The sequence below is a fragment of the Callospermophilus lateralis genome, chromosome 12 (genome assembly GCF_048772815.1).
Source record: "Callospermophilus lateralis isolate mCalLat2 chromosome 12, mCalLat2.hap1, whole genome shotgun sequence".
Taxonomy (NCBI): domain Eukaryota; kingdom Metazoa; phylum Chordata; class Mammalia; order Rodentia; family Sciuridae; genus Callospermophilus; species Callospermophilus lateralis.
Genome location: NC_135316.1, coordinates 100497473 through 100641651, shown reverse-complemented (window position 1 = coordinate 100641651; position 144179 = coordinate 100497473). Strand labels below are relative to the sequence as shown.

The 144179-nt window shown below is 39.6% G+C and overlaps 2 protein-coding genes across 4 annotated transcripts in view; both read right to left on the bottom strand.

Moving 5' to 3' along the window:
* Window positions 1-41553, bottom strand: part of Clybl (citramalyl-CoA lyase) — a 233283-nt gene extending 191730 nt beyond the window's left edge. For all 3 annotated transcript variants that reach the window (XM_076872168.1, XM_076872167.1, XM_076872169.1), the window contains exon 1: window positions 41449-41553. In XM_076872168.1, the coding sequence (XP_076728283.1) occupies window positions 41449-41531 (83 nt within the window). In that variant the 5' untranslated portion in view covers window positions 41532-41553. The remainder of the gene's footprint in view (window positions 1-41448) is intronic.
* Window positions 41554-69762: 28209 nt separating this feature from the next.
* On the bottom strand, window positions 69763-129629 carry Tm9sf2 (transmembrane 9 superfamily member 2). The gene is made up of 17 exons (XM_076872162.1): window positions 129288-129629; window positions 115598-115665; window positions 113585-113678; window positions 105915-106042; window positions 100716-100845; window positions 99092-99216; window positions 97792-97903; window positions 96515-96594; window positions 95378-95486; window positions 89097-89229; window positions 86321-86440; window positions 83885-83942; window positions 82432-82591; window positions 79989-80140; window positions 78439-78550; window positions 74361-74532; window positions 69763-70450 (listed from the first exon to the last, which is right to left on the bottom strand). The coding sequence occupies exons 1-17, from the start codon at window positions 129456-129458 to the stop codon at window positions 70383-70385; spliced, it is 1992 nt and encodes a 663-aa protein (XP_076728277.1). The 5' UTR covers window positions 129459-129629; the 3' UTR covers window positions 69763-70382.
* Between the last annotated feature and the right edge of the window lie 14550 nt (window positions 129630-144179).

Here is a 144179-nt window from a genome sequence, read left to right as displayed (position 1 = left end):
TCTTCACTCTTCAGCACTGGGAGCTGGAGAAGTTTTAGAGAGGAGTGGGATGAGATTTGTATTCTGAAAACTCCTTCCAGAACATGGATGGAAGGAGGGGTTGGCCGGAACCATGCTGGAGATACACAGAATCAAAGGGTTGAATGGAATAATAATAACTCAAGGGCTGGGGATGTAGCTCAGAGGTAGAGCACTTGCCTAGTGTGCGTGAGGCCCTGTGTTCAATCCCCAGCACCACAAAAAGAGAAAAGAAGAAAACACCACCAAGGATTTCACCCACAAGACATAGAAAGGGGCTACAGGGTGCAAGGCCTTGATCAGTGCATGGCCAGCTCAGATGGCCAACACCGTGGACTCCTGCTGACCTTAGTTCTCATAAGGGCGCCTCTACCTCTGGCCAAGCCAAGACTCATCTCACCCATAAACAGGGGTTTAGCAATAGTTTCTGTCTCCAGGCAGAGTGGGTAAAAGCAGGGGAACACCCGAGACTTCTGAAGCCCACTTTGCTGTTTCCCCTCCTGAAAACCTCCTCTTGGAGAAGCACAGAACTCTTAGCACAGAAGTCCTTCATCACTGTTTGCATTTTCCCCACCTTTCATCCCCTCTTAGCCGCAAAGAAACACATTTGCCAAAGAAACAATGGCACCAAGAAGGTGCCTGTCACTTAAGTCTACTGACCGTGACATGGGTTAACCTTGTGACCCTCATCACATGGTTGGTTGGTTCATTGTGCAGTACGGGGTTTGAACCCAGGAGCACTCTACCACTTAGCCACATTGCCAAGCTCTTTTTACTTTTTATTTTGGGACGGTCTCCCAAGTTGCTGAGGCTGGCCTCGAACTTTTGATCTTCCTGCCTCAGTGTCCTAAGTAGCTGAGTTACAGGTATGAGCCACTGTGCCCAGCTTCATGGCTGGTATTTTAGGAAACTTCTATTCTTCTCCGTTTGCACCTAGACTATCATGAAAAATGGGCACCAATCAGTGTTTTAGTTAAAACTGGTTTCCGCACTTATTGTCTCATGCTGGAAGTGAGCTGGCACAAACAACAAAGGTTGCTATTAATAGTACAACCCAGAATGCAAGCAGGAAACTTGAGTGAAATTATGTTTTTAAAACCCACTGTTTAATACCCAGAAATGGGACAGACTGTGCAGCATCTGTGTGGGGACATGGAGCTAATAAATCACTGCATTTCAGTGCACACAGGCAGGACCGCATGTCCATCCAAACCAAAAGCCTCTGCTGTCTGAGGAAAGTGATTCAAGTCCTGGGCTTTTTTTCATTCAATTTGAAACTTTATGCACTTAAGCATTCTAGATAATTTTATTAATTTAACTTTCTTCTAATCATTAGCAGGGTTTTTCTAAAAATTTGGAGGGGCTGAGCAATTTATGAATAAAATATCGATATAAACATATATACCTCCTTATGTGCAAACATAAAACATTTCAAAGTAATTTGGAGATGTAAAGTCATATGATGTAAGACTGGGTTAGAAAAAATGATACTTTGATGTATATTTAAAAAACTGTCAATTTTTAAAAGCTACTAGTGAAGACAGATGATTAATTTTCTATTATTAATCCAAGAAAGCAGTAAGAAAAGCATATCTTTTCACTGAATTAATTTGACCAGAACATCAAACTAAGCTTTTAAAGACCCTAAACATCTATGATGGTACAATATGCTTCTTTAATAAATAACAATTTAATAATTTTTTCAGCTTTAGGCACTTGTGGATAGCCTATCTGCTCTGGAATATATAAATGAATTAAAAGGGCTCCAAATGATAACATAGACAGTCCCACTAATCAGATTATCATCATAATGTATTGACAGCAAGAGAAGTCATGAAAACCAGGCTCACAGGAATACTGCTGCCGAATCCAAAGCACAATGGACTGTTAATTTGGGCATTCCATAATCATTTTACCTATATGCTATTTTTTAGAAAATGGGTAAAATTTGGGAAAGCAGCGCCCAGGAGGGCTAACATATATTCAGAGCCTTTTGAACAGTCAGTGGAGTTGAGATTTTTGTCCTAGGACTTGAAAAGTTAAAGGCATAGTCCTGCCAATTGTGAGATGCCCTCTCCAACACAGACCACCCACAACTACGGATTTTCCATCTGGTGAACAAAACAGACAGCTCCCTAATTATTTTTAAAAAGGATTTTTTTCCCCTTAACATACTTTCTTCATTTGTCTGTGACCTGGAATTTAATGGAAAACCTGGTGCATGCCAACTTCATTTCTTGTAATGAAACATCCTATTTTATTGTTTTAACTGGGCTTCCTTTTTTAAAGGCACTAAGATAGAAATTATTACTCAGGGAGCCAACATACCAAACCACCAAGACAATTCCAACCAACAACTGTTTGCTCTGAACAGAGACTATCTTGTTTAAATATTAACCACCGAAGTTTTCTCACAACCAACAGGATGAAAATAGGAGGGAAATGATTTTCAATCATTCTCAACTGGGCACCCATACTGCTAGTGTCAAAATCTATGGCTTTTCCAACAAGATGGCCACCTCTGCCAAAAGCAAGCTCAGAAATGCCAACTGTAATTAAAATCTGGCACCTGCCTTGGGCACCAAATTTGCTTCTAATATCTCCATGTTGAAATGTGTCTCAGCTTTGAGAGGATGTACGATGCTTCTTGCCCTCTGCCCTTCGGAAAAACACTCAAGTAGAAAAATTGACGGCTGTTATTCCGAAAATTACTTTTTTCCCCCCCATCTTAACTATCCTAAATCTTCTCTGCTTCCTTTCTCTGAATCTGTTTGTTTAATTAGTCCCAAGAGAATCAGCATACATTCCCTTCACACATTTTGTTTTTATAAACCTCAGGAAGAAAAATGGGCACTGAAATAAGTTCTTCCTACCATGGAGTTGTTTGGGGGGTGGCAGTGCAACATGGGTGGATTTCACAAGGGTGTAGGTGCTATAGAATTGGGAAGCCGAAGGTGTGGTGGGAGCTTCCTTAGGAAGGCCCTTCTGAGCAGGAAGTCTTGTGTGTAGTGCTGGAAACTGACCCAGGGCCTCTGGCCTTCCTGGCGAGCACTCCACCACTGAGCTACCCACAGCCTAGGAGCACACACTGAGCCTCTCAGTGCTGTCTATGCACAGCTCATGTCCCACTTCCTATTTTGTTGAGTCAAGGCTCTCAAAAACTTACTAAGGATTTTGTGTTTGCTTTCTGTTGTTAAAGAATCTGTAGCATTTCTCAAGAAGGAATTCCCTCTAGTCTCTCCTGTGAGCCTTTCAAATACTGGACACTTGGCTCTACTTAATGAGAGCAGAGTGGAACTGAGACCCCATATGCACTTTGGAAGGTTAAATCTATTCCACAGCTTGGCACCAGCCACGTGCCCAATGGACCAAAAGGCCAGTATGTGCAGATGGCCCCACAGCAGCCCCACTAGAACAGAAGGCACTCTGCCTGCCTTGCTCACCACAGTGTCCCTGACCCCAGAAGATACCCAACACAGAAAGGGTGCTCGACACAAGTCTACTGGAGGCCCACAGCCAGACCTGGCATGAGCTAGCCTGAGCTCCTGTGCTAAAATCTACGAAGCCACACTGGCATCTGCAACTAGGAGACTTCTCATCCTAGGAGGCCACGAGGGTGCTTACAACGAGGACACTCGCACAGAAGCAGGAAGAAGCCCTTCTATCCAGGCCTGGGAGGGGCCCAGATGCTCAGCCAACTGCACAGATATTCTGATTGCAGTGCCACCCAGGCCTCCCTCTGTCCTTAGCAACACTTCTCATCCCATGCACCCTAAGCCCTCTCCTAAGAAATTTAAAGTGGACAAACAAGCAAGACAAACTACTTAAGGCAGAAATAGATCTTCTGGGCTGGGGATGTGGCTCAAGCGGTAGCGCGCTCGCCTGGCATGCGTGTGGCCCGGGTTCGATCCTCAGCACCACATACAAAGATGTTGTGTCCACCAAATACTAAAAAATAAACATTAAAATTCTCTCTCCCTCTCTCTCCTCTCTCTCACTCTTTCTTTAAAAAAAAAAAAGAAAAAGAAAAAGAAATAGATCTTCTATTACATACAGAAAATGTATAAAAGCAGTGCCAAATTGAGGACCAGGTACTGATCCAAATATTTCACCAAGAAACTGCTTCTTTGGAAATGAAAACGAATCCCAATGGGAAAATGCTACAAATGGCAGGCCCTTGGGATAGCTAATGAAAGCCAAATAAACCCCACAGTGTCCCAGAGTGCCACTATTTGTACCAGTGCGTTCATGAGAAAAAGAAGCCTAAGTTTAAATCGCAGAGTTTCTCAGCCACAGGAAAGAAGATACCTGGAAATCGATAGTTGCTTATTCATATCCCACAGTTCCTGAAGAAAGTCACCTCCTTGGGTCAGAAATCCCCCCTAAAGGAGCATTTTTCAAAAATGTTTTGCTGTAGTAGGGTACAGTACAGCATATCTGTAATCCTAGCTACCTGGGAAGCTGAGGCAGAAGGATCACAACTTTGAGGCCAACCTAAGCAAAATTGCTGAGACCCTTTCTTGAAATAAAATATCCAAAGGGCTGGGGGTGTAGCTTAGTATTAGAGTACCTCTGAGTTCAAGTCTCAGTTTGAGAATTTTCAGACAACAATTATGTATTTTTCATATGTCATTTAGTAAATACAATTCATAAAACCATCTAATGAAAATTCTGTTAGAAATACAATGTGTGAAATAAAGTAAGACAATTCACCAATTTTGTTAAGTTCTTCCATAAAAGGAGTGTTTTGAGAACTGTGAGTGATTGGGATTGGCACCTCCTACCACATACTTGCAGACAAGTGCTTGGGCGTCTATGCATGCAGGCCTGCATCTGGGAATGCACACGTGTCCACAGCAGTAAAATCCAACTGGCCTTAGGACCAATACTAGGGGCACTGCCCACTGAGGGCCAGGTTCCAGGCCTTTTGTTGTTTCCTACTGGGGACTGAACAAAGGGGTGCCTAACTACTAAGCCACATCCCCAGCCCTTTTTTGTATTTTATTCAGAGACAGGGTCTCACTGAATTACTTAAGGCCTCAATAAGTTGCTGAGGCTGGCTTTGAACTCGCAATCCTTCTGCCTCAGCCTCCTGAGCCCAGGCACTGGGATTATAGGCATGCGCCACAGAACCCTTCCACACCTTTGTTTTCTAATTAACAACTTCAGGGCTACTTTCATCACTTGTCGACTTCAAACCCACACTCAATTTTTCATTTTAGATGATGTTGTATCTATAATATAGCAATGTTTCTACCCCTTCAAAAGTAAAACATAATAGAGGGTGAAAGGAGGGAACAAATTTCTTTTGTTTACATTTTAATAATTTTGATTTTTTAATATTTAAAATACTTTCTACTAACCTTAGCAATAATGCAAACTACTTGAAATAAGTAAATAGGGATTTAAGTAAAACACAAAAAGGTGGGTGATATCACAAAAAATACCTTCAGCCTAATACAGTGAAGCTAATAAAAAACCAAAGATTGCATTTTATATAGATTAACAAAAACCTTAGTGAAATATACTCAGCTTCAAGATAAATGATTTTAAAAACCTATAATGAGCTGGGTGTGGTGCACACACCTGTATCCCAAAGGCTTAGAGGCTGAGGCAGGAGGATCACCAGTTCAAAGCCAGTCTTAGCAACTTAGCAAGGCCCTAAGCGACTTAGTGAGACCCTGTCTCACAATAAAACATAAAAAAGGGCTGGGGAGGGGCTGGAGATACATCCCCAATTCACCTAGCTGATCATTATTATTTTGTTCTGTGCTGGGGATTGAACTCCAGGGTGTCGTGCATGCTGGGCAAGTGTTCTGTCACTGACCACATCCCAGCCCTGGTTGATTCCTGATGTCCTGGCACACAATATTAATTGCACCCCTTTTACTCTCAAGTGTCCAGATTCCAAATGTCAGCCTCTAAGGCCACCCTGCTCATTGATGTGAAGATTTAGAGATGGCTGGTTTTCCAATGGCCTTGATTACCATCAGCAGGGTCTTCAAGTGAGTGACTTTTCAAAATGCCATAGACTCTGACCTAAACTTTAGCTTTGAGTGAAAAAGCAGGTAAGAGACTAAGCTGGCATTGACTTATGGAAGAGTGTGATGTTGTGCTCTCAAAAGAGATAATGGGAACTCTCTGGCCTCCTGTTAAGAGATGTCATCTCCTTCTTGCATACATTCTTACCATGATGCCACAAGGTCCTCACCAGAGCAGAGCTGATACCACGATCATGTCATGCCCCCGAATCTCCAAAACTGTGCGCTAAGTAAACTGCTTCGCTTTATAAAGTTAGCTTGCCTCAGGTATTTCTGTGTTTCAGTTTCCTCCTTAGAAAAATGGTGACAATAAATACAATTCACCTAACGCAGTTGTTGAGACCACTAAATGGAATAATATTAAAAGTGTTAGCACAGTTCACAGAACATATTAAGTGCTCAATAAGCATACAAATATTTATGGCTATAAACTGTGTTTTTAGTATTTCTTTGATGCTTTCTTCTTTTTTTTTTTGAGGCACTGGAGATCAAATCAAGGTCCTCATGCATGCTAGGCAAGTGATCTGCTACTGAGCTATATCCCAAGTAGCCACTTTTGCCCTTTGTTAAACTCCAAGGGTGCAGACACTGTTTGGTCACTGCTAAACCTCTCACATCTAGCATAGAGACTTAAACCCAATAGGTGGTTAAAAAACATTTGTTCAGATGATTTTGTGAGATGATTAGGGCACACATATATTGTATGAGTATGGGTGTATATGTCTATATAGTTGTGTATTAATAAAATTCTCAAGTACTTGGAATAGAGCAGGGTGTGGTGGCACATGCCTATATTCCCAGTGATTCAGGAGGCCAAAGCAGGAAAACTGCAAGTTCAAGACTAGCCTCAGCAACTTAGTGAGACCCTTTCTCAAAATAAAAAGGGCTGGGGATATGGCTCAGTGGTACAGCACCCTGGGTTAAATCCCCAGTACCACTGTCGTCCCCCACCCGCCCCTGTCCCTGCCCCTGCCCCCGCCCCATCACACACACACACACACACACACACACACACACACAAAATTGGAGTAAGAAAAAACAAGTTGGGCTGGGGATGTAGCTCAACAGTAGAGTACTTGCTCTATCAGAAAAGAGAAGGCCCTCTAAATTAGTAAAAACCTTGAAAGAAATGCAATGTCAATTATTTCTTAGTCACAAAATAAGTAGAAGGATGTTAATAGGTGTAGTTTAATAGCACTGTTGAGCTGATTTCAATAACTGGATAAATATGAGCTATAATTAGCTTCCTTGTATGCAAATTAATGAATCTGCTAAGCTTGAAAACTGGCCTCTACAGTTTTTCAGAACTATGAATGAAGGTGCACATATACTGACGTAGCCTCTTCTTCCCATTGTGTGGGAATTTTACAGTTTATATACATTACATCTTAGTAGCTTTATTTCTTCTTTACCACATCTCAGTGGCAAGACCACATACTACAGAGACCAGGTTTGGCAGAAAAGTTTAGGGAAGGAGACTGATCCAAAGACAGGTTTTCATGGAGTATTTTCAACTCAGAAAAAGAAGTAGCCTAATAATTGGGAATTCTTTCACTCCACTTTCATATTTTCATGTTCAGGTGAGCATACTAGCAAGTTGGGCAGCCTCTACTGCCCTGGCTCTCTCAAAAATACAAAGTGCAAACAGTCAAGGCCTTGCTAAGACTTGATGCTGCATTGGTGAGCATACCCGGGCACAGAATCTAGAAGCACCAATCCTTCCTATTTACTATGGCCACGCCCAGTAGAACCATCATTTATTTGAACACTAGCCAAGAAAACAGGTCCAGGGCAAGCCATATACACCTTAGTTAATCATGCCTGCTGTTACATAGGAAACCTCTTGCTTTAAATTCTGTCCCCAATCAGAGATCTCTCTGTCTCTCTCCAGAAGTAGGGGAGCAGGGAAGAAATGATACTCTGGCAAAAGAAAGGGCTGGACAGTTCACAATAGCTAGACTGTGGAACCAACCCAGATGCCCTTCAATGGATGAATGGATTAAAAAAATGTGGCATCTATACACCATGGAGTATTACGCAGCACTAAAAAATGACAAAATCATGGAATTTGCAGGGAAATGAATGGCACTAGAGCAGATTATGCTTAGTGAAGCTAGCCAATCCCTAAAAAACAAATACCAAATGTCTTCTTTGATATAATGAGAGCAACTAAGAATAGAGCAGGGAGGAAGAGCAGGAAGAAAAGATTAACATCAAACAGAGACATGAGGTGGGAGGGAAAGGGAGAGAAAAGGGGAATTGCATGGAAACGGAGGGAGACCCTCATTGTTATACTAAATTACATATAAGAGGTTGTGAGTGGAATGGGAAAATGTTTAGGTGAGAAATGAATTACAGTAGATGGGGTAGAGAGAGAAGATGGGAGGGGAGGGGAGGGGGGATAGTAGAGGATAGGAAAGGTAGCAGAATACAACAGTTACTAGTATGGCATTATGTAAAAATGTGGATGTGTAACCCATGTGATTCTGCAATCTGTACTTGGGGTAAAAAAGGGAGTTCATAACTCACTTGAAGCTAATGTATGCTAATGTATGAAATATGATATGTCAAGAGCTTTGTAGGGTTTTGAACAACCAATAAAAAAAAAAAAAGAAAAAAGAAAAAAAAAAAGAAGAAAGGGCTAGGTGGTGGGAAATAGGAAGCAGGTGTTCAAGGTGCCAGGGAGCAGCTCCCACTGTCAAGCAGAGGTGGCCACAGAACCTGCTTCTTAAAGTGTCCACCCAGCACTGGCTGGCATGTATCAGCTGACGTTCAGCCACCACCTGCTCCTGCCTGTTTTCAAGCACCAGGAGCTAACAAGTGACCTTTTTATAGAACGTTCAATCAATACTTCAACAAGACTTTAAGACCTGGGTAAATATTAACAGCTCCATTTATCCTTACTGTTAATGATCTGCAGCAGGGTGAGCAAAGGAGAACAGGCTAAAATATCTACAGAAAGCATTTTTAAAGGGAGTGCTATAATTTAGATCTATTTGTTCCCCAAAACAAATCAGATTTGAGTGCTGTAAACTTGGTCCCCAGTGTGGCAGTCCTGAGGTGGTGGAAACCTTAAGAGGCGGGGCCTGGCAGGTGATCAGACTTGGGGTCCCTCCCTGGGAAGGGATTAAGTCCCCTTTCATGGAGCACAAGTCTCCTACAACTGGAGGAGTTCTCATCAGAATGGGCTGGTATAGAGCAAGGCCACCTGTGTGCTTGGCCCCTTCTGCATTCAGCTGCTTCTCTTTCTGCTTACTTCTCTTCCATGCTATGATGCAGCAAAGGGGCCCTCACCAAATGCCAGCATTATGCTGTCTGGTCTTTCCTGCCTTTCCTGCCACCAGAATTGTGAATCAAAATAAACCTCTTTTCTTTAGACATAATCCACTATTAGGTATTCTGTTATAGCAACACAAAATGAACTAAGAAGCGGGATTCATGTTTTACTTGGAGAGAGTAAATTGTTACCTCAAAAACATAATCTAGATTGGGCGCAATGGCACATACCTATAATCCTACTGACTCGGGAGGCTGAGACAGGAGGACTGTAAGCTCAGCAATTTAGAAGGCCCTAAGCACTTATCAAGAACCTTAGAATAAAAAATGAAAAGAGCTAGGGACGTGGCTCAGTGGTAAAGCACCCCTGGGCTAAATTCTCAGTACAAAACAAAGTTATATACATATGTATGTATGTACGTATATATGTATACATATAATCTGAGGAGTCCGATGAAACATGCATAAAGCTCTGAATTTCATGATACATGAAATCCCACAGTTAGAGTTAATCATAATCACTTTAACTTAGCAAGTCTACTTTCCTAAAATTCAACATGTCAAGAGTTCAATACAATAAATATTCATCCAGCACAGCTGGCCTTGAAGAATGTACAGCATAGTGGAAGAGAAAGACATTTGATCAGGTAAACTCAACACAGTGTCGAAAGTGTTGAATGGACAACAGCTATAACGAGAGCCATGCTAAGCACTTTATATTACAATCCTTCTGTTTCAGTAAAATACAGACCATAGAACTGAGGCTAGAGAGATTAAATAATTTGCCTGAGCTTATAAAGACCAAAACTGAAAACAAAAGTATCCACTTCAAACCTGTCCTCTTCCCATCAATCTCCATGGTCTCTCCAAAGGCAGGACAGAAGAATTCATGAGTCATGGAAGCAGAAAACAGGAACACTTGGTCCAACGTGGTACAGAAAAGAACGAGCTATTTCTGAAGGTAAGAATATCTCACTGTGTAAAGAAGGTAAGGGGGGAACACAGGAGAAACAAAGGATCTGAGCCCAGCCGGCAGCTGGCTGGTGTGGCAAGGAGAGCCCAAAATGCTCACGTAATAGGTGGAACCCAGCATGTGCTCCACAAAGGGGGACCTGGGACAGGGGCTTCAAAAGCCCGGAGCTAAAGAACTGGATCCCACTCTGTAAACAAGCAGGTGTAGTCTGAAGTTTGAGCTCACAGCTCTATAACGACAGAGAGCAAGACAGATTTGAGAAGTATTTGGGTTAACTGGCAGGACCTGAGGAAATGTGCCTGGGGATTGTGAAAAGGGTGAATCAAGGAGGACTCAGTTAGGCTCCTGGTGAGGGCAAGAGGCAAGTGGAGGAACCGTCACCACTTGAGATGAAGAAGCCAGGAGAAGAACAGGTCCTGGTGCCCTAGTGGCTGTCACCCACATTTGAGATGGATGCCACCAGTCTGCGTGTGGGAAGAGAGTGCTGAGATCATTGCAGAGCAAGAGGTAGCCCGAGTGAAGGGGAAGCCCAGGGATGGGGGGAAAAGATGCCAGAAAAGAAGAAAGGTCAGAAGCCAGATCTGTTCCCTCCTCCATAGCCCTTGTGATGTGACACAGTACACCACTGACAGAGCAGGCAAGACACCCAGGGTCCCGACTCCTGGTCTACGTATTCTTTATTTCTGTCATATTCTTATAAGATGGAGAGGCAATATTACTTTCCCCTCTCCTTTCAAGAATCTGTTTTTCCCAACTATCTCACAACATTTAAAGTTTTTTAAAAAATATTTTTAATTGGGACTGGGGTTATGGCTCAGTGGTAGAGCACCCGCCTCGCCGGTGTGAGGCACTGGGTGCGATCCTCAGCACCACATAAAACTAAATAAAGATATTGTATCTAAGTATAGCTAAAAATATTATGTATATAATATATTTATGATGGACACAATACCTTTATTTTATTTATTTATTTTTATGTGGTACTGAGGATCGAATCCAGTGCCTCACAATTGCTAGGGAAGTGCTCTACCACTGAGCCACAACCCCAGCCCCACAACATTTAAAAATTAATTTTAAAAATAAAAGAAAGGACCCGAGGATGTAGATCAGTTGTAGACCTAATGCTTAGCATTCATGAGGCCCTGGCTTCAATCCCCAGCACCAAAGTAAAAGCAATAAATGCACATTAAAATATTCAAATGATCTAGAAAAGAACAAAACAAAAATTTAGTCTTCCTTTCCACATTCCAAGCTTTCAATTTCTTCACCCTTTCTATGGGGGAAGTTGACCACTATTAAAGGGTTCTTGTGTATCTCTGAAAAAAACTGAATATCTTCATCTATACTTGAGGGTCCAACCCAGGGCCTCACACATGGTAGGCAAACACTTTACCATTGAGCTGCAGCCCCAGCCCCTAGCATATACTTTTATTTACACAAATGGGGTCATGCTACAAGCACAATGCTTTGTTCATATAATATGTCATGTTGCTTGTTCATGTAATAATCTGTCTTCAGAGGCAGCTTGGTATGGTGGTTGAGAGAATGGCCTTGGGAGTCAGAATGCTCGTTTTCATCCAACCTCTGATACCTACGTTTGTGAGGCAATAGACAGGTTATTCTGTGTTTCAGTTTTTGCCTTTGTAAATGAGGCTAATAATGGTACCCCACTTTACAGGATTGTTGTGTTAAATAAGTTAATATATCTAAAGCACTCAGAATACTAATTGCTCTATATTCATTATTACTATTACATGCTTACATCAACATATGTAGATCTGATCTGTTAGAGTCTGTAAACAAGTCTGGATGGCGCCTGGCCAAATGCCAGAGGGAGTGGTTTGTGAAGTAACAAAATCGAGCCATTAAGTGTGGAGATTCCTTGTTGGTTGACTGCTGTATCTATTTTATGCTAATTAGATAAGCTGTGTAAAATGTATAAATATCGTTCAGATCCTACAATAAACGGGCTTCCATTCCTGCTGCATCAATCTACAGAAGTCTTTCATCACCCCCCGGATATTTTGCTGCAGCCGGACTGCGGCACTGATCATTTTCTTTTTCACACATTGCAATAAATTATTCTGAAAAAAATAGTAATTTTTGTTTGTTGTTTTTGTACTGGGGACTGAACCCAGTGACACTTTATCACTAAGCTACAACCCCAGTCCTTTTAACTTTTTAAATTTGAGACATGGTCTCACTTTTCTTGCCTCAGCATCCAGAGTAGCTGGGATTACAGGTGTGCACCACCACAGTCAAATGTTTTTGGTTTTGAGTTTCTTTTACAGTAAACTTTTCAACTACAAATACTGAATCTAAGAATGATGTTCTGGGGCTAGGTAGGTGTGTGCAGCTCAGTGGTCCAGCACTTGCCCAGTATGTAAAAGGCCCTGTGTCTGATTCCCAGCATGAGGGAATAAAAGATGTTTCAAAGACAAGCATAAGAGGATTGATAAAACCCAAACTAACTAAATATATACTTATAATATAAACTGGCATACAAATTATCAAATATCATAACAACAGTAATGTGTCACGACACATGACTAAACCAGGCAAGGTCACTCCAGGTGAACTGGGCTGGAACGAAATAATGACAGAGAGAGAGAAATACTTTTCTCTTTGGGTTCTGTGACAGCCCCTCTGACCCAGCTCCCACAAAGGAGGTAAGGCAGGCAAGAAAGAGGGAACATGCCTCAAACCCGGGTTTTATTGCGGGAGGCTGTTCAAAAGAACATTCCATCCATATAAGGCAGAAGGGTAATGTTACAAGGGGCAGCTACTCCCCCCGGATAACGCCCACTCCCAGAGCTGTGCTCCTCAGCTGAGCAGAGATGGGGATCCCCCGGCACTTCCACACTCCCATCACTCACAGGTAGGGGGTGCTCAGCTCCCATGTGGCAGCTCCCACAATAACGTAAGTACACAAACGATTCCAGTTCCAAAAGATAATAGAGTTCATTTTAAGTTATATTTAAAAGTTAATGCTTTCCACAGGGCTGCTGATTTCATACTTAAAATGCAAGGCCTCCACCTTGAAATTGTATTGTATTGGCTTCAATACAATATTTTTCTAATATAAATCATTGCTTTATTTATTTATTTTTAATATTTATTTTTTGTTGTAGTTGGACACAATACCTTTATTTTACTTATTTCTATGTGGTGCTGAGGATGGAACCCAGGGCCTCGCACATGCTAGGCAAATGCTCTACCACTGAGCCAACACCCCAGCCCTCCTTGCTTTATTTTGAATAACTCACTAACCTCATGCACTGAAATTCAGTCTGTATGCGGGGCATGGAAACACACGACTGTAATTCCTGTGAGTCAGAAGCCGAGGCAGGAGGATTGCTGGAAGCTATCCTCAGCAACTTAGGAAGACCCCGTCTCAAAATGAAAAATAAAAAGGACTAGGGGATGGGCTGGGGTTGTGGCTCAGGAGTAGAGCACTTGCCTCCCACGTGTGAGGCCCTGGGTTCAAACCTGAGCACCACATAAAAAAATAAATAAATGAACAAAAATAAAGTTACTGTGTCCATTTACAACTAAAAAAAAAAAAAAAAAAGGACTAGGAGTAAATGGATGGAGCTGGAGAATGTCATGCTAAGTGAAGTAAACCAATCCCAAAAAACCAAAGGCCAAATGCTCTCTCTGATAAGTGGATGCTGATCCATAATGGGGAAGCCGGGGGCGGGGATGGAGGAACTTTGAGCCAAGGAGAGGGAAGAAGGGAGAGGAGGCATGGGGGTAGGAAAGATGGTGGAATAAGACAAACATCATTACCCTAGGTACATGTATGACTGCACATGTGGTGTGACTCTTCATCATGTACAACCAGAGAAATGAAAATTTGTGCTCCATTTATGTACAATGAAGCGAACAGCTTTCTGCTATCGTGTGGGTGTAATAAAAAATAAATAGCCAGACACAGTGGCACGTCTGTGATCTCAGAGGCTCGGGAGGCTGAGACAGGAGGATCAAGAGTTCAAAGTCAGGCTGGGGATGTGGCTCAAGCAGTAGCGCGCTCGCCTGGCATGCGTGCGGCCCGGGTTCGATCCTCAACACCACGTACAAACAAAGATGTTGTGTCCGCCAATAGCTAAATAAATAAATAAATATTTAAAAAAAAAAAAAAAAAAAAAGAGTTCAAAGTCAGCCTCAGCAATGGTGAGGCTCTAAGCAACTCAGTGAGACCTTGTCTTTAAATAAAATACAAAATAGCTGGGGATGTGGCTCAGTGGTCGAGTGCCCCTCGGTTCAATCCCCAGTACCACTAATACATAAACAAATAAATAAAAGAAAATGTAAAAGAAAAAAGGACTAGGGGCTCAGCTCAGTAGCAAAGCACCCCTGGAATCAATCCCCAGAACCTGAGAGAGAGAGAGAGAATATCCCATTGTAAGCACGCTAATTAATATTTAGCTGAGTGGTGATGGTGGAGTGGAACTGATGAAAGAGGCTCCTAGACATGTAGACGTCAGTACAAAAACTTTGATAATTCTTGGTGGGTAAGGGCAACTTCATGCAACCAAATAACATGAAAGTAAATCAATAACCTTCAGAAAAGACTAAAATGTCTCCTCCCACCACAGAGAGCAATGTGAACAATGTACACGCAAACCGGGGTTCCGTCCATGAGAACTAGAACTACCTGTAGTTCCTATCAAACCCAAGAACATCAGAGGCCCAGCCATCTCACCTCCCGAGGCCTCCCTGATCCCAGCATGTTAGGCAGCTGAGCCTCCACTGGTTTCCCGCATGTCTCAAGTGTCTGCTGTGCCACGGGCCTCTCAGCCCTGAGGCTGCTCTGATGTCCTCTCATTTGCAGTCTTGTTGCCTTGGCTTCCTGGAGATTCCCAGGACTCCTAGAGGACTTCCCTGAAGCGCATGGCTTCTCCACTCTTGGGCTGCCCTCTCCAACTTCTCTCTCACCCCCGCTGCCCACATCTGTGGCATGCCCACATCTGTGGCATGCCCACCTTCTCCCTCATTTCTGAAGAGCCCTGCTGCTGAGGTGCTTGGATTCCAGTACATTTCACTCCTGGGTTACTGTCTATTTCCCACAATCCATTAAATCATTTCCATGTGTTTGACTTTCCAAACATGTCTTTGCTTCTTTATATGGAAAAAGGTCTTTAGGGCCTAAAAATGCAGTTTCACAGGTGCCAAAAAATAAGGTAGGACACTTGTGTGCTGCTTCTCAGTGCTCTCCAGGAGGTCATCCATCCAGGAGGGGCCAGTGTGAGTAGCCTTCTTGTTGGTGATGACCAGGTCACCTGCCCTGTATTCCTGGGGCTCAGGATGCAACATCCTGGCCATTCATTCCTCTTCCTGGTCATCCTCTGTGACCACCAAGACGCTGAGAGGCCACACCTCTACCCCCTGCAAGCAGTGCCCCCACAGACCTTAAACTTGGTGGGTGGGCCTGATAATTCTTCATCATTTTGGTGATCTTCAATCCTTCTTATAGATCAAATTATCATCTGGGGTTATTTCCCTTCATGCTGAAGAAATTCCTTTAGCATTTCTCACAGTGCAGATTCCTTGTAACACGATCCCTTTGTTTTTCTTTAAAGCCAAGTTTTTATTTTGACTGTGTGTGTAGGTGTGGTACTAGGGATTGAATCCAGGGGTGCTCTACCATTGGCTTCATCTCCAGCACTTTTTTTTTTTTTTTTTTTTGCGACAGGGTCTCACTAAGTTGCTGACCTTGAACTTGCAGTCCTCCTGCCTTAGCCTCCTGAGCCATTGGGATCACAGGTGTGTGCCATCACGCTCAGTTTGGCTTCATTTTTTTTCCTGACATGATGATGCCCATTGTGTACTCTTCCTTCTTTCCACTTTTTTGTTTGTTTGTTTTTGGTACCAGGGATTGGTACCAGCCACTTCCCCATCCTTTTTAAATATTTTATTTAGAGACAGGGTCTTGCTGAGTTGCTAAGTTGCTGAGGCTGGCTTTGAACTCAGGATCTTCTTGCCTCAGCCTCCCAAAACACTGGGATTAAAGGCATGTATCACCACACCCGGTTCTTTCCACATTTTTTATTGATGCATTATAGCTGTACATAATAATGGGTTTGTTGTTATAACTTGGCTTAAATTTTAAAGGAAAGTTTTGCTGGATACATAATTGGGGGATGACAATGATTTTTCTTTCAGTACATTTACTTCTACTCTCCATTGTTTCTCCTAGGAATCTGCGTCACTGGGTGTGGTGGTGCATGCCAGTAATCCCAAGGAGTTGAGAGGCTGAGGCAGGAGGATCACAAGCTCAAGGTCAGCCTCAACAACTAAGCAAGATTATCTCAAAAGTAAAAAGGACTGGGAATGTGACCCAGTGGTAAAGTGCCCCTGGGATCAATCCCTGGTACCACAAAAACAAACAAGCAAACTTATCTTTAAAAAAAAAAAAAAAAAAAAAAAAAAATATATATATATATATATATATATATATATATATATATATATATATATGTATTAGTTGTAGATGGACACAATACCTTTATTTTGTTTATTTATTTTTATGTGGTGCTGAGGATCGAACCCAGCGCCTCACACGTGCAAGGCAAGTACTCTACCACTGAACCCCAGACCCAAACAAACTTATCTTGCTGGGGGTTTGTTGATTGGTCTGTAAGTTAATATATTTCATTGCATTTGCAGAGTTCCTGGCCATTACTCCTTCAGATATTTTCTGCCCATTCTTTCTCGAGTTTCCTCCGGAGCTCTAATTACACACACATTAGATGGCCTGATATCGTCCCATGGGTCTCTGAGGTCTTTTCTTCAATCTTTTTTTTTTTTTTATGTTTCTAAAACTGAGTAAATACTATTGACCTGGTTTTCATTTTTATTATTTTGAAATGCTGGGGAATCAAACCCAGGGTCTTCAGTATGCTAAGCAAGCACTCCACCAGTGAGCTACGTCTCAGTCCAATCCATTTTTCAGTCTGAGAAGTTTTCTGCTACCTGGAATCTGCTACTGAGCTTGGCCAGTAAAAATTTCAATTTAGTTAATGTACATTTTTCATAAAATTCACAATTTTCACTTTTTCTTTCTTTCTTTCTTTTATTTTTATTTATTTATTTCTTATTTTATTTATTTATTTATTTATTTATTTATTATTTTGTGGTGCTGGGGATTGAACCCAGGGTCTTAAGCATGCAAGGCAAGCACTCTACCAACTAAGCTATATTCCCAGCCCTCTTTTTTTGATTTTTTTTTTTAAGAGAGAGTGAGAGAGGAGAGAGAGAGAGAGAGAGAATTTTTTTTAATATTTATTTTTTAGTTATTGGCAGACACAACATCTTTGTTTGTACGTGGTGCTGAGAATCGAACCCAGGCTGCACGCATGCCAGGCCAGCGCGCTACCACTTGAGCCACATCCCCAGCCCTCTTTTTTTGATTTTTGATACTGGGGATTGAACCAAGGGGTACTTAATCGCTAAGCCACATCCCTAGCCAATTTTTTATTTTGAGACGGGGTCTCACTGAGTTCTTAGGGCCTCGCTAAGTTGCTGAGGCTGACCTTGTACTTGTGATCCTCCTTCCTCTGCCTCCCAAGTCCCTGGGATTACAGGCTTGCACCACTACACAAGGCAGTTTTCACTATTTTAAGGTGACATTGGGACACTTTACAATGTTACACAAGGACTATAACCAGTTCATAATTCCAAAAGACGACCCCATTAAGCAGTCCCTCTCCATTCCTGCCTCCTGAGCCCTTGGCAAACACTAAACCTTTAGCTCTTTTCCATAGTTTCATAGTTTCTATTTCTAGAAACTATGATACTCCCTGATTGTTACTGTGCACATATCTGTATATAGATGCTCAACGTCCTTCCTTGTCTGTTAGTTATAACATCTTGAGTTTGGCTTGTTTTTTTTTTTTTTTAACTAGGGATTGAACCCAGCCCTACAGGGTCTCACTAAATTGCTGAGGTTGGCCTTGAATTTATAATCCTCCTGCCTCAGCCTCCAAAGTGTCTAGGATTTCAAGGTATGTGCCACCAAGTTTGGCTCTGAGTTTGGCTTCTACGAACTGCTTTTTTCCCCTTATTTACCTTTCTAGTGATTTTTGATAGTACATTAGGTATTATGAATGATATGCTGGATTCTGAACATTCCTCTGAAGAATACTTTTTTCCTAGCACACAGTTTTCAAGGCTGAAAACAAACACCAAATTCTGTCTCCTTTGTGGGCAGCAGCAGCTCAGATCTTTACTGTTCTTTCAGAGTCCAGCTATCCACCCCCATCGCCTCCCCCCCCCCCCCCCCCCCCCGATCTTTTTTTAATCAGGCCCCTTGGGATTTCCCCTGCACATACAGTTTAGTGACCAGCCAAGGCTTCGTGCCACTTTAAATGAAGACTTTGGAATTTGCCTGCTCTGTAGCTCCCTTATCACTGGGATTTCCCTCCTGATTCTGGCCATTCTGCTAGTCCCCACTGCTGCCCTCCAGCACCTCAACAGAGTAATACTGTGGCTTTTTGCCATTAAAATTAAGTAGATTTGGGAGTGCTTTCTGGTTAAAAGTCATAAACTTGCAACCTTCATCCACTGCAGTTTCTTTATATGCCCACCCCTGCTTTCTGCCTGATTTTGCTTGCTTTCTGGAACCTTACAATAATTCTTATGAATCTAAGGGCATTAGTACAACAAAGCTACTCATCATTCATGGAAATTACAAGGTCTTAACAGCTACATCATTACTATGGTATGACTATACCATGATTTATGAATTTCAGTTTATGGACATTTTATAAAGGCAGTTTTTGGTAACAGTAAAAGAACACTCCTTTCCAAAGGTGTTAATTTGCTGGGTGTGGTGGTGCACAACCAGGCAGGTGGTGCACAATCCCAGGCAGGAGGATCACAAGTTCAAGGCCAGCCTTGAACCTCAGTTCAATGGAAAAAGCAACTCAAAAGACCTGTCTCCAAATTTTGAAAACCAAGGAGGTGGGGAAAGAAGTCTAATGGTAGAGCATTGGCCCTGCATGAGTGGGGCCCTAGGTTCAAACCCCAGTACTACCAAAAACAAAACAAAACTGTCTAAACTAGCTGGCCAAAATGTCGTGGTTCAGCGAAAAGTCTTCAGAGACAAGGCTCGGCACCTGCTCCATTCTACTGTGTAAGTTTGAACCTCACTTTCCTCAGGCAAAACACTCTTTTCATGATGTTGTTCGGGTATATAAAGTTAGTGCTTGGCATGGATAAAGAGCTCCAGAGAGTATACAGTCTTCCCAAGAGTAAGAATGGGACTTAGGAGAGGGCAGCGACGGGGACAAGATCAACAGTACAGGGCAACGGGAGACAAGGGGGCACAGCTGGAATGGGAGGTCACAGGGGAAAGGTGAAAAAAAAGGAGAAAAGAAAAAAAGAGAGGCCAAAAATAATGTCTTTGAACTTGGTAAGATTCCATCAAACACTTTTCTTGTTCAGAACTACTTACAGGAAACCTGTGAAACAGGCAAAGTTCACCCTTGCATGCTCTCCCTGCCCCCAGCGCTTCCACTTTTAGCACTTCTCTCAACCCTCTGGGCTCCTACCAGCCCAGTGTCTGTCCTTTTTTTTAGAACGCTTGCTAACCAGCAGCCCTACTAAAGCCCCCCTCAACGCCAGGAAGACCACTTCTCACAAATACACTCATGTTCACACCATCAGTGACTCCAGAATAAAGAAAGGGGAGGGAGAATTTTTTAAAATAGGATAGGTTTAAAAGAGTCATTGAACAGTTTATCAGGACAATCTGCCTCTCAAAAAGGCATTTCTGGGGGTGGGGGGCCACGGCTGTGGCTCAGTGGTAGAGTGCTTACCTAGCATGCGTGAGGCACTGGGTTCAATCCTGGCACCACATAAAAAAATACACAAATAAAATAAAGGTATTGTGTCCATCTACAACTAAAAGAAAAATAAAAAATAAAAAGGCATTGCTTCAGTGGCTCATGTGAAGACTAAATAAGTAACGTCCCAAGCTGCTTCTGAAGTAGGAGACTAGGATTTGTTACCCAGCATCCAAATGTGCCTCTGTTCAAAGGAACAACCTCACAGGGGTGCAGAGCTATCTAAGTAGAGAAGCCACTCCAACCACTTCTGACCACATCTCAGAGGAGGGATTTGGGGGGTTGGGTACACACAGCCTTTCTGAGGATACAAATGGAAAAGACTCCATGCCTGTGATTGAACAAATATGTTAGCAGATGTCACCTTCAAACCAGTACACACCATCTCCAAGCAGAAAGGTGCTGGGAAGCTGGGCACAATGGCATATGCCTGTGGTCCCAGCAGCTCAGGAGGCTGAGGTAGGAGGACTGCAAATTCAAAGCCAGTCTCAGCAACTTAGTGAGGCCCTAAGCAACTTCGCGAGACCCTGTTACAAAATAAAAAATTTAAAAATTGGCTGGGAATGTGGTTCATCAGTTAAGCACCCCTGGGTTCAATCTCTGGTATGAAAGGAAGGAAGGAAGGTAGATGGGTGCTGGCACAGCTTGAGACCCTTAAGAGGGGATGAGCAGGAAATCTCCTTGGTAAAGGAAGAAATCTTGAGGAGGAACGAGGCTTAAAACAGGAACGGTGAGCAGCAGGAGTCCAGGGCCTGCGATGCAGTGTTTCTCCCAGAGAGTATGATCTCAGTGTAGAACCACCTCTCCCGGCCCCATCCCACCTGTGTGCCCTGGAAAGAAATGAACCTTGAGACAAAGGACAGAACTATTAGTGTGCTCCTCTAGGGGAGCCCTTCAAAGCCACCCAGGAGAATCAGAAGACGTGCTTCCACTGCCAGAGAAAGAGAAAGCAGGGCAGACCACAGAGCCAAGAAGAGCCCAAGAGCAGGAGCAGCACAGCTGCAGCAAGAAGGGCTCTGAGCTGATGGGGAAGGGACAGGGCCAACAGGAGGTTCAGCTGACACACCTGCCCCGGGGCAGGAGGCGGGAGGCAAGAAGGGCAAGCAGGGGAGGACTGAACAGATTTCATCACTGTACCCATGAGGAGCCCCGGCCTGGACACACATGCCTTCACACCCAGGCAGAGTCTGTATGCTGCTCTCAAGCTACAGAATAGGTTTCTGAATTCTCACCTAATCTCCTGTTCCCCACGCCCCCATGGTTTCAGATAAGGTACCATTTTGGGAGTTTTCAACAAAAATATTGGAACTGGGTTGGCCTAGTGTCAGAGACATTTGTCCTTCCCACAGGTGGCCATGAACCTGTATCCTGTGAAACCTCCATCTTATCAGACAAATGGAAGACTGTCGCACCCCCACCCCAACCTTGGAATTCTGCATCAGTGGCACAATTCAGTAGGAACTGGTGAAGCAGCAATTTCCAAGTAAAAAGTCTGTATTAATTACAATTACGTAGAACTGCCCTTATGGTAAACTTTTTACCAACAAAATATTCTTATACTAACAGCATTACCTGCCCTCCCCACACACAAAATAACATTATCACAACAAGAAGTAAATAACTGGCCATTGTATCTGCTTTTATAAACAGATATTTCATGGGATTTGCCCATCAAACATAAAGGCACATTTGTGATTCTGATAACCTAAGACTTTAAACTGTATTACAAAATTATTGCTATCCAGAGACTAAAGCTGAGGTTTACAAGCCTGTTCTGCCTTCCTGCGGGCCCACTATGCTTATAAATGACACCTTCTAGTGTCTTAAAGTATGAGAGGCAGCTAGTCCTGAATTCTCAGGCTGCTAATGGTTTCACATAAAATGAGCTCCTACAATTTTATTAGCACCATGGTGGAACTTCACAGGTGAGGAGCCACCAGGGAAAGGACAAGGACACGGCTCTCATTTCTGGCCTCTGACTGCTCCAAGAGCAAGGAAGTTTTCCACTACATATTTCAAATGATTGCTCCAACTCCCCAGGCTGCTGATTAATCCAAATAGGCTCTACTATGTTGCTTAGGGAAACCAGGTATAAGTCACCAAGTCATCCCTCTGGAGAGAGGGTGAAGTGAATTCACTTCCTAAACTCACAGCTGTGAAGCTGATTAAGCAACTTCACTTTATGAACCCTCATATTGTATTGAGGCCTATCAGCTGATTGTGCACATTGAGAAATAACCCCTGGAAAAAAATAAAATTTCACCTCCCAATCAGATAAACCAGACATGAGTTTCATAAACATGCTCACAACACAAAGATTATTGTAATTTGGAGAAGTGATCATGCTAGACACACAAGAAAAAGGTCCCAAAGGTTCTGTAAACTTCACGTTTTAGTGCCTCACATTTATATGAAGTCTTAACACACAACATGCCAAACAGAGAACTGATGGGCTGCTTTTGAAAGAAAACAACTCCTAGAAGCCTTTAAACAGGGCTGATTACCCAAAATTACATGAAATTACATGTTCAGATATATATAACTTTGTGTGAGTATTTCCTTCACTTTGAAAGTGACTTTATGGTAGGCTAAATAGATGAACAAAGTAGTCTAAGACTTCATTAGCAACATTATTTCATCTGGAAAAAACAAAACACCCTAAAACCATACAAACTAAAAATAATTTTTCAATTTTCAAAAGGAATCCACTAATAGTATTTATTTTTTACTATCTATTAACAATAAAAACAGTAAATTAACTTTTAAGAGCCAAACATGAAAAACAGTTCAATATGGCAGGCTCTTGGTTTAGAACTTTTTAAAAATTTCAAATTCAAATAAAACAAAATTCCACATAAATGACTTACATTAAAAAGCTTTCAAAACATAACAAAACTCAACTTAAAACTTGCACACAAAAGTTTTCCTTTTTAAGGCCAACAATCTGCCAGGATCATTTGTCATAGGCTCAAAAGTGATGAAAACTAAACCAGCTGCCAAAACGCATGTACTTTGTAGCACAAATGACTAAGGATGTAACACCCACTAACTGACCTGCAGAGAAAAGGCAGCCTTAATTTATTCTGCCTGCTCTGGCTTTCTGTTAAAACATAGACCCATCACCATGTTCAACCCTTTCTTCATGCATCTTATCTTAAAGAAACAGGAACAAAGGAAAGAACCCAGAAAAGGAGTGGCAAGAAACAAACTGGGAATTGTGAGTCAGAAATTTAAGATTATCCCATTTGCTAAATCTATAATAACATCACAAATACTTCTTTCTTCTCTAAGGTGTAGAGTTGAAGCTGGAATTATTACCTTTGTTATATACTGGATATACTCCTCTGCACAGAGTAGCTTTGGGGTCTTTTCCGATTCAAAAGCACCAGTGCAGACACAGCGCCAAAGTGAGCAACAGTGAAGAGAAGTCCCGGACTAGATGTCATAACTGGGCAATCCTGCCAGGGGAGTAGCAACAGAAGCCAGCTTATTATTAGTCTCCAATATAGAAGTCTTTGTAACGGAAGCTCTGGAATGTCATCTGTCTTAAATTACATCCACCTGGGATTACATTCTCTTGACCAATACAGCCAGAATACTGGAACTTGAAAACCTCACTTTCTGGTAATTGACATTTAAAGTGTTTGAAGTTTCTCATTAAGGTCTCTTAACAAATTAACTGCAGATGTAGGAAGCTAAGTGTGTAGTGCTCAGAGCAATGAAGTCACCTGAAAGCTGCAAACAACTAGAACTATTTAAGTGCAGTAAGTACATTATAGGTGAGGAGGAACCGTGCCCCTTAGGCTGCAGAGTCCCACCACTTTTTCTGTTCCAATTAGCTTTCTCAGCATGCTTTGTTTTCCAGTGTGGAGGTTGAACCTAGGGCCTCCAGCATGCTGGGCAAGTGCTTTATCACTAAGCTAGAACCCCCCACACACACCTCCAGTGTGGTTTGAATGTAATTAAAGAGGTAATAGGCTGAAATAGCATGGGACTACACTAGGACCAGATTGCAGACTGGAAGGCTGACTTGATGGAAGGTGAGAAAAATTAAACATCTCTACTGTACCCATGCTACCAACAGGATGTAAGTAAAGTCCTGTCCTGGGCTGGCCTGTGAAGCCCTCAGTCTGGCCCCAAACCCACCCACTCAGCTTCATGTCCAGCCCCTTGCCACTGGGCACCCCACACCACACAATTCCTTTCTTCCCTTCTTTCCTCTAAGGAGCTGCCTCAGTAATAATGATCAGGACCTGGGACACAGTCCTCACTCTTTCAGAAGAATGTATAAATGAGTGTCTGAATAATAAAAAAAAACATGGGGCTGTGGTTGTGGCTCAGTGATAGAGCACTTGCCTAACGTGTGAGGCACTGGGTTTGATCCTCAGCACCACATAAAAATAAATAAATAAAGTTACTGTGTCCATCTATAACTAAAAGAAAAAATATTAAAAATAAAAATAAGAAGAAACATTATCATAAATACCTCTTAGTTAAAAATAATATAATTGGGGCTGGGGATATAGCTCAGTGGTAGAGCACTTGCCTAGCATGCATAAAGCCCTGGGGTCAATCCCCAGGTTTAGTGGTGCACACCTATAATCCCAGCAATTTGGGAGACTGAGGCAGGAGGATGGCAAGTTTTAGGCCAGCCTAGGCAACTTAGCAAGTCACTGTCTCAAAATAAAAAGTTATAAAGAACTGGGGTCAGGTGTGGTGGCATATGCTTGTAGTTCCATCTACTCAGAAGTCTAAGGCAGGAGGATGCAAAAGTTCAAATCCAATCTCAGCAATTTAGCAAGATCCTCAGCAATTTAGCATGAGCCTGTCTCAAAATAATAAAGAAAAAGGGCTGGGAATGTGGCTCAGTAGTAAAGTGCGCCCGAGGTTCAATCTCTGGTACAAAAAAAAAAAAAAAAAAATCCACATCAAGTAGTAAACCATATGATTGTAAAAATAAAAAAATAAAAAGTTAAGTTTCGTATCCCTCCTTAACAATAATCCAGGAGATAGTAACATTTTTTTTTAATAATTCCCCAAATAGTAGACTAATTAAAAAATGCACCTGTTTCCATCTTCATAAATCCTTTCTTTGTTAATGTCGGGGATCCTCATTTAACACATTAAATGTTTGTGAAACCTAAAAATCTGCTGATCCCTGCTGGTCACTGGCTAGTTGCTAATACTCAGTAGCTCCCACACAAACAGCCAGACATGCTGCTGGTTTCAGAGCCCGCTAGCTAGCAGCTCCACCTGGGCCCTGGTCCTCAAGGAGCTTCCAGCATCAAGCAAACATCGGGGTTCCCCACTGGCGATCCTGCAGGTACCCCACCCCCTCTTCCCTGCAGCAGTCTGGTGACTGACTGGTGCACACTTTCCACCTCATCCCAGTAGTCACCAGGGGTGTTTAGGGAAGGGCTGGGGAATGATTCAGGGTTGGGGACAAACAAAAACAGAAGAAACTTTCAGGATGGAAGTGAAGGTCCCTTTGGATCTAAAATGCATCCACCCACCTGAAAGACCATGACTTTTTCCCTCTATGGTGCCGGGTCCCGAGCCCATGGTTCACACATTCAAAGAAAACCCTCTACCACAGAGCTGCTTCCCAACCACAGATTTTTAAAAACTGCAGCTTCTGGATGCCAAGTTGGTCCTGAGTTGAGGGAGATAAGTATATTCCATGGGTGAGAAATTCTGAAACAGGGGCTGGGGATGTGGCTCAAGCGGTAGCCCGCTCGCCTGCCATGCGTGCAGCCTGGGTTCCATCCTCAGCACCACATACAAACAGAGATGTTGTGTCCGCCGAATACTAAAAAATAAATATTAAAATTCTCTCTCTCTCTCTCTCTATCTCGCTCTCTCTCTCTCTCCCTCCCTCCCTCCCTCTCTCTTTAAAAAAAAAAAAAAAAAGAAATTCTGAAACAGACATAATGGCCAGGATAATGGACATCCCAGGGCTAGGGTAATGCCACATGCTGACATTAAGGGTTCCCCTCTACCCACTACTCAACTGCATAAGTCAACAAAGTAGACCACTATGTACAAAAGATGTCCTGTTTATGACCTGCTTTGGAAAACTCTTTCACAAAAGAGGGACTATTAAGAAATCTGAAAACAGCCCTGGCCTGTATTCAAAAACTCAAGCCTAGAAAGAACCTTCAGATTTGACATCTTAAATTAGCAGGAATGTTTAGACAAATCTATAATCTAGGAAAACATACATACACCCACACTCACACATACAAGCCTGCCTTTCCACACTCTCATGTCCAATCGATAATTAGTAAGGAATTCTGCTTACTGGGGCCATATGATGATACATTCATTCACGAATTCTCTAGTCAGTGTTTATTGTGTGCCAGGCACCGTGCGGGCACTGGCAGGAAGGGGTGGAGTTTTCAATCTAATGGAGAAGATCAAATACAACAGGGAAATGCACACATTCACATCCCAGGATCAACTGGGTGAATGCCAAGAATGGGATGCTCAGAGGGAGGGAAACGGGTGGGAAGGAGGACAGGTCTTAGGTCATCGTCCCCCTCTGAGAAGGGGCCATTTATGTATTCATCTGACCTTTTTCCATCCACTGCTTGTTGGTGTTCTAATGAGGCAGGCACCACACCCAGCAGTCAGTGCCTCATCTCATCTTTTTTTTTTTTTTAGTATTTATTTTTTAGTTTTAGGTGGACACAGTATTTTTATACAGTTTTATGTGGTACTGAGGATCAAACCCAGTGTCTCACACGTGCTCAGCGAGCACTCTACCACTTGAGCCACAACCCCAGCCCCTCATCTTTTAATTCTAAGAGACCTGGGGTCTGAACCCCCTGAGCCTCCACGGTCATGGTCTTGCTTAAGGAGACAGGAAGCCTATGTGCTTGGTGAGTGGAGCACAGGAGAAACACAAGAGGTAGAGAGGCAAGGTCAACCGTACTCCAAGGTCAAGGAAAGGGGCCGCTTTTCATGAGTGCAATGGGAGGATGTTAAACAGTCATGAAATGAACTAATTCATGTACTCAGAAAATGATATGGGGGCTGGTGATAAAGCTCAGTTGGTAGAGTGCTTGCCTTACTTGCACAAGTCCCTGAGTTCGACCCCCAGCACCCCCAACAAAAAAAAAAAAAGAAAGAAAATTATTTGGAGCTGGGCATGGTGGCAAACACCTATAATCCCAGCAGCTCAGGAGGCTAAGACAGGAGGATCTTGAGTTCAAAGCCAGCCTCAGCAACTTAGTGAGGCCTTAAGCAAAACCCTGTCTCAAAATACAATACAAAAAGGGCTGAGGATGTTAAGTGCCCCTGGGTTCAATCTCTGGTACAAAAAAAAAAAAAATTTGTAGGCAACCACTAGACTCCACTTCCCAAAATGGCTAAAATAAAGGAAATAGAAAATAGCAAAGGTTGGGGAGACGTGGAGAAATCAGAGCCCTCCAGATGGGGCCACTAGCCTGGACAATCCCTGTGGGCTCCACACAATCACAATCACCAAGTTCCTTCGGGGAGAGGGAAGCAGAAGAGGACACAGAGACTGCAACGTAGAGCTCACCCTGCTGTTGCAGGCTTCCTCAGGGAGGCTCAGGGCAGGAGTGAACGGAGGCAAGGAAGGGAACACGCCCTGTGGACGCCTGGGTTACAGCCACCAAGACCCAGGCCAGACTCCCCACTTCCAGAAGTGAGACTTTGTGTGTTTGAAGCCCCGGAGTCTGTGGTAATCTGTTCTAGGAACAGAAAACCAGGACAGTGGAAAAGAGTTGGCAACTGACGGGGGAATCAACAGAGCTGGCAGCAGATGGAGTGCAGGCAGGAAGGGAGATGAGGCGTCAAAGACGACTGGGAGTTTTGAGCCTCCCTGACCTTAATGAAGGGAAGGTGGCAAGAGCCTTCAGAGGAGGGCAGGGCTTCTAAGGACCCGACAGATGGCTGCCATCTGAGAGGTCCAAGGAAGACAGGCTTCCAGGAGGAAGTGGTATTGGCCACAGGCCCTAAAGGATGAGCAGAATTTGGCTGGGGAACTGTGAGCACAGCAGAGAGGGGAAGGGCGAGAGAGTGTGGAGTGGTCAGCATCTGGGTGGATGGACACAGTGCGAGATGGGCAGTGTGGGAAGAGGGATGGCAGGAGAGGAGGCACAGGAATGCCACCATCAAGGGCTCCAGGCTCCATGAGGCAGATAAATGAAGGTCATCAGGGAAGTTGTGCTGGGTAAGGGGGTGGGCAACATGATCAGAGCCCAGCTTTGGGCAGCTCAGGGTGAGGAAGCAATGTGATGGGAGTGAAGAGAGGAGTTTTGAGGGTAAAGCTTCTCTGCAGTGCCCAGTAGCAGCCATGTCACCAGACCACCTGGGAAGTCCCTGTTGTCTTACAGCAGCACAGGCAGACACTAATGATCTGAATTCACAGTCTGGACTTTTGTCCAGAGGCTATTGAGGGCTGGGAGCCTCTCGTAAGCTATTTCTTCCCTGGTGGAGACTCTCTAGCCTGGTTGACTCCTTTGAGTTGAAGCACGTGCAGGAGGCCTTTCTTAAAAATGTGCAGTGCTTGGGGAGGGCTACACATCCAATGTCAGCACTTATTGGTCATTCAAGGTGGACTCCTGGCCATGTGACCTAGAACAGGTAGGCCCCACAAGGGCACTGTGGTCCAGGCTCTGAAGCACTTGGGGGCCAGCTTGAGGGTGCCAGGACTGTTAAGACAAAGACAAGACAGGAGATAAAGGGGTAGGGAGCAGCCAGAAATCAGGTATCTACTTCTCTGAGCTGAAATCTTGATGATCAGAATGAAATTTAGGACATCCCATCTTCCTCCTTGTACTCTTAATTTTTTTTTTTTTTTTTTTTAGGTTCTAGTTCCCAGTGCATCTACATTATTTCAAAATCCTAGCCTCTCCACAGTGTCAGTCATTAGCCTCTGCAATTGCAAGCTCAATCTGAGCACCTAGCAGCAGTCACTGCTATAAGAAAGATATAAGAGAAACACACCACCTTCCTGAGGATGTCCAGGGAGAGGGGCAACGGCACAGACAATCACATCTCCCACAGTGGCACGAGGACTAGATAAACCAATGGAGCAAGGGAGGACATGGGGGTGTAGCTCAGTGGTAGAGCCCAAGCTTTACGTGCCTGAGGCCCTGGGTTCAATCCCCAGCACTTGGGGTTGGGGGACCAGCTCAATGCAGACTGTCATCATAAGTTTGGGGAAGATGAAGCTTTTATTATCTTCACTTTCTGGTCAAATTGAGTTCAAATGGACCAAAATAACTCAAAGCTCAAAAGAAATCTACTCCATATTTCTGAATTCTCCAAGGTCCTCTTATTTGAGGGCAATAGTTCCTTTCTAGACAATGGAATGTTGACTGTTGTGGGCTTGGGGTATACAACAGGCACAGAATAAACTGACAGAGAGGACACACAGACAACAAGCAAAAGAGTGTATAATATATCTGGTGGAAACCGCGATGGAAATACCATCTGACAGGCGGGGGGCAGGGTGCAGAGGCACCTGGTGGTGCTGGGGAGGGGTGCTATGTTGTACAGGATGGTAAGGAAAGACCTCTGAGGTTGGTGACATCTGAGCTGAGACAGGACAGAGTGCCCCAGGCTAAGGACAGAGCATAGCAGAGGCAGCCCAGTGAGGTTCCAAGAGGGCAGAGAGAGAGGAGGAGCTGGAGCACAGGGTTATTTCTTAAGTTTCTTTAAAGGGACCTTGAATAGGGAAGTACAGAATATTTCCTCTACTATCCACATGTATCTTAAAATGAACAAGAAAACCAACCCACCCATCTTTCCCCAAGCAGCCTGTTAAGGGTCATCCTGAGGACTGCACTGACAGGTTATATCTCCTGTTGCTAGAGCGCCCTCCAGTGCCTCAGGACCAAACTGCACCTGGCATGGAGGTTTGGGATTTGTTTATTCTAAACCTTTGCTTCTGTCCAAAAAAGATGTGAGCATATCTTCCTTCTCACAAGGATACCTGTAGGATTAAATAAGAAGCCATATCAAGTGTATGTGCTTTCAAACAGGCTTGAGCTGCTTCCAAGCCCAAGTCCTACAGAGCAAATGTGAGATACATACATAAAATTTTTTAATGACCATATATAGGTTCAGAGGGAGGCCCTTATTAAGGAGGAAAAAAAAGAACTTTTTTTTAAACAATGTAGAACTGTGAATTTAACACTGAATACAAATACAGTCTTCCACTAAATTGTGACCCTCATTTTGCTGGGGGTGGCAAGTAAGACAATACAATAGAGTAGAAAGTGTTGTCTTTAAAAATATTCAGCATTTGGGGTGCTTCCTTTACTAAGATGAGCCTGCTAATGTCAAGGGAAATGGACAGAAGAACCTCCAAAAGGCACCCACAGCCCAGGGATATAACAACTTACCCTTTCAGGAAAGCCAACTAATAACAAGCATCCAAAGGCATCAAATGTCATGCTCTGACCCATCAAATCCACACATAGAAAGTTACCTCCGCGTCTCACATATGGGTGCCCACAGAGATTTGGGAATAGGGATATTCATCTCTGCATTTCCCAAAAAAGAAAACTTGGAAATGGAATAAATGAACTGTGGTTATACACAGAAACAGAGTTCTAGAGTCATGTGGCAATAGGACCCGTCGCCCAGGCTCCCAGGCTAGGTTAATGCCCCACAGTGGAAACAAAATGAAATCAAAGCAGCTAAATTAAAGGTTATCCTAAACCTGGTTTATAGTGGAGGGGAAAAAGAAAGAGGAAGAAAGGAAAGAATGAATCTCATGACCTCATTACCTCTTAAAGGTCCACCCTCCACACTGCTGCTTGGGATTAAATTTCCAACACATGAGCTTTGGTGGGAGACACATTCAAACCACAGCAATAAACTATAAAACAGTCAAGTAACAACATGAAATAAATTAAACCTGTTTGAATTACAATGGATTTAAATTCATACCCAAGTGACCTATATGAAAACACAAATACCATTTCCTCAATATTTTCTTTATTGCCTAATAAAATTCTAAACCTGTTGAAATCGTGAGCAATGTGTAGAATAAATGAGCAATGTGCAACAACAGAACACAGCCACAGTTGTATTCAGGGGCAGGAAAGTATTATTGTTTTTACAATTAACAACTTCACATCTTAAAAAAAAAAAAAAAATGCCAAATACCTACCCTCAGCGCCTCCCCAAGGCTGCCAGCTTTTTTCTTTAGAAAGTTGCATTCCTAAAACTTTAGCCAGGGCACCTGCGGGCTTCCCACAGGGAGTGATGCATAAAATGGCAGCTCCTACAGAGCAGCCACCATTTAGTTAAGGAAACTGTGACCAAAGGTTGTTTTCAGAAGTGACATCAATCAGACCTGGGCCGGTCCAGAACCATCACTGGAGAAAACAACCACTGGGGAAACAGCGGTGATGCTGCAGGTCAGCTTCCCAGGGACACTAGCTCCTTAACATCCATCTCGTCTTCAGCCAGACTAAGCTCAAGCAAGCCTGCGTGTGCACCTTCCAAACTTCAAACATAACTCTGAGAGCACTCCATTCACAGACACAGCTATTAGCAACTCATCACAGAGGATTTCTAGAAAGATGAAGTGCTAGGCCATTCTTAAACAAATGCAAAACGGGTGGGGGGGGGAGCACTTGTGAGGACAGTCTTCTCAGTGGCCACACTTTCAGGGAGAATACAGTAGAAAGGAGCATGTGTAAGAAAATTTTCCCCAACTTTCCTCTGGATCCACAAGGCAAGGAATAGAGGGAGGAGGCACTGGCAGCGAGCCTGTAATCCCAGCAGCACAGGAGGCTGAGATGGGAGGATCAAAGCCAGCTTCAGCAATGGCGAGGCACTAAGCAACTCAGCGAGTTGGCTATATCTAAAATACAAACTAGGGCTGTGGGGATGTGGATCAGTGCTGGAGTGCCCCTGACTTCAATTCTCAGTACCCCCCCACCCCCAAAAAAATTTCATCACTAAGTCCCAGCTTCCTCCTGCCATCTGAACTGCCTGGTGTGCTCCCTGCCTTCACACACACATGCTCCAGGCCCTACAACAACTCCACAAGGGCATGGTACCATAGGAAAACAAACCCTACACAGCTGCAAGAGCCTTAGGAAGAGATAACGCCACCAGGCAGGTATGGCACAACCCTGCACTAGCAAACAGCTCCTGCAGGAACCCCACCTTCTCCACGAGGCACCCTCCACACAACTGCATCTCTCAGTTCAGGCCCACATGCAGTTCTTGCTCTTCAGTCTCTATGGGTTTTTGTTTTTTACGGTGCTGGGACAGAACCCAGGGCCTCACATGTTCTAGACCACTATCATACCACTGAGTTACATCCCCAGTCCTTTTGAATTTTATTTTGAGACAAGGTCTCGTCAAATCACCCAAGCTAGCCTCAAACTGTAATCTTCTTACCGTGGCCTCTATAGTAGGTGGAATTATAAGCATGTGCCACCACGCCTGGCTAGCCTGACTGTGGCCCACTAGTTGTTCTGGGAAGTCTCATTTGCCACCAACTCCTCTGTTCACCCCAGGGCACGTCCTGGCTCCAGGCTCCCTGGTATTGCCTGTTCCTCCAGTCTCCTTCTTCTTTCTCTCAGCCCTATCTTCAACACTGGCCCTTCTTTCTCCATTAAGACATTCTGAATGTTCCCTCTCCATTCTAGAACTGAGGCCGCTCCAGGAGACTTGCACTCCTTCTTGAACCACTGGTCTGCACCTAAGGTCATCCTTTCTCCAATCGTCTGTCAACTACTCTCCTTCTGGACCCTCAATTCTGCCTTGTACTCCAACCCCACCCTCCTCCTGTTCATAATAACCCTCCTTCCTTCTTCAGCCTTTCCTTCCCTATCTCTAAGGTAAACAATGATCTTGGTTTTCTGAAACTAAAGGCTTGCCTAGAATGTGGGATTTCCATGTTAAAACTGGGAAAGTCCCAAGCAATTTGAAAGGATTGGTTTCCTATTTCTTGGACTACTTCAACTTACTTTTTGCCTCAAAACATTTTTGCTTACTGCTTTTCAGCTTTTTAATCATGTATTTGGCAAATATGGTCAGAATCAACCTTTGCAGAACTCTTGAAATTATTCAAAGGCTTGCACAACCTCAAGAGCATTTATTCAAGAAAAACGGATGAATCTCAGAACAGCAATTTTTGTGGGGTTTGAACTTATCCTATCCCTCTCTCTAGTTTTGTAGTAGCTTTGAAATCCAACAGCCCACAATCACAGTGAAAACCAGTAGCCTGGCAGCCAGTGAAGGGGAAAAAACAGGATTAGAGTTCTTTCAAAGCCCCATGCCCAGAGAATGTCACTATGTGACCTGTCTGGTGGTTCACTGGAAGACCCCACTTGCAAGGCTTTGTCTGACCTGAGACAGGGCTCACACAGTGGAAACAGCACTGTCTCTGAGGTCATCTGTCAAAATGATCAGAAGCGACTGTTTAACATCACAGCTACCTGAGCTAGAGGATAACAACTAGGACAAACAATGGCCTAACCAAAAAGCTTAAAAAGAAAAATTGGAGAATGAGATGTCCAAAGGGAGATTTGAAAAGCTCTGACATATTCCCAGGAATCTAGAAGGCCTGCACATGTGTATCTGGGTGCATGCCCAGGCTGTATACATGCTCAGGAAAACTTCGAAAGACCTTAAGCTTCCGTGTCTAACCGACCTTCAGTCTCTGTACAAGCAGAAAGTGAAGGCAAAGGCACAGTCATGAACTGTGGGTTCACAACTGGCTTTCAACGCAAATTTATAAGACCCACAAAGAAACACCAAAGTATGGCCCGTCCTCAGAAGAAAAAAGCAGTTGATACAAATGGTCCCTGGGAAAGTGCAGGTACTAAATTTACTATTTAAATCAGAAATTTACAAATGTATTCCAAAAAGCAAAGAAAAACTTTAAAGATGTGGTGGTGCACACCCATGATCTGAGACTGGAGAGTTGAGGCAGGACGCTCAAAAGTTTGAGGTCAGCTTGAGCAACTTAGTAAGACCCTGCCTTGATACTAAAAATAGAAAAATAAAATCTGAAAAATAAAGAACTAAATAAAAGTATGCCAATGATGTCTCAGTAAATAGAAACTATCAATAAAGATAAAATTATAGAAAAGTCCTCAGTAGAAATTCTGATTTGGAAAGCACAATAACTAAAATGAAAATGATCCAAGCTAGCAGGGAAGAACCAACAAACTTGAAGGTTGCGGTTGAGATCATACGGCCGAGGAAGAGAAAGAAAAATGAACAAAGACGCTCAAAGACCTGAGAGACACCATCACCCTTCAATCCATTTGTACCAACTTATTCATAATGTGAGTCTCAGAAGGAAAGAAGAGAGATAAGGGAGCAAAAAGACCTTTTGAATAAATTATAGTCAGTAAATTCCCAGAATTGATAAATAAACATCCAAGAAACTCAATAAACTCTAAGTAGGATAAACTAAAAAAGATCCACACTTGCCATAATAAAACTGTTCAAAGACAAACTCTTGAAAACAGAAAGAGAAATGATTCATTACTTACATGAACCCTAATAAGATCAACAGCTGATACCTCATCAGAAATAATGGTGGCAAGAAGACAGTGAGAGAATATATTCAAAGCCTTTCAAAGAAAAATACTGTGGACCATGAATCCTATATCCAGCAAAACTACTTTCAAAAATGAAGGCAAGCAGGTGAGGACACAGCTCAGTGGTAGAGGGCCTGCTGAGTGAGTATGCATGAAGTGCTGGGTTTGATCCCCAGCACTGCAAAAAGAAATTATTTTAATTTTTTAAAAAAGAAGACAAAGTAAAGACATTTCTAGGTAAACAAAAGAAACTTGCTAGCAGACCCACCTTACAAGAAATACTAAAGCCAGGTGTGGTGGCATATTCCTGTGATCCCCAGCAAATTGGGAGGCTGAGGCATGAGGCCCAAGGCTAGCCCCAGGAACTTCATGAGACCCTGACTCAAAATAAAAAATGAAAAGGACTGGGATAAAGTTTAGCAGTGGAGTGCCCCTGGGTTCAATTCCTCAATAAAAAAAAAATAAAAAGAAATTATCAGACTGAAAATAAGTGACCCCACACAGTATTCAACCCCCCATGCAGTGGCAAAGGTAATCATGTGATTATAAATGCATGTCTCTTAATTAATTTAAAAAGTAATTGTATAGCCTATAATCCAAGTGATGTGGGAGGCAGAGGCAGGAGGACCACAGTGAGCCTCAGTAACTTAGTGAGGCCCTAAGCAACTTAGTGAGACCCTGTCTCAAAATTTAAAACAAAAAGGACTGGGGATGAGATCAGTGGTTAAGTGCATAGGTTCAATCCCAGTGAGACACACACACACACACACACACACACACACACACACACACAGAGCAACTATAAAAAGAAATATTAAACAATTGTGTTGAAAGGCCTACATACAGAAATGTATGTTTCCTAACAGAACAAAGAAGATAGGTAGGCAGGAGCAAAGATGTACTGGGCTAAAGAAATGGCACCAGACAGGCACTCAAATCTGCATGGACAAACCAGAAGAACCAAGAATGGTAAATAAAAAGGTAAATATAACCAATACAATAAGACATAGATAGATAGATAGATAGATAGATGGAGAGAGAGAGAGAGGTATGTATTTGCATTTCTCTAAGCTTTAAAAAATGTAAAAGTGTATAAAGTAATAATTTCAGTAATGTGTTTCTGGGTTTGTAACATAGATATAAAATTTATAAAAATAATGCCACAAAAAGAAGCAACAGGAAAAGAGCTATGTGGAAGTAACATCTGTGTATCTCCAGGATTAAGTTAGTATAAATCAAAAGGAGATTTGATAAGATATATACGATAATATACATTCAATGGATTATCATGTAAACATAAAAGGGAATGAAGTTCTGATCCACGCGTGAGCCTCAAAAATGTTTTGCTGTATTAATGAAATAAGCCAATACTAAAAGGATGAATACACCTGCATAAAATATCTTGAGTCGGCAAATTCACAGAGAAAGCACAAAGTTAGAGGTTTGGGGCAGGGGGATTGAGAGTTATTGTGTAATGCAGAGTTTCTATTTGGGGTGATGAAAATTGTACATAGTGAGGATGGTTGCACAATACTCTGAAACATAATAATGCCACCAAACTACATTTAAAATGGCTAAAAGGAAAACTTTACATACGCATATCCACAATATAAAGAAGTATATATTATGGATGAACCCTCGAGAGCAACTACTGAAAACTAACCTTGAAATGCATAGTGAAACAAATTATTAAAGAACTTTAAAGTATCACGTTAGAAAATATTCACTTAATGCTAATGAAAGCAGCAAAGGAGGATTAGAGGAACACAACAACAATCAAGCCTACAGAAACCAACACTAAATAAAGACATGTGGTGCATTTGTTATCCCAGCTACTTGGGAGTCTGAGGAAGGAGGCTCGAAACCTCAAGACCAGCCTCAGCAACTTAGAGAGATCCTGTCTCAAAAATAATTAAGAGGGATTGGGGGTGCAGTTCAGTGGTAGAGCGCTTGTCTAGCCTGTGTGAGTCCCTGAGTTTAATTCCCAATACCACAAGAAAAAGAAAAGGACAGAAAGAGAAAAAGAAGAAATGAAGCATAGGAGAAAGTCTATGTGGCCTTGGGTTTGGCCATAAAAGAAAAAAAAAACTGATAAACTGTACTTCACCAAAATTGAAAACTCTGTTCTAGGACACTAGAAAGAAAATGCAAAGCTAAGCTATACACTGGAGAAGATATTTGCAAAACACAAGTCTGAACTTAGAGCCAATATACATCACCAACACTTTAAAATGAACAACAAGAAAACAACCAACCTGCTGGGCACAAGGAGGATCATAAGTTCAAAGCCAGCCTCAGTAGCTTCGAGAGGTCCTAAACAACTGGGCAAGATCCTGTCTCTAAATAAAATACTAAAAAGGCTGGACATGTGGCTCAGTGGTTGAACACTCCTAGTTTCAATCCCCAGCACCAAAAAAAAAAAAAAAAAAAAGAAAAAGAAAACAGCCAACCCGTCAGATGGAGGAAGAACCAGTGTTTTTCCTCTTCGCAGACCCTCAACAAAGCACAGAACACTTTTGACCAGATGTGCAGGGGGGGTCTCCCCCTTCTCCAGGCAATTCTTTTCTCCTGCAGACACCACCTGGGTCTCCTGTAACTCAATTCAGTTTTGACACTTTCCACCTGGAGTTTTAGGTTAAGGGCTCAGTCCCACAAGGCTGCCCCCACTACAGCCGCAAATAAAAAGCCCCAGGTTGTTCTACCTGCACTTCTGACCTACTGGCCCTATGTCAGGGCTTCTTAAGAACCCCTCCTTGATTTCAATTAATTTGCTAGGACAGGTCACAGAATTCAGGCAAACACATTTACTAGTTTATTATAAAGGATATCACAAAGGATACAGAGGAAAAGCACGTATAGGGCAAGATGTGGGGACATGCATAGAGCTGCCTGCCCTCTCATGTACACCCGCCTCCAGGAACCTCCAAGTGTTCAGTAATCGGAAAGCTCTCCATACCCTGTCCTTTTGATTTTCTATGGAGCCATGACCAATTACATCATTGGCCACTGGTGACCAACTCAAACTTCAGTCCCCACTCCCTCCCCAGAGGATGGGAGAGTGGGGTCTAAAATTCCAACCCTCAAATCATGCTTTGGTCTTTCTGGTGACAGCTGATAGCATCCCACCCCCCAAACACCAGTCATCTCATTAGCATACAAAAGACACTCTTATCACTCTGGAGATTCCAAGGGTTTTAGGAGCTGTGTGCCAGAAAACAGGGACAGAAACCAGATATATATTTCTTATTATATCAAAGTATCACACAATCCAATTAAGAAATGGGCAGAAGATCTGAACAGATTTCATCAAAGAATACATACAGATGGCCGATAAGGATAGCAAAAGAAGCTCAATATCATTTGAGGGAATTTCAAGTTAAAACAAAAAATTAAAACAAGATACCACTAAATGCCTATTGGAATAGCTAACTTTTTCTTTTTTTTTTAACTGACAATACCAAATTCTAGTGAAAATGCAGAGCAACAGGAACTCTCACTCACTGATGGTAGAAATGTAAAATGACTCCTACTTTGGAAGACAGCTTGGTATTTTATTGTTTTTTCCCCCAGTACTGGTGATCCTCCCCACTCCCACCATCCTGGGGATTGAACCCAATTGAACCCAGGACTTAAGGTATGCTAGGCAAGCTGGGATGTACCCCCAGCTCCAGTTTGGTAGTTTTTATACAACTAAACATAATCTTACCAAACAATTCAACAATCATACTCCTAGATATTTACTCAATTGATTTGAAAACTTAGGTGTGAACTGGATACATCAGTGCATGCCTATAATCCCAATTACTTGGGAGGCTGTGGCAAGATCTCAAGTTCAATCCTAGACAATATAGCAAGAGCCCATCTCAAAAAGAAAGAAAACTTACGTTTATACAAAAACCTACACACAAATATATATAGCAGGTTTGTTTATAATCAAGAAAAACTAGAAGCAGCCAATACATCCTTCAATAAGTGAATGAATAAACTAAGGTACATCTATACAGTGAAATATTTTTCAACAATAAAAGGAATTGAGTTATCAATCCGTGAAAAGACCTGAAGGAACTTTACATGTGTGTTGTTTTTTTGCTTTTGTTTTTTTTTTGGTACTAGGGATTGAACCCATTTTTTGTTTGTTTAAATTTTGAGACAGGTCCTGAGTAACGCTAAATTACTCAGGGCCTCACTAAATTGCTGAAGTTGGCTTTGAATTTGTCCATGCCCAGCTTTACATGCTTATTGTTAAGTTAAAGAATCCCGTCTAAAAGTTCCATACTGTATGATTCCAATTATATGACATTCTGGAAAAGGCAAATATAGAGATGGTAATGTGATGAACGCTTGCCAGGAACTTGGAAGGAGGGGATGGATAAATAGGTAAAGCACATGGGATCTTTAGGGAAATAAAGCTATTCTGTATGATATTGTAATAAAGTCATGGTAGATATACGACATCATGTATTTATCAAACCCCACAGAACTTTATAGCACGAAAGTGAATGTTAATATTTACAATTAAAAAATCATCTGGGAGGGCTGGGGATATAGCTCAGTTGGTAGAGTGCCTGACTCTCATGCACAGGGTCCTGGGTTCAATCCCCACCACAAAAATAAATAAATAAATAAATAAATAAATAAAAATCATCTGGGAGGTAGAAGAATACTGGGAAAGCATGCAGCCTATGACAAGAGCATCTACTTGTATTATAGATTCATGAAACAATTTTATGAAGGGAACAGACAGAAAAGGGCACTGTCCTAAGTACCTCTGGAAATGAGTGGCACCTATAATAATAAAGGGAAAGAAACTGTATGTAAATACTGTACTCCGGTGGATTATCTTCTTTCCCATGGCATTTGGGTTAACCATTCTGGTAATGCTACATATGTATACTGGAACTGAACAATTAAGTAAATGAATGGTGGATGGTGGGAGCCAGGTTTCTTCCTGTTTGAGGGGGGAATTTACCAAGGAACATAGGAAAGTGGCTAGAGTGGTCCATGTAATGATGGATTAGAGTCAGAGACATCAGTAAGAACTCATGTGTAGCTTAATATGACGTAGATGGTTCTACATAGAAATATTTATAGATATGCATGTCAACGGGAGCTAGTACTCACACAACTATATCTTGGCTCTGTTGGGTAAGGGTTATGCTTCCTCCTTGAGGGTGGGGTAATTTATATAGATTCAGTATGGCCAGAGACAACAGCATGATTGACAAGATAGTTTGGGACTTGCCAGATGTGGTGGCACACACCTGTAATCACAGTAACTGGGGAGTATGAGGCATGAGGATCCTAAGTTCAAGGCCAGCCTGAGCAACCTAGTGAGACTCTGTCTCAAAATAAAAAATAATAATGGCTGGGGATGAAGCTCAGTAGTAAAGCACCCCTGGGTTCAATCCCCGGTGCCAAGAAAGAAAAAAGAAATCAAGCCATCGGTAAACAGTCAACAGCTCTTTACATATCCCATTCTAGTGTGTTCTAAAGCTGACAGGACCCAGGATTATTTAACCCCTGATTTAGGCTCTTTGGTGGCCTTGGTGGGGAATATGTAGGTGTGCTGTGAAGCTACAGTGCTAAGGAAGACCAAGAGTGTTGGGCATTAAGCCCCCAGTATGTTAGAAGTCATGAACTTTGTGTGATCACTGGAACCTTCACAGGTTGGAAAATTAACCCTCCATGAAGGCCTGGGTACACCCGGCCAGCTGCTCCCTGGAAAGGTGGGATGCATAAGACCATGTGGGTCCTGCAGTGGGCCATGGGGGAGCAAGCAGATTAAAACATTCTGAACCAGGAGACATAAATTTGGCTTCTTGAACTAAACTCTGCCTATGAACCTAACAACTTATTTCTTTATACGGTGGTCGGGGAAAAGAAAGAGATGTACGTTCATCCTATTAACAAATAGGCAAGTGCTAGATAAGGGGTTTCAAAGTATGGCCAGAGGACAACTTGAGGTCCTTGAGACTCTTTGACAGGGTCTGCTGGTCCTCTTTTCAACTTGTTACTTCATCTGCCAGAGTCCAGAATTTCTTTCAAATATTTCCTCCAAAACAGCCTAATATAAGATTCCTGTTGTCCTTTATTAAGCCAAAGAAAATTTCGAAAATATAAAATGATTACACTCTTCTCACTTTTTAATTTAAAAGGGGGGGGGGGGGACACGTTTGGGGATGTAGCTCAGTGGAGAGCACTTGTCTAGTAAGCACAAGGCCCTGGGTTCAATCCCTAGCACTGAAAGAAAAAAAAATCATTTGTGTTAAAACTTAAAGGGTTTTGTTATTTTAAAAACAAATCATTGTAAACATTTGTTGCAATTCTAATATCGTTAGCAATAAGATTCAGGCAAAAGCTCTTTGGGACGCTCCAAATTTGGGGGCGTGCAAAGGGTCCTGAGACCCAAGGTCAGGGAACCAGGGAACCAAGCAAACGAGGCGTCTCACTCTGAGCTGCCTCGGACTCCTCCTGGCCCCTTCCTAAGACGCGCGCGTTCCGAGTGCCACTGCAGGGGGAGGCGGGTTTGGTTTTCCCGGGCTGAAGTCCAGTCACTCGACCCAACGTGGTACCCGCTTTCCGGGTCCACGCAAGGCCCGCCCGGGGAGGCACCCGCAGCGGGCCACCTCTGCGGGGTTCCCGCGAGGGCTCCGAGGCGCTGCCCGGGCCAGTGGAGCTGTGGCGGTAACCGCCCGTCCGCGACCCCCGGCTGGCTGCGGGGACTGGGGACCTGCACTCACAGCCTCGGCAGCGCCGCCGCCGCCGCCGCCGCCGCCGCCACCTCCGTCACGCGCACCGCCCTCCGCAGTAGACGTAGCGCCATCTTCCCGACGTGCGCGCCCCCTCGCCCACCTGGCTCCGCCCCCTCCTCTTAGCCCCGCCCCCAACCGCTTCCCACTGCGCTTTCACTTGGCTCCGCCCTCTAGCCACGCCCCTCTGCGCACTTGCCCCACCCTGCGAGTCCCTACTGGCCCTAGCCAAGGCCAAGGTTACCCTCTGGAACTAGTCTGGGCTGTGCTGGCCCTCAGGACTTTCTTCCCCGCGTGCCTGAGAAACTGAGCATAGGTCCCACATGGGTGTCTCCACCAGAGCGGTTTCTCCCAGGACCGAATCCAAATCACCCTCGCTTCTGGGTTTTTTTAATTGACTGTTGAGAGAATTTGCATTTTTCCAGCCACAACAGGTTAAGTTTTCTAGAGATTTCTTTATTTTGCCAAAATACCATCTAACACAGTTTGTGAACTCGACATGTGCATGCCTTGGTTAGCAATTTAAGAGTGGTCAAAGAAAATGCGGGAAGACTCCACTCTGGAACATATAGTACATGCCAATAATAGGGTCAGAGCAGCCGCTGCTCTCTGGGCAGAGACATGCAGGCTGAGACTGGGGGCAAACACAACCCATCACTCTCTGGCCTGCCGGCCACCCAGCGGTGGCGAGAATGCTTTAAGGTGTTCAAACAGGCCTTTTCCTCCTCACTGAGATCAGCAGTGCCCCCACCTATTGTCTGGCCCATTGTCCTCCCTACCTACTATCTTTTCTTTACCTTCTAAATCTGCATTTTTCTTTTTCAGCTGTTGCTACTTTCATCATTTTATCATGCTAAATTCATCATCTGAATTTACACTGAAAACATTTCTCAGAATTGTGCAAACCTGAATCTTGCCCTTGGTACAGGTGTAACAGTTTAAACAAATAGAACCTGTGCCACCAGAGTGGGTTCCAAGTTCTTTGGGAAAGTCCATGTGACTGGGAACTTGGATGCTGCCCATCTGCTGGACAGAAGTGTTATTGTACTGGATACCAACAGGAGAGATTGCTTCCACCACCCTTCACCCCAGGCCTCTCCTGCCAACTCCACTAAGGATCAGTTTTTGCCAGTGCTTTCCCAGCCACACGGAAGCAAATATCAGAAACACTCATATTATCTTTAATTAAAACTTCAATATTTTGTTCATAATGCAATTTTCCATTATCTTGATTTTCAGAATATTGAAATATAACTTAATTACTGAGGTTTTAGAGGCTGCCCCTTAATTTTTGCATCTGAGGCCAGTGCCTCACTGGTCTCTCCCTGGTCCTGACCCCATTCTAATTACTTTCATCTCCCTGGATTGTTCCAAGGCCTGCTTGCTTTCATTCCTCACTCCTACAATCAGTCTTTTGCCCTACAGTCTGGCTGATCTTTTATTGTATTATTTTTCAGGATTGGGCTTTGGATCCATGGACTTGCACACTGAGCACACACTTTATCTCTTTATTTATTTTGAGAAAGGGTCTCATTAAGTTGCCCAGGCTGGCCTCAAACTTGTGGTCTTGCTGCCTCAGCCTCACAAGTAGTGGGATCACAGATGTGGGCCGCCACACCTGCAGGCTGACCTTTTAAAAGCATGACTGGTGCAGTTCACTAGCTGTGTGACTTTGGAAAGTCACTTACCATCTCCATGCTTCAGTTTCCTGTTCTATAAAATGAGGGTATAGGTTGTATTAGCCTCATGGGGTTGTTATGAGCATAATTGGATAATCACATCCAATTATGTTGGGTTATCATGGATATCTATCTATATATAGGAAGGAGAGAGTGAGGGGGGTATTTATAAGCTGATCAAGTGTTGGATAGTGTTAACTGTTCCTCATTACTATTATCACTACATTGATATCCTTCTTAAATTGCTTTGGTGGCTTCCAATAGGACGCATTTAGAATAAAATCCAAATTCTTTACCACAATCCTCCAGGCCCCAGGAGGTCTGGCCCCTGCAGGTTTCTCCAACCTTCCCTCTAGATGCCCCCTGACTTCCTTTCATGTATTTTGCTTGCAGTGCTGGGGATTGAACCCAGGGCCTCACACATGCTAAGCATGTTCTACCTCTGGACTACACCTGCAGCCCATCTTTTGAGACATCTTTCCATGTCTTTTTTTTTTTTTTTAGTACTGGGAATTGAACTCAGGGGCACTTGGCCACTGAGTCACATCCCCAGTCCCATTTTGTATTTTTGGGGGGGTGCGGGGGTACAGGGGATTGAACTCAGGGGCACTCAACCACTGAGCCCCACCCCCAGCCCTATTTTGCATTTTCTTTAGAGACAGGGTCTCACTGAGTTGCTTAGCACCTTGCTTTTGCTGAGGCTGGCTTTGAACTCCCAATTCTCCTTCCTCAGCCTCCTGGAGCCATTGGGATTATAGGCATGTACTACCACTCAGTTCTTTCCATGTCTTTTAAGTTCACTAAGCTCTCACCTACTGTGGGGCCTTCACACGTGCTTCTCCCCATCTCCAGATGCTCATACTGCACCTTCTCATCCTCTAGGTTGGTCAGCCTGTATACTACCCACTCAAAGGGGGTGGGCTAACAATCTCTCCCCCATCTAGTTCATGGTCACAACAACTAAATCATAGGTCTCACAATGTCTGTTTGTGTGTTTGTGAATTTATTTTCCCTAGTGGTTCTCAGAAGGTGGGGTGGGGGGGTGGGATTGCTCCCCTCCTATGAGGTGGGTTTTGGGGGTGTAGTATTGTTCTCTAATGAGCAGGACTAGAAATGTGCTAGGCAGTCACGCATGGAAAAATAAGTGCTAGTTGCTGGTCTAGACCATAAGCTCTTTGAAAGCAGGGACCTTATATGTCTTGTCACTGCTGGGAAGTGACTACCCAGTGAGCAGGTGTCCAAAATATACAAGGTGAAAATGCCCCACCAGCTTCATTATAATTCTGAAAACTGAAAGATGTCCTTATTAAAATGCCTGGACCAGTGCAGAGGTGCAAGCCTGTAATCCCAGCAGGAGGATCTCAAGTTCAAAGCCAGCCTCAGCAAAAGGCAAGGCGCTAAGCAACTCAGTGAGACCCTGTCTCTAAATAAAATACAAAATAAGGTTGGGGATGTGGCTCAGTGGTTGAGAGCCCACGAGTTCAATCCCCAGTACCCAAAAAGAAAAAAAAGAAAAAAATGCCTGGAACCTAAAGTAGATCCTACAGTGACTTTTTTGCTAACTATTCAATCTCTCAGATATTGTTGGAAGCAGTTGCAGGTGATTGTGGTTTTGTTGAGCTTCTCCACAAAATTACTAATGTGTGGGTTTTAAGAACTGTTTTCTAATGCTAGTGTATGTTAAAATAAAGCGTTAGTCACTTTCTCTTTGCAGTGTGTGGATTTCTGGAGGCTCTATTTCCAGAAAGAACAAATAAAGGGATCCAGAGCTCCTCATTTGAGGCTAATCAAATCTGTTCTTACAGTCTCCAAAACCAAAAAGAAAATCGAAGCACCCATTTTTCCAAGGGCATGTGAAACTGAGCAAGGTGAATGCTTCCATGAGAGGTGTTATTCTGTTGAGTCTCAACAGACTACGGTAGGAGCCTGGCAGAGTTGGGGAGGTTAGACAAGGGTTGGGGAGGTTAGACACATCATACCTCTAAAGCATAATGGGTTTGGGTGGCAACAGTGGGGACCAGAATAATCAACCAACTCTGATCATTATTGAAGTTGGGTGGTGGTTATGTCAGGGGCCAGGACACAGTATTCCAACATTCAGTGCCTTGGCATATTGAGTACTCTGAATTGAGGGAAAATGGTAGGGCCCCAGAGCAATGGCTCTCTGAGATTTTCTTGTCCTATCTTCTGCCCCTGCCAGCCCCACAAAGTGATTTACAAAATCCAGAATTCCTCTTCTCCAAGGTAGCTTTTGAAAAATAAAACCCCTCTCCCCATAAAACCTTGTGAGGATGGCCTTAGGCCTGAGCCTAAGCAACTCCATTTTAAAAACTCCAGTTTGAAACCTGCAGTCTCCCCAGGCACATCCAACAGATCCCTCCTGTATGGCCACAGACAAGTTCCTTCCCCTCACCCTGATAACAGAGTGAAGCCTCTGGCAGGCTGTCCTAGCCTGAGGAGAAGATCAGGGTAGAGACCACCAGACCAGATGTTTCTGACCCCAGGGTAAATGATGTCATGGAGAAATCTGGTGGTAGCTGATAAGGATTGAAAAGGGGGGTCAAAAGCCCCCAAATTTAGTATAAATAATAGAGCTAATGAACAGGGATTCAGCCAGCCGAAACAACGATGCACTGGAGCTGGAGAGCCTGATAAGGACCTGACATCCCATCACTTGTCATGGTTTCCTGATCCTCTGCGTGATCCTTACGGCTTTCAAACTCTACCGTCTTGTCTGGACCTTCGTGAGAGCCTCAACTTCTCCCTAGGACCTTCTCCTTGACCAGTTGTCTACTCCATGACAGGAAAAGCCTGCTTTGGTTCCTGACCTGATCACAGCAGTCTGAGAGTGCTGGACATAAAGCCTAAGGCTTGAGACTTTTGAACTTAGCACGCAGCAGGAATAGACATTAGCCTGTCATGATTAAGTGTGTTTTCAGTGCTTAGAATTAATCTAGAATTTTTTGCTGTGAATTAATTAATCTAGAATTGTTTACTATGAATTGATTGTGTCTATTGCAGTGCCCAGCATTAAGGATTGTCATTTTCTTGATTAAGAACCTATAAGTGAAATTGTATTGAGTAATTGCATGAATAAAGCATTGAAAGGGGCAGAAGCGTGTGGACATTCTTTATTTCTCCCCTCAACTGCATATGTCGCAATTTTGCCCCCTCACAACAAACCTACACACTCTCTCTTCTCCTTTGAAGACCCTCATTCCAGAGGGGTCCTGCCCTAAACCCACAAGGAGAGACTGCCACACAGAAAGATCAAGAAGAATCTGGACAGATAGGTTTGCTGGGTTCCCCCATCTATTGCCTTTAGATCATATCCTCTATCCAATCATATCCCTCCATGGCTGTCCAATCCTCTTGGAACCTAAACATAAAAACAAAGTTTTGGGGTCTTTGGGGTCTTCATATCTGAAGTCTCCTACCTCATGTGAAACTTTATTAAATGTTTTGGCAGTGTTGCAGAAAGAACATTGCAACACCTGTGTCAGAGGATGAAGATGAAGACTGGCAGGTGAAAAGTCCTAAGGGGAAAGTGGAGCCCACAGAGAGAACACAGTGGGCTTCCGACTGTAAATTACCTGAATGTTCAGTTTATTTTCAATTTTAATTTTTATTTATTTGCTTGATGCTGGGGATGGAACCCAGGACCGCATGCATGCCAAGCAAACGCTCTAGCACTGAGCTACATCCCCAGCCCCAGAATGCTGGAATCTTACTTAGCCAATGTTACTTTGAACAAACAAACACAGGTGTCCTGAGTGGAAATGAGCACATGTGGTCTTATAACTGTAATGAAAGTCACCCTTACTCTTTGAATATTTGACATTATACAAATTGGCTCCATTTTTGGCAAATAGGCACACCCAAGGAGATATCGGATGAAAAATATCTAATTAGCCCATGCTGTGAGTAACGTTTAAATAACTTTCCAATGGTAAAGAGCAGGGACGATTAGGAAAATAAAGCTGCTTTACTCTTTCTGTGCCTCTTTATGAGAATCCATTTTCCCCTTCCTGTTGGTGTCTGGCGATGTAGGTTATTTTCACCAAAGTTGAGTCTCAAAGGATGAGTTGGCCGGTGTCACTGATTTAAGACTTCAGAATCCCACACTTAGAAAGAGACCTATTAGAAGTTCTGTGGGCGGTTTTTAAACAGTGGCACAGAGAGAACCACACTCCGAGCTCGTCCCTCCCTCCCGCTGCTCTGACACAAACCCTCCAGCTGCCCTCCTGGGCCGCGGGGCGTTGGATGAGGGTGACGCTGCGTCTGGCTCCTCGGGGAGAGAGGAAGAGCCTGGTGCTCAGATTTAGGCCAAATGCAGAATAACTAGCGACCACACTGTGGGCCTTCCGGGCCTTGGCTTCCTCTCTGTAGGCTGAGGAAGTTAGATGACCTCTAAAATTCCTTCTGGCTCCCAAAGGCCGGGGTCTGATTTTATGACATCATCGTTTTTCCTAATCTCAGCCGCCAAAACTGCGCTGCAGCTCCCCCTAGTGTCGGCAGGCAGGTGGCGCCCAGCCCTCCCGATCGCCGCTTGCTGTGTTCACCGCTTACATCTGAGATGATGTGTGTGGAATGGACTCCCCAGGAGGCGAGGGGTTTGAGCCTGTTTAGTTCACGGACGTGTCCCAAGCGCCTGGAACAGTGCCTGGCCCATGGAGGATGCTCAAAATGTATTTGTTGAAATCAGTGTTCAATCTGGAGGCATCTTCTGCTAAATGTAGTCTTTCCAGATTTCCCCTGTTATTTTTGCTTATGTGATCATTATGCTGTTCCACAGTTGCTGATTCTTAATTTCCTGGGATGGTCAGGATACTGAATACTGGTCCCTACAGATGCCAGAAGGCGAACCCCCAGAACCTGTGAGATTGTGACTTAGCAGATGTAATGAAATTAAGAATTTTAGGATGCAGAGATGACCTGGGATCATCTGGGTGGACCCAATGTTATCACAAAGATCTTATAAGAGTCAAGTCAGGGTGACAGAGATGAGACATGTAAGCACAAGGTGACATAATGCTGGCCACAGGCCAAGGCATAGGGGCAGAACATGGATGCTGGAAATGGTGAGGAAATTGCTTCTGCCCTTGAGCTTCAGAAGGAATGCCTCTTTGCTCACACCTTGACTTTAGCCCCATGAAAGCTATTTTGAACTTCTGGCCTCAGGAACTGTAAGACAATAGTTATGTTGTCTTAAGCCACTGGATTTGGGGTAATATATTAGAGTGGCCATAGGAGCCTGATACATCTAGCAGAAGAAAACGTTCCCAAAAGTTCCTTTACTAGGAAACAGTTCTTAAAGATTGCTCTAAAAACCAAACATGGGGGTGCATACCTGTAATCTCAGCAACTTGGGGGGCTGTTTGATGCCACCCTCAGCAATTTACCGAGTCCTTATCTCATAAAAAACTTAAAATGCCCCTAACTAAATCCCTTGTACAAAAAAAAAAGCAAGGAGAAGGAGAAGGGCTGCTCTAAGACATCTGAAAGTCCAAAATGACTAAAGACTAAAGTGAGTCTATATGATTAAAATGACTGTAAACACCTCTCTCAGTACCAGATAGAATCAACAAGATGTTGCTCTGGCCAGAGCTTCCTTGAGCAGGAAAGATTCTAAAAAGAGCAGCTTCAGTAATCTTGCAAGATGAAATTGGAACCCTTTATCTGTGAGCGGTTTTAAAAGAGCTCTCTACTCTAGACTGTTAGAGACCTGGAGCTTGGATCACACCTGAAATTATAGTATGCATCTCTCTGTTCATTACCTGCCACTGCTGTCCTTTAATCTGTTTGTGATCTGTTGCTTTCCATTAGAGCCCAGTGAGGTGGGCACCGAGTTGACTGTTTGCTACCATATTTTCCATGCCTAAAAGGAGGCCTGGAACACAGTAGGAGCTAAATCAACACTGGAGTGAAGACTGAGAAGCAGCTGCCAGCAATTGTTCAGCAACGCTCTGTTCTCCCTACCTGTCAGAAGAAATAAATGATAGCCACCCAAAGGCAATTAAAAGTGATGAGATTAAAAAAAGAAAGAAAAAAAGCAGGTAGTCCCAGGTTGTAACTTGTGAGGCAATTAAAAGGGAACCCAGCTTTAGAAATGGTCCCTTGCTATCCCTTCACAGTTCAAGTTTGGGGGAAATTAAAAACAAGAACTCATTAAGATTTTGGTTTTTAAAAATTACAGAGTTAGAGAGAAGGCCCTGTCTTGGCCATTACCAGACAGCCCTTTGAGAAAAAGGAAAAAATAAATAAATAATTAAAACAAGCCAGGCATGGTGGCGCATGCCTGTAATCCCAGGTACTTGGGGGGCTGGGGAAAGAGGATTACAAGTTTGAGGCCAGCCTGGGAGATTTGGTGAGGCCCTGTCTCAACTTTAAAAAGGGCTGGGGATGTAGCTCAGTGTTACAGCACTTACCTAGCTGCAGGAGACCCTGGATTTGATACCCAGTTCTAGGTGAAAAAAAAAATCAGGGCTGGGGATGTGGCTCAAGCGGTAGCGCGCTCGGGTTCGATCCTCAGCACCACATACAAACAAAGATGTTGTGTTCACCGAAAACTAAAAAATAAAATATTAAAATTCTCTCTTGCTCTCTCCGTCTCTCACTCTCTCTTTAAAAAAAAAAAAAAATCAAAACATGTGAAAGAACTTATGTGCAATTGCATCATAGCTTTTTATAGCAAAATACTGAAAAAGAAAAATATAAATGCCATCAATGGAAATCAGTCTTTAAAAGTATGCTAGATGGAATAACAGAAAAGCATTCCACTGTAAAAAGAATAAGGACTATTTCCATGTACTAATAGAGCTATATTTTATATATAATATAGCATAAGAAAACAATAGTGTCAAGTAAAAAAGACAAAGTGCAGAACAATTGTATTCCATCTTCTGTGTAACAAAAAAGAGTAAAAATGAGTTTCTTTCTTTTTTTTTTTTTTTTTTTTTTTGTGTGTGTGTGGTATTGGGGATTGAACCCAGGGACCTTGCACATACTAGGCAAACACTCTACCGCTGAGCCACAACTCCAGCCCCTATATTTTCTTTTTTATTGTGGCAAATCCATGTAGCAAAATTTACTATTTTAACCATTTTTAAGTGCATGGGTCTGCACCATCCCACCACCCATCTCCAGAACTTTTCCATCTTTGGAAACAGAGACTGTCCGGTGAAGCACTCCCTCTCCGCGCCCTCTCCCCAGCCCCTGGCAACCACCACTCTACTTCTGTCTCTGTGCATTTTACTATTGCAAAGATCTCCCATGAATGGAATCTATTTGTCCTTTTGTGACTGGCTTATTTTGCTTAGTGGGATGTCTTCAGGACTCACATTTTTTTCTTTTTTTAACTGAAAGGATAAAATAAAACTAATGAAAGTTACCTGTCAGGGAAGGTAGGAACAAAGCCAGTGGAGATCAGGGATAGGAAGGTTTTCAACTATGTCCCTTTTTGCAATTTTTAAATTTGTGAGTCATGTATATGTATTACTTGTTCAAAACAGTACATTTCACTAAGGTGAACAATAAGCTGAAATGAAGAATAGAGAAACTGCAATGTCCCCTTCATAAAGCTGCAGTCACTAAATGGCCCTGGCCCAGGGCCCCAGGCATGTCTTTGCATGCAGGCAGTGTGATGCCATGTGAATGTTTGCATGGTGTGGCCACTGGGTTTTGTGTTGGCTCCATCTCCCATACTGGATCCCAAACTGCAGAAGTCTGGCAGCCTTGATGGAGGTGACGCCTGGTAAGATGTGTACTGCTGAACCATATCATAAAGGCTGTTTGGTTAAGACCCTCTGGATTGTGTGGAATTATCTTTAATGCACCAGACAAGGAGATTGTTAACCAGTCTTATTACCTACAGTTTTCTATTACCATGGTAGGGCAGGCCAATGATGGGAGGATTATCCAGATGCTGACAAATTCCCTGGGACCTGCCAATCTCATTTAGAAAAGAATCAAATCTGTTTATTGCTGATAATAGACGTCATGCCCTCAGGTTTGCTCGGAAGTAATATGTGCATTGCTTTTTATTTTTTTCTTTTAGCAACAGGAGCCAAACTTGGATTCATCCTGATAAACTAAACATTTGGGACTCTATGTGATCTAATTGCTCAGAGCTGTTTCTTAATCCCCATTTTCTAACTCTGTGCAACCCTGTCTACAACAGCATAAACAACCTTGATCCAGGATTGAAAATAGTCCATCCAACAAAGAAGCCTCCTGATTGTTCATGTGGCTGAGATTCTCCAGTGCACTCGCCCTTGGTTTTGTTTGTTGTCCTAAAAATTATATGAGTAAAAGAACAAGCAAATTTCAAACCTGTTTCTGGGACAAGGTGAAGGCAAAAGTCATTTATTCATTTATTTCTGTATTCCTACCAACAGGTACTATGGATGATAGATGAAGGGCTCTCCAAAATGCTTGAGGGGTTGCCTTGCTCGTAAACTGTCATAAATGCTCCAATGAAATGTTCTCAGAAATCTGAATTTTAGTAGAAGACACCTGGAACAGTGCTAAATTTAAATTAGATTTATAGAGACTGGGAGTATTGCTCAATGGTAGAGCGTTTGCTAAGCATGCACAGGCCCTGGGTTCTATCCATAGCAACACCACACACACACACCACACAGGGAGAGAGAGGGAGGGAGAGGGGGAGAGTGAGAGAGAGAGAGAGAGAGAGAGAGAGAGAGAGAGAGAGAGAGAGAGAGAGAACACAAGCGCTGGGATCTATAATTCCTTCTGATTTGTAAGAAATAAAATACTATTTGCACCAGGTATGATGGCACACATCTATAATCTCAATGATTCAGGAGGCTGAGGCAGGAGGATAACAAGTTCAAGTTCAAGGCCTCAGCAACTTGCAAGGCCCTAAGCAACTTAGCGAGACCCTGTCTCAAAAATATTTTTTTTTGCAAAATTCTAAACCTTAATGTATCGCTAAGTTTGGCCATAATTTTGTAATGAATGTCATTATTCATTAAAATAGCTATGCAAGAAAAGATTTCTAAGCAGAAATTAATATCTCACTTAGCAGAATTTGCCTAATCCTTACATCAGTATGTAAATTACAGATGAATTTCGATAAACTTGGCGCATTTGGACCACTCCTGCTGCTCTGGGGCCCATGAGCACCTGCCAGAGGAGGAAGGCAGGAGTAGAATCCAAACTCATTCTTTCCCAGCTTTTCCTTCTTCCTTCTGATTTTCTGATTAATGACAGAACCACTAGCCAGATGATTTCCAGTCTTCATACAAAGGCTCCGACTGGAGGGTGTGTTATTAGTTTCCTTAGAATTAAAAGAGTTTTACCTTCCTATTTTTAGAATGCTGGTATGCAACACAGCTCTCTCCTGTTAAAAAAAAAAAATCCCATTTAGTATTATATGGGTAATAACGTTTATTATAGACAATTTGAACCAAAGATAAAAAGTGGGGGTGTGGGGAGAAAGCTAAAGCCTCAGGTCAGGTAACTGTTCATATTCTAATGTCTTCCTTACAGATGGGCCTTAAGCATTTTTCTCTCTGCATGTATATCTGTGAGACAGTGACAGATGATCTGTCCATCCATTGATGAATAGATAGAAGCAAACACATATTCATAGTTCTTACAAATTACCAATTACATCACATATTGGGGATTTTGTCTTGGGTACTGGGGATTAAAGGGTGCTTAACCACTGAGTCACATCCCCCAGCCCTTTTTATGTATTTATTTATTTTACTTTGAGATAGGGTCTTGCTAATTGCCTTGCTAAGTTCTGAGGCTGGCTTTAAAGTTGTAATCCTCCTGCCTCAGCCTCCTGTGCCACTGCGCCAGGCTCACACATACTTTTTTTTTTTTTTTTTTTTAAATTTATTTCAGTTGTAGGTGGACACAATACCTTTATTTTATTTATATGGTGCTGAGGATCGAACCCGGGGCCTCACACATGGGAGATGAGTGCTCTACTGCTGAGCCCCAGCCCCAGCCCTCACACACACTGTTTTGAAACTTGTTTTTTTTCCCTTCAATAAATCACTGAAACACACATCTTAGGTAATATTTGTAAAACCCAAAAACACATGGGGATATTCAGATTTTTGTGCAAAAGAGAAGAAATTACATAAATATGTAAAAGTACTAAAGACAAATCCAGAGAAAGTGTCTGTGGAGCAGACCTCAGAGAAGTTAGCTTACCCTAATTCAAACTTTTTATTCTGATAAACTTCAAAAAATATTTTCACACCATACATTTTTTTTATAACCATACAGCTGGGAAATTCTGTTTCATGCAGCTCTAAGCTTAAAGTTTGCAAAATCTAGTTTTTGCTTCTTCTTTTTCTTCTTCTCCATCTTCTTTTTAAAAAAAGCTTTTAACTTATTGACCCCAGTATTTTTGCTACATCCATTGCTAGGATCAAATCATTATTCTTTTCAAAAGCATTCATTCCTCTAACCTGAGGTCAAACAAATGTGAAATATGAGGGAGTTATAAAAAGACCAAAATCTAGAACACCCATAACCCTCATGTACTTTATCCAAATTTTTACAACTTTGAAGTGCACCGAATACAGAAAGAATGCAGAGCTTCTATTTTCCAGCTAGAGAAACCACTCACACAAAAAGAATAAAACTGTATCTCTTTCTCAATTCTGCAGTCAACCTCTCAATCCAAAAAGGGGAAGTGGGGGAGGATCCGGTCCAGCCAACAAAAATAAACTGTTGCTGTTGTTTATTGAGAAAATAATTCCTTGAGATATTTTTTTCCCAAGAGGAAAAAAAAAAAAAAAAAAAAAGAAAGAAAGAAAGAAAAATCACAAAGATCCCTAGTTCAGTTTATTTCCTAGAGGAGAAAGTATTTAATGTTTGTTTATTTTGTACAAGCTACCAATTGCAAATGGACCCAAACAGTTCTCCTTCTGGGCAGTGGGAAAGCCAGGCAGGCTAAATTTGCCTGCAGTTGGAGTAGACTCTACTATCTGTTTGCCTGATTTTGTGTGACTTCTGTCAGATTCCCAAGGTCCACCTGAGCAGTCTGAAGTGAAGGGTTAGGAGTAGCATGGATGGGGTGAGACCAGCCCACGGAAGACTGAAATCCAGGCAGCGGAGGTTAGACTTGACTCTCGATGACTTGCTGACTGCGACTCTTCCTCCTTCTCTGCCTCTGTGCCCTTGTCATAGACTCACTGTGGGTAGTTGACCTCTTTATCTCCTGACTTTGAACTTGGCCAGTAACCATGCATCAGTGCAAACTGTGGACCTGTTGAGGGGCCTTCACATGCTTCTCTTTGCCCTCTTATCCAGCTGCCACATCATAGCCAAGTCCACTCCAATGAGGAGAGTGAGAGACGGCAGGGCAGGACTCCTCAGAGGAACAAAACTGCCCGAGCTCCACCACCCCAAGGGATATGGACCTATGAAAACTAAATTGCTCTGGTCTCCAAGGACACTGTACACAAAGTAGGAGAAGATAACTATAATGTCAAAATTCAACAAGGAATTACATCTAGAACAGAGATCAGCAAATATGTCCACAGAAACATCAGCTCTGCCATCTTTATTTTTATAAATAAAGTTTTATTGGAGCCCCATCCAATCATTACATATTGTCCTTGGCAAAGCTGAGTTGCTATGGCAAAGAATATCTGGCCTGCTATTTGTGATTTTTTTCTTTTTTTTTTTTTTTTTTTGCGGGGGTGTGGAGATTCAGGGATTGAACTCAGGGACACTTAACCACTGAGCCACATCCCCAGCCCTATTTTGTATTTTATTTAGAGACAGGGTCTCAATTAATTGCTTAGTGCCTCACCATTGCTGAGGCTGGCTTTGAACTCATGATCTTCCTGTCTCAACCTCTCAGCTGCTGGGATTATAGGCATGTGCCACTACGCCTGGCTGCTATCTAGGTTCTTTAGGAAAAAAAAAAGTTGCTAAACACCTTATATAGACTATGCAAGTAAATAATCTAGCAAGAAAAATGTCTGTACCCAGTAGAAAAAAATGAACCAAGGATATAAGACAGAAATGTGAAGAACTGCTCACACTCAATCTCACTATTCATCAGAGAAATGGAAATTATACAAAACAATAAGATAACTCTTCACACCTGTGACATAGGAAAAAAATCAGAAGGATGATGGTAATCATTGACAGGATGTGGGGAAATGGAAAAGACTATACACACAGATGACTACACACACACTTCTTCCATAAGTGACCGTGACTGGGGGAAAGGGAGGGGAACCAGCCAGCTGGAGAGGGTCCTCTCCACAGCATTCTACTTACACATGGAAAACTAAGCAGAGAAGCAGAGCCATGACCACAGTTAAAAGTTGTGAAGCAGCACAGCCCAGAGCTCTGCAAATACTAAGTCCTCCATAAAGGGACCTTCTGACCTTCATCTATCCCTTGGTAGACTGGAGATGTGAGGCTCCTTGGCTCTTTCTCTCTACTCACTTTCCCTGGGTAATGCCACCACACTTGAGATTTTACCATCAACTCAAAATGTCATCACTTTCGAATGGACATCTCCCTCCTAGACTTCTCTCCTAATCCAGACTGGGGTCCAATATTGCCCAAGCACCAGTTGTACCCAGAGCCCTCTGGTGAGCCACATGATCTTCAGCAGGTACCTTGCTTGTATCTCCATGTGTCCTGGCCAACACTGATTGGACAGTGACTGGTTCTGAGTCAAGAGATGCCACTGGGAGACTGGCCATGGTGCAAATAGGGGAGTTCTATGCTGACACAGGACACTGGAAGACCCAACGAGACGTTTTCTATGGGTTCTGTGCCCATGAGAGGGAGAAGAACTTGGCATGGCAACCATAACTGAAAGAAGATAAGAAAATTTAGCACACAGATTCCCTGGGCAACCAAACTTATGATTAAGCAGCAGCACTTTGACTAGAAATAGTCACAGTAGAAGTCGACACATCAAAGGGCTGTCACACTTGTGTTGGAGTTCCTAGAACCAGCAGCAAAGGACACTGGGGCTGGACTATGGGCATTGCTGGCAGTTACTACCGCTCACAAAGAACATTCTAGCCTGGCGCAATGCTGTACACCTGTAATCCCAGCAACTTGGGAAGCTGAGGTAGGAGGATCAAAAGTTCAAGGCCAGCCTCAGCAACTCAGTGAGGCCCTGGGCAACTCAGTAAGACCCTGTCTCAAAATAAAAAATAAAAAGGGATGGAAAGAACGCAACTTAGTGGTAAAGTGCCCTGGGTTCAATCTCTAGCACCAAAAAAAAAAAAAAAAAACCAAAAAATTCCAAAGACCACATGAAACTTAGATGTTGGGCTGCTTTTCTTATTCCTCTTTGTCTCTATTCTCTTCCGCAGAAAGATATTGCTTTTAAATATATTTTTCCTGGTTGTAGTGAGAGATGCTCATACTCATCATTTCCTATAATAAATGTCATCTGAAAAAGCAGAGTCCTTGCCTCTTACAACTTGAAGAGGCTTAACCAACAGAGCTTCTGACCCACCTAGATCTAGCCACCAAACTAAGTACAAGATAAGTTTTTCCAGACATTTTCTAAAAGAATGAATGAGGGCTGGGGATGTGGCTCAAACGGTAGCACACTCGCCTGGCATGCATGGGGCTCTGGGTTCGATCCTCAACACCACATAAAAATAAAATAAAGATATTGTGTCCACCTCAAACAAAAAAAAAATAGTTAAAAAAAAGAATGAATGAATGAATGCATGTGCACACACACACACACAAACAGGGATATAGGACGAAGGAGCCAGGAAGGGCGTGGTGAAGCAGCAGTTGGGCGGACAGGAGAAGAATTAAGACAGTGCATTGTCACAATGGTAACAGAGTCAAATTTGGTGCCCACACACTAGTGGGCATCAGAGTCACCTTGATGGCTTCTCAGAACCAAGAGTGCTGGCCCCACCTGCACAGCTTGTTACCCAGCTGGTCTGAGGCAGGCCTGAGAATCTGCAGCTCTAAGAAGTTCTCAGGTAACACTGATACTTGGGGTCTGGGAACCCCATTGAGAGTCACTGGAAGCAGCAAGTGTCTAAGGAGATCGAGTCTCTCAGAGGCAGCTGGGTCTGGATAACAATTTTGGGAGGATAGCGGAATTTGCTGCTTCCTGCTCCCTGGGGAAGAAAAAAAAAAAAGAAAAGAAAGCATTCCTGTCCCACTGTCAAACTGCAGGCAGGAAAGGTGAGTCCTCTCCATTCAAGCTGTTGTCACACTGTCCCTGACTAGGAGAGCGGTCAGAGCTGGTCAGTGGGTCATTCAGCGTCTGTGTCCCTCAGAATCCCGCACTTTCACTAAGACCCATGTAGGTCAGAGGTTTTCTGTGCAATAAAGGCATTTGTGGTTGGAATCCAAATTTCAATAGAACAGAGACTAAAAATAAGACCATCACTTTGAAAGGAGGTTAAGAGAAGCAAATCCTGGAAACAGCTATTGTTTGCCGGTCATCTAGGTTAGAGTCAAAGCAGGACTGAGGAGTGAAGGCTCTAGAGCTCCCTCAGATGGGTACTTTTATTTCACATCAGTCTCTGCTTGAGAGCATATTTCTTTTCTTACCAGCTATGGGACATTACTGATCACTCACGACGTGCATTTCCCAGGACTGCTGTAATAAAGTACCATCAACGACAGACATTCATTCTCTCACCATTCTGGGGGCCAGAAGCCTGAAACCACGGTATCAGCATAACCATGCTCCCTCTGGAATCCATAGGGAGGATCCTTCCTTACCTTTTCCCAGCTCCTCATGGTTGGCTGGCAATCCTTGGGCTTCCTGGACTTGTAGCTGTATGACCCCAACCTCCCTGCTAGGAGTCACCACCCATGCCCTACCCTGTGTCTGTGTCTTCACATGTTCGTGTGTGTGTGTGTGTGTGTGTGTGTGTGTGTGTGTGTGTGGCTGGGGATTGAACCCAGGGCCTTGTGCATGTGCGGCAAGCACTCCACCAACTGAACTACAGCCTCAGCCCACCTGTTATATTCTTATAGGGACACCAATGGTACTGGGTCAGGGGCCTACCCCACTCCAGTATGACCTCACTGTAACTAGTTACATCTGAGTGACCCTACTTCCAAACAAAGACGTGTTCTGAAGCATTATGGGAGTTAGAACTTCAAGGCCCCTTTGGAAAAGGGACTCAACTCTGTAATTAACACCTACTGCAGGCCCTTTACTATTTTCTCTTTCCTAATCAAATCTAGATTTTCTCAAAAGTATATTAAGTGATATACCTATGAATAAAAATAGCCAAGTAGAGACAAGGAAGCCTCTTGACAATGGTTTGTCCTCACATTATTCCTCATGCTGATTAGCAGGTAGGGCTCAGGTGACTCACATTTGCTCCCTAAGAGCCTGTAACAGTGGGGAGTCTAGACAAAGCCACACACCTTTATAGGATGGGAATATCAGAAGGCCATGCACAGTCAGGGCACTTTCTGGATCATTACTTCAATAATAATCTAGTCTCCTTGCTGTTCTCACCATTAGACTGTGAAAGTTGGCCTTTTTTTTTGGCATTGGGGATAGAGCCCAGGGCCTCATGCATGCCAGACAAGTGCTCTACCACCGAGCTATATCCCCAGCTAAAGGCTGGCTTTATTTCACTTAGTTCTTACCATAAAACCTAACACAAAATAGGCATTTGAATCAATATATTTCAGAAACATTTAAAAGATATTTTGCTAAATCCTTTTTTTGCAGCATGGTGAGCTGCTATCTGCCTCTGCAATAGAATGAGCACTAAAACAATGAGAGATGATCTAAAGCAACAGACACCGGTTTCCTCAAGTGGGAACTTGGAGAAGTGGACAAATAGTTGAAGGATGGCTGGGACCATGTTTGGCAGATTAAATAAGACAAATTACTAAATTCTGAGGCAGAATTCCTGGAGTTTTGGCAGAAAGTCCCAGTGGGTCCCTGGGCATGCTCTTGTGGCTCAATGGGGCTCCAGTGGCCTTGGAAAGGGGTCAGCTAATCGCTGACTTAGCGGAGCCCAGGAAAGATAGGTTGAACCAGGCCTACCTGGATTTGAGTTCAAAGATTGTTGGAGACTCAATATGTTGGCCTGGGGGAAGCAGCTCAGTTGCAGAGCAGTTGCCTAGCATGCACAGGATCCTGGATTCAACCCTCAGCACCACCAAGAGAAAACAAAATCATTATGTTCTCCCAGTAGGCTGGGCATTCCATTCAAAGCAACCCAGGGAGGATTGTTCCAAAGCCATCAAATCAGCCACAGCCCAGCTACTGGGAGAGTGGCCGAGGCAGCCTCATTGGAGCAGTCAAGGGTGCTGAGAGGGAGCTGTACTCCCCACCTGTCCACATTGATCCTTGGGCTGTTTGGGGTTTTTATAGGGAAACAAAGCTTCTCATTCCACAACAGTTTTTAAAAATGCAACCACTCTGTCAGATAAAACAAAACAAAAAACCAGTAGGCTGGGTATGGTGGCACATGCCTATAATCCCAGCAACTCAGGAGGCTGAGGCAGGAAGACTACAAGTTCAAGGCCAGCCTCAGCAACTTAGTGAGATCCTGCCTTAAAATAAAAAGGGCTGGGGATGTAGTTCAAAAGGTAGGTTTCACACCTGAGGTTTCTCCCGGAATGAAGCTTTGATGAGGTTGTGGGCCACAGGAAGCCCAGGCAAGGCTCCCCAGCCACACCAAGACAAACTGTTAACTGCAGGTCACAGCCAGACAGTGGGTTGCTTTCACACCGTTTTTCAGAGGTTGCTAGTCATGGGCCTCACTCCTGGGTAGCAACGGGTGGTGAGGGTGATGCCTGGGTTAGTTCTTTGTCAGTGCTCTCGTCGTGAGCTAACTGGGTATTTAGGATACAGAGCAAGAGTTCCATCCTCCAATTTCTGAATTTCCCCTAACAGGTCCCAAGAGGTGGCCTATGCTGCTTTACATATTTATTAAATATCAGAGGTGTCATTTAATAACACTGTCAGCCATGCTTTGCCTAATGTACTCTGTACAATAAAAACACCATCTCCTCAGTTGCTTTTAAAAAACCTGCACATCAATTTGAAAACCAACCATATTATTAATATGGTCAGTTACATAGTTATCCAAGTAAGAGGTTTTAAGGACCTAATTTAAAAAAGAAGGTTTGATTTCTGAAAAGATACCTAGGAGATTGCCTACAGTGGCAGTCTCCAGGGCAGGACCTTGGGTGTTGGGGGCATGACAGGAATCTTGCCTTTCTCTATATTCTTTTTGTTTTATTTATTTATTTTTAGTTATTGAAAGATACAATATCTTTATTTTATTTATTTATATTTTTGTGTGGTGCTGAGGATTGAACCCAGGGCCTCACATGTGTGAGGCAACTGTTTTGCCACTGAGCCACAACCCCAGCCCACCCTTTTCTATATTCTATTGTACATTTTGAATTGTGTGCCGTATTCATGGATTACCTATTCCAAAAGGGGGGAAAAAAACTGAACTAGAACAAATGAAAACCAAATATTCAGAATCTAAGTTGAAGCTTCAATCCTGAATATCCTTGTCAAAATGCTTTTTCATGAAACTTTGAAATAAAGGGAAAGAAGCTCTGCTATTTAAGAGCCCTCCCTCCCCCACCCCAGCATTTCAGCAGCTATGCATAATTCTTTTAAGGAGCAAGTCAGCATGTGTGGGAGTTAAAAATGCTTTTAATCCCCCCCCCCCAAGTTTGACAGAAGTGTGGCAAGAAGGGCCATCTGTTTTGTTTGAATGAGAAGTGACCCAGCATTCTGATTTCAATTAGCCTCTTTGTAGCTTTCTATTTGGGCTGGTTCCATGGGTAACAGTTCAAACTCAGTGTGGAGAGGAGCTGGCCAAGTCCTGCCAGTGCTGATTTGTTTTAACAACTGTCAATGAACATAGAACAAGTGTTCAAGATAATGCTGCTGAAAAACCAAAAAAAAAAAAAAAAAAAAAAAAAAAAATTAAATAAATAAAAATTATTTTAAAAACCAAAAAAAAAAAAAAAAAGATAATGCTGCTGGATGCACATTAAAATGCATAATTTTACAGAATCAGAACAGCACATTCTGGAATCCAAGAGCTAAACAAAATATTGAAATAGTATCTTTTAACCATTATTATTAAATAATAATTTAAATATTTAAAAATCAGTGTCACTTAGCATTTAAATTCCTAATTTCAATCAACAAATATAAGCCTATTAGATGCAAAGTATTGTTGTAGGGATCCCACTCCATCTGTGTGTAGTCATCTTGAGCCACAACCACCATGACTGCCCCTGAGGAACCTTGCTCTGTCCCCAAACCCTATAGCTTCCTGGCATACTACAGATAAGCAAAGCCATTAGAGTGTGTGTGAGCTTTATAACCAAGCCCCGGTGCCAGAAGCACCAGAAAGTGCTTGACAGTGCACCTGCAGTCTCTGGTGTTAGCTCCATACCAACCAGGCACTCTCACTGACCATTACAAAAGCCTCCTCCCTCTGACCCAAGTTGCAGGGAACCACACAGTCTTGCTGACACCCTTGACCATGTTTCTGTCTGTGCCAAATAACTGCACTTTGTACAACCCTCTATGACCTCTTATAGGGATATTTATCATGATCAATACCATCCATGTGGTGTTGATCAACACCATTTTTAGCTTTTGCTAAAAATACTCATAAGACTTTTTAAAGCCATATTTTCTTCTTCTCAAAACAAAATAGATCATTAATTAGAATGCAAAATAATCACTGGATCCAAGAACAAAAGGGAAAAAAGATAATCAAATGTGAATGCAGAAATGAAATTCAAATAAGCAGGTTGAAGAAATTCAGAATTTCAGAAAGAGAGGCATATACGGAAACAAATTTTTTACTACTTAGACTTTTTTTTTTTTTAATATTTATTTTTTAGTTTTCAGTGGACACAACATCTTTGTTTTTTGTATGTGGTGCTGAGGATCGAACCCAGGCCGCACGCATGCCAGGTGAGCATGCTACCGCTTGAGCCACAACCCCAGCCCTACTTAGACTTTTACTTACATAATTAAGGAAACAAATCAGTAGAAGAAAACTTTTGATTCTATCAAAATAAAAATATTTAAGAGAAAAAATAATTATTTTCTATATATCAATCTTATTGTAGGCAGAGAAATTATGGTCACTATCTATTTGGGTTTTAGGAGAAAATATATACATTTAGAAAACATTTTTTTTTTAAGTTGTTGATAGACCTTTATTTTATTTATTTGTATGTGTGCTGAGAATCAAACCCAGTGCCTCATGCATACTAGGCAAGTGCTCTACCCCTGAACCACAACCCCAGCCCAGAAAACGTTTTCTTAATAACATATATTTACATATTGATGTGCTGCGCCCCTCCCCTGACTCAGGCAATGGCAAGGCCCTACTGAGGTGGATGGCACAAGGCGTCCATCCTCTGGAGGAGCACAGTATGTTTCTGGGAAAGGGCTGATTTGTTTTTGTATTCCTTTAATAAGTATAGTTGTGACTTCTCATATGACCATTAAGTATGAAGGAAAAAAAACATGACTTTCCCAATTAATGCAACTACTTCTAAAGAATAGATCTATTTGCTCTAAATGCAATGATTCAGCTGTGGAGCGTAAATTGTTAATGTCTAATGAAAAACTCCCTGTATTCCTGTCAGGGAAGTTTTTGAGAAATTAAATTAAAATCTAGAGAAGAAAAATTAATGTTAAGAAGACAGATTAGTGCTTAGTACTGGGCAACTTGTTCCTGTGCACAATGGTTTGTGTTCTTACTCTTGTTTGATTAAAATTAATAACAAGTCAACCACTTGCCATAACCATGGCACCGGTTCCAGTCACTAAGTCAAGAAAGAATAGTCAAGGTATAGGCCAATAGTTTGGGACATTTGTAACTATTATTAAAAGTTAACTGAGCAGAAACAGCTCAAAGCAAAACGTGAACTGAAAGTACAAATGCTTGCTTATGCATAAGCCAAGATACATTCTTCTATTCTAATTGTAGCTACGTAATATTTTGTTTCTTTGAATAATGATTCCTGTTTTGTAACCACAAAGTACTGTGAGCCTGCCAAAATGAAAAGTCTATATGATCAACTTCACAAATAAAGATTGGGATCAACACCTGCACTTTGGTGTCTGTGTTGTTTCTCCACCCCTTTCGCCTACTCCTCACCATTCGTTTGTCTCCTGAGACCCCCTGTTGGAGCTGGTCTCCGACATTGATGAAGTACAGAAATGTCCGGCTATCCACAGGTAGAATGTGAGAAATTCATTCTGTTAACTGAGGTTATGTATTTTATTCATTAAAAACTGAAAGCATGGGCTGGGCCGGGCCGGTGGAACTCAGTGATTGATGGAGCACTTACCTTACATGTGTAAGCCTCTGGGTTCCACCCCCAGCACCTCAAAAAACAAAAGCAATAACAACCCTAAGCCATGTTATGATTTGGATCTGGACTGTCCCCCCAAAGTTTCATCTGCTGAAGGTTTGCTTGGCCCCCAATGCAGCAAAATTCAAAGGTGGGGCTTTGGGGTTGTGATTGAATGAGGAGGGCTCTGATCTCATCAGTGGATTAATCCATTGATAGCTGAATGCACTACTGGGTGGGGCATTGGTAGAGGTAGTAGGTCACACGGAGGGATCCCCTGGGGGTTTTATTTTGTCCTCCGCTGCCCCCCTTATTTCTCTGCTTTCCAACTCCCATGAGCTGGGCAGCTTTCCTCTGCCACCATGTTTCTGCCTTGGAGTCAGCAGACTATGAACTGAAACCTCTGAAACTGTGAACCAAAATAAATCTCTTTATGCTGTTTGTGCCAGGTATTTTGGTCACAGCAAAGAAAAGCTGACTAAAAAAAGACCTTTTTAAAGCCTTCCAAAGTTGGTCATTCAAAAAAATCTGTTAAGCGGGCTGGGGATATAGCTCAGTTGGTGGGGTGCTTGCCTTGCATGCACAGGCCCTGGGTTCGATCCCCAGCACCACAACCCTCCCCCAAAAATCTGTAATGTTTTATGGTTTTTAAATTTTCTTGTGTGATTCATATCATTACTTTTTTTGTTTCCCCTTTTTTTTCAGCTCTGGGGATTGAATTCAGGGATGCTCTACCACTAAACTATACTCCCACCCCTTTTTATTTTTTATATTGATAAGTTCAAGGCTGGTCTTAAACTTGTGATCCTCCTGTCTTAGCCTCCCAAGTCGCTGGGATTACAGGCATGTGACATTGGTCCTGCAAAGGCATTATGCAATTTTAGACAGTATTTGTAAAAGTATCTGAAAAGTATAAAATATTGAATGCACAGATTTAAGGTACTGGTAATTTTTAAGTAAAATGGCTGAAAAGTCACCAGGTAACCATTTATGACCCCACAACAATCCCTGGGCTATACTTAGGCTCAAACTGTGTGTGATGGGCAAAGAAAGGTCTTTGTTCACCTACTTCCTCCAAATTGACCCATTACTGTAAAGCACTGATTCTATACCAGAAACTTAAAATGCAAATTAAGACCACTCTATTTATTGGCATTGTCTAGATGATCAAATTAGCCAAAAGGTAGGACTGAGAAAATAACACTAAGTAAATTGTGAAGCAACAAAAAAGACGATTTGGAAGCATTCATTTCTTAGTTCAGAGAACATGTGGCTGCCTCCCACGTGCCTGGCACCATGGCAACTGAGTAGAACAGGGCCCGGTCCCCAAAGAACTTATAATTTCACCAGAGGAGACACACCTAATTCATTAACTGCATTGTAAAGTATGAAGGAAGACAGCTCTATAATGAGGGTTTATTAAAAAAACCTATTGCCAAGGTTCATTTTTCTTTTTTTCCTGAACAATTCTGATTATATCAGAAGTAGAACATCTCCAACAAAACAATTATCTAGCTGTGGAATACAAATCCATCCCAGAAGCCTGTTATTCCCTGTGGGGTCTAATTTTTTTCACAGAGAAGCCCAGCATGGTACAGAAACCCAGGCTCCTTGTTAACCACCAGGCTGTTTGTCAGGCTGGGTGCCCTGGACAGAGGAGGGGGCTCCAGACACCCAACATTCAGTTTCTTCTGGCAGGGGTCATTGACTTTAACTGTGACTCAAGAATGAATACCCTGTGACATTTGGTTCAATAGATGGTTTTGACTTAGGTGCTGAAACAATTCTGGTAAAAGAAGAAAAAAAGAGAACTTACCATTTTTGTGATTCAGTAGATAGAGCATTATTATTATTTTTGAGATGGAGTCTTGCTTTGTTGCCCAGGCTGGCCTTACATTCCGGGGCTCAAGTGGTCCTCCACTTTAGCCTCCCCATAGCTGGGACTACAGGTTCACACTACCATACCCCGCAGACACAGCATCATTAGAAGAGAGTATATTCATATGTTAGAGCCCTAACTCCGAGTACTTCTGAAGGTGACTATATTTGAGGACAGAGCTTTTTAAAAAAGAGATAATTAAGGCCAAATTTGGTCATTTGGGAAGGCCCTAATCCAACTGGCATTCTTATAAGAGATTTGGACACATAGACATCAGGGATGTATGTGCACAGAGGAAAGGTTATGTGAGGAAACAGAGAATGTGACCACCAAACAGCAAAAGAGGCCACCAGAGGAAACAAACCTAGCAACACCTTGATCTTGAACTTCCAGCTTCCAGCACTATTGAGAATATAAATTTCTATTGCTTAAGACACAGACTGTATATTACCATGGCAGCCTGAGCCAACTTTGTTTTACTTGTGTTAAAACAAAAGAGGCCTATATTAAAGCAAAATATGACTTTGTAATAGTTTTTAAATCTAAAACAAAGCTTCTGGCAATCTTAGGTTCCTATGTCACATAGAACTTTGAAGCAATTGTATTTGAAATGCTTTCAGGTTTTGTCACTAAAATGTTACAAATTCTTATGTACTATGGGTTTTGTGTAGCCACAGTCTGGCTGGGCACAAATCACGAGCCACTCACAGCTTTGTAGATTCAAACAGCAATTCTTTATTCCCGAACTGTCAACGGCACTCTACAAACACGTTCTGGGGAAATCCACGTTCTCTGCCCAAATCCACACCTCCACTGGGCTTCTGTCTCCCAAAAATACTGTCTGAATCCCGTGAGAACTCAAGAGGAACTTAGGCAGCAGGATACGCCCTGTTCCCAGCAGGAATAACCTTCCTAAACCGGATCCGCCCTGGTCCTTGAGCAAGGTCACCTTACATGCAATGTCACTGCAAAATGTCCTATTTCCGAGTCCTTCCACTAAGCAACATGGGGTACGCTGGCAAGGAAACTGTCATACCTATTTGGCTAATGGCTCCCAGCATGTGTAGTAAAATTTACATGACCAGTACCAGAAGAATTGATTAAACCCTTGAAGATATGTACATGTTTTAAGATGATTTAACATTAAAGTTTTTGTGTTGTTTTATTACACCTTTAGGAAAGCTTTTTCCAGTTTCCTAAATCAGAAAGCACAAAAGCACACAGTTTGGTGTAGATGGGAAGTGTTAAGGAGATGGATCGTGGGTGGTGCGGGTGTTGAGGATCATCCTGTTGAGCAGCTATGGCAGGTGTCACTGTGGAGGGGTATGTGGGGAACAGGGGACTAGCTAGCATGGGCTGCAGTGGTCTCAGAGAGACAGTGCCACAGGCCCCAGTGATGGAGGTGGTGGGCAGGAAGCAATGGATCTGGAGTTGAATGCATAAAACTTGGTGACTAACTGAAGAGAGGTACCAGGTGACCTGAGTACCCAGCTACCACAATGAAGTAGCTGACAGGAGATGGAGTATCAGGATGAGGCACAGTTCTAGGGGACGGGGTTCGCTTCTGTACATGATAAGTTTGAGATTCCCAAGGCCCACTCAGGTTGTCCAGCAAGCAGGTGGCTATCATTGGAGCTGAAGGCAATCATTATAAAATGAGAGTGAAACCGAATAGAGAATACCAAGTGAGAAGAAGTAAATCAAAGATGGAAAGGGTGGAATATCAACTCTTACTGGGTGGCAGAAGAGAGCACTCCCAGAGGACGAGAACCGATGGTAAATTCAGACAAAAGGGTGTCTCCTATTTTAATGTACTTCAGAACACATGCAGGGCCAGATGTCTGTAACAAATGTCTTTGTGATTCTATGCCGAAGACTCAAGTCTAGACTTTTGGGAAATACTGCTTTTAGGACAGGGTTTTCAGGAGAGACTGGGTATCATGTCAACAAAGACCTAATAAAATTCAAGCTGAAAAGTACTCACTGGCTGGGGGATTTGGTGGACCTTGGAGACCTCAGGAACAGAACTTCCAACAGAATCCTGGGGACATGAGAAGACAGGATGGCAAAGACAGATGGGCAGAAGGAAGGGGAAAAGGGAGAAATGGACCACAGGGGTTTTGTGTAAGTTTAGCCGAAAGTTGGGAATATTTAAAAATAAAGGGCATGGAGAGAAAGGATTTGAACACATAAAAGGGAAAACTGAAGGAGAAAGAGAAGCCACTCTAGAACAGACAGGAAGGAGGCCAGGTGAGGCTGGAAACAAGCACGGGGTGAAGAGAGGTGGAGCAAGAAACGAAGATGCTAAACAGCCCTGGTGCTGCCTGAAAGCTTGGGAGACCTTGATGTGCTGAGCAAGGAGACAGGCTGCAGACAAATGGTGTGGTTCAAACAGTGCTCAGGACAGTCCTACAAAATAGAGAGCTCTACAAATGACCCAAGGTGACAAAAGGAACAAAACCAACATATCCCCAGCAAGAAAACACTGGTACCTGGTTTCCAGGTCTTTGCTGCATGCCTCTTTCCTTCACAACTTTTAAAACTTCTCCTTGGGCTTCTTGAGGCTCACGTCTGATATCACGATCAGGTTTGTCCTGGGATATGCACAAAGCAAGAAGGGTCTATGGATCCTAAGGGTCCACCTGCACAAGCTGAGGCAGGATGCACTTTCCTGGAGAACTTTCTAAACAAATCATGGCAGCGAACCCTCAAGACAAAGCTGACCAAAGTGTGCAGAGGAGGCTGTCTGCTCCACTGCCCCTCATCACTTGCCTCATGCCTTCCTTCTGATTTTTCCTTTAATATTTTTACACGTTGGCATTCCTAATCTGAAAAGCTCTGAAATTCAAAACTTTTTTTGTATGTGTGTGGTGCTGGCAATTGAACCCAGGTCCTCAGTACATGGCAGCCACAAGCTCTACCCCTGGGCTATATATACCCCCAGCCCAGAAATCCAATTTTTTTTTTTTTTTTTTTGAGACAGGGTCACACTAAGTTTCTCATGGCCTCACTAAGTTGATGAGGCTGGCTTTGAATTTGTGATCCTCCTACCTCAGCCTCCAGAGTGGCCAGGATTACAGGCATACGCCACCATGCCCAGCCCAAACCTTTTGAATACATCATATAATCATCAAATACTTCAGATTCTGGGGCTGGGGATATAGCCCAGTTGGTAAGGTGCTTGCCTCACATGCACAAGGTCCTGGGTTCAATCCCAGCACCATACACACACAAAAAATTTCAGATTCTGGATTTTCAGATTAAGGATGCTCAACTGGTAAGGCCTATGCAAATCTCTCTGAATCTGAAAAACTTTGAAATAAGAAACATTCCTATCCCAAGCATTTCGGATAAGGGATACTAAACCCATACATCACTTTCCCAGTTGCCTCTCCATTGTCAACATGTGAAATATGGTTACTTTAGAAACAAAATAAAAGTCAGAACAAAATAGTAAAGTTAATTGTTTTTAATCACTAATTGTACAGAGAGGAAGCTTAACTTTGATCTAATAAAACTAGTGTGGCATCTGAATCAAGGGTCTAAATAAAACTTGCCCTTTGTTTAGTCAAAACCAGACTATCTCACTGGTACCTGTTGCACTGCAAAAGACACACATACATACACACACACAAAAAACAAAACAAAACAAAACAAAACAACCTTTTATATTCTACAAGTGAGAGAATTTAAAATTAACTAGAGTTCCTTCTCTCTTCAGAATAGGTCAGTTGTTTTCTCTTTAAAAGACAGTAATGTAAAACAATTTAGTAACAACCCAGAAACATCATATAAACAACAGCTAATAATTGTAGTTATAAGTTTAATGATAATGTCTGATTTGTTCTCATAGCAGCAAGCAGTGAGCCCCTTAATACAAATGAATTTTCTCATAGATATAAGCCGACTAGTATCTCTGAAATCATCTCAAATTTCTATGTTCCACATAATAGACCTTGATTAGTCAGATGAATGTGAAAAAGAGATTTTTAACTCTAAAGAAAACATTATTTGTGAAATACAAAACAAAACAATGTAATCATAATGACGAAGATTTTCTAGTCTGCTAGTGAACAGATCCTAAAACCTGACTTTAAAAAAATCAAAAATACTGTATTTTAAAAAACAAGAATATAAAATCCTTAATGACAACAAAGTAAGATCCACATAAGTTCTAGACTTATATAATTGATTTGACTAGATATGGACGACTGAAATTTGTTATTGCCTCACAGTGAAGTATTTTAGACTTGACACAAAGCCCAAAAGACTGAACTTCCACTTAGCTCAAAACTCAGAAAGTGTTACATTAACAAAATTCAATAAATTCTGCTAAAATAGTATAAATCATTTAAAACACCCTTGGTCAATACATTTGTATTTACAGAATCTCCTTGAATATACAATAGGTAATGACGCAATGAAGACGTTTTTACAATATTTATTAAAGTAACAAATTTATAAATTGAAAGACTCAGAGGCACATAGTTTAAAAGGCCAACACCATGGGAATAATGAAGTCAACACAGAAAAGTAAGAAGATATGAACAGTTACAACTGATACAAGATTCTTAAAAGCCACATTCCCCCCAATGAACACATCATAGAAATCATCCTTCAAAATTACCATGATAAAAAGTTATTTCCTTCAAAGAAAAATAATTCTTTCCACCTACCGAGCCTAGAAAATCATATTTACAATTAACCGTCCTGCATTTCATCAGTATTATGGCCTCCTCTATTCTGCCGTTAGAAGTACTGAAAACTTTATAGCTATTGTATTTACAAATGCACATTATATTTAAACTTGCTCTTCATGGAGAACAACTGATATATACTTAATCAAATCACGATACAAATGCTTTAGTGTTGACAACACATTTTGTGGGGACAGGTGTATGGGAAGAGGTGTACTTAGAAGTATGTTGTTTCTGAAGGATTACTAGGCCAATAAGTCTGATAAAACTCAAGGTAGTCACAAAAACAGGTCTTTGTTGATGAAGAATTTAATTTATTTCTTTTTTAACTGGACACACTGGGCTTCTTCAGTCAACCTTCACCACACTGTATATTTTGGTAACAAACCAAAAGCATGCAAAGAAGCCAATTGTTCCTAGAAAAGAAAAAAAACAATAACAAAATAAACCTATTTCAAAGGAGGTTCATAATTTACACCAAAATGCAGACTTACAATGACTAGTTCCTTTAAAAAGTCACAAAACTATAAACTATTACTGGCCGAGAATATACCAGAAATCCAGGAGTTTTCTTGAAAAATATAAAACCACTTCAAATTAAAATTTCTTATAAAAGGTGACAGAATTTTTTACATTTTAAGACTATTAAGCTTTCCATAATACACTCCATTTTCCTTACAAATACAAGACTGTATGTAAAAATAAAAAGGATGCCAAATGTCTTCTCCTATTCAAGAATATATTATCACAAAATGGAACCGCTACTAAAAACTTTTTTCAGGTATGATAAGAATACTCTAAATAGAATGTCAGATGAATAGAATAATTAAATGGGGCTATTTTCCAAGTACAATTATTAGGAATTATCAGCTTTCAAAGAATTATAGTAAAAGAGAATAACACAAATGCTATTACAAAATGGTAAGAGCGATATAATTGGGATAATAACAAAGATGATTTTGGCTGAAAGTGAGGTTGGCATAGTATCAGAGAACAGAGCAATTCCATCATAACCACATAGACTGTCCTTGGATAAGTTAACTGACATCCTCAAACTTCCTTTCTTTTTTTCCCCCAGTGCTGGGATCTAACCTAGGGCCTTGTGAACATCAGGCAAATAAATGATCTACAACTGCTCTATAACATCCCCACCCCTTTTTAAAATTTTATTTTGAGACAGGCTGGCTTCAACTTTGTGGTTCTCCTGCCTCAGTATCTGGGAGTAGATATATGCCACCACAACTGGCTCTAAGCCTATTTCTTTTTCAATAGAGACAACTGTATCTGTCCTAGCAGCCTCCATATGCTATTACACAGAGTAAATTAGATGATTCATAGAAAAAAACATATTTTCCTTTATTTTCAGGTATCCTCATTGGTCTAGAACCAAAGAATTTGAATTCTAAATGGGGACAGTCTTTCAATGTGACAAAAATGAGACTCAAAAGGGTTAAGTGACTATCTCATGGCTATGTGGCTGGTAAGTATGGGCAGAATTCAAATTCAGAGTTTTTAAAATTGCAAATGTATTCTTTTAGATTTATAAAACAAATTCAGAGACTCTGTTTTACAAAATAATATACACTAAATTGTCAAACTGACTAATATATTTAAAAAATAAAATGAGGCACTAGTGCCATGCACAAGGCCTTGGGCTCACTCTCCAGCACTGGCGGAAAAAGAAAATAATAGAGGCATATCAGTTTTTCCAGTTCTATCTCCTCAGAAATATTCAACAGGTATTGACATATTCAACAGGTACAGACATAGCTCACTTTAGGAAAACAAAAAGCTTTTGGAGTGCTCCCCACTTCCTCGAACAGAACCCCTTCCACAAAAGGAAGCACATGAAAAGTTACTGGTTTCACTACTTGATTCAAGTTGATGTGGCTCCGGAGTTCAGATTACAAAATTGGTTTAATGAATGAGTGAAGGTATGATACTTCAAAAGCCAAGAACAATAAAGTTTAGGTGAATGTTGAGCTACCATTTATATATGTGCATTTATGGACACAAAGATAAAAAGCACAAAAGCAGCAATCCCTTTTTTCATTGGCCACTGCTGTTTTACAGACTATTATCATTTACAGCTGTGGACCCAAATCTCTCACATAGCAGCTCCACATTGTGCAGCCCACTCTGTCTGACAGATGCCTTAGAATACAGAATTGACCCAGTGCTTGAAGTCTGATATATACTGAGCAGCAGGCACTTCGACCCACTAAATGTTTTCAATATTATAGAGGATTACCCACACTCATAAAGAAGAATGAAATGATGGCAATTGCCAGTGAACGGAACAACATTGCCCAGAACAATGATGCTAAATTGAAATAAGCCAGATTCAGAAAATCAAGGTCAAATGTTCTCTCCCACGCAGAAGCTAGAGCAACATAAAGGGGAAAAAAGGAGGTGGGCATAGGATATCATAAAAACACAGGGAAGATCAGCAGAATAAAGACTGAGGACAAAGGAGGAGGGATGAGAATGGGGAGAAAATACAGAACGAATCTGACAAAATTAGGCTATGTGTGTGTGTGTGTGTGTGTGTGTGTATATGTGTGTGTGTGTGTGTGTGTGTGTGTGTGTGTGTGTGTGTATATATATATATATTTCCATTTTATGTATACACAAAAATATACCGTAGGGACTTTCACCTTTATATGCTTCTACAAAAGCACTAATTAAAAATATATAAGACAGTGGATAGTAGATCAGAAGAGTAAAAGAAGGAGAATAAGGGGAGGTGCTGAGGACTGAAATGGAGTAAATAAAGTTCCATACATGTATGATTATATCAAAATGACCCCAACCATTATGTACAACTCTAATGTAGCAATTCAAAAAAAGCTGAGAAAACACTGATTTTCTTTAATTATGCCCTGTAACATTTGAACTTTTTTCGAATTTTAACTTTTATAATAAATCTCTAATCCAGTAAGCTATATTTCCCTTTGTGTGTGTGTGTGTTTGTGTGCATGTGTGTGTGCGAGCATGCTTGTGCATAGATTTCCAAAAGAATTGAGGTGTTTTTCTTTTGTTTTGTTTTTCTTTGGTACAGGGGATTAAACTCAGTGTCACTTATTCATTGAGCCATGTCCCCAGCTATTTTTTGTTTTATTTTGAGACAGTGTCTTGCTGAGTTGCTTAGGACCTCGAGTTAAGTTGCTAAGGTTGGCTTTGAATTAGCAATCCTCCTGCCTCTTGAGCTGCTGGGATTATAGATGTGAGCCACTACACCTTGAGAGAATTATTTACCATTTAGAAACATCATGACCTTTTTTTTTTTAAGTTTTCTTTGTTCTCTTCCTTAGTTGTGTTGTGGATGGACCTATATTTTATTTATATGTGGTCCTGAGAATTGAACACAGTGCCTCACACATGCTAGGAAAGTGCTTTTATCATCGAGTGATAGCCCAGCCCAGCCCAGCATCATGCCCTCTTAAAGATAATTTCTGTGCTTAAAGAAATAAAATATTTAACTATGAAAAAAGAAATTACAGGAGTAAAAAGTAAAATAGTTCTAATTAAAAAAAAGAAGAAGGATTATTTTCTTCTTCCTGGCTCCTACATTTCTTTAGATAAAACACGCAAGACAAATTTAAAGTTTGAGATGTAAATTGTGTACAATATTGCTTTTTTGTGACAAAGAAAGGTCTCACAATTTTCTTTCTTTAGTTCAGCCACTCACTCCCCAACTGTTTACCAACCATATATGTGGCTATGAGATGCAGAAAACTTTTTATCAATTCAACTTGACATTGCTCCAAAACTCAGATTACAAAATTTGAATAAGCATATATAAAATAAATGCCAATATAATACACATTATGTCCCATCAGGGACTTGAATTTTAAAGTGAATTAAAAACTTCTAGTTTAAAACTTCCAGAATCAGGAATGTCCTATTACTATCTTTTCTTAGTATCATCTATTGTCAGCTCACCTGACATCATCTCTCCAACGTTTTACTCACTCATAAAACAGGTAGTGATAACTTTTTGCCTATTTCTGAAAAGGGCAAATGACAGGCTGTGCACCATCAAAGTTAACAGGAGAGTCTGTTAACCTAGTCCAGGTGCCCTGCACTGCCTGCACAGTGAACCCTGCTTTGCCTTCCTCCCTTGGTTTCTGGTTTGTCACCTTCAGTTTGTTGTGCTACCACTCACAGGTGGGCACATCAAATGATGCTCCATCATACAGAGGGCTAAAGACAGGAATGCTGAATAGCAGAAACCTTCTTTGGCTTTGTAGTAAAGGGGAAATATTTACAAATCTACAAATTATCACTCTAAAAATTTACTAAAATATTCATTTTTCATCTTACCTGTAAAAAGAAAGAAGATCAAAACCATTATCATGGTATAACCGAAGTACAGAATTGTACTTGCTGTTCCTGTGATTTGCAGTTTTGAAAAGAAATAGTGTATTGCATATATTAAGAAATAAACTGCAGTAAAGCCGCTAGTAAGGAATGAGCGCCATTGCCAATGATAATCCTGGGTAGAGAAGAAAAAAAGATGAAGAGAAAGAACTGCTTTTCAACTATTAGATAACATATAGCTAAATTAATTACAAAGTGAATAGTTCAGTGAAATCCCCCAAAATCTAACTTTTGCCCTCCGTTTCAGCCTGGCTCCTGCTGAACTTAGCTCACACTTTCCAGATCACTAACAGTGTTCAGAAGCACTCCATATTTGTCTTGGAGCAACCTAAAAACTGCTAAAAATGAGTGGAAAAATATTACACAGTTTGTGGATAATAAAGCATTAGGTTATATTTAAAAATTTGTGACCCCCAAGGAAGAGCAATCTATAAATCTTATTCACTTAAATGGTTCAAAATTAACAGTAATTATATTAAAGTCCACATCAACTTTATATCAACTCCACATCAGGAAGATTAGTCTATTAGGGCCTGGTTTAATTTCATGTCCACTTATCACTAACAATGGGAATTAAAACAGTTCTTTTTTAGTTTTACATAAAGTAGCTTATAGTTTAGCAGATCTTTAAAAGATCTGGAAAATACTTCAAGATCTCTCTTACCATTTGGAATATATGAAAAATAATTCTATCTATTCATCCATGTATTTTACACTACTGGAGTGTCTCTCTAAGTTGCTGAGACTGGCTTTGAAGTTGTGATTTTTCTGCCTCACTCTTCCAAATCATTGGGATTATAGGTGTGCACCACCATGCCCAGGGAAATAATGTATTATAAATAGCAATATATTATTAATATACTAAAATTATAAAGATATTAAGAATATATTTTAAGAAGCAAATCACGATTAGAAAAATCCCAAAGAAGCTACACACACACACACACACACACACACACACACGCACGCACAATCACCAAAGCTAATGAATGAATTTAGCAAAGTTTTAGCCTACAAGAGCTACACACCCAACTCAGCAGTGTGTGTATGTGTGCGTGCAGGTGCATTTGTATGTGATGCTGGGTATTGAAATGAGAGGGGATGCTGGGAGCCATCAGCCAAGTAGGTATGACAAATTCCTTGCCAGCTTACTCCCATGCTGTCTAGTGGAAGGACTTCTGAAAGGTGACCTTGCTCAAGGACCAGGGCAGGATCCGTGTTTAGGGTGTTCCCCCTTTAGAATAGGGCGGTTTAGCATAATAGGAGATTAGGGTGTTCCCCCTTTAGAATAGGGCAGTTTAGCATAATAGGAGATTAGGGTGTTCCCCCTTTAGAATAGGGCATATCCTGCTGCTGAGTTCCTCTTGAGTGCTTAGGGTCAGACAGTATATTTTGGGAGACAGAAGCCCAGGAGTAGTGGATTTGGGCAGAGAACGTGGATTCCCCCAGAACGTGTTTGTAGACGGCCAGTGTGAGTTCGGGAATAAAGAATTGCTGTTTGAATCTACAAGCTGTGTGGAGACTCGTGATTTGTGCCCAGCCAGAGACTGCGGCAAGGGCCTTGCACAAGCTGTGAAGCACTCTACTACTGAGCCACACCTTATCCCAGTTGTTTTTTTATTTTTATTTTTAAATTTTTTTTAATATTTATTTTTTAGTTATAGGTGGGCACAATATCTTTATTTATTTTTTAAATTTTTATGTGGTGCTGAGGATCGAACCCAGTGCCTCACGCATGCTAGGCGAGTGCTCTACCACTGAGCCACAGCCCTAACACCCCCAGTTGTTTAAAAAAATATATATATCAGCAATGAACAATCCAAAGAGGACTTAAAAATACCTAGGAATAAATTTAACCAAGGAGATGAAAGATGTACATGCTGAATATTATAAAATATTACTAGAAGAAATTACAAAAGACCTAAGTAAATGGAAAGATACCCCATGTTCATGAACTGGAAGACTCAATATTGTTAAATGGCAATATTCTTCAAAGTGATCTAGAGAGTCAATATAATCCTTCTCAACATCCAAAAATCTTTTTTGCAGAAATGGAAAAGCTGATTCTCAAATTTCATATGCAATTTCAAGAGGCCCTGAACAGCCAATAATATATCTCTATTTCAAAGCTTACTAAAAAAAGCTATGGCAATCAAAATAGGGTGGGAGTGCTGGAGCTGTGGTTCAGGAGTAGAGCACTTGCCTGGCATGTGTGAGGCCCTGGGTTTGATCCTCAGCACCACATATAAATAAATAAAATAAAAGATCCACTGACAACTAAAAAATATCTTTAAAAAAATCAGTGTGGAACTAGTGTAAGGACAGCATACGGATGAATGGAATAGAATTAAGAATGCAGAAATAAACCCATACATCTATGGCCAATTGATTTTCAACAAGGTAGCTAAGACCATTTAATGAGGAAAGAATAGTTTATTCAACAAATAGTGCTGGAGAATTGGACATCCACATGCAAAAGAATGAAGTTGTACTCTGACTCCAGGCTATATATATCAACTCAAAAAGAATCACTGACCTGAATATATTAACTAATATTATAAAATTTAGAAGAAAATATAGGAGTAAATCTTTATAACGTTAAATTTTACCATGAATTCTTAGATATTTATGACACCAAAAACATGAGCAACAAGAAAAAATTAGATAAATTATATATCAACAAAATTTAATCTTGAAAGTAAAAAATATAACCTACAGAATTAAAGGGAATATCTGCAAATCATATATCTGACAAAGATCTAGCATACAGAGTACAACAAGAAAACTGACCTAATTTAAAAATGGGCAAAGGAATTTCTCCAAAGAAGATATACAGATGGCTAACTTAAGCAAGAAAAGATGCTTAACATCATTAGTCACTGAGAAATGCATATCAAAATGAGATATCATTTCAAACCTATTAGGACAGCTATAATACAAAAAAAGTTTGAATGTCCATCAATGGATGAGTATCTACATGGATGTTATACTCATATAATGGAATATTATTCAATTATAAAAAGAAATGAAATATTAAAATGTTATAATATGGATGAACCATGAAAACATTCTAAGTGAGAGAAACCAGGCATAAAAGGCTGCAATATTGAATAACCCCAGAATACGTATACCTTTTGTCTCTAAAGACAGAAAGCAATGCCGTTGCCAGGGTCTGGGGGAAGAGGAAAATGGTAACAGCTTGATAAATTTTTGGGGAGGGGATGAAAATATTCTGGAACCAGACAAAGATGGTGGTTGCACAACATTATAAATGTACTTACGTGTCAGTGAATCATTCATTTTAAAATGGCTCATTTTATGTTATGGAAAATTGAACCTCAATTTAAAAAACAAAATTCAGTTTAACAGATTTTATCTCTTGTATAGAAAACAATCATAAAAGAATGGATTTAACAATTTGAATCTTTAAAAACCAATGCTACACCCTGCTACTCAAGAGGCTGAGGTAGGAGTATCACAAGTTTAAGGCCAGCCTTGGCAACTTGGTGAAATCCTTTCTCAAATAATAAACGGCTGAGGATGCAGTTCAGTAGTAGTATATTCCCTGGGCTCAATCCTCAGCACTAATGGGGAAAAAAAAAATCCACCTATTAAAATAATGCCATCATTTTGGTGTTGCCATGAATATAACTCATTAACATGCAATCACTGAAACTTTGTAATGAATTTTCCCACCTAAAAATTTTTACTCAATTTTCAGAATTTAAAACATCTATATTAAAAGAATATTTTTAAGACAGATAGCAACAAAACTCAACAGTGAAAATTTAGTATGTCACACTATTCTCAGCAAACTAGCATTCTAAAATATCTAACAATAAGCTTTAAATAAAGTACTAAACTGGGATATAATCTTAACTCAGTCATAAAGAGGGTTACACTTTATTTAGGAAACTAGGTCTATCATAATAAACGCATATCTACAATTAACCTTATTCACACTGCAACAGGCCAAGTTACAAATTCTATGATTTAACAGGTGAATATCTGTAATACATACCTCAGCACATAGGTGGAAATAGCAAAGTAGTATAGTTGCTTCAGAACATGTAATAACCAAAATGATAAACACCAGAAACAGGAAGCCAAACATGTAATACATCTGGTGTGACCTACAATCAAACAAGATTTGATGAATTATAAATATGTTCTCTTTGACACAATAAATTACAAAATCTTTTTTTTTTTTTTTTAAACTGAAGGTTTGCTTTTTGTCCCAATTAACCCAACAAGACAAATTTTCATCAGTTTAGATGGTGAAGGGTTGGAATGGGGTAGGGGGAAGAAGGATATAGCAATGTCCTTGAACATTACCCTCTTATTCAGACAGAAACTAAAACTTCTTTGCATTTAAGTATGGTTAGTCTACTGGCTTTCAGAGGAGTCAAGATATATTTAATGGAAAATTAATGGAAAGGTAGAGTCAAACTGGGAAAACCTTATGATAAAAATGTGGTTTGGACATGAGGTGTCCCCCCAAAAGCTCCTGTGTTAATGCTGGAATGTTTGGAGGTGAAATGATTGGACTGTGAGAGCTGTAACCTGATCAGTCCATCCTAGTTTGAATGTACTGACTGGGTGGTAACTGTAGGAGATGGGTCACTGAGGGCATTCCCGGGAAGGTGCACCTCTTCCCTATGGTCCCTTCCCCTTCTCTTTCTCTACTTCTGAGCCTGGGCAGCTTTCCTCCATTGGGCCCTTCTCCATGATATGCTGCCTGACCCTGGGCCCAGAGTGATGGAGTCAGCCATCTATGAACCTCTGAAACCATGAACCCCAAATAAACTTTTCCTCTTTTAAGCTGTTCTTGTCAGGTATTTTGGTCACAGCAATGACAAACTAATTAAAACAGCTTCTAATCACATGATAAAATCTATAGAATTAGGAAAATTACTATAATAATCAGGAAAGAAAGATGTTCTAATCACCGAAAAGCTCAAATTTAGTTTTATTTTATGGTATCTCAAATCTTGGTACTTTCTGCAACATGATGATGTGATAAAATAATGGTCATAACACTATATCAGAGTGGCTCAAAATCACAATGACAAGTTTCCTATGGGAATAACAGATCAGAGAATGAAGGCATCTGGGGAGTGAAAAGGATCTGGAGGTCATATAGGTTAACCCCTGTTTCTATCCCTTCCAACAAGCACTCAAAGAATTCTTTTTTGGAGTAGTATAGATTAGTCTGGAGATTAGTAATAAGTACATGGGTTTGGAGAGACTTAGGTCAAATTTCTGTCACATGGCAATTGTGTGGTATAATCGCTCAACCTGCAAACTCTCGTTTTCATCTCTGTAAAATGGAGATATCTACCTCTTACAATTCTGAAAATTAAGTCATAAGAATTAATATTAAGCATTAACAACCCTTCAATTAATATTAGCGATTATCATTATTCTTTTTCTACAGTAAAGAAAATAATCTTTGGCTCTTAAGATGTTTGCTTATTTGAGAACTTCTTACATTTAGAAGATACAAATAGTAATCCATTTAAACAAACACATAATGGTAATGAAAACAGTAAGACTTTGTCCTTGGCTTACCAAATACTATTCAGAATGAAGAAGAGCTGTATAAAGATACAGCCAAAGGGCAAAATTCCTCCCATGATAATACCAGGTAAGGGCTTTGTGTAGAAGGACTGTTCAGGAATCTGACGTGGAATCTGATTGGTTCGAACTGGGTGTTCAATGGCCTTCAGTAAAAGAAGATAGAAAAGATTCGTAATTGCATATCTATTTTTAAAATTCTTCTCCATATATAATGATCTGCATTTTTCTCAGCTTCCATGCTGACACTAATGGCAGTATAATGAAAGTCTACTTAAGCCATCAAACTGAAATTTGTACTTAAAAGCAATGAACCATACACTAACAGATACAATACTCAGTCGTGTACTGGAACAGGTCAACACTGTTTCCAGCAGTTATCTAGAGTGATGGTTTTAGAAAAAGTTAAGAAATATACAGGAGAGAATACAGTACTTAGAAAATGATAGTCAATGAAAAAGTAGAACTAGGTTTTACATTTTAATTATAAACTTACTGTAAAAAAAATCAGCAGGTTCTGAAATTTTTATCAATTTTTTTTAAAATTTAGGTGGGCAATGACATTTTTATTAAAATTATTAAATTTTACTAAGCATTAAGAACATGAGCAAGACAATAAAAGGCCATATGAAACTTTATGACCATAAGCTGTTGATATTGTTCTCAATTGTGCCCTCCCCCAACCATTTTTTATTTACTTTTTTCTTTTTTTGGTACTGAAGATTGAACTCAGGGGGACTTTATTATGGAGCTACATTCCTAATTTTTTAAAAATTTTGTTTTGAGGCAGAGTCTCAATAAGTTGTCCAGTTTAGCCTCTAACCTGTGATCTTTCTATCTCAGCCTCCCAAGTAGTTGGGAATATAGGTATGCATGACCCTGCCTAGCAAAACTTGATATTTTCATTGAAATATTATTCTACATGTAGTCACACCTGTAGACAGGCAGATACTTATATCATTCTTCAATATGTATGATTTTAAACTTTTAACCAGCATAATTTTACAATTTTAAGTATTTATTTAATCTACATAATTAAATTCAAATTGTCAGTTTACTATTTATGATATATAGATTTTAAATCACAAAGAATTGAAAAATCTATTAAAACCTGTATGATGGGTGCAGTAGAGACTATGAAGCCATGATGGTCTTGGCTATACCCCCTCATAAAATGTATTATCATATGTTCTTTATTTCTTTGCAGTGCTGGGGATTAAACCCAAGGCCTCATACATGCTAGGCAAATGCTCTACCACTGACCTATATCCTCATTCCCTATCATATGTTATTTCTTTTAATCTTTTAGACTTGATATTTTTGGGGAACAACAGGGATAGTGAAGCAGGAAGTAGAGGAAAGATAATGATGGGGCAGAACAAAATCTTATTTTTTTCTAGCCTGGATGGGGGAGGAGGCAGCAGGAGTAAGACAGGCAAATGGAAGGAAGGGAAAGAGGAAAAGGAAGAAAAGATCAAGCCTTGACTATAATATTGCTTAAAGTCAAATATTTGCAGGTAAGCATATAAAATTTATGTAAAATTTCAAAGCCATATATCAAAATAAAGTTCTAATCTTGCTTTGTAGTCACTTTTCTTTTTTTAATTGATTTAAAAAAAATAAATGATAGTGGAATGCATTACAATTATTATTACACATATACAGCACAATTTTTCACATATCTGGTTGTATATAAAGTTTGTTGACACTAATTTGTGTCTTCATACATGTACTTTGGATAATGATGTTTATCATATTCCACCATCCTTGCTAACCCCCTGCCTCCTCTCTTTCCCTCCCACTCCTCTGCCCTATCTAGAGTTTATCTATTCCTCCATAGTCACTTTTCTTATAGCTTCACTTCCTAATCCATACTCTTTGCTTACTTAGTTAAGTACTGTGCACTAGCAACACTTACTGCTTAGGAAAAAGTGCACATACCTTTAGGTTTTTTAAAAAAAGGGTAAAAAGTATATTTAACAAAAATTCAATGTTTTCATTAGTTTATATCAGCATCTTTTCCAATTAGTCTATAGTAGTTTCCATTTACTCAAACAAACAAAAACTTTGAAATACCATAAAACCTTCCTAGCCCATTCTTTTCTTTTTGGTACTGGGGATTAAACCCAGGGGTGCTTAACTAATAAGCCATATCCCCAGCCCCTTTTTTACATTTTATTTAGAGACAGGGTTTCAATGAGTTGCTTAGTGCCTCACTTTTGCTGAGGCTGGCTTTGAACTCCCGATCCTCCTGCCTCAGCCTCCTAGCTGCTGGCCCATTCTTAATATTAGTATTTTAAGAATTTTCTATAAAATCCAGATACCACAGAACAAATGTATATATCTTTTAGACATTTTTATGATCTCTTTAAAGGTGGCATATGGTAATTCCCACAGCTGAAAATCACTTGAGTAAATCAGCAACTATAAAACTTACATTCTTTTTAAAACCAAAGTATGCACCAATAAATGTCAGAGGTACAGATATGCAGAACCAAAGGGCCAATATTGCAACAAGTGTGCCAAAAGGAATGGCTGCTGAAGATCCTTCTCCCCAGAGGATTAGATTCATTATAAAGAAGTCAGCAAACACGATCCTGAAAGACACAACAGGCTTCTGGGTAGAACCTGAGTTAGAAGCAAAATGAAGTAGTAACAATAGTATATAATTAATATTGCAACTTCTGTGTTTCTAGGATGTATACAAAGAAGGCAGAATTGTTGATTCATAGGATATGTGAATTAAAAGTTTTATTAGAAACTGCAAAATTGTTCTTCTTCTTGGTTTTGCCTAATTTAGACCCTTATTAGCATCTTACAAAAGTTACCTATTTACATGTTTTCATCACACTTTGAAATGCTGTTTAACTTGTATTTCCTATAGACATCTATCTGGGTTTGTTGGCTTTTTAGGTTTTACCTTCTGTGACCTGCTAGTTACATTTACTGCTCATTTTTCACTTGGGTTGCCTGTTGTTTACAAAGTTATGTTATTTCTATACTCCACTTACTAATCCCTCATTAAACACCCCTCTTTCAGTCTGCAGCTTTTTCTGAATCTAAACATCTGAGTGTATAAATCAGTTCTATTTACACTACTCAGTGTTGTTTATTTTGTTTTGTTTTAGTGCTGAGGGCTTCACATATGCTAATAAGCATGTGCACAATCACTGCACTATCCCCAGCACTACATAATTTTTAAACACTTTTTCCTTTATCCTTTATATTCCTTATTTAAGAGAACAGTCTTCCCTAATTGGAGATGATGAAGATATTCTTTTTTTTTTTTTTTTTTTTTGGTACTGGGGATTGAATTCAGGAGCATTCAACCACTGCGCCACATCTCCAGCCCTATTTTGTATTTTATTTCGAGACAGGGTCTCCCTGAGTTGCTTAGCGCCTCACCGTTGCTGAGGTTCGCTTTGAACTCGAGATCCTACTGTCTCAGCCTCCGGAGCTGCTGAGATTACAAGTGTGCACCACCACACCCGGCATGAAGATACTTTAGTATATTTTTGTTCAATAGTTCTGCCTGTTAGGTTTAGATTTTAACTTACCAAAACTTTATTCTGTGTGTGCAATATAAAAACAGGCATTTGGGGGCTGGGGATGTGGCTCAAGCGGTAGCGCACTCGCCTGGCATGCGTGGGGCGCTGGGTTTGATCCTCAGCACCATATAAAAATAAAAAATAAAGATGTTGTGTCCACCGAAAACTAAAAAATAAATATTAAAAAAATTCTCTCTTAAAAACAAACAAACAAGCAAAAAAACAGGCATTTCCTCCCTTCAGATGAGTTGTCCAGCATTATTTAAGTTCTAGTTTGTGATGCCATATCTAGCATGCTTCCATGTGGATATGTTAAAAGTAATTATTGTAAAACTCACTTACCCAGGACAAAGAAATGATGTCAATAAAACATTTGTTTTCCACTTCTCACCTCCAAAGGCTATAGAAAAAAACAAAAGAGGTATATAGACTTTTTTTTTAAAAAAGCCAAATACCCATACTCCCAAGTCTGACAATTGCCAAACTGTCAGGCAGCACTGGCTGCTCATGCTTAGAAAATGATCCCAGCCAAAGCGCCATGATGGCCCTTAACAAATGATCCAGATCCCAGAGGCATGGCACAGGACATCCTGCTCTAGAGATTTTTGCTGCAGCATCAAATAAATCTGGTATGAAAGGAAAGTCATCCAGATCAGTTCTTTAAATTTTTATTAACCTCAAAACAAAACAACCCCCTTAAATCCTAAGTCAGTATTAATTAATGGGGATGGGGACAGAAAGGAAACACTGAAGAAATCCTTGTTTTCAGAAACCAGGAACCTTCCAGTATGACATGCAACCCCTGTAACTCTCCACAGCAGGTCTGACTCTTCAGAGTTCCTCTAGCACTGTGATTTCTAATAGGGGTTGGGGAGGTGAGAGTGTCAGATCAGGTGATTGAGAAGAGAAAAAGGGTCTTCTGACAGATTGTTTATAAACTTTCTTTGTTCCCTTCTTCAATATTTTTCCTCTTAAAAAAAAAAAAAAATCAAACACTGAAATGTGTAGAGGGGAAAAAAGAAAGTACTCCTCTGCTCCCAGTTTAAAAGTCAGAGATAAAATTGATTCAAATTAGAATAGTTTTTTGATTTTTTAAAAAAAAATTTAGCATTGTTTATAAGGAAGTTTAAATACCACCTATCCTAAAAATATGATAAAATTATTTACCTTCAAATACATTCATACATAATAAATCATCTATATATGATATGAATTCACAGTGTTACTGACAAATTTGTGAAATTATTATTTCTGGGCTTACAACAACTCTGACATTCAAGTAGTATGTTTTAAACATTAGAAATAATTCTATAAAATGAAGTATTTCTTCTGATGAGGCCACAAGACAGCATCTTCCAGTAATGTTCTGCCTGATTAACATGCTACTTCATCTCAGTAGGGAGAGCTGAAGGATGGAGTAGCATCAGCAGGAGGGCACCTGGGGAGCACAGAGGTGTGGATGTACAGCGTGCTGAGAAACTGGCAGAAAGTTAGTGCAGCTGAAATTGTGAGAAAGGGAGTTATGGCAAAAAATAAGGCAGTAGGGGTCTTATCGTATCTCATATATGTTCAGATTTATATGACCACCGTAATCCTATGTTCTTTGCTAAAGGGCGAAAGAAAAAAAAAGCTTGATCAAATCTGCAGAAATTAAAACACACACATATAAACAGAACTTTACCTACTCAGAGAGAACTGTTTCTGGCAGTCAGGTTTATATTTCTACTTGAGGCTGTAATTCGCCAACTTTATCTTAAGGTCACCTATGTAACCCTACTATATTTTACCTTGAATCTTTTTCCTATCAAAGATCCTATCAAAGAACCTATTTCCTATCAAAGATCCAGTAAATACTAGACTACTGATAAGGGCTTCAGCATTCCTATGTAGTGCCAACTCATACTCTGATCCTGCCAAGCTGCTTTCTAGGCCACCCAATCCTATCTCAGTCTTGCTCTGTAGCCTTGACCTTTTTTTTTTTTTGTATGTGTGTGTGTATGGTGCTGGGAACTGAACCCAGGGCCTTGTGCATAAAAGGCAAGCACTCAACCAACTAAGCTGTATCCCCAGTCCCTACCTTGACCTTTTTTTATGCTGGCCTTTGCTTTACTTCTGAAAGCAAGAATACAGGAGACCACAACTAATGATACTATAAAAAGAACCTACTTCTGAGATATCTAAAATAGATCTTTGTCTACTTTAAATACTACTTTAAATATAATATAATGAATATAAATAAACTTATTTAAGCATTAAGTTGATAAGACTTCTTATATTCATGAAAAAGTATATCTAGATACATTATTTTAGTTAAGAAATCCATGACACTCAGGGCTGGGAATACAGCTCTTTGACACAGTGCTTACCTTGCATGCTCAAGGCTCTCAGTTCAATCCCCAGCCCCACACAGAAATACAAAATAAGATAAAGAAATCAGTGATGTTCATTTGTATACTTTCTTCCTTTGTTAGTTTCCAAATCTAAGTTGTATATGAGCTCAATCTGCTAAACCAAAGTTTAAGAGAAAAAAGGAGGGGGATGATGAATAAGCAGCATCCAAACTTGAATATTTCACCATCTAAGCCTTCTTAGATAAATCTAGGCAAAGTCATTCACATAACAAAAGAAATCACCAACCAGGCTTCTTTCACCTAAGGAGGGACACCTGTAATACCTACTGTTTACAGAGCACCACCTATCTGAAGGTCAGGCTCAGACCCCTTGCTGTGGCAGATTAGATTCCTGATCTGAAAACCAGACACAATGGCTTTTACTTACACTTATAGAATCTGGCAGCAACATAGCCTGCAGGAGTGCCCAGCAACACCCACAAGACCACAGCACATGTCATCAGTGCTCCTCGGTTGGCAGGGGACAAAAATCCCAGGCAAGCAAAAACTAAAAAATAAATCATAAAAGTTATGTTATTCCTTTGTTTCCTTTGCTGTGAAATGAAAGAAGAACCCTCTCACATTTTAAACAACAAAACAAATACAATTTTAGGAAAAACATATACTAGCTTACTATGCAGCTTTACTAAACCCTAGTAATATTTAAAGTACTCTATTAATATGGTCAGACAGAAGTTAAATTCCACTTCAGAAGTTCCTTAAGATCCTATCTTTCCCATGATCAGGGGAGGCTGCCAGAAGCTCCAGAGTATTTTCGCCTCTTCTCAGATTTAAATATGGTCTTTAAAATTAATATGAATAAAAATATTTCCACTTTTGTTTCACTTAAAAATACTAGGTTGGGCTGAGAATGTGGCTCAAGCGGTAGCGCGCTCGCCTGGCATGCATGCGGCCCGGGTTCAATCCTCAGCACCACATACAAAGATGTTGTGTCCACCGAAAACTAAAAAAAAAATATATATATATAAATATTACAATTCTCTCTCTCTCTCTCTCTCTCTCTAAAAAAAAAAAAAAAAAAAATACTAGGTCCTCTGGGATAAAAAATATTTAAAGAATGTGTATAACACTGAAACATAAGAGATAGTGGAATATAATCAGAGCGAAATAAAGAGGAAAAGATTTTGTAGTACCATTAACTTCTTGAAAACAAATTACTGAAGGAAAACAAATTACTCAGGAAAACTGTGGCCCCTACCCTTACTGGTTGTTAGCTTTGCTTCCTCTTCCCTATATAACCCTTCCTACTAATTAAAATAAAAATCTTATATTCATAGATTCCCAGCTTTAAATATGCAAGTTTGGATGCTGCTTATCCATCATCCCCTCCTTCTTTTTTCCCTTAAACGTTGGTTTAGCAGATTGAACTCATATACAACTTAGATTTGGAAACTAAACTTGGAAGTCATGATGTACTCATAATTTCAAGGCCAATAAAATAATATCGTGAAGTTTTAAATGGCTTTCTAATCCCAGCAGCAAGAAAATCCTGCTTCCCCAAAATGTGCATGCCCAAGCACATATGTGACAAAGTACACATACCATCTGACCCAGAGGAAACAAAGCAGGGCAGCTTTAAAGACCTGCCAGGATTTCAAATAAATCCTTGCACTCCAGGTCTGAAGAATGGACTGTCCTTGAGCAAAGTTGGTGTTAGAGGACTTAAAAAAAAGGATTCCTGTCACTTCTTGTTGTGGGCTCTTTGAAACTTCCCTTCTTCATACTTCCTAGCTGCCCCAGCAAGGACCAGAAGGTATGGTGGTAGAAGGCAACTTCTGATAAAATTTTAAAGCAAAATCTTACCTCCAAGAGTCAGTTCTGGCTGTCTATCTTGGCTCTCTGGCATCTGGTGCCTTTTTTTTTTAATATTTATTTTTCAGTTTTTGGTGGACACAACATCTTTATTTTTTATTTTTATGTGGAGCTGAGGATTGAACCCAGAGCCTCGAGTATGCCAGGCAAGCGCGTTACCGCTTGAGCCACATTCCCAGCCCATCTGGTACCTTCTTGCTATCCTCTGGCCACCCAGACCTACCCTCCTCACTCTTTTGCTTTCTACAAATTCTAGCCCTATCTAAACTGCATCTCTTTAAATTGTGAGTAGATTTTTAAAATATGTTCTAATTTTTAAAATGAACAAGAAGGTCTGAATCTGTGGCTCCCAAACTTGCTCAAGTGCCATTTGGAAGTGACAATCTTTTCTATTAATTCCATTATAAAAAACTAGAAGAATTTTACTAACAGAAAATGACTATAGTAATCCATACTTAATATACTATCAAACATAAGAACAAATGTCACTAAAAAGAAAAGGTCAGCTGTTCGAATTCTTAGAGCAATAATTCCTCATCAGTAGCAAGTATCAATAAAGGAAAATATGGAGAAACACAAAAAATTCAAAACTTCAATTCATTAGATAAACTGGAAGAACTTGGAATTATTTTACTTATTTTTTTGCTTGAACCCAAGGGCACTTTGCCACTGAGCTACATCCTCAGCTCTTTTTATGTTTTGAGACAGGGTCTCACTAAGTTGTTAAGAATCTGGCTAAATTATAATCCTCTTGCTAGAATTTTTGAGATTACAGGCATTAGTCACCAGACCTAGCTAAGAACCTGGAATTAATGTATCCCCAGAATCCCTTTGTGGTTGATTAATACCTCTAAAGGAAGTCTAGTTAAAAAAAGAAAAAGAAAAAAGACTGTTCTAATTGACAAAAATTTAACAATTTCTCCAGATGTTCAGTGGTACACAGAGGAGATGCATTTCATAAGACTTTTCCTGAACACTACTAGGAAAAAAAGTCTTCTACGAGTTAGCCTTTGAACACAGGTAACCTGTCTCTAAGGCATTCAGAGCCAAAGCACATACATTTTTATAAAAATACATTATTTTAGTTATAAATAGACAGAATACCTTTAGTTTATTTACTTTTATGTGGTGCTGAGGATGGAACCCAGTGCCTCACACATACTAGGCAAGCTCTCTACCACTGAGCTACAACCCCAGTATCAAGCACATAGATTTTGAGAGTCAAAAGAACTAGAACAATCTAGCCTAGTAACTTTACTTAGGAAAACTGGTTTCCAAATAACTATTTAGAAAAGATATTTTCTACTTTTTAATTTTCACTTAACACTTACACAAAGTCACAAAAGTCATAATTAAAATCTGTGTCCCAGATCCTAGAAAGACTGACAGAAGCATTCCTTTTCTTGGAGGACGAAATATATCACCATGAACCAGTTTCCAGCCAAATTCTTCCTGGGCATCCTCCTAAAAAGGGAATAAAATCAGTTCAGTATGTCATACGGAATCACCTGGACTACATAGTTTATTCACTATTAAATATGCCCTAATAAAAAAAATTTTTAATTTATAAATGTTAACATTTCATTTCAGTTTTGAAGATTAGAGCTTGACTCGTGGAATTTTATATGGTTTTCTTGTTTCTAAAAGGAACACTGTATATTAAAGTCTATAAATAGTTATTGAGAAACTTTACAAAGAATATGTGATTCCTACCTAACTACCCTAAATCAAGCTTTGTGATTCAACTTCACTTAATTTTTGATTACGTTCTATCCTTTTCAACCCATATTTATCTCCAAAATAAGCAAATGGCATTAGTCCCCTTGTACTACAGTTGTTCTACTAACTAGTACAGTAAATTTGGTTGTAAACATACCAATAAGCCTGTGCTGCCAGCCCCAACTGCATGCTGACCTCCAGACACACATGCACACAATCCTACCAACAGCTCTACTTGGCGTCTTAATAGAAATCTTAAAACAGAATTATCCACACCTGAAATGATTCTCCCTCCATAAGTTTCTCTTCCTGTAGTCTCTCTTTCAGTAGATTAAAATTATCCTTCCAGCTGCTCAAATTCCAAAATCTGGAGTGACTCGAGTGTCTCCTTTTATCATACTTCCCATACAACTCTTAACAAATCCTAAAGTTCTACCACCAAAATATATCCACATGGCCCCCACTTCTCTCTCTTGTGGCTTAAATTATCAAATCTTACCGGTATATGGCCTGGCTATACTAAATTGTTTTGTTTCTGCCCTTGTCTCCATTCAGTTAATCCTCAATACAGGAGCCAGAAGGATTCTTATAGCCAACCAGAAAACTGGGGTCATTCACTGACCTATCTCTGACTTCTATACTCTCCACTTCAACATTCAACCAGTTTATCAGCTCCAACTACTTCCTAAACACTCTACTTCCTGACCTCTTGGATTCTGTAATGGCCTCCTGTCTGTTCTGTCTGATCTCTGCCCTGCTCCAAACCATTCTCCACATAACATTCAAATTTTCCCAAAACATAAATTTGTCCATGTCACTTCTGTTTCAAATTCAACAGCTTCTTTTTTAAATTTATTTTTTATTTTTTAGTTGTAGTTGGACACAATACCTTTATTTTATTTATTTATTTTTATGTGGTGCTGAGGATCGAACCCAGGGTCTTGCACGTGCTAGACAAGTGCTCTACCGCTGAGCCACAACCCCAGTCCTCAACAGCTTCTTAATGATCTTCAGACTATACAACTTACAAATCCTTCAAAATCTGGCTCCTGCTCAATTCTTCATCTTTTTCTCCAACATTCTCTCTAGGGTATCTGTGTCCCTCTCACGAATTCCCATTTGAATATGCTGAATTCAGTAGTGCATGCCTGAAATCCTAGCTACTAGGGAGGCTAAGGTAGGAACATCATCAATTTGAGGAATGTAGTCTCTCTTTCATTTCAATTTTATATGGTTTTCTTGTTCTTGAGGGATTTTAAAAAACTGGGGGGGGGGGGCGGGCTGGGGTTGTGGCTCACTGGTAGAGTGCTTGCCTGGCATGTGTGAGGCACTGGGTTCGATCCTCAGCACCACATAAAAAAAAAAAATAAATAAATAAAGGTATTGTGCCCATCTACAACTAAAAAAATACTTTAAAAAAATTGGGGGCTGAGGATGTGGCTCAAGTGGTAACGCGCTCGCCTGGCATGCGCGGGGCGCTGGGTTCGATCCTCAACACCACATAAAAATAAAATAAGATGTTGTGTCCACCGAAAACTGAAAAATAAATATAAAAAAAAATTGGGAGCAGGGGGAATAAATTTAAAAAAGAAAAAAAATGGGGGAGGGTATTGGTAGGATTCTACAAATGAAACAAGACTGAACGTGAGTTGATAATTATTGGATGATGGGAATACTGATCTCTTTGCTTTTGTGAATGTTTAAAAAGTAGGAGAAAAGTATATGTAACTCTTCTTTTAGATGGGGTAATGTTAGACAAGGGTCCATTTCTTTTTTTGTGTAGGGGGTGCAGGGGCACTCAACCAGTGAGCCACATCCCCAGTCCTATTTTTAAATTTTTTTTTAGAAACAGGGTCTCACCAAATTGCTTAGTGCCCACTATTGCTGAGGCTGGCTTTGAACTCATGATCCCCTTGCTTCAGCTTCCTGAGCCACAGGATTACAGGTGTGTGCCACCACTCCCAGCCATAAGAAATCATTTCTGATTACCTTCAATGGAACAGACACTGAAAAAAACCTAGGGCTTTTCCAGAAAGTTAAAGACTTTTCTGGGCCAATTCTATGTGACTGGCTTCTTGTTATCCTTGCAGAGACAGTCTACATTAATGCATGTAAGCAAACGCATGAATACATAGCACATCACATGCATATTTCATACTAAGCTTTTCTAGTCTAATAACATCTTAAACATTCCTTCTATTATTTGTTTATACAGCTATTCCTCCCCACAGACACTTTCTTTTTTTTATGTACTGGGAATTGAATCTGGGACTTCATACAAGCTTGGCAACATCCACTGATCTTTATTCCCAGTCCTATCCCATTCTTTTTTTTTTTTTAAGGAATTTTTTTTAATACCTTTATTCTATTTATTCATTTGTATGTGGTGCTGAGGATCGAACCCAGGGCCTCACATGTGCTAGGCAAGCACTCAAATGCTGAGCTATCACCCCAGCCCCCTATCCCATTCTTTTTAATGCTTATACAGTATTCTCTTATATATATAGTTCATAATTCATATAACCATTCCCCTGTTGATGGTACTTGGGTTGTTTATAACCTTCTGCTATTTATAAATAATAACAACGTTATTATTTTAAAATAAAAATACAAAATCCTATGCATCCAGATTAATTTGAAAAAGTAAAATCGTTGGGTCAAACCAAATCATTAAGTAGAACTGGTTATCTCCAAAAAGGCTTCCTAGGTTATACCACTTTACATTCTCACACACTATATACCAAAGTGCTCCTTCCCTCAATCACTCAACACAGGATCATAATAAACATTTTAATTTCTGCCACTATACTAAGTGAGGTGAACAAATAATATTGTGTTGCACTTTTAATTAAGTGACTTAAGAATCACTTATTTATTTTTTTTATGGACTCTTTTCACACACCTTGCCCAGGTTTTTTATTGTGGTGTTGATTGTTTTCTCAATGATTTTTAGGGTTTCTTTATTTATTGAGGACTTAACTGCGTTAGGTATTTAAAATATTTTTCCCTACTTGACATTTGTGTTTTTTATTTTATGGCATTTTTTTTTTGGCTATTTGTGGGTTTTTTTTTAAATTAAGTAATCACAGAGGAATCATTTCTTTTATAGGCTTTTGGCTCTGTGTCATGTTTTATAAAAGTCTACCCATCTCCAAGACTTAAACATACCTTTCCATGTGTTCTTCTAATGTTATAAACTCATTTTTATTTAAAGCATTAGTTATTTTAACCTAATGAATAAAGTTGTTATTTTTAATTTTTTTACTTTATTCCAATACCACTTGCCAAAGAATCTGTTTTGGCCCTGTTTATACACCTTGTTTAAATCTGAATTTAGACATTACTATTATTATATACAGAAAAGTGTTTACTTGGAATTTCTTTGTTCACCAATCCTTCTAAATCTCCTTTTTGTATTGGTTTCATTTATTTACTTATTTTCTGCTAGAGTATTTGTACAAAAACCCTTTTGTGTAGGTCTGTCTGTAGTTAACTGCTTTTGTTCATCTGGGAAAGGTATTTCAGCCTCATTCCTCAACAAGCTGCTCTGGTGCATGACTTTGTGAACATTTCCCCATGCTCACACATCTGTTCTTGAGTCTCCACTGTGAGTCTCCCTGTCTTCACTGCAGATGTTATCTTTTTCCCTCTGGCTGATTCAAAGATCTTCTCCCTTCTGTAGTATCCTATGCTTTTGCCACAACTAAGAACAAATTTCTTTTCATTTTTTTCTACCCTCTATACCCTGTATTTCTTCTATCTATGGATTTTTGTCTTATCTGTTCTGGAAAATTCTTAGCTATTACTTTTTTGTATATTTTAACTCTGTAACTAATAGTCCCAGTACCCAAAATCTTACGGAATCTAGCTCTACTATTATAAATTTTTGTGAATTTCTAAGTAAGAGCTCATATTTTACTGATGTTAAATGAGAAATTCTACAAACCTAGCTTGGAGAGTCTTTCTTTCAGAGGATTTCTACTTGATTTTTCCAACAATCAGAGGCACTCACAAACACAGAACCATTTTAATTCTGATGCCCCTTGAGAATCCAGATTTACTCCAGAAGACTCAGCTCCTCACTACACACTCATGAGTTAGACTTCCAACTGGCTGAGGGGGGGAGGCAAGCATCATCCAAGGAACCTTGCCCCCACACACTTGCATTCTATATCCTGCTCTGGTTCAGGTCCACTCTTTTGGGGTATAGGGGAGAATAAGGGAAGTCTTTTGGTTGCTACTCATCATAACCTGAGCAATGCAACAATAAGTCTGGTATGTCAAGGCCTAACTTACTCATTAAGCAAATTTTTATTGCATAACAATGTTCTATTCAGCACTGTTTAAACACCAGAATGTAAGTAATAGAAAAATCCCTATTCTCATTAGTATGTATTCTCACTGGGAATAAGAATAAGCACAGTAATAGTACTTCAGAGGGTAATAAGCACTACAGAGGAAAATCAGGGAATATGGCTGTGTGTGGGAGATGAGGTTGTCTCAAATGGGATGGTCAGAAAGGTCTCACTGGGGAGACCACTTTTCTGCAGACAGCTGAAGAAGGCAAGAGGATACACAAATCAGAGACTGCAGCAAGTGAAGGCCCTGATGTGGGCATATGCCTATGCTGCTGAAGATGCAAGATGGCTAGCATGGCTGATGGCAGCACTGAAAGGAAACACAGAGCCTGACAGGTGGGAAGTCCCTGGAAGGCCAAGCTTGAGAGTAAAACAATCTGACTTGTGTTTGAGGGCACCTGCTCTCAGGTGCAGTTAAGAGACTGGAGGTACAACAAGAATGAAAGCAAGAGGGAAAGGAAGCAAACTGCCACGGGCCTGTACTCCACACAGCAACTCTACAAGTAAAGATGACTTGGAATAGCTGATTATGGATATTTTGAAATTATTTTTAAAAAGTCTACTAAGACATATAATCAATAAAAGTCATAAAAAAAGAAACAAAGAGTAGAAATGCTAAAATATTAATGTTCTTTTCCCAAACATAAAAGGATAGAAAGGTTTGGGGGCTAAGGATAGGGAAACTGGGGAATAGAAAACAATGAACACTTGGAAACTTGGAATATTTCTACAAATTACTGTGATTCTTACCAAAAAAATTGTTACTGTATTGCCATGAAATAAAAAAAAATTACAAAATGTATAACATTATGCAACTTAAAGTGTTTGAGAATACATAAGCCTGGGACATTGAAATTAAGTTGAATATACCAAAAGGCTGAAAGGACAAAAATTCAATTAAAATTTTAAGTAAAATAGTCTGGGAATTAAATCATTCCATAGTGTCTAGTAGGGATGGTGAAGCTGATAGAGCTAATGGCACATGGTAAGAGAAGGTGATCTACTGAAACAGGTGAGGCTATGAATAGTTAGCTCTGAATGCTATGATTACTAAACTTCTAGAGGATATCTTTTTCCTTTTTTTTTTTTGGTACTGGGGATTTGACCACTAAGCTACATCCCTGGCCTTTTAATTTTTATATTTTATTTTTAGCCTTAACAAAGTCTTGCTAAGTTGCTAATACCAGACTCAAACTTGCAATCTTCCTGCCGCAGCCTCCCCAGTCACTGGGATTATTCTCAAGTATCACTTTCCTATTTAAAAATATGAATTCAAGATAATTGTTGGGAAGAATGTTTTGAAACACTTTTTAAAGCTATTCTTTCAACTTTTTCTAAAGCAATAATAAAGATTTTTTTTTAATATTTATTTTTTAGTTGGACACAATACCTTGATTTATTCATTTTGATATGGTGCTGAGAATCGAACCCAGGGCCTCCCATGTGCTAGGCGAGTGCTCTACCGCTGAGCCACAACCCCAGCCCTAAACATTGTTTTTGACAGACCAAAGACTAGATAAAATATTCCCACTCACCGTAGAATCCATCTGATTATATCTGGCAATATCTTTATGCAGTGTCCGTAACATAATCATAGCTACCATTCCAGATAAGAAAAGAACAATGACCAGGGAATTCATTATGCTGTAAAAATAAGAACATCACAATTAATCTGTAGCTTTGTTTACAGAAGAATTTAAACAGTTTTTAACTGTTTATTGAGTAACATTAAAATAGAATGAATCAAAATCAAAGACAAGACCTGTGGTTGTGGCTCAATGGTAGAGCGCTTGCCTAACACATGTGAGGCTCTGGGTTTGATCCGTAGCACCACATAAAAATAAATAAATAACATAAAGGTATTGTGTTCATCTATAACTAAAAAAATTCTTTTTAAATCAAAGTTAAAATACCTAAAATTCAACAAATCCAATGAAATGTGTTCTTCTATGTTTCCTTCTAATGGACATATAGCTTTATATATTTATCCTAACAGAGTTTCTGATTTTGTTTTTGCAGTACTGGGGATGGAACTCACAGACTTGTACATACTAGGTAAGAGCTCTACTACAGAGGGATATTCCTGGTCCCTAAAGTTTTAGAGTCTGTTTAGAGTTAGACCTTTTTTTTTTTTTTGTTAAATCCATGATCAACATTATTAAATAACTATTATGCCTAAATCTTTGCATCATATACAAGGAAACAACAAAGGACTGGCCTGGACCCTCAAGAAATTCACTGAAGAACAAATTTACTCAATAGATTAGTGAGTGTCAAAAAGATTAATCAGCAAATCAGGAAATGGAGAGTGATGGCACCTATGAACAGGCTTGTAGGTAAGTTCTGAGTCATGTTCTGGAAAGAATAATAATAGCTGCAACAACAGCAGCAACTTCTATTTACTGCACACTTTTGGGTCCCAGTAATGTTCTCAGATGCTCTGTGCCATTATCTCCTTTAATCATCAAATGATCCCAGGAGCTTGGTATTTCTAGACAAAGAGGTGAACTCTTGAGAAACAGACTGCCCTGACAAACAACTCATTACCTGAAGCCAGAATCTGAATCCGAGTCCAAACTTCTGAACACATTAGAGGATGAGAGAGTACGTGAGATGTTCAAAGGGAGAGAGGGCAGAATAAGTAGACAGCGAAAAGCAGACTGTACTCTTACCTAAACCACTGTATGTGGGTATGAGGCATAGACTCCAGAATGTAGTCCCATCTAGATGCCCATCTGATGTTTTTATCTTCCTAGAGGAAGAAGGAAAAAACTGCTGACAAAGCACATCAATAATCCCATAACTCCCTTCCAGAGCCTGCCCTTCCTTCCATTCAGTCAACACCTGCAATTTCTAATGATCATAACGAGGATTAGTTGTGGATTCAGGGAGTTATAGAGTGGGAATCTGGATAAGATTAAGCAGTAAATGAAAAAACAAAGACAAAATAAAACAAAACAAAAAAAACTTATGAATTTCTAGCAATACCTACAAACTTGCGTTCTTAAAAGTCTTGTTTTATTTTTATTTTTTTTTATTGGTTGTTCAAAACATTACAAAGCTCTTGACATATCATATTTCATACATTAGATTTAAGTGGGTAAAAGTCTTGTTTTAAAATACAGCTGGTAAAGGTTTATTTTCTATGTCAAATTTAGAGCTATGTTTAATTTCTTCAGAAAACAATTGAATGGAATAACTTATTCTTTACTCTGGCCCTATGGGACAGCTAACCAGACCATAAAATCATAACCTAGGTACACTGAGCATCTGGCACTGAGCTCCTAATATCTAGAAAAATATACTGTTTACTGTGCTGGATTTGCAAAATTAAACACTACATGGGGACATTAAATGTCACAACTACATTAAACTGCCAAAATCATTTTTTTTTTTTAATACAGAGGGGAATACTGTCTAAATTTTCTACAGTAAACTGTTACACTCCTTAGAACCATATTCACTGATAAAAATACTTCCTTCAATTTCCTAAGAAAATCTAGCAACAGGAAACTCTTAAGTCCATACTCAAGTCCTGATTTTGAAAATGGTATTGTTTCCCCAAATGTTTCTGGCATATGTCTTTGACATTTTCACTATATTTTCTATGCCTATTTTGTATCCTTTTTTTGGTACTAGGGATTGAACTCAGGGGCATTTAACCATTGAGCCACATCCCCAGCCAATTTTTTGTCTTGTATGCATCTCTTTGGCATAATACAAATCAGACTCAATTCTTCAATTTCTTATTCCCTTCCATTTAAACTGAAACTTAGTTTCAAGAGTGATTATGTTGGCTGGTGCAGGTGCACTGAAAAACTATTCTAAAAACCAGCTCATTAATAGTTTAACTATTTGGCAAGCTTAATCATTAGTATTTTTAATTAGTTTAAGTAGTACAAACTTAAAATCAATTTCTCAGTTATACCAAAGATAAAAACAAACTCACCTGGAAACTAACAGAGTAAGTATAGGCAATTTTGATCTCCCCAGAAGCCTTGTTACTTATATCCATGGGGGGTCCAGAGCAGTCTGGTTTATCTATATGGGTATGTTTGAAGCTGTGGGAAGAAACATTTTGGTGAGATGCTAGATAAAGTACAGTTTAAAAAATGGGATAAAATAAAGGTTAGAAATTCTGTACCATGTTTTGCAACACTGCTAATACTCCAAGATGAAATTATTTATGTCGTTATTTAATAGTGTTTACTTCATGTAAATAATGGGCTAAATTGCGTGTACAAAATCATTACTCCAGTTACAAAAAAACTTCTAAAAACACTATACTTTAAGAGCGTTAAGTAATCTTTTTTTTCCCCCAGGCAGGATTTCTCTATATTGTTTGCCCAAAATGGTCAAAAAACTCCTGGACTCTATGATCCTTCTTGACTTCCAAGTGCTGGGACTGCAGATGTGTGCCATTGAACCCAGCTAAATAAACTTGAAAAATAAAACAAACAACCCACCCATGGGGTTTAAATGCACAGCCACCTTATTATGGTTTGCATTTCTTTACCACTAGTGATGAGAGAAGATGGCTAATTCACTTGCTAAAAAAAAAAAAAAAAAACCAAAATACATATTTTCATGCTAACACCTCTGAAATTTGAAGAGGTGCTCTTTCTATAGCTCTTCCCATGCTGGTATCTTAATACTGCATGAAAACTTTGGAAAACAGCAGCACCACTCAGCTCCCAAGGGTCTCTGACCCAAGGAAAGTCACATGATGTGGAGGCAGTTCTCTGTCCACTCAAAACGGAGCACTGTGCCAACCACTCATGTTCTCCACTACACACTGGCAAACCAACTGCCGTCAAAACTCCCAGGCTGGTCTGGGGCTGCAGCTCAGTGGCAGAGCGCTTGCCTAGAATGTGTGAGGCACTGGGTTTGATCCCCAGCACCACAGAAAAATAAACAAATAAAGTCATTCTGTCTATCTATAACTACAATAATAATAATAATAATAATAATAATAATAATAATAAGTAAAACAAAAAACAACAAAAAACTTCCCAAGCTGCAAAACAAAACAGAAAGGCACCTTGGCCTGACCACTTACTATAAAGGAAAAATGAGAACTAGAGTTTCTCTGAAGAACTTAGTAACAAACTATGCTAAAGGGAGTTTTAGTTACAATCTTGGAATGCCAGAATAATGATTATGGAATAAGTTAATTGGGTCTCAAATACTTGTTCTTTGGACCTGAATTTCACTTGTGTTTTTTACTCTTTGTCTATTTGTATAGTTACCTTTTTGGTTCAAGTTTAGCAGCTACTAATCTTGCTCCCATGGAACCAGTTTCAACAACATGATAGTATATTTTGATGTCAACATGGTTGAAAATGTAAAATGTATCTCTTTCATGGAATTCTGACTATAAAACAGAACATAAAGTTAAAGGCAGAAAATTGGCTACAGGAAGAATCAAAACATAAATCTTTAAAATGGACTACACAAGAAGGAAATTTTAAATTTAGAATTTAAAATCTTCCCCTTTAAAAACGTTTACATTTTAAGTTTAAACTCTTTATAAGCCAAAAATTAACTAGGGGAAGTACAAATTATGCGTTCTAAAGTTTTACTATTTGCATAAAATTTAATAAATACCTGGTTCAAAAGAACACAAATCTAATATTTTCCAACTTTTCACTTATAATAACAAAATAAATTTTAAAATATTACAGCCATGCTAAATCTTACATATTTAAACACTTTTCTTCCCTAAAAGTCTGTAACTTTGGATTAAACAATAATCTACCTTATTCAAGTATTTCTGATTAATTCTCACAAAAGCATTAATATAACCAGTTTTATGACCAAGTTAGCTCATACTAACTTTTATCAGATTATAATAAAACAGTAAATTAGTTGGTCGTGATTACACAAAATTCTAATATATATTCCCAATAATTTTAATTACCTTCTAAATTAATGTCTCCTTTCTATTAATCCATTTTATTTTTCTGTTTTGTTTTTACTGTATTGGGGATCAAACTCAGGGGCTAACACATGCTTGGCAAGTACTCCATCACTAAGCTATCCTACCAGCCCCTATTAATCCATTTTTAATTATAAAAGAATGGCCTCACAGACAGGTCAAGACTTTAAAACAAGTGTACTATCAACTTGCAATATAAAGTCTATGAACATATAACGGGGCCTTTTTAGCACTCTATTTTCTTTCTTTGTTTTTTTTTTAATAATTTTTTTTAGCTATAGATGGACACAATATTTTTATTTTATTTATATTTATGTGGTGCTGAGGATTGAACCAGCGCCTCACATGTGCGAGGCACGCGCTCTGCCACTGAGCCACAACCCCCAACCTAACACTCTGTTTTCTTATGTATAAATTTATAAATCTAAATATTAAGAGAACGAAAGTTTAGCATAGCCTTTAGTATACAAAAGACGCATTCAGTAAATGTTAAAGTGAGTCTAAATTATTATTTCTTCTTATTATTTTTTAGTTATAGATGGACACAATATATTTATTATTTACTTTTATGTGGTGCTGAGGATCGAACCCAGGGCCTCACGCGTGCAAGGCAAGTGCTCTACCACTGAGCTACAACCCCAGCCCAAATCTAAATTATTTTAATTTTGGAGTTAAATTTACATGTTTTAATCTGGCTCAGTTTAAAATCTAAGTAGAAATACTCTAGAACATCTGAACTTTATTTGTTTAATGAATGTTGATAAGTTTTGTCAAAGACCAAATTCTCTTAAGACCCATTTTTTAAAATTATTTATATGACAGCGGAATGCATTACAATTCTTATTACACATATAGAGCACAATTTTTCATATCTCTGATGGTATACAAAGTAAAACCCATGTTTTTAAAAGCAGCATAGTTTATCACAAACTTACATTAATAACACAGGCATCTTTTGCATGGCCTTTATCTGTTATGTAACAGCCAATAGGAAATCCAGGATTACAAAACCTCTGACCATCTTCAACATCATAACACCATGTTACAGGCATATTATCCACAATCCTATGTACAGAAATGAGTGAAGTTAGAGGAGAACCCAGCAAACATGACTAAGAATGCCTAAATCAGTGTCATTGCTTTGTAAAATATAAATGCCCTAAGATTCAAAAAACCTTAAAGAACTTTGATGGAACATAGTATTTTATAAGTAATGACATTATATGCCAATATATTAAAAAACATATATGTATGAAAACATTTTATAGCTTCTTTGAAACTATAATATATATAGGAAACAAGAATTTTGTAAAATAACTTGTAGCAATTGCTAATTAAATCATATTATCTGATAACTAAATATAATTTACCCTTAGCAGAACACTCATAGCTCTAAACAGGTATAAAGCTATATATCTAGTTTCCTGGGAACAGTTTATTGAATAATTAGAAGTAAATGTATTTATTACTCAAGTAACTCAATTAAAGGAGAATATATATGAAAAAATATTAACCAAAAGGCCAGGTTAAAAAAGAAAAATTAAAATTAGGGCTGAGGGGATAGCTCAGCGGTAGAGTGCTTGTTTAGCATGTGCAAGGCTGTGGGTTTGAGGGTAATGGGAAAAAAACATGAAAATTACAGAATTAACTGTTGAAATTGTAAATCCAAATAATTTCTTAAAAAAAAAAAAAACCTGCTATAAAGCTAGAGAACCAAATCTTTCAAGTTCTACAACCAAACAATGACAATAACAAACCCAAATAAAGTTCTGTAGCACATACAGCAGCTATAAAAGTCTGCACGTGAGGTCCCCTATGCCCAGTGCACACTGCAGGACACACATTTTGAAAAATGAACAAAAAATATACTAGCTATATTATAGTCATATGATGACATTTCAGGGTATGTTTTATTTGTTAATTAATGTGTGCCCTAGGAAGTAGAATTATGATTCTATATTCACCCAAGGCATACATTAATGACCTAATACAACATGCCTTGTCACATTTAAATGCTATTTAATAGTACGCAATGTTCCAAATTTTGGAATTACCTATACTATTAAGTTGCTTATTATTATAACCAGCAAGCTACTAGTTCCATGAAAAGACGGAACATAAAACAATGCTATGTAAATAATTCAGGTTTTCCTTCCTTCCTTCCTCCCTCTCTCAATGCCCTTTCTCTCTCTCTCTCTCTCTCTCTCTCTCTCTCTCTTTCTTGGTGCTGAGGGTAGCTCAGTGGTAGAGTGCTTGTCTAGCATTCAGTTGCTCAGCACCTCGCTTTGGCTGAGGCTGGCTTTGAACTGGTAATCCTCCTGCCTCAGCCTCCTGAGCTGCTGGGATTACAGGTATGCGCCACTGGACCTGACTAAATAATTCAGATTTTCTGGAGGCCTAAAGAAATTGGTGAATTGCTTTAATTTTTGTTAGATAGAAAATGAAGTTCAATCAATGAGTCAATAGATTTAAAGCACTACATAAAAATTAAAGTGCTAGTTACAAAATGAAGAATTCACTGGGTGTGGTGGTTCATGCCTATAATCCCAGCTATTTGGGAGGCTAAGGCAGAAGGATCAAAAGTTTGAGACTAGCCTCAGCAACTTAGTGAGACCCTGTCTAAAAACAAAATTTTATAGAAGGTCTGAGGATATGGCTCAGTGGTAGAGAATTTCCCTAGCATATGCAAGGCTCTGGAGCCATTCCCCATACTGGGGTGAGGGAGGATAAAAAGAGGACTTCAAGGACAATTTTGGTTTTTTAAAAGCAAATAGTTCACATTTACTTATTTATCATCTATATAATGCCTGTTTCAGGTAGTAAGATGTATTTTTTAAAAAAACCTTTAAATTACATGTAAAAAAGTTTAAAGAATATTGTTTTAAATTACCACCTTCCTAAGTCAGGGAGTAGTATTTCAATTTCTAATATCAAAAACATTAAAAATCCTATTTCTGACCCAACAGAGTGAAAAAGGGTATGAGAAAAGGGCTTGAAAGGACAAAGGTGAATAATTGGTCTCAATTTTTTTTTTTTTTAATCATGAAGGACTCCTTCCCATTTTCCCTCTATCCTCCAGGGACTCCATATGAAACACTGGTAGATAAATTAGCTACAAAAGTTTCTAATCATAATGGAATAATCAAAATTGTAGCCAAAAAGCAAAGAAACTTGAGTATTTAAGTCATTCTGTGAAGTTTTTTTAAAAAATATTTATTTTTTAGTTGAAATTGGACACAATACCTTTACTTATTTTTATGTGGTGCTGAGGATCGAACCCAGGGCTTTGCACATGCTAGGTGAGTGCTCTACCGCTGAGCCACAACCCAGCCCATTCTGTGTAGTTCTAATATGAGTAAATTTATCTAATCCATTATGATTTTGAATTTCTGAAAACAGAGCATCATTCCCTGTTCCTGACTTGGGATCTTGACTAAATGCACTGAAATATCTTCAAGATCCCTTCGTGTGTAGGAATTCTATAACTTAAAAAAAAAAAAAAAAAAAAATATATATATATATATATATATATATATATATATGTACTCTGGTAACTAGTTGAGTAGTTATGCTTTTATTTTAAAAAAACATCATAAGGGGCCAGGGGATGTAGCTTTTGCCTAGTATGTGCATATACACAGAAAGTCATAGATTTCAAAATGTAGGCAAGGAGCAGGATCACGAACCACACACAGAAAGCACAATCCAAGGGAATTCAGGTGTCCGGGGCTAGTGCCAAAATACTAGTCAGTTTCAAGAATGACAACATAGCTTAGGCCACTGATAGAATAAGCCTCAATGATCCTCAAATCATGTTTTGTTTTTGTGGTTCTGGGGATTGAACCAAAGGGTCTCCACCACTGAGCTGCACTCCTAGACCTTTGAATTTCTTATTTTGAGAGAGGGTTTTACTAAGTTGCTCAGGTGGGCCTCAAGCCTGATATCCTGCCTCAGCCTCTGAAGTTGCAGTCTGTTGCTCAGACTGCTCCTGGGCTCAAGCAATCCTGCCACCTTTGTTCTTAAATCATGTTTTAATGTCCCAAACAAGAAAGAAAAATATTCACTGTTAAGTAATAAAATTAACTATTATTAACTATAATGAGAACAATGAATTCATGCATGGTTAGAATGTTATGGAGGTAAAATTATAGTTCATTCATGTAATGGAATGTCCTACAACTATGAAAAAGAATGCAGTGAATATAAATTTATAGAGGTACCTGACTGGAAAAATGCCTGTAATATTTTTTAAAAATGAAACAAGCAAGGCGCAGAATAACGTGTACAATATTTCAGCTGTGCTACTTAAAAAAGGCACACCACTTTTACATACCTGTGTATGCACCGAAAAATTCAGAAACACATGAAAAGTATAGCACCTAGGTTAACTGCATCATAAAATTAGTTAAAAATATTTCCAAATATTTTCCTGCATGGAGGCTACTAAAGAAGAGCTGCTTCTATTATCAACAGGAGCAAGACTGTACATGGCACCAGAAAGGTAGGAATGAGACTAAAAATTACCCGCAGGCCCAAAGAGCCTTCAGTCAATAAATTTAAATAAATAAACATGGTGTTTAAGTAAATAAACATGGAGGGAGCCGATGTGAGAAGAGGGTACAAGAACTGAGCCTTAAATGTTATTTTGAAAGTTATAAAGAACAATTTGAAGGAAAAGAAAAAGACCAGGGGAAATTTCAGTTACTTATGAATAAGTAAATGTATGCCAAGTTATACCATTCCAGCAACTAAGTGTGTCTGACAGTAACTTTCGGGGGCTGGGGGAAACTCTTGGTTTATCAGAAACAAGACAGGAGGAGACAGAGGAGCCCTTCAAGTTCCCTGTCTACACTGAGAGTTGGATGGAAAGCAGTAGGCAAGCTTCTGAACCACCTTTTCCTTCCGCCACTAGAGCCCTGCTTGCCTAGGGAAGCTCATTTCTATGGGGCTCAAGTACCTTCTGCCCAGGTCTACTGATCAGAATGAACTGCCTCATGGAAGACTAGTTCAGGGAAGGGCACATGCCCCAAGATGCCTTCTCCAGGACTTCTTTACATGTGTATGGCAGGAGAATGGTGGGGAAGAATGGAGCAGGCAAAAAGGAACAAGAGGCTTCAACCACAGTATCTGTCCTGGGATTCATCAGCTCTAAACTGAGGTCTAGGGTTCCCACCCTCCCTGGGGGTGGACAAACATTCAACCTGAGACATAGACAACAAAAGATATTTCTCCTGGTCACCATCTCCAGCACCTTACACTTTCTGAAGAGGCAAAACACATGTAAACAAATTCATAGAGAATACAGGCATTTGCAAGCAAAATTATTTGCAAGATTAACAATGGTCAAACTTGATGGCTTTTGAGAGCCTTTTATAACATTCTATGTTTGAGCCTGATAATAAATTCATATAATTTTGGAATCAAAATTAGAATAGTTTTAGACGTTTTTTGATTTTGACACAAACTGATAAGGAAATTATTTTAATTAGTACTGGGGATGAACCCGGGGTGCTCTATCACTGAGCCACATTCCTAGCCCTTTTTTTAAAATTTGAGACAAGGTGTCCCAAAATTGCAGAGACTGGCTTTGAACTTGGGAGCCTCCTGTATTATCCTCCTAAGTTGCTGGGATTACAGGCATGCACATCCATGCTCAGGAACTTGTTACTGTTGCAATATGGTAACAAAAAGAAAAGACATGTTAAACAAAATCTAAGTGTTTGACTTGAAGTAGGTGCTAATCATATAACATCAAATAAAAGTTAAATTTTGTTTTGCTGTGATTTTTTTTTATGACTCATAATATAAAAGAACATTTCTCTAGAATACTGATCCAGGCCCTTTCCCTAAAACATAACTATGTTCCTGTTTCTACATATGAAAGATTCTATGTACCAGGTCAAGAAGATCAGGTATGACAGTAATCTAAGTATGATTAAAAGATGATACTTTTAATTTCACTGTCAAATTTAATAATGCTCTGGCAAGTAAAGGTTACTACTTCATGCTGCTACTACTACTAAAAAAGAACTAATTTGCTATATTTACACAGTCTACAAAATAATTCAGTCATTGAAATAGATATTTCATCTTGAAAAGGAAAAAGCTCAAAACCCAAAATCTACATGTCTTACCAGTGATGTTGATAATTCAGTAACATGCTTTTTTTCAAGAAATCTAACTTTTGTTTGTCTTCGGCTTTCTCTGTATGGTATGTTTTCGTACAAACAAGCTTACAGGTTTCCTCCTTATTAAATGCAAACTGTATGAAAAGAAAGTGGAAGGTCTTTTAAGAAAAAATATTCAGGTTCCTCATAAAGATTTACCATAGACAATAGTATTATGCAATAAACACTGTAAAATTCTTTATAGCTCAGATTTAAATTTTAATCATAATGTTTCTCTAAAAACTCAAGTCATCATTTTTTCTTCTAAGTTTTTTTCTTTTTGATGATTTTAATCTATCTATCTCTTAAATGTAAATGATTCCAGAAGAAAAGAAACCCACATATAGAACAAAAATGAAACATTATTCTCTCAATAGTAATAACTCATGCTCATGTTTTAGAATTCTTGGGTTGATAGCTTTCCAGTAACAAATAGACAAATCTTCATGTTCAAATATTCAATAGATATTAAGTGCTCCACCGAGTGTCAGAGAGTCAGCAGTGAACATGACACAATGTGATAAGAAAAAGAATCAGTTGGATATCTAAAATCAAAGTAAACACAATCCTTCACTCAAGCTTAAAGGCTACCAATTTTCAGGACCTGATTAAATAATAAAGGTGAAATCAAACTTGATAACTTTTTTTTAAAAAAAACTAAGATTCCTCCACTTTTGGAGTCTAGAACTTATTCATCAGGAGCCACTTATGTCTTAATTTAAAAATTATACTTCTTATTTTTCAGGAGGCTATAATTTACCAACTATACACCTAGTCCACAATTGTAAACCTTTTAATAAATTCAAACCTTATTACTGGTGGTAAAAAAAAAAATCGCATGCTTTACTTCTAAAGGAGTCCATTTTTTAAAAAAAATATTCATTTTTTAGTTATAGGTGGACACAACATCTTTATCTTATTTTCATGTGATGCTGAGGATCAAATCTAGTGCCTCACACATGCTAGGCAAGCGCTTTACCTCTGAGTCACAATCCAGCCTGGGGTCCACCTTTTTATGCATTATTTATTAATATCCCTAGCGCTGTCCAGTTCTTGACATGCCAATGTTTAAGTGCAGCTCACTGCTGCCCCCTGCCAGCCAAGAGTTTAATTTCACTGCATTGCTACCTCTCAATATAGCAATATTTGTACCATTATTTGATATTTTGAACCTTATGGAAAACTTACAAGCTTAAATTTTTTAAATGAAAATGAAAAAACAAAAGTATACACACTACAGAATCAGAGGTGTAGGCACCAAACTTAAAATAAATTAAGCAGAGAGAGACATTATTAGTTACAAGAAAATGGCAAACCCTAATAAACCTCTTGATCCAATACTCACTGGGTTTAGATGAGTCAATTTGTGTGTGCAATCGGGAAGGAAAATAGCAACACCAAAGGTGATATTTAATAATAACAGTTAACATTTACTTAGTGCTTCTTATGTTTTATGCACTTCATGTAATTCTCCCAACAACCCTACATGGTAGGTATTCATCTGTAACTTGCAGATTAGAAAATCAAAGCACAAAAAGCCACACAATCAAGAAATGGCAGAGCCAGGATTTAACCCAAGCAAAGTTGAGCTCTAGAGAAAAATGCTTATTATGACACCTTAGTACTGCTCCCTATGATGTTTAGTTGGGAGTTTTACAATATTTTAAATCATCTTTGGTTAATAGTACTTATTAGTAGTATTTGTTTTATTAAAGATTTTATGAAATATTATTGGCTTTCAAGGGAACCAAATCCTCCTCATATTAATCAATTCCATCATTGTTCCATTTTAATATATTCACTTAAAGTATACAAATATAAGATGCGATTTATTCAGGAAAATGTTTTATTATTTTTTATTGAATTATTCAATGTTGGTTTAAAATTCTCTGGGGAATAATTTTAAGGAAATCATTAAAGCAAATACTTGACCAATCTAGAGACCTAGAGTTAGTCCTGGGTACAAATCTAGCCACATCTTTTTTTTTTTTTTTTTTTAAGTTGTAAATGGATCTTTTTAAATTTTATTTATTTATACGGGGTCCTAAGGATCGAACCCAGGGCCTCACATATACCAGGCAAGTGCTCTACCACTGAGCGACAACTCTAGCCCCTCTAGCTGTATCTTATCATAAGACCCTGGCTGGCTTTTTTTTTTTTTTTTTTTTTTTTGTAATCCTGGGGATTGAATCCAGAACCTTGTGCATGCCAGGCAAGTGATCTGCCAGTGAGCTACATCCCAGCCATGACAAGCTGCTTAATTTTAACCTTAGCTTCAATGAACTAGTTGTAAAATGGGTTTAGTAATGCCTTGCAGGGTTTTTTAATTAAACAGAATAATGTGCAAAACACTACATGACAGTTATTTCACATCCTACCATCAGCTTTCAGCAAATGGTAGAAAAATTATGATGAAATCCTTCACATTCTAAGAGAGACCCATAAGACTATGGGCTCCTACTATTCCTCTTACTTGTGCTTTGCTGCCTTGAGTCCATCAAGACTAATCCCTTTATGCCTCATCCCTTCTAAGGACAGTCATCCTAGAAATCCAGGATTCCCATGCCATCCTTCCTTTCCCACATTCAAATTCCAAGAGAGATACCACCCCTCTTTCTGATGCCATCTCTTACTTCACCTCCAATTCCTTGCACACTTCCACAATGCCCCTTGGAACTCAGAGGTCATCAGCAGAAACCCTCTTCATCCTCAAAACTCTTTTCAAGACGGTCTCTGAAATCTGCCCTCAGGCAAACCTGGCTCTTCTGAGGGACACTGCCTCACCACGGTTTTCACCACTGGTGGCTGTTTTCTCTCACAGGTCACAGCATGAGGCAAAACCATTCTCCTCCTTCTGCTAAAACCCTCAACTTTGACTCTCATATCACCAGATTACATGGCCTCCTACTCCCCAATGTGTCATCTACCACCCTGAGATGACTGGCCCTTTAAGATTTGAGCTTCTGGCTCCTGATTCTTGGTGACTGTAACATTTCATAGATGATCTGTCTGCTAGCCACCATCATAATTCAAAGCATTCCTTTCCCTGCCCATATTACTGACAGCAGACCTTACATTATCTCAATGTCAAGTTTTCCAGTGTCAAAGCACAATCCTTACTGTTTTTCCAGCTCATTGGCTCAAGTACTCCTCAACTCCAATGTTCTGGATGCCACAATCAATGGATCCTATGGTCCTTTTGCTGTTCCTCACTCCTTCCCTTTCCTTCTTACAAATTCAAATTCAAGGTCAATGCATCACCACCTTTTGTCGGTCCCTCAGGTCCTTTGCTCTTCTCTTATTTTGTTGTACCCATTTGTCACAACCATAAATCTGGTGAAATCCAACTTTATAGCAGCACAGTTGCAAAGCCCATGAGAAGCGCACATCGGCACACTGGCTGCTTCTACTGCAAATTACCCTCTAGCCACAGAAGGTGGATACTGCTGCATGGCAGTCACTCCAGATTCCTGTGATCCACTCACTCTCCCGCTCTCCTACTGACAGCCTCCTTCCTCAAACCTTCAGCACCTCCAATTCTTCCTCACTCACAGGCAGTGACCATGATTTCTACTTCACTGAAATCTGAAAGCAGGTGCCACACTCGCCTTCCTACATCACGTCCTTCCCTTGAGTTACCTTGGATGAACTAGGTCACTGAGCCTGTCTCTCCATAGGTACACCAGGTCCTGTCCCTTCCTTCCTGTACAAGGACGTACTCGACAATCCCTCTCTCTTTCAAACTACCACATTTCCCATCTGGACTGGATGATCCTCATCCATACACACACATTTTTAAAAGCTATATAAAGAGTCCTCTTTTGACACCATGCCATCCCCCAGTTACCACTTTTTCTCTCTCCCTCTAAATACAGGTCCTCAAGAGAACTGTATATATGTCCACATGCCACTGGTCCTTCTGTTCTTTCTGCACTTGGCTACTCCTCCACAGTGCTTTCTCATTAATACCTTCCACACTGAATGCTAAATGCAAGGTCAAGTTTCTGACTCCTTTTACCTGATCTGTCAGTGACCAGCCAATTCCTCCTCCCAAAAATAGCTTCTTAGCTTCTAGGAATCATACCCTCCACTATTTCCTCCTTTCTCACTAGTGGCTCCTTTTTAGTCTCCTTCACTAGATCCTCTTCATCCTCGTGACTTGTAAAGCCAACTGTCCCAAGGTTCAGACCTTGGAACTCTGTCTTCTTTATCCCAATTCCTTGGGGAATCTCATCAATTCTATGGCCTTAAAATACCATCTACACACTGAGGATACACACACCTACCCAGGCTGAGGCCCTCCTCCAAACTCTGGTCACATATATTTGTTTTCTCAACATTTCTTTCTTTCTTTTTTTTTAATTTTAATGTTTATTTTTTAGTTTTCAGCAGACACAACATCTTTGTTTGTACATGGTGCTGAGGATTGAACCCTGGCTGCACGCATGCCAGGCGAGCATGCTACCGCTTGAGCCACATCCCCAGCCCTCAACATTTCTACTTGGATGCCTAATACCTCACACTTTGAATGCAAAATTAACTCTTCCCCCCCACCCCCACCGGCAAAACCTGTTCTTCCTACACATCACATTCTCATTTTAGAAAATAGAAACTCCAGTCTATACTTCAGACTTCAGCAAATACTTTTGGCTCCACCTTCAAAATATAGCCAGATTCTAAGATTCTGACTATTTCATAGTCCCTTCTTCTCTATTCCCAGGATCTAAGCACCATCAGATCCCATTTGGGCAGTTATGGAATCTCCTAACTGGCCTCTGGATGCTCTCCTTGCACACCATGGTCCATGGAAAATCCTCCAATGCTATCATCTTGCTCAGATCTAAAGGCCAAAGTCTCCACAGTGCCCTGAATCACTCTATTATGGGGTCCCCTTACCATTCTCTGCCCCCATCATCAACCAAGCTCTATGTTGCTCACCTGCTCAAGTTGTATTGACGTCTTTCTGTACCGTGAACACACCAGGCGAGCTCATACCTTGGGACCTTGGCATTTGCTGCTCTCTTCTCCTAGAATACCTTCCCCCAGGTATTCACATGGTTTACTTCCTTACTTGCTTCAGGTCTTTTATTCAAATGTCACCTTCTCAGTGAGACTTCTTAAATTTACATTTTTTAAATGTCACCTTCTCAGTAAGGCTATTTAAAATTGCAAATTCTTTGTCCACTTTCCCTGATTTAGCTTCAGTAGTATTTTCATAAAATACTATGTACTTTAGTAATTTATATTATTTCCTTTCCTCCATTAGAACAGAGTATAGATTTTTATCTTGCTTGCTCTTACATCCCACCTCTGCAATGATACATGGCAAGAGAATGGTATCCAACAATGTGCTTATTGAGTAAATGAGTGAATATGAGTGGTTATACTTGAGATAAGGCTTTATGGTCCTAAAAACTATAGCTCCTGTTTGACAGAACATACACAAAGTCTTACATTGCCATTTTCCTAACCCAAATAGAAGTCATAGACACAAGGTGGCAAGGCAGGGGGTTTTACTTTATTGCTGGTTGTTAAAACTGTTTTTACTGCAGAGCTAAATAAAATAAGGAAAATATTCTGTGAAAATAAAGGGCAGAAGAATCTAAAGTGAAATGAAATAAAAAATATTGCTCAATACTTTTATGGCTAGTTTGGAAAGAAAAATCTGATCTCTTAGCTCCATGTTTTTATTTTCCTGTGTCTTGGCCTTAAAAAGTATCCCTTTAGCTTGGGAATTAAAAAGAGTTTGTTTTAACACAAATTCTAAAATTTCTGTGGTGCTAAGGGAAAATGTGAGGTGAATATCTTCCTCCATTTTAAAGCATTCCTTCTGTTCTACCTAAACTCCTAGGACAGGGGATCAAGTCTGAAAAGCACCAGGCCCCAAATAGGGGTCATCTGCATATGCACAGTCTTTACACATAAACAGAAATGTACCTGAACAAGCTTCTACTAAGGGCAGTAATCTGCCTTTAATGCCTGTCCCAAAGGAACAGAACCTCCATGGGTTTGAATATTTTGCTGGCTTTCCCTCTGTTCACTGCTATCTGTTATGGGCAGCCTGTATGCTGCTAGAGACTCCTGTTGTCCTTCACTGATGTCCTGATGTTCTTCTCTCCCATCAATTCTGAGGGCCAACACAGAGTAAACAGAAAAGGCTGAGAGACCACTGGAGTATGTAAGTTGATTGCATTATTTAATAAATATGCCTGAAAATCACCCTCTGCTATAAAAAGAATACAATAAATTTCAAAGTAACCTTTAAAAATATCACAACAGGGAGTAGTTCCACAATTGTCACGCCTGCCCTACTAATGCTACCCATGTCCAGGCATGCTGAGTTCCTATTCCCTAATGACATCACTCATTAGGCCTTCAGATAACATTGTCTTTTTAAAATGTTTATAATTACTACATTTTTACTGTAGAAATTTTCAAATTAGAATATCTGAAGAGGATATATTAATAGTTGAAAACTATATAGTGGATTAGTCTTGAACAATCATATGCAAAATTCCCCAGGGTTTCACAGTGTAGTCCAGGTGCTGGAGGGAATGAGACAGCTAGTGGGAGCAATCCAGGCCCAGGGGTTTGCTGCACAGATGCTCCATGTAATAAAGTGCGAAGGGAATCAAGGTGCTTAGTGAGAAAGTAGGCAAGGTGGCTAAGTGTGGGGTCCAAGCCACAGAAGGGAAGAAGAGGAAGCTAGGAAATGTAGCTCTCAGGTTGTGGAATGAGACTTGGGTCAAGTTACACCTATTAAAGTGAACTTCTCTTGTGGGCAGATGCCCAAGGTAGAAAGTTAAAGGAAAAAGGCAAAGTTCAGAACAATACATTAAAACATAAACTAATAAATCTAATTTCATTTACATAAGCTTAAAAATATATGGATATTGCCAGGAAAAATTAACAAGAAACTGTGAAGTAGAATTGAGGGGAAGACAGACTTTTCATTTTGTTTCTTTCTGTACCATTTAATTTTTTATGTGGTAAAATATCATCATAAACTACTGTAATTTTTCTAAAGGAGAAAGACCATTGTTTTTGATCCAGTAGGAGAGCAGTTATAAAGTGAAAAGGAGACTGTGAAATGTGGAAGGAGGGGCTGGGGTTGTGGCTCAGTGGTAGCGCACTTGCCTAGCATGCATGAGGCTCTCGGTTTGATTCTCAGCACCACATATAAATAAATAAAATAAAGGTCCATCAACAACTAAAAAATATATATATTAAAACAACAACAACAACAACAACAAAAAAAACGCACTTCTCTTAAAAAAAAAAAAAGAAATGTGGAAGGAAAACTGGCATAAGAGATAATCTATAACACTAGTTGTATGAATGTTCTCTCTTTTTTTTTTTTTTTGTGGTGCTGGGGATTGAACCCACGGCCTTGTGCATGCAAGGCAAGCATGTTACCTATAGAGCTATATCCCCATTCCTGTATAAATGTTCTTTAAGACAGATTTATCAATGATATAATGTAGGAAGGAAGAGGATCCCTTTGAACTGAGGTTCTAAGAAATTATTCCTGTATGCAAAAGAAATGAACTGCTCCTTAGCTACAGAAGTTATCTCAGGCATTTCTGAAGGGGAAAGACAACTGACTAAATAATATTTGTATAACACTAAATACAAACCTTATATGGTGAAGGTTCAATTCTTTCCCCGAATAATACCTGACCAAGATTTTCAGATGGTCGTTTTCCTTCAGATGCTTGGCAGAAATCAAACCTGAGGAAAGAATATTTAAGTTTTTAAACATAAAAAGAGACTTGGAAATATATAAAATGTGGGCAATACTGAGAGATCTATTACTGATATTCTAACAGCTTTTGTAGGTAAATACCATTTAAACTTAAGTCCATGTATTGCAACTCCCCAAAATAGAAATTCTCCAAATTATGGCTTAAAATACTCTTGATTTCTAACCAATACTTTTATTAAAATGTAAAGAGAGGCCAGGTGTGTTGGTGCACACCTGTAATCCCAGCAGGGAGGATAAGATAGGAGTTCACAAATTCCAGGCTAGCCTCAGCAACTTAGGGAGACCCTGTCTTAAAATAGAAAGTAAAAAGAACTAAGGATGTAGCTCAGTGGTAAATCACGTCTGGGTTCAATTTCCAGTGCTTGGGGGTGGGGAGGTGGGGGATAGGATTTTCACCCCAATACACTGTCTACCATGTCCCTTGGGAGAATGATGGCTAAATAGGCCCTCAGAACAGAAAGTATGGAGAAGCATATTTGGTCACCTTTGAAATTTTCTGCTGTAATCCCCTATATTACCAATTGATTTTTAAAATGTTTTATTGAAATGTTCAGCCTAGTTTCAAATTTACATAGAAAATTAAAGGGCAATTCGTATTCATCCCAGATAAGGGAAGTAGGTGAGACAGTACAGTGACGCCAATCATTAGTGAGATTCCCAAGGCCAAAGTGAATCTCAAAAGTCATCAAATTGATAAAAACTGTGAGGCCCCCAATGAAGACCTTCCACCTCCTGGATGCAACAGATTCACTGAGTTCTGAGAAAATCCACAAAGATTCAAGTAGGGATGGTGTTTGGCAAAATTACAAAAGTATTTAAGCCTCCAACATTTATGTAAATTACAGTCCATCCAAACAGGATTTTGTACTTTCTTCTTTTTAATTTTTTTTAAGTTGTAGATGAACACAATTCCTTCATTTTATTTATTTATTTTTACGTGGTGCTGAGGAATGAACTCAGTGCCTCACACATACTAGGCAAGTGCTCTACTAGTGGGCTACAACTGCAGCTCCATATTCAGGCATATAGATTCTTACAGAAATCTTCATTTTTGTGTATGCTTTTCTTTATAGCAAATACATATACTCTTATAAAGCCCTTAAACAGGAGAGAAATTCAGGAACTGTTTTACAACCAATATGCAATACAGCTGTTAAATAAATATTATAGGATTTTCATGCAGCATTTTTCACAGTATCAAAAATCAAATGTTGATAAACAGGGAATTAGTGAAACAAATCATGTATGAAATGTACACAACCTCTACAATGGAGTTACTAAAAAGACTGAAGTAGCTACATATTGTCATGGAAAAAGATGTGCAACATATTCAGTGCGAAAGACAAGGTCTGAATCAAATATAATAGTATGAGCCTACTTTTGTTTAAAGCAAAAAGTATAAATATGGTTATTTACATTAGAAATTCAGAGATAAAAATGCAGAGACCACAGATATTAAAGTAGAAGTTCTGAGGACTGAGTATGAGAAAGAAGAATTCTGTTTAAAAATGTATGGGGGTGCGGGGGACAAATTCAGTTGGTAGAGTGCTTGCCCTGGGTTCAATCCTCAGCACCACCGCCAAAAAAAAAAAAAGGGAGAGGGGGTAATAATTAAAGAAATTTTAAGAAAATAAATGACTTTTGGTACAGTAAACTAAAGGGAATCCATTGTTTTGATTGGCATGTCTGTGGTATCACAAAACAACATGGAAAGATTACATTTTAGTTCTACCTGGAAGAACACACCTTAAAAATGTTTTCAGGCCCCATATATTATTTAAATGCATATAAATTTATCCTTAACTGTGTAGAAAATAGTTTTAAGTGCACAAAATTCTGATGAATCACATAAATTTGTATATAAAAATCAAGCTGAAAAACTCACGCTGTATATTCATAAGGAAGAACAGATTCCACTGAGTCAAGCCTGTTCACAAATAGTTCTATTTCAGCCTGAAAATGAGGAAACACAGGTTAAAGATTTAAGTCATGCTTACAACTGAAAAAATATGACATGCTTAAAATGTGAGACTTTACAATATTCACCCTACTTTAGACTATTATAAAATCCATTCAATGAGTGGATTTGTATTCATTTAAAATATACCAAAATAACTTTCAGAGTTGCAGATGTCTCCAATATTTTTAAAATGCTGAAGTAGTAAATTTTCTAAAATATTAAATAAGACATTTTAACTAAAGACATTCATCACACTAATATAAATGCTGTTTTTTAAAAAAAATCTGTTTTCCAAATTCAATATTTCATAATGGAGCACAAATATGATTATTATTTTTAACCTTTTTTATTTCTTAACATTCTGACTGTAACCAAAAAATATTGCCAAGTTAGAAATTTCTACATCAACTATATTAGAAATACAATCCCATATACATGTGCACTCTTAAGCATTGACAGGAGATAGACAATGACCACATGATCTAACTTTGGAGGACAGCTTTGATCAATTTGAGAAAGTTGAAAAACAAGGCAGTGACATTGAAGAAGTTCAAGTTCACAATGACCAGATCAAATGCATGGGGTGGGGTGGGTGGGGTGGGGTGCGAAGGGGGGGTATTTGTATCAACTTCCTAGGAAATATGGACAAGTTAACTACACCTACCTAATGAAGCTTTCAAAATTTCTCCCAGGTGTAGAGAAAGTGATAAAGTTCCACAGGATCCATATTATCCACCCTCTCAAATAGAGCTCACTGACACTCAAGGCAGAATTCACTAGTGGAAAAAGCCAGAAAGTCATGTGTGCCCTGAAATAACTTTTGATACTAACCAAAAAATCCATTAAGTAGGAGCTACTTTGTTGGGGTAAGTATTTTTATGGAATTAGACCACTGTGGCTGCCTCTGGACTTGATCAGAAGGCTCCCTGGAATGACAAGTCTCACTTGTCATTTTGATTTGACTAAGGCATCACCACTCCTACACTTGCTAACATCCCAAAAGCAAGATGCGATATCTGACATACAACTGAAACAAACGAAGAGTTAAGTGCACTGCCACTGGAAAAGCAGCACAGCAGCAGTAGAGTTCACATCAGCTTCCTCATGGGTGCTTCAGTTTCCTAATCTGCAAAATGAGGATAACGGTGTTTATCTCCTAGGGATATGTGGATTAAGTGTTAACATTTATAAAATACTTTAAATAGTGCCTAACACTATTTAAAGAATATAATATGAAGCCTTATGAAGTGCTATATATTTGTTAAAAAAAAGATGCTCAGAACAGAAAAGGCCTAAACTATAGTGTCTACCCATTAAAATGATCATCCAATATTCATGATATATGATGAAAGATTTTCAAATTCAACCCCTACAATTCTGTTCAAATGAAACAGCAACTCAATGACAACACAGCCTCTAACACAGTAATTTAATTGTACCTCCTGTATCACTGGTCATTTTAGCTAAAAAAGATGATGGTACATGACATTACAGCATTACAGCATGCTTGAATAATTAGCACAAATATATGTAACTGTTGTGAAGGCAAAATTCCCAGTTGATAGTTTACTCTGCCAAAATAATTTTCACTAATTAGAAGGGGTCAACACTGCTATGAAGATATACCAGAATTCAAATGATCTAGTTAACACATCTTAATGAAGACAAAGAGGTCCCTAAAAAGCTAATCCAATTCACATTTTAAGATTTCTTCCAAAATGAAAAAATGGAGCTATTATATTCTTCACAACTTTCTGTTTTCAGCTTCAAAATCTATAGACTCACATTGTGGTCACACAAACTAAGTCCATTTTCCTATGATTAGGCAAAATTCTCTCAATCTTGTTCTCAGAAGCAGGACTGCCTGGGCTTAAATAAGTCTGACACTTCCTAGCTGGGTAACTGTGGCAAGTTCCTCCACTTCCCCATGACTCAAATTTCTCATTTGTAGAAGAGTGGTAGTAATTTATGCTTCAAGCAGTTTCTGAGAAGCTTCAAGAGTAGTACCTGGCAGAAAGTGCTATGTACATTTTTAGTAATATGTAGCAATGAGTCCAAAGGAATTTAAAGTAATGATAAAAGTTTCTGGCCACCAGTAGCTACTGAGCACTTTAGAATTTATTAGGCACTTGGAATGTGGTTAATGTGGCTGAAAAAACTAAATTTGAATTTTTTTTTTTATACCAGGGATTGAACCCAGGGATGCTTAACCACTGAGTCACATCCCCAGTCCTCTTTGGATTTTATTTTGAGACAGGGTCTCTCTAAGTTACTTAGAGCTTCACTAAATTGCTGAGGCTGGCTTTCAACTTGCAATCCTCCTGCCTCAGCTTCCTGAGCTGCTGGAATTACAGGCATGTATCACTGAGTCCACCTGAATTTTAAATTTTATTTTAGGTAAATTTAAATAGTCATAAGAACTTAGTGGCTTCTGAACTGGATAGCACAGTAAGAAAAAGAGCACATGCTGCTATGTACGTTATCTCTTTATAAACATTTTACTTGTCAATAATCTTGCTGCTTCTGGAAAAACAACTCTTTATTAGTCTATCTCAGGGGTTGGCAAACCTTTTCTGTAAAGGGCCAGAGAGTAAACACTTAAAACTTTGCAGGACATGCTGTCTCTGCTCCCTTAGGGTGAAACAAATGACTATGGCTGTAACCCAATAAAAATTTATTTACAGGCTCTGAAATTTGATTTTCATCACTAACAAACATTCTTTTTTTCTAATTACTTAAAAACAATTATTTGCTTCAGAGCCCTATAAAACCAGGAGCTGGATTGAAGTCCCGGCCCATCCTTGAGTCTTGCTTTCCAAGTATTTTTTATTGTTCTTTAAATTCACATCTCAGAAGCCCCAAAACAAGGTATAAGATTTAAAGATAGAAGACCACGTGGAAAATTTTAGGACACTGCTCAAGTGCATATGAGTTTAGGATACAAGTGTCCATCAAATGAATGACTAAAGAACTTTTGCTTAGCTTATGAGGCATTCCCTGAGGTTTTATGGACCATCTTCTGGCTCTAGGATTATAAGATGAAGGAAACTCTCATTTTCAGATTTCTTTTTTTAAAATATTTTTCTTTAGTTGTAGATGAACACGATGACTTTATTTTATTTATTTATTTTTATGTGGTGTCGAGGATCGAACCCAGTGCCTCTAGGCAAGCACTCTACCATTGAGCCACAAACCCAACCCATCTCATTTTCAGATTTCTCTCATATCTCCTGTAAGTCTTTCTTTTTTATGTGCAGTTGATTTTTATTTTTGCTCCTTTCTTTTAATCAGTGCAGTACCTGAAACTGGTGGTGCTAATTACCACTAATACTTGTTGAGCATATGATTTTTAAACTGTAACTTCTTCCAAAGTTTCTCATTAGAACTTCTAGGCATCTTTGATGAGGTTAGACCTATCTCTCTTTTTTTTTTAAATTTATATGATCAGACATGAATTGGTATGAATATACCATTTATATAACCAGAGATATGAAAAATTGTGCTCTATATATGTAATAAGAATTGTAATGCATTCTCCTATAAGTCTTAATCCCTCAACACTGAAAGTTCCTCTAGTCTCTGATCTTCTTGATCATGCCAGTTGCTTTTCTTGGGATCTTACCCTATTCTCATATCTTTCTTAGGAGGTATATCATCCAAAATTACAGCAAAATTCAAGGTTTAGACACCAAAGTTTCATATAAGTACAGAATGATGGTGTTACTTTTCATTAGCCTTTCTGTCCATAAGTGTAAATTCTTCAATGACATTCTTCATCTTTTTTTAATGTGCTTTAACTGATAATAAAGAGCTTAGATCTCAATATAGATTTCTTTTAAAATAATCTTTCTGAATTTCTCCATGACCAAATTAACTTACCACTTTTTGCTCTCTCATAACTTTAAAAGATATTCTGAAAGTATATTCCCATTAGGTTACATATGGAGCTTAACACTACTGGAACTTAAAACACTTCATGTGCATTCTCTTTGCTAAAATTAAAATCCAAATTAGCTTCAAGCACCAATCCTGGAAGACTACACAGGTACCCCATAGATTTACTCCGCATCCCAGTCCCTTACACTAACCCACAATTTCCTTTAAATTTCTATTCAATCTTATTAACAACCTAGAAATCAAATTTACTGGAATCAGGTGCTGTGGCACACTCCTATAATCCCAGAAACTTGGGAGCTGAGGCAGGAGCATCACAAATTTGAGTCCAATCTCAGCAAATTAGTGAGGCCCTAAGTAACTTAAAGAGACCCTGTCTCAAAATAAAAAGGGCTGGGAAAGTGATTCAGGGGTAAAGCACCCCTGGGTTAAATCCCCAGTACCAAAAATAATTTACCGGTTCCCCCCTTATGTCTATGGTAAATCTGAATAATTCTAGAAGCAAGGAAAATTTCTCTTCCTCAAACCATGTTAGTCTTTTGTTTATATTACTTAGTATTATTTAAATCAATTATTACCAAATTTATTCCATTTTTGTCTAATGCCCAAAAGGAGTTTCACAACCCTCTTCTTCCCCATTTTCTTATGTGTACCTCATTAGTTTTCAGTACTTCATTAGTCTCTCTTGGTATTTTATCTAACATCAAATTCCTAATAAATTGACCTCATATGAACTTTTCCCAATCTAGCAAAACTGAACAAATTCTGCTAATAATAAAGGTGTTAACAGTGTCACTTTCCAGGCATAAATTTTAGCTTTGTTTTGTGATTTATAAAGATATCTGTAATTATCAGGGGCTGTCCAAAAAATTTCTAAAGTAGAATCTCCCAAAGACAATACTTCCCATAAATCTCTGGCCTGAAAACAAAGCTAATTTTAACAAACATAAACAGGGAACATGACTTCACTTTGGAGGCAGCATAGCATTAGACTACTGGGTTCACCTCAAATCCTAGGTCTACTCTAATAGGTGCTCTTGGTCAAATAATAACTTTGAATAGGACTGAATGAGGAAATAATAAAAATAGTAGATGCAGAAGCTGGTCCATAGTTGGCACACAATAACTATATTTTAAGTGAATAAGCATAGTTGTTATTATCTTAAAGAAACTGGATGCTCCTGACTCTGAGTAAAGGTGACTAGTATATGGAAAACCCCAGGGTTTCTGGGGAGGCCCTTCTCCCCTCCATCAAGGCAGTGGGAGGGGTTTACTGCCATTTCTGGGCCACTACTTATGTCTATCTCATCTTGGTTATTGATCTAGGGAAACAGAACATACTCAGCAAGCACAATTATAATAACCTCATGAGTCAGAGATTGTTTTACTCGAAAATGAGGAAACAAGTTGAAAAACTGAACTGCAGAAACAAAAACAGTGAGTAAATTCAACCATGGATACCATCACTTTTCACTTCCACTGCATTCATTCCTCCACTCTCCTTCTTCTCTGCTCTTGACATTTTCCATGCTTACTTTTAAGGGAAGGTTAGTCTATTATAGACAGCTCCACTAAATTACAGCAGTGAAGCAATCAAATACACCATGACCATAACTTATCTTGGCTACTTTTGTACCATTTGCTTCATTCTTTCTTTTTAAAACTGTCAGAATCTGAAATTTTAATAAACATCATCTCATAATATGCTAAGGAATGTGAAATAAATATACCTTTAACAGGGAATACAGCCATTTACAATACACTTGTAAATATGCCATACTTGTAAATTACTCTACACACTGACCTTAGCAAAAAAGGAAAATTTCAAAAGCATTATAAGAATGAGATTCTCCTAATTTGGCATAAAGCAAATGTTATTGGTAGAAAGGAAATGAGACTACGAGAAAGTTTATGGGCTTTAATAAAAGGCTACAAGCTAAACTATGTGAAAGTATGCCACAGACAACATGACATTCATCCCCAAACACAGAAATATATGCAGATAAATATGGAAAAATGTAAATAATAGTTAATTCTAGGCAGTCCAAATAAGTAAAAAGTGATCATTATATCATTCTTTCAACTTTTTTGAATTTTTAAAAATTGTCACAATTAAAGTTGGAAAAAGAAAGGGCTTTAAAATTGAGTGTGGATCTTAGTCTTATTATGAAACATCAAATGAAAACAATGAGAAATAAAGACAGTAAAATTTCAGGTTGAAAGATGTTCTAGAGCAAGAACAATGTTCTCAAAAGAAGTCCATTTATTAATTAAGGGAAAAACATTAGAATTTGCAATAGATGTAAAAATCAGAGAAAACTTATTATAACAAATCCTGAAGACCATGAAAAATTCATTCAGCCATGAAAGCTCACAATGTCCACACCTGACACAAAAATAATGAGCATTTGCTTTCAGAGAATTTATAATCCAAAGGAAGTGACAAGGCATACCTTCAAGGAAGCAAAAGAAAAAAGTGACAGGACTATTTATATGTTCTTGGTGTAGCTACCAAACCTCTGTGGGATTTAGTTTTCTTATGAAAATAACAACTGCTATAACAGAATTGTATTTAATTTCTCTTAAAATTATCTTTCACTCTAAACATCTTTATTCCTCATTGAAGAATTAATCAAGTCAACCTACTTACAGAAATTTGCCTTAAACTGAAGACAGCCAACTCTAAGATATCACATACCTAACTAGACAAGATTCTTAAAGGTTATTTCCCTCACATTCCAACTTTCAAACTATCTCCACCTAGGTTATTACAAGTATGTAAAGTTTAAATATTAAACATTTTAAGGAAGTAACCAAATCCTAAATCATTTAGATAAAGCAAGACTGATCACAATTTTGCACTAAAATATTTTTTTATGGGCCTGGTGCAGAGGTGCAGACCTGTAATTTCAGCTACTTCAAGAAGCTAAAGCAGAAGAATCAAGACCAGCCTGAGCAACTTAATGAGACCCTGTTTCAAAAAAAAAAAATAAATAAAAAAATTTAAAGGCTGGGAATTTAGCTCAGTGGTGAAGAGTTCAATCCCTAGTAAAGGGCAGGGGAAGGGAGGGAGAGAAAATAAAGAAAATTTTATGAAAATGTTTTTATTTAATTTATAGAGTTCTATGGTCTCCCTTGTAAATCCTTTTCCCAAATGTACATTTTAATTTCTAGTTTGAATTAGCCCATTCTGCCTTAAGGAACACAGGCCACGCAGTAGGACTGAGGGTTTTCCCCATTTCCTCATCTGTTGGTTTCTGCTTTCATTCTGCCTTATTCCACTGCCATCACATCTGTCTCACCCCACATCTACACCTGGATTTTCAAGAGAATGGAATCTCAGGGAAGAAATATGACTTTGTAACAAGGATCAAAGAAAATAACTAGTCAGTCACAAAAAGGTATGAAATACAAAGGCATAACCGTTAAAAAAAAAAAAAGAAAAGAAAAGCTATGGAAGCTTCACCTGCTTAACCTTAGAAAAATCTACAGCAGAAAATTCTAAAGAAGGGAAGTCTTAACTCAGACATGATAAAAAAAATCCCAAGAGGAATCTTTTACTGGAACTCACAAAGGGATGTTCATGAGCTCTGAGCTATGTGACTAGCAACGCCAAGAGGTTGATCTATATGACCAGGGCTTTTTCCCTCACACCCAAGAAAAATGAAATTTCAATTTTAGACTGTATCAAAGAACAGAATATAAAACCTGACTCCTTAAAAAATAATTACATATACATACAGCAATCTGTTGATTGTCCACCACATTGATTCTGGAAGTTCAGAATTTTAAGAAATCATGGTTCTCCAGAGAGGAAGCAGAGAAGCAGCTGCAGCATGCACAAGGGAGACCACACAGCAGACCCCAAGTGGTAAGGAGCCAGACTTTAGAGTCAGCCAGTCCTAAGCTTGTCTGCATGCCAGCCTTCCTCTTACTAGCTATGTATACTTGAGACTGCTATTAAATCTTACTGAGCTTCCCTTTCCACACTAAAAAACATCACTGAGTTGTTATAATGTGCTAGGTATCTGAAACACAAAAATTATAGTCTTTATCATTAACAAAGGCAATAGTTTTGAAAGAGGAGGAACAAAGGAGAAAATATTTCACCAATTTCCTCCAAATCCTTTCACTCAGCTGGGCACAGTGACACATGCCAGTGATTCCAGTTATTCAGAAGGCTGAGGCAGAAGGATCATAAGATAACTTTAATAATTTAAATGGCAACAGAGAAGGAGCTCATTGAGCACATGTAAAGTAGCTACAAGTAACTATAAGGCTTATTGAGAGAACACGATGACAGAAAACTGCAAGGAAGAACAGGGAAACAGAAATTGGGTGCTATGGCTGAGAGCACACAGACCAGTCCCTGCAGAATTTAGGTGTGCTGTGTTTGTCTCAGGGATGTAATAAGTGGAGCACCTGTTTGTGACTTTGTTTTGGCAGTTCCATTATACACCCCTGGAAGGAAGAACAATTGTTAGATCATGTACTCAGTACTTCTTCCTAATGCCAGATATGAAACAGTATAACCAACAACCACACACCTGTAAGTTTCTAGAAGTTAAGAATCAATGTTTTTATTCCAGACAAAAATGTGAGATTATGAAACTAAATATCAATAAATATTTATTATCTATATCAATAAATACACATATAAATTATGGATTTTTCTTTAAATACTTCAAAACCTTCAATCTTTTTCCATAGTCATATTAAAATAAGTATAGTTACTTTGGTTTTATATCTGTTCAGAGCAACATTCAGGATTGTTTTCTTAAATTTGACACATTCCATATTTAAAGGCAACTGTTCCCAAAATAGGACACAATTTTTAAAAGCTTATAAAAATACCAAGAAGGCAGAATTAGAAGTGTGATTCTAAGTTTCCTTTTTTTTTTTTTTTAAAGAGAGAGTGAGAGAGAGAGAGAGAGAGAGAGGGAGAGAGGGAGAGAGGGGGAGAGAGAGAGAGAGAGAGAGAGAGAGAATTTTTTTAATATTTATTTTTTAGTTTTCAGCGGACACAACATCTTTGTTTGTACGTGGTGCTGAGGATCAAACCCCGGCCGCACTCGTGCCAGGTGAGCGCGCTACCGCTTGAGCCACATCCCCAGCCCTCTAAGTTTCCTTTTTATCAAAGTTGTTAAACTCAGCTGGGCACAGTGACACATGCCAGTGATTCCAGTTATTCAGGAAGCTGAGGCAAGAAGGATCATAAGTTTGAGGCTAACCTCTGTAACTTAGAGACCCTGTCTCGAAATTAAATACATAAATAAATAAATAAGCAAACAAACAGGGCTGGGGATGTGGCTCAGTGGTAAAGCATTCCTGGGTTTCATCCTCAGTACTGCACACACACAAAAGTTGTTAAACCAATTCACTTAAGACTTTTTAAAAATTTTTTCTTTTATTGTGGTTAACCACTAGGGGGTTTATTTGGTCAATTTTCCTTACAGCACAGGAAAGAAAAATCTTGACATCTTTCATCTAAGAACAAGATCTATATATGAAACAGTAAAAAAGTAGCAGATGTTTTTGAGAGAAAATGCCCTTTTTAGTTCTCAGGTCTGAATTCATGTTGATGAGCCAATATTACTTAAAAGCAACAAAAATGAACTGTTCACCCATCTTCAATTATCAGCCATCAAAACCCCATTCTGCACGCCTGACAGCTGATCTAAAGCTGAATGGCATGCAGCAACTAACTGAAATAGTAACTTTTACAAATTAAACGAGAAGTACCCTATGAAATGTATTCACTTCTGACTTTTATTCTACTTATTGCTGTCACATATGATATTGGAAAGAAATCCTATAGCTCAATTCTTACTATAGTTTCAAAAACTAATAAAATAAGGCAAATAAGAGAAAAAAGATTCAGAAACTTCAGTAACAGTGAAAGTAATATATTAAAAATGTGATGCAGCATCACACAGCTATTAAATTTATAAACAAAAATTAAATATCATAAAGAAACAAGGCATCGTTTAGCTTGGGACACCATAAATTAAAACTATTTTTCTTGAAAAAAATCTGGCAATATTGAATAGAACTGTAAAATGGCTTCTTGCCTTTGAGCTAGTTATTTTATATTCGGGAATACGCAAATAATTTCTAATACTTTCTAGCAAAGTTGTTTATAATAGATAAAAACTGGGACCAATCTAAATGCACTACATGCAAGAATCAGTTAAGCAAACCAGAGTATAATAATAAGAATGAAATACTACGTTGTTTATAAAAAGTAATAAGAATGCACATTGTTAATATTAGAATGTATGCACATGTAATGATAGTAAGTGAAACAAAACAAAAAAGCTACAAAAACACAGCTGCCGTATTTATGAATGTTAAGACCATAAATCATTTAAGAGAACTTGTCCACCATTTGACCCAGCTATTCCCCTTCTTGGACTATACCCAAAAGACCTAAAAAGAGCATACTACAGGGACACAGCCACATCAATGTTTATAGCAGCACAATTCACAATAGCTAGAATGTGGAACCAACCTAGATGCCCTTCAATAGATGAATGGATTAAAAAAATGTGGCATTTATACACAATGGAATATTACTCAGCACTAAAAAATAACAAGATCATGGCATTTGCAGGCAAATGGATGGCATTAGAGCAGGTTATGCTAAGTGAAGTTAGCCAATCCCTAAAAAACAAATGCCAAATGTCTTCTCTGATATAAGGGGGGGTGACTCAAAATGGGATAGGGAAGAAGAGCATGAGAAGAAGACTACCACTAAATAGGGAAGAGAGGTGGGAGGGAAAAAGAGGGAGAAGGGGAGTTGCATGGAAGATGGAAGGAGAACCTCATTATTATACAGAATTCATATATGATGTTGTAATGAGAAAAAGAAAAAAAAGTGTGTCACATTAGATTGGATAGAGAGAAAGGATGGGAGAGGAGGGGAAGAGTAAGGAGGACAGGAAGGGCAGCAGAATAGAATTGACAATATGATTGATGTATGTACATTCCATGCATGTATTATATGTCAAAATTCATTCTGCTGTCATGTATGACTAAATAAATAAATAATTTTTTAAAAGACCATAAATCAGAAGTGAGAGCAACATAAATAGAACTTTATGTTAATTGGATTCCTGTTTTTCTGCTGGAAAATAAAACATAATTCTAAGGTGACAAAATGACCCAATTCTCAGTGTTCTTCTGTCTTCCAAAATACATACTGAGTTAAATGCAGGACATGAACTTTACAGTAAATGCAAAAACTATACTTATGCTGAAGATATACTTGTTTATATTTTAAACTATTTTATAATACCAAATAAAAATAATAGACTGTACTGTTCCTCTTAGGAAATACAAAATATCTTTCAAGGGGAATACATAATAAGCAAATATGATCATCCTTCTCTTACAGATTGAAAAACCAACAAAAATAGTATTAACAACTTGCCTAATTCCTGACTCCCTATCCTAAAAGCATTTTTGGAAATAATTATTACTACTTACAACTCCTGCTTCTAATTTAAGTTGCTCCTTCTGTTCTGAATAATGTGTATGGGACTGACCTTCTCCAGAAACATGGAATGAATGAGAATAAACCATTCACCCTGATTGAAGTAATACATATTTAAACTGTTTACTGTTACTGGTATTTCATATCAACAGAAATATGAAAGTTTACTTTAAACTCTCTACACAAGTTAGTGAATTGTAGAGAAAAGATGCTGGAAGCACATATTCTTCTTCTAAGAGTTGCTTCCATTGGCCAAGATGTGAAAGTGGCTGGCAACAAAAGATGAAAACCCAAACATTCAGAAAAGTGATCTGCCTTCCAAAAGGATCCTCCAAATAAACCAAAAGTAGCCACTTTAAATAAATAAAGACCTTCTGAGAAAACAAAACTCTAATTGGCAGACTATAAATTTCACTCTTCATTTTCTAAAATCCACCTCTAATGTTACTTCCGCTCTACAGCTTTCCCTGAAGACCTCAATCCACAGATGTTTCATGATTTGTGCTTTAGAGCACTTTTGGGCCTACATCTTCTATAACGTATAGGATTTCATTATCTGTTCATGAGCTTATGTAACTTACTTTCAGGTTCCCAGAGGGCAGCAATATATTCTTCATTGTTGCGGAATTAGGAATATAATATGTAATAGTTGTTAAAATTAAATTTAAAGACCAAATATTAGGTAAAGGATGGCTATTACAACATTTAAAAGAAAAAAAAAAGTGTGCTTGCTGGATGTGGTGGCACACACCTATAATCCTAAGTACTAAGGGGGCTGAGGCAGGAGAATCAAAAATTGGAGGCCAGCCTGGACAATTTAGTGAGAGCTTGTCTCAAAATAAAAATTTTAAAAAAGAATTAGGGATGTAGCTCAAAGTGCTCTTGGGTTCAATCCTCAGTAACACACACATACACACACACACACACTACTGTGCTTGCAAGACTAGCTCGCTCTTCTACTTGGAAGCACAATATTCTTTTCAGTTCAGAATCCTCCTCAAAAAAGAGCCATAGCTACTTGGAAAGGAGGGGTAGGAGAGTTAATTACTGAAGTGCTAATTGTTGCTTAGAATAAACCTTATAGATCCTAGGCATCTCTACAGATGCAAGTCTTTTTTTTTTTTTTAACAGATGTATCAACACGTCATTCAAGACAGATGACAAAACTAAATCTAAAGTGCAAAATGCAATGAAAAGTTTAATAGCTTCTCTAACGCCCTAAAATAACATCAAAATTCACAACTACAGTAAAGCTTGCAGTAGTAAAATAAACACCAGCTTTAAAAAATATCAAACTTAGTAAATAAGCCTATTTATAGATTGTAAAAGTTTGCAGAAAGATTACTTGAATTGTTAAAATTATTAATGGTTTCAAAGAGATCCTCATCCCCCAAGTGGTAAGTTTTAACAACTTAATGAAATAATTGTGTGTGTGCTATTATGTCCTACACCGAATAACCTAAAAGCAGGTTACTTATAGACCTGTGACAGTGAAGCAAAAAACTTAATGAAATGTCCTAAGTGGTCAACGTTTTCAAGGCGCCCCTAGAAAAAACATCAGTTTCTCTCATCTACTTTTAAATAGTTTTGTGCATTAAAAAGGTTTTTTTTTTTTTTCCACCATTGAAAGGGCAGTGTCTCCACCATTACAACAACTTTTTATCAATGCAGTTCATGCGGTTCTGAGTGTTATACGGCACAGATGAGTAATCAACTGCTAATCTTGAAGTTAGATATCAAAGTCCTAGAAAGAACAAGCTCTTCTAAGCAACCAGGAGTCCCAGAAAAGTACAAAGAATCAAGAAGCAATGAAGCTAACAGTGACTGCAAGTCGTAACTGCGCTGGGGGCTGCCCCGGGCAGGGCGCCCACTCTCTTGGCGTGCGCGACACGGGGCTGAGAGTGACCCTGGCTCGCGGACCGCTCGCGGACCTGCAGGCATCCAACTCCAGGGCGCTCCACACGGTCCCTGTTCCGGGAACTGAAGACAGCTGTTCGCGCTACCAGGCACGCCGCACGCCCGGCGAGCCCCAGGCTCCAGGCTGGTCTTCCTCCACCGACCCCCGCGGGGGTCGTGCCTGAGCTGCCGACCCCAGGAGCTGCGGGCCAAACTCGACCCCACCCACTGCTCCACCCCTTCCCCGACTCCCACCCGGGACCCCGGCGCCGCGGGACCGGGGCGACTTCCCTTCCGACAGCACGGCGCGGACCGCCAGGCCTCACCCACCTTGCACTCGTCGCTCTTCTTTTCCTCTTCGCAGAAGTTGACCGGCGCCAGGCCGGGCAGGTAGAAAGCGCTGCCCTGGCGCGGGCCTGGGCCCGCCCCTAGCAGGAGCAGCGACAGCAGCAACAGCCGTGGCCACCGCGGTGGAGACGACGCCGGCAGGCTCGCTCTCATGACGGCTGCTTCGGGGAAAGGGCAACCGAGCCTAGGGGCAGAGCCGGGAGGAGGGGCGGGGAGGCGCGGAGACCACCACAAGGCCGCCGAAGACCAAGGAGGCCAGCCCCGCGACGGCTAGTTCCGGCTGCGCTGGGAGACACCGCGGGCCCCGCAACAGAAACCGAACCGGACCGCGACGGAGCATGCGCGACGGCGTTTGCACATGCTCAGTGAGAGCGCCGCAAGCGCAGCGAGGAGTTTCCGGGAGACCGCGCGGAAGAGATCCACTTTCCGGGTTTTCGGCGTGCCGGCTGGGCGGCCGCGGGACCTCCGTTCCGGCATCTCTTTCTGATTCCGAATTCCGGTCTAGAACTCCCGTGGGGCGCCGTGGGGCGCGGAGCTTGCTGCTCTGTCTTAATTTCTCATAAACATCGTACGGTTCTCCGGCCACACTGCCTGCGGAGCGCCAATCCCTCCTACGGAGCTGGTGCTCCAAATAGTCTGGGAGGAAAAGTTCGGGGGACGTTTCGTTGGATGCAGGATAAGGAAGCAATTAGCGAAGAACTAGCCGTAAATCCTTAATAGCCACTCAGAAGGATATGCATGGACAGTCTCCCAGCATCGGATACGGCGATGCCTTCTTGTGTGGGACACTGATTGTCTGCACATAATTGATCTTTTTGAGGAAGACTGGGGAATGGGGTGGGGAGGAAAATAGGAGTAGGTGAATAAAACGTGGTGTTGACATTTCTTTGCAAAGGACGAAACGAATACACCTGAGAGCTCAGTGAGGAAAGTCGTTCTGGAGAAATAGATTAATGTTATAACTACCCTTGAGCAAGCTCCTGTCACTTTTCACCTTGATGTTATATGAAGTCCAACTGTGCTAGTGCATGTACATATTTGTGCGCCCGTGTGTGCATTTTCTGAGTATTTTTCAAGAAGGAGTTTATTGGGGGGGAACCAAAAAAGTCAATCCAATGGAGTTCAACAGAATACTTAGGAAAAGTGTGTCGTATTAGAGTACAAAACAAGGATTCATAAGCAGGGGAAGGACAGATACCTTCAGCTCAGAATCTAAGAATTAGCGAGTTCACAAAATACACAAATTCAAAAAAGTTTGAAACCCCACGAACTCCTATCTAAATTATTGTGGCTGTTTGCACGTTTTCCCCAGGAAAAATTTATAACTTTCACCAAATTTTCAAAAGTATCTAGCACTCTGCAAAAAACAACAACAACAACAAAAAAAACCCAACAACAACAAAAACGTTAAGAACCACTGACATATACGTGGGATAGCCAGAACAATGAAAAATAAAATTCTTGTTTACAAGTGTAGTTAGCACTGACCTAGAACTCCTGCTTTGGAGTGCCACAGGTTATGTGATCTTGATCACATTAATTAATCAAGGGAGAACTGGGCAGTAGAGGGAAAACAGAAGAAAAAAAAAAACATCAATCTTTCTACCATTATTATGAAGATTAAGTGAAAAATATATGAGACTCATTGGTTGGCACAGAGGATTGGTGGGCATTTTTACAACCAAAGCCAATGTAATAGGGACCTGAGCAGAGAAGCAACTAGATAGCTTTCCCTCCATTTACCTGCCCCTCAAATCAATCAACATATTGAACTTTGGAATACAGAAAAGAATTTTTAATACTACATGCTTGAAGTCATGGATACTTTCAATGTAATAAGAGTAAGTTGCTGTTCTCCCCAAATAGGAAAAAAATTTAAAAAGATGGGGGAGGAAACTTTACATTTTTATTCTCTGTTTTGTCCCCTCAGCTGTAAGGATTGAACCCCCATCCCTGAATGCCAGGCAAGTGCTCTACCACCGAGATACATGCTCAGCCCTTTTTATTTTTTTGAGACAGGGTCTCAAAATTATCCAGGCCGTCCTTGAAGTTATGACCCTCTTCCTCAGTCTTCTGAGTAACCACCATACCCAGCTTACCATTTATTTTTCTGGTGTCAATGAAACCTGACCTTCACTATTTCACAGCCTCCACTCCAACATTTTCCTCCCTGTTTTCTCCCCTTCAAAATTTGGAACTGCTGCCCACCTGCTTCACAGGCTCAAACCTGTTGAGATATCCTAAAATTCTCATTCACTTACTCCCCATATCCAGTCCTTCAGCGAGTACTGCTGGGCCAATGAACTACAGACCAGTAGTTTCCTTGTCCAAAGCTATTACCCTAGTCCACGCCAAAAATCTTGGTTCCCTGGACTCCTCACTGCAGTAGTCTCAGCTTCCTCTCCTGCCGAGAGTAATCTTACACAAAGTTGACATCCCGCAGTTCTGCTCTACTACTTAAACCCAGGCACTCCATGGTACTTAACACTATCTCGAATTATCATGTTTATTTGTTCACTCTCAAATCCCCGTTGATAAGTAAACTCCAAGAACAAGAGCCTGGTCTCTGCATCCTACACCTCTACATCCCTGCAGCCTATAGAAACGAGGAGAAAGGAACTGAGAAGCGCTACAGACCAGCGTCGCCTACCCACACAGGTTCTAAATCTGAATTTAGAATCGCAGACTTTCAGCCTGAAATAAACCTGAGGCTTTCCAGACGCATGTTAAACGCCTTTTTAAAATTATTTATTTATTCTAATTTGTTATACATGATGGCAGAATGCATTTCATATTACGCACAATTTTCCAAGTCACTGATTGTGCACAAAGTATTTTCACACCATTCATGTCTTCCTACATGTACTTAGGGTAATGATGTCTAACTCATTGCATCAACATTCCCCCTCCTTCCCCCTCCCTCCCCTTTGCCCTATCTAAAGTTGGGTGGCTTCCCGCAAGGACTAGGACACCACTAGAGGCTGAGTCCACAGCGCCGTGGAAATCCCTAACCTTCCTTTCAAACCCCGAGGCTTCCCCATACTCCAGGTCCAGCATCAGAAAAAACCTGGACAAATGGAGTTTTTTTTAATGAAAATGACCTCCGGATTCCACACACAGAACGGGCTCAACCAGTGAGCGGAATGCACATGCGCATGTCAGGCCGGTCGCACCCTGCCAACTCCTACTCCGACACGTCATCCGCCTGGCAGGCGCCCGGTGGGCGGGGATCCGGCTGGGCTTGGCCTCGGGGCGGAGCGACCCCTTACTTCCGGATCCGGCCTCTCCCTGGGCCACGCCTCCCGCGGGGTTCCCTTGGTTACCTGGTGCAGGGCGGGGCGGAGAGACGTAGCTCCGCCCTTCACTCAGGCAGCCAGGTGAAGTTCCTGCTTTGCGGTTCAGGTACCCCGGACGCTGTGGAGCCGGAAGGCGCGAGGCGAGTCGGGATTGCAGTTCAAATAAAGAAGTTTTCCTTGCGTCCTCCGTTTTAGCGCGATGCTCATTTCCTCAGACTGATACTTCGGGCTGGACTGCAAAACTTGCTTTGCTACAGATTGCATTTGCCAACTCAGATTTAGAACCAGTGACAACAGGCTGGGGGTGTGGCTCAGTGGTGGACCTAGCATGCGTGAGGTTCTGGGTTCGATCCCAAGCACCACAAAATAAATTAATTAAACTATTATTGGGGCATTATCACGTTAGGGAGGCCGGAAGTGGAACAGTGGTTGCAGACAAAGGCTGGGGAGGGGAGAGGGGTGTTACTGTTTAATGAATGGGTACGCAGTATCAACACAGGATGGTGAAAATTTTTAGAGATGAATAACGGTGGTGGTTTTGCAGTGTGAATTTACTAATGCTACTAAAAATGGTTAAAATGGTAAATTTTGAGTATATTTTATGATAATTAAATATTTTTTCTGGTAATTTATTCACTCCTCTCTGCTAACAAGATAATTTGGACATCCTGTTTTTCCTAGTTTCCCACAACTTCTCTAGGATTGTCAAATTTAGAAAATAAAAATACAAGATACCCAGTTAAACTTTAATTTCAGATGACCAGTGAATAACCCTTAGTATAAGTATGTCCCAAATATTCCATGGAGTATGCAAGTATATTATCTGGTCACCCTGCTTTTGTGTCAAGTTAAAATTATTAGGAAAGCTGCTTCTATTTGTAGGAAGTGTACCTTATACTCTATTAATTGTATGCCTGAAAGTGAGCCTTCAAGATATTCTAGAAGGAAAAATATCACCTCATTGTTTTTCATATTCTGATACAAATGTCACCCCAAGGGAAATAAGCCCTGAGGGGGATCAGAATATGACACCCTAAAATAAGCTACTTTATCATAAAGAATATTTTGAACTGAAAGCTATTAAGAAATAGCAAACAGGGCTGGGGATGTGGCTCAAGTGGTAGCGCGCTTGCCTGGCATGCGTGCGGCCCGGGTTCGATCCTCAGCACCACATACAAAGCAAAGATGTTGTGTCCGCTGATAACTAAAAAATAAATATTAAAATTCTCTCTCTCTCTCTCCCTCTCTCACTCTCTCTAAAAAAAAAAAAAAAATAGCAAACACAGAAAGAGCTCTCTGCCTTTTTCTGCCTAAAGCAGAGAATGAATTTCCCTTTATACAAGAGAAGCAACCAGATGAAGGATTGTCTGGTCAACAGAACCAGAACCTCAACCCGAGATAGGACCAAGATGACTCTGCATAATGAATCTTGCTAAACAACTCTCATCTACCATACATTTTCTAGTTAACCTTCCCACAATTTACTGTCCCTCCACGTTCAAATTGCTTTTCGTTAGTCTACTCAACTGTTCCCCAACCTGTTGCCTTTTGTTAAAATGGTATGTAAGCTCCCAAGTACAGCTGCTTTTGGGGGTTTTCATTTCTTGTCTGTGAAGTTCCTATATACATAAAAATATAATAAAATGTGTATGACTTCTTTGTCTTTTGCCAGTTTGATTCACAGGCTTCTGGTAAAGAGCATAAAAAACCCGAGACAGAGCGTAAAAGTTTGTTCTTTCTGTATATTACAAACTGACCCTGAACAATAAGCTATAAATGCAACTCAGAAGTAGGAGCCAACGTGTAAGAGAACTTCTTAAGTTTTAAAGAATGTCCCCAGATAGGACTTGATGTGTAAGCTATTAAAGGAGTTGCAACCAGAAGAGGATTATTTGGCCAGCTGAACTTGGAAAACCGAAAGCCAAGAAGCAAACCCAAAGGATCGCTCGAGGAAGACGTTGGTGGAGCTCTATGAGGGAGATGGGTATTGTCTAATCATAAAACTCATTGTATTTGTTCTGAATTTATGTCCACTGACCAACTTTGTTTAAAATTTAGTTTGCCTTGTAGTTTACTGCTAGATTCAGGTAGGTCTCCTTTGAGATCATTGTTTTGTTTGTTCCTGGGGCTGAACCCAGGATGCTTTACCACGAAGCCATGTCCGGTCTTTTTTTATTTTTTATTTTGAGACAGGATTTCACTAAATTGCCAAGGGTTTCCTAAATTGCTGAAGCTGGCGTCAAATATGTGATCCTCCCACTTCAGCTTCCTGAGTCGCTAGGATTACAGGCCTGCATCAGTATGCCCTGTTGGGATTATTGTCATTTAAACAACTTTATTGAGGTATAATTTTCACACAATAGAGTTAATTCGTTTGAATTATTTAGCTCAATGATTTTTTAAGCAAATTTACAGAGGTGTAAAGTAATCACCCTAATCCAGTTTTAGAATATTTTTGTCACTCCAATTAGATCCCACATGCCTTTGACAACTAGTCCCCTTTCCATACTTGGCTGGAGGAAAACACGAGTCTACTCTCTATCTCTATACATTGAAGACAAATAAATGTATATAGAAATCTCCCAGAGTTCTATGATTTTAATTAATTAGTAATTTTATTTACCCATCAGTTTCTATGTTTGTGGCTAAAATAAACTCACTCCAAAGAGATAGGTCTATTTTTAGTGTTCCAACAGGTGGGGTGCCTCTGGTTGTTGAATTGTTCTGAATTCAATGTCAATGCCCTCCAGCCAGATCTTCAGGAACACACTTATGGCTGAAGTTACTTGGTGAGAATGCTCACCAAGAAGCATTTCAGTAAGAGTATTAATGATAAACTTGTAGGATTTGGTGGTTTGGTGGATCTTGTTCCGGATTGGATGCTGTCAGGAAACAGGAATCTTAAGAGTACTGATGATGTTGCTCTGTGTCTCATATATAAGAAGAAGCACATACTATAAAAAGTTGTTCAGATCTGAGTGTTGGGATTTGCCAAATAACAAGTTTGATCTAGAAGTCAGGCAGACTATCCTAAAGATGGAGCTATGATTGGAAAGGAAGTGGCAGCTACTGAAAGAAATATTTGATCATTGTGGTCTGGACAGTGTTCAAGTTTTTGTGTGTTGTTCGGACATGATTACTGTGACCTTGTCTGACGTCCACTGCTTGTCTTCAAAGAGAATACCAAGGCCTACGAGTAAGGACCAGGCCAGCTTCTCATGTCAGGACCTGCTTTTCTTTCTCTCCAAGATAATGTCATCCAGTAGGAACCTTGGCAGGGTAACCAACTGGCCATTTCCTCCTCTGTGTCATTATGTAATTTTGCCTTTTTCTTGATGCTTCTATAGAAATATTAGACCACTGTGGAATCTTAGATTGGGATAGTTTTTATAGATTTTCAAAGGAGCTCAAGATTAATTTAGAAGTTAAGCAGGAAACAACAGTACTTGTATTCTATTTGTTTTTCTTCTTATGTGTTTCTAGAAATCTCTTAAGTATAATTTGGTGATATTTACAGTTCATGTAGCTAACATACAATTCCCACGCATTATATAAGAATCCTTACAGGGCTGGGGCTACAGCTCAGCGGTAGAACGCTTGCCTAGCACGTGTGAGACCCTGGGTTCAATCCGAAGCACCTAATAAAAATAAATAAATAGAATAAAGGTATTGTGGGGGGAAAGAGAATCCTTACAAATCAAAACATTTAAAAAAAAATAACTAACTAGAAAAATAAGCAAGAGACCTGAACAGTCATATCACAAGAGTAGATCACCAATGGTCAACAAAAGGAAATACATGTTCAATCTCATCCATCAAGGGATTACAAATTAAAACTTCAATGAGATATTGCTGCGCAAGTAGCAAAATAGCTAAAAAGAGAAAGACTGACAGTACCAAATATTGACAAGGACAATAGAAAGGTATACATACGCTGCCAGTGAGAGTGTAAATCTGTGGGAAATTGCTTGGCACACACATTCATAACTCAGAAATTCCTCTCCTACCTGAAGGATAGGAAAATAACATTCACCAAGACAGCCCCTAGGGAGAAGGGAGGACAGTGTGGCCTGGGAGGAAGGAGGAAGAGGCAAACATTCAGCCCTCCCAGTTACCACGGGTCCTGAAGGGAAGGGCGAATACTGAGTGTGCAGTGCCCTGAACCTTCACCCTCTACCATTGCTGGTGAGTCCTGGAAGGAGAAAAGCCAATAGTGAAGCTCTGGGTAACAGGGGATCCAGGAGGAAGAAGATAAGCAATGTGTGCTGGGCTCTGAGCTTTCGCCCTTTCGCAGTTAACACTGAGGGAAGGGGAAGGCAAACAAATGGGCTCTGGGCTCTAAATTTTTATCCTGGTAACAATGAGTTTCAAGCTTTTACAACTATTTCCCTGAGTTAGAATGAGTTTTGAGCTTTTACAGCTATTTTACTGAATTAGATTTTTTTTTTTAATTTTTATTTTATTTTATTTTTTTATTTTTTTTTTTTTTATTTTATTGGTTGTTCAAAACATTACAAAGCTCTTGACATATCATATTTCATACATTTGATTCAAGTGGGTTATGAACTCCCATTTTTACCCCATATACAGATTGCAGAATCACATCGGTTACACATCCACGTTTTTACATATTGCCATACTAGTGACTGTTGTATTCTGCTACCTTTCCTATCCTCAACTATCCCTCCTCCTCTCCCCTCCCCTCCCATCTTCTCTCTCTACCCATCTATTATAATTCATTTCTCTCCCTTGATTTTTTCCCTTCCCCCTCACATCCTCTTATATGTAATTTTATATAACAATGAGGGTCTCCTTCCATTTCCATGCAATTTCCCTTCTCTCTCCCTTTCCCTCCCACCTCTTGTCCCTGTTTATTGTTAATCTTTTTCTCATGCTCTTCCTCCCTGCTCTGTTTTTAGTTGCTCTCCTTATATCAAAGAAGACATTTGGCATTTGTTTTTTAGGGATTGGCTAGCTTCACTTAGCATAATCTGCTCTAATGCCATCCATTTCCCTGCAAATTCCATGATTTTGTCATTTTTTAGTGCTGAGTAATACTCCATTGTGTATAAATGCCACATTTTTTTTAAAAAGAGAGGGAGAGAGAGAGAGAGAGAGAGAGAGAGAGAGAGAATTTTAATATTTATTTTTTAGTATTTGGCGGACACAACATCTTTGTTGTATGTGGTACTGAGGATCGAACCCAGGCCGCACGCATGCCAGGCAAGCGTGCTACCGCTTGAGCCACATCCCCAGCCCCTGTGTCCTCTATTCTGTACCATTGGTCCACCTGCCTGTTTTGGTACCAGTACCATGCTGTTTTTGTTACTACTGCTCTGTAGTACAGTTTGAAATCTGGTATTGCTATACCTCCTGATTCACACTTCCTGCTTAGAATTTCTTTTGATATTCTAGGTCTTTTATTTTTCCATATGAATTTCATGATTGCTTTATCTATTTCTACAAGAAATGCGTTTGGGATTTTGATTGGCATTGCATTGAACCTATAGAGAACTTTTGGTAATATCACCATTTTGATGATGTTAGTTCTGCCTATCCATAAAGAGGGTATATTTTTCCATCTTCTAAGATCTTCTTCTATTTCTCTCTTTAGGGTTCTGTAGTTTTCATTGTATAAATCTTTCATCTCTTTTGTTAGGTTGATTCCCAAGTATTTTATTTTTTTTGAGGATATTGTGAATGGGGTGGTTTTCTTCATTTCCAGTTCAGAAGATTTGTCGCTGATATACAGGAATGCCTTTGATTTATGCGTGTTGATTTTATATCCTGCTACTTTGCTAAATTCATTTATTAGCTCTAATAGTTTCTTTGTAGACCCTTTTTGTCTTCTAGGTGTAGGATCATATCTTCTGCAAATAGTGATAATTTAAGTTCTTCTTTTCCTAACTGAATTAGATTTTTAACGTGCACAACTAGTTTCCTGACTGCCCAAGTCTCTAATGATTAAGTCACACTAAACATTCTGCTATGATTAACTCTCATTAAAACCTATAAAAAGCAGATCCCTCTTGTAACCAGTGCCCATTTTCTCCCCCCAAAAATGTGCCATGTGCCACGCCCCAGCTTAATATACACAGCTTGCTGTCTGTTTGAGGTCTGCTCCTGTCTCAGTTATTTGTTCTTACACTACCTCCAAAAACCTACTGATATTCACCAGTTTACCAAAACAAAGATGGATATCCATCTACAGTAGAACAAAGAAATTATAACATAGCTCCATAATAGAACACTACATAGTGATGTGGTGAACATATCTGTGATCCCACCTACTTGGGAAGCTAAGGCAGGAGGATGGCAAGATCTAGGCTACCTGGGCAACTTAGGGAGACCCTGTCTTAAAATGAAAAATATAAAAAGGGTACAGAACTTGCCTAGCATGCAGGAGGCCCTGAATTCAATCCCCAGCACCATAAAACAAAAGAACAGTATAGCAAAGGAATAAATTACTATTAAATACAACAGGACATAATCTCACAACAATGATACTAAGTAAAAGAAGTCAGACAACCAGAACAATTGTATGAGTCCATTTATATAAAGTTCAAACACAGGCAAAGCTGGGGCTGGGGATGTGATTTAGTGGTAGAGCTGTTGCCTAGCATGTGTGAAGTACTTGGTTCAATTCTCAGTACTGCATATAAATAAATGAATAAAATAAAGGTCCACAAACATCTAAATAATAATATAATAATAATAATAATAATAATAATAATAATAATAAATAAAACAGGCTTCCGTGATGTTAGAAGTCAAGGTAGCAGTTAGCTTTTGAGAGAAAGAGGTGGCAAGTGGAAAGGCATGGTCAAGATCAAGGTTTCTGCAGTACTGGCAACAGTTGTATCCTTTTAAAATTTTTATTTATTTTTGTAACAAAAGCACATATAATTTTATCGGCAATAGAAACAAGGATCATGATGTCTTTAATTTTAACCTACATCATCCTAATTTGTGAAGTAATGGAACTTGTCACCTAATCATAAAATAACATTTATATCTTGGCATGAGAGGTGGTTACATGGCTACAATGACTTTGTAGCAACTCATAGATCTATACACTTATAATCTGTGCACTTTTGATATGTATGTAACACTTCAAAAAATTTTATTGAAATATATATCATTCTTGTGAAAAAGTAGATAATTATTGAAGTTGATTATTGGGTACCTGAAGGTTGATTTTATCATTCTCTTTATTTTTTTGCATTTAAAAATTTTCATGAGAAATAAAAATTTAAAAGATATATGTATTCATATGGTAGTATGTATATGTGTGCAAATATGAGTACATATATAGGTATGTGTATATATATATAAATATTTATATGTAAATGTTTGAGTTGTTCCTTGTCTTATCAATCTAGTCAAAGTGAACAAGATTTCCTAAGGACCAGGGCAATTCGAATAAAGCCATGTGATTCTTTTATATGATAAATTTGGAAATTAACATATCAGATCAGTGGCTTAGATGGTATTAACCAACAAAAGCAATATATCTGATATGCAGATTGACCACTGAGTGAACATTTCCATGCATGTATTAATGTAAGTATTTTGAACACATCGTATTTGTATTATAGATATAAATATATTGAAGAAAATGTAGACAATATGACAAAGTCTCAACAACATCCCAAAACCAATTAAAATGAACTGTAGCTAAGATTATAGTTTCTTAATTTCATGGAGATATGGAATAATGGAATTTGAATATCATTTACATACTGTATTTGAGAGAAATGAATATATCATTCTGTACCTTTTGCTTTGGACTCCTGACTGATGATGCTTTGAAAACTTCTGAGTATTGCTTAGTATGTTTCACTGAAATAAAATGTTGGGCAAAATTTTCAGAAAAGCACCCATAAAAAGAACAAAGGGCGCCTGAGCCAAGACACTATTGCACAAGAGATCTGAGACCCTTTACCATGATTGCTCTCAAGGAGCTGCTGAAAGATCCAAAATACACAAGTCCCCCCAGAAGAAAAATGTTTAAGAGTAGTTGGGGGTAGGATGTTTATTGACAATAGAATCTAAACGGAGGGATTTGAGGACCATGAATTGAAGGGTTACAGTATAAAAATAATTCTGTGGAGTCACACTGTGGTATATTTTTCTTGAGAGCTGACTTTAAAACATAATACCAATGTGGGATCAACGTCACTGTGTCTTTTTAACCACCATAGCTACCAATATATACTTGTTTAACCTTTTTTATGGGTGCTGGGGCTTGAATGCAGGGCCTCGTGCCTGCTCAGCACATATTTACCACAGAGCTCTATCGCCTGTTGGACATTTTAGGGCACCTGATATAAATTGGAATAAAGCCTGCAGACAAGCAGGCACTTGGACATCCCCTTTTTCCCTTCCTCCTGCCTATTGACATAAGAATGAGCCGGTTTGAATGACATTTAATTCCTTAAGAGGTTCTTAACTTCATTGTGCCTAAGAATTACCATCTAGGGACAGTGGCAAAAGGCTAGGCACACTGAATGTTAAAGTTATTTAAGAGACTTTAAAGGGCTCTTTCAGCCTTATACAAATTTGCCTAGTTCAGCCACACTGCCCTAGAGTTGAAGGCCACTGCTGGGTACCGTGATAGAACCCAGCAATCTGTTACACTTACATCTCAGGTAAAATGGGCTGGGTTTGGTTTCCAACACCACAAAGGGAAAAAAACCAAAAACACACAGGGACATAAAGAGACAATTCACAGACACACAAAAGATATATGAGTGATAAAAAGCATTTAAATAAATATTCAGTCTTATTGTAATAAAAATAATGAATTTTTAAAATATGGTACTTTTCAGAGCTACCAAGAAAGGCACTGGGTTCGATTCTCAGTACCGCAAATGAATAAAATAAAGGTTCATAAATAACTAAAATTTAAAAAAAAAAATTTTAAAAGGCTGTGACAGTACTTCATCCCCTAGGGATGAGTGCTGAACAGCCTTCTGGAGGATAATTTAGCATTGGGTTTTTTTTAAAGCCTTAAAAATATGTATAGTCTGAAAGGAAATTCTACTTCTCAAGACCTGTCCTAAGGAAACACTTAGAATGTAAAAAAGATTTAGCCCTAAGTATGTTCACCAATGTAATGTTTTTAACAGTAAAAACAGAAAGCAATCTAAATGTCCAACAGAGGATTTTTTTGTTTTTGTTTTTAATAATTATGGTACTACAAGCAATAGAAAACTCTGTAGGCATTAAAAGTATGTTGAGAGATGTTTATGATAACATTGCTAAATGAAAAAGATAAAATAGCTTGCATATTCTGACTTGATTTCAGTATACAAAGAACTCTAAAAACTAAGTAGTAAGAAAACAAATAAGCCCATTCATTAGAATGGTGAAAATATGAAACAGATACTTTACCAAAGAGGTTATATGGATGGCAAATACATATGAGAGAAGACAGTCAACATCTCTAGTCATTAGGGAAACACAGAGTCAAATCTTAATGAGATACCACTACACACCTATTAGAATAGCTGAATTAAAAGTACTGACAACATCAAGTGCTGTTAAGGATGTGGGGCACCTGCAACTCTCATATATTGATTTTGGGAATGTAAAATGGTACAATATAGTTTCTTGCAAAGTTAAGCATACACTTACCATATGACCCAGTAAACCCATTCCTTGGTATTTACACCCTAGAGAAATGAAAACTTAGGTTCGCACAAGAATTGGTACACAATTTGTGGTAACTCTATTTACAATCACCAAAATTGGAAACAACCCAAATGCCTTTTAGCCAATAAATGGATAAGCAAACTGCAATATATTCATCAAAGATATATTACTCAGCAATAAAAAGGAATGAACCAGTGATACATATAACATCTTGGATGGATCTCATACATGCTGTGTGAAAGAAGGCTGTGTTAGGAGGTTGGTTCTATTTAAATGACATTTGATTACCCAAAATTGTAGTGACCAGAGAAAATATTAGTGGATGCCAAGGATTAGATGTGACTACAGAAAGATATAAGAGGGAATTTCTTCTTTTTGGTGGAGGTAGAGTAATAGAACTGGGTATTTATCCCAATTTTGTCAGGCAAAATGCCAATCTGTATATGCGTTAAAACTCACTTAAATACATTTTGAAAAGTGAATCAAAATATAAAAACAGAAAAAAAAATGGAAGGTCACACATGAAAATACTAGCAATGGTTTACTTTATATGTAGCCAGATAAAGATGATTTTCCTCTGTCTTGATTATAAAATAGTTTCATATTTTAAATAATGAGCATATACTTCATTTATAAAGAGATTTTTTATATAGATAGGTAATAAACATATCTAGTTGGATGTGTAACTATATCTTGCTATCAGGAAACCTGAATGATGCCTGGCATTATTTCCTCTTGCAGGGAAAGGGGCTTAACCATATCATTGGAAAAGTGTCTTCCAGATAAGATGTTTCTTCCAGTTTGTAAGAACTACAGGGCTATCATCTCTCTGTAAATGTGGTGCTTTGTCATGGGCCATCACACAGTGTCCTGGCTTCTGCTGGGCCATGAGACTTCCCATTAGCATCCATTAACCAACAACTTTCACTTGGTTTGCAGCCAGAATTCCTTATGAAATGAAAGAATATAAAAAAGCAGGCCCAATGATGCAATCATAGCCAAAGCATCTGCTTCCCTTCCCAGCAATCCCTGCTTGCCCTACTACTCTCATCAAGTATTATGCATTAGGAAGCTACCAGGAGTTCTAGGGCACTGGTCTATCTGACTTTGCTTTATGAAAGTAACTGAAGTTATGCTAGGCAAAAATTTTAAATTGTCATATTCAAAGATCTAGAAAGAAGAACTTAAATGCAGTTGGCCTGCCTTGTCATTGTGTGCAGTATTCATTACAGAAGTCTGAGATTCTGATCTGAGCTCCTCCTGCAGCATGGTAACCAATGCTTCTACCTTGTCCTCAGGGGAATCCCAGCCTCCTGTATCTAGTCTCATCAGAACTATCAGTAGAGGTGAGGCCCTGGGCATCTGATGGGCGATACTATTTCTCAAAATGTCTGTGGCAATGATCAGATATCATGCTTCAGTTTGGGAGTTTGGTAGTGAGCAACTGTCTTCTGCTGTTGAGAACTATATCCCACAGGACAGGATATTAGAAAAGGCTATGGCGGGCATTCATAACTTCTCAGGGGGTTGGCCTTGCTTCCCATTAAAAGTTATGGAATTCAAAACAAAATCAAGCCATTCTATATGCTGTAGTTCAACAGCAACACAAACGTATGCAAATGCTTATAAAATAATCTGGAAGCACATATACTTGGTTAAAATAGTTAAGATTGGAAGTCGGAGGGCTTTGAATTTGTCTATAATTTACAGTTTTTGAGCTTATGTTATCTGTGTCTATCATTTAATTTAAAATAATCTTGCTGGATGTGGTGATGCACACCTGTAATCTCAGTGATTTGGGAGGCTGAGGAAAGAGGATTGTTAAGTTTGGAGCCAGCCTCGGCAACTTAGAAACGCTCCCCTGGATTAAATCCCCAGCACCAAACAAACAAACAAACAAACAAACAAAAAAACCCAACAA

Excerpts from the sequence above, each read along its gene's own strand:
- Tm9sf2 (XM_076872162.1), bottom strand. The coding sequence starts at position 129,458 with ATGAGAGCGAGCCTGCCGGCGTCGTCTCCACCGCGGTGGCCACGGCTG. Across the intron at positions 113,679-115,597 it reads CTTCCTTATGAATATACAGC|GTTTGATTTCTGCCAAGCAT; the intron begins GTGAGTTTTTCA and ends TTCTTTCCTCAG. Across the intron at positions 99,217-100,715 it reads AAGATGCCTGTGTTATTAAT|TCAGAATTCCATGAAAGAGA; the intron begins GTAAGTTTGTGA and ends TCTGTTTTATAG.